The sequence below is a fragment of the Lactuca virosa genome, chromosome 8 (assembly GCF_052849685.1).
Source record: "Lactuca virosa cultivar CGN04683 chromosome 8, Lactuca_virosa_CGN04683_v6, whole genome shotgun sequence".
Classification (NCBI taxonomy): domain Eukaryota; kingdom Viridiplantae; phylum Streptophyta; class Magnoliopsida; order Asterales; family Asteraceae; genus Lactuca; species Lactuca virosa.
The window spans coordinates 352,419,843-352,564,021 of NC_136433.1; positions in this window are offsets into that span (position 1 = coordinate 352,419,843).

Sequence of the window (144,179 nt, forward strand, 5' to 3'; positions counted from 1 at the left end):
AACCAAGGAGGCGAAGATAGTTTCGGGTGTGGGATCGCTGGCCCTTGTCTCAAAAGGCAAAAGTGTTGCAGAAGAAGAGGAGGATTCAGATATGTCTGAGTGTGACCTTACAGGCAAAGAATATGCAATGATGGTCACCAACCCAAAGAAGTTTGCACGAAAGAAGTTCCATGTCAATAAGAACAAAAACTGGCAAGGAAGTTACAGCTCTGAGAAGGTGAAAGAAGAAACGAAGAACACCTCTCAAAAGGATGACGACAAGAAAGAAAGCAAGCTTGTAGGAGACTCTGGATTCGACTGCAATTATTGTCATGGCAAGAACCACTTTGCCAAAGATTGCTTGTTGAGGAAGATGGCTGAGAAAAGGGACGGTGAAGATGATGAGGCTTATTACATGCGAAAGTTGGAAGAAATAAAGAAAAAGAAGGCAACTAATAGTTCAATGAATGCCTTGATTGTACAGGAAAATGTGAATGAAGATGAGTTCGGTGGAGTTGAAGTCTGGTCAACCGATTCTGAGGATGAAGAAGTGAGAAAACCCACACATGGAAGAGCTTACGTGGCGAGAGATACTGGTTCGGCTGGAAAATGTTTGATGGTTACTGCTGGAAGACCAACCGAAGGTGAGCTTAAGGAGCCGAACCTGACTGAGGACAAGTGCTTTGCAGCCAAGCCCGTGAGTGAGAAGATCAATGACTGTGATCGGCTGATCAAAAAGGTACAATCCATCCTTAAATCACTTAAATTTCCCGTAACAAATTATGAAGAAGAATTAAATGAACTAAAATTTAAATTCTCTAACTTAAGTGGTAATCTCATGCAAACTCGCTTAGCGAACTCTAACCTAACTGACCAACTCAGCAGGGTGTCTTCGAAGAGTGAGGAGAGAAGGATGTGGATTGAGCTGAAGGAGACGGAGTTAACTAGGGCTAGGGATGAGATTATTTATTTGCAACGAGACAATTTAAAGTTTTTGAAACAACGAAATGTTTTTTTCTTGATTGCTAAATGCTTATATACGAATATTACTCAGTTTCACTTAAATTGTGAAATAGGGAAAAAGATTCACAAGATGATCTTACCCTTCCTTGAATTTAAGGAGGATGACGTCATCGCTGAGTGCGAATCTATAATGTCCTCAGAAGAGACTTCCATCACTTATAAAATCGGACTAGACAAGATAGAGACCTTTATTGACTCTAAGGAACATAAATGTATGCTCAAAAATCTTTTAGATGAAAATGATAGGTTGATAATTAAGTCCGAGACCATTCAAACATTTGACTCATCTAACGCCAAATTAATTTCAGAACATAAAATGAATATAGAAAACACGTCTGAATTTAATGAGGAAAGTGACATGAGCGAAATCTCGGTGGAAGATGTGGTTGATTGCTCTGAATTTATGAAGAGCGAAATCGAGAATGAAAAACCACTCATATCTGAGAACTCGGTTGAGTATGCTCTCCTGTCAAAGGACAAGCCGTAGAAACTCAAAGAGAAAGCAATGGTCTATCAGAAAGTTCAAACAGTGCCAAATCAAGTGTATGCTGTTAAAGGGGTCACTGAAAAACAAACAGCAGAATTGAAAATCTTGGTCGACACGGACAATGCTGAAGGATGTGACGATTACTTCTGGTTTGCCCCTATCGATAATGCAGATGAAACCGTCGGCTTATCGGAGCGAACCTCGTGGAGGGTAAAAGGTAGATACATTGCTGAACCCATCAACAAACCCTCAAGTTTTGATAAACCAAGCACGAGTGGAACAAAAGCGATACCAGAAGAACCAAAGCAGGCATCTAATGTATCTTTCGAGACAACCAAATCTCAAAAGGAGAAGCCAAAATCAAGCTTCAATATTCATAAATCTCAAAAGCAGCTGGCTGAACAGAAACGCCAAAGAAATCAGAGATACATGAAGAATCTGGATGAGCGAAAACGGTTTTGGCAATCTCAAAACCCTAACCACGTTCCTTCCAAGAAAGAGTCAAATGTCAAAGAAAATAACAAGCCAAACGGAAAGGAAAGTTTTAGTCCAAGCTCCTATTATTCCAAAGCTCAGAACCGAACACCTAGTTTCGGTTCCAACACAAGAGCTAAGAACCAAACATCCAGTTTTGGTCAAAACATCAAGGCTAACAACCGAAAGTCAAGCTTCGGTCCTTCTTGCTACCAACAAAAGCCGAATTCGATGAAGGACATCAAAGGAAAGGGAAAGCTTGATTCGAATTCTGATATCAATAATAAGAAAAAGTCAGCTAACCCTAGGATTCAAAAGAATATTCCAAAACCATCTAACAACACACCATCTGATACACCACAATTTAAACAAGATAAAAACAAAATCAAGGTGTATACCATCAAAAGAAAAGACAAAACCACTCTAATAAAAAAAACTTATTTGGTTGATATTTCCGCTGCTATTCCTTTTTCTGTAAAAGACTCACCAGGGCCCAAGAGACTTTGGGTTCCTAAATCTGCTTCAACTTGCAGGTTATAAGTGACGAGCAGTTCGATGACGAATGGTACATAGACAGTGGCTGCTCGCGTCACATGACAGGAAGGAGGGAAGAGCTGAGGGAGTTTCGGTCCCTTAAGGATGGTGGATGTGTGAAGTATGGAAATAATTCTTTTGGCACAATCAAAGGATATGGAATGATAACCAACGGAGAATTCACGATTCGAAAAGTGGCTTATGTGGAAGGGTTGCAGCACAACCTCATCAGTGTATCTCAATTGGTTGTGGGAACCAGTTTGAAAGTTTCATTCGATGATGAGGGATCAGAAATAATTGAGAAGCAATCCAAAAGAGTTCTGTTGAAGTCTGAACGCAAGGGAGAGATGTATCCTTTAAATCTCAACCCAATTCGAGGAAAACCAGCAGTATGCCTGCTGTCAAAGGCGAACTCTGATGAAAGCTGGTTATGGCATCGACGCCTATCGCACCTGAACTTCAAAGACATTAATAAGTTGGTGCTTGGTGATCATGTTCGAGGCCTTCCTCTTCTCAAGTTTGATAAGTAACACCTATGTGCAGCGTGTGAGATGGGTAAACAAAGCAGAAAGAGCCATCCTACACGTATCAATACAAAGATTGTTGAAGCTCTTGAACTTCAACATATTGACTTATATGGACCTTCGGCTATCGAAAGCTTCGGTGGTAGTAAGTTCATTCTTGTCATAGTAGATGATTTTTCACGCTTCACCTGGGTTTTCTTTCTTACACAGAAATCAGACGCGACTCCCAAGTTGAAGGCGTTTATCAAGCAAGTGGAACTGCAGCTGCGAAAGCTGGTGAGGAATATTAGAAGCGACAATGGGCTTGAATTCAAGAATAAAGATTTTGAGGATTTTCTGGCTGAAAAGGGGATATCTCACAACTTCTCGGCCCCCTATACACCACAACATAATGGAATTGTTGAAAGACGAAACCGTTCCTTGTGTGAGGCAGCCCGAACCATGCTAAGCTTCGCTTCTCTTCCGCTATACTCCTGGGCCGATGCAGTTGCAACCGCGTGCTATACTCAGAACCGATCCTTACTTAACAAACGATTCTCCATCACTCCGTATGAGATTCTGAACAATCGGAAGCCCAACGTTAAGTTTTTCCACGTGTTCGGTTCAAGATGCTTTATTTTCAACTCAAAAGAGAACCGAAACAAGTTCGATGTTAAAGCCGATGAAGGAATTTTTCTTGGTTATTCACTTACTTCAAAGGCATATAGGGTTTTGAATAAACGCTCCAAACGTATTGAAGAAACCTACTATGTAACCTTTGATGACAACTACATGAAGAAAGTTCAAAGAAGCGAAAGTACCTTGGGGGAAATATTTCCTGAATCAGGACAAGTCTTGGTTCCCATTTCCAACTTGTTTGAAGAGTACACAAGACTATTTGATGAACCAGAAAAGGTTGTATACTCAGAGGCGAAAGCAGCAGACAACAAAATCGACAATCCGAAAAAGATCATCGATGAAGCTGCAAAAGATATGGAAAATGAACCTCCTAAACCGACTGGTGGTCAACCCTCAACTGACCCTCCAAACAACAGCTCAACGTTCAATGGGGAGGGTTCATCTGCACCAAAAACAACCCATGATAGTCCAATTGAGGGGGAGAATCCAACTCCAATCCCAACCCATGATAGTCCAATCGAGGGGGAGAATCCTGAACCTGACATGGGATATGCTTCGCCATTTGAGGGGGAGAATAAGAATATAAATGACGAAGGTGATCAATCAGAATTTGAAGAAGAGGTAAATGCAGAGTTGGATCCTGCCTATGACCCTAATTACCCTCCTCTAACGAAATGGACTAAGGATCATCCCAAAGCACAAATTATTGGTGAATCATCTGAGCGAGTTCTCACACATTCTCAATTGAAAGCGAAACAAACTGCATTATTCTCTCATGTTGAATTCTGTATGTTTAATTTGTTTGTCTCCAAAATCGAACCGAAGACGGTTAATGTTGCACTTGATCACGCTGATTGGGTACAAGCTATGCAAGATGAACTCCATGAGTTTGAACGTAATCGAGTTTGGAGGCTGATTCCCAATCCAAAGGATGCTTCAGTGGTCGGCTTAAAATGAGTCTTCAGGAATAAGTTGGATAAAGAGGGCAACGTAATTCGCAATAAATCTCGGTTGGTAGTAAAGGGATATTGCCAAGAAGAAGGGATAGACTATGAGGAGACCTTCGCTCCTGTAACAAGGTTGGAATCCGTTAGAATCTTTCTGGCATATGCTGCACATAAAAACTTCGAAGTTTTCCAGATGGATGTGAAATGTGCTTTCTTAAATGGAGAACTAGAAGAAACGGTGTATGTTGAACAGCCACCTGGGTTCGTGAACGAGAAATACCCTGATCACTGCTATGTGTTGGATAAAGTTGTATATGGTCTGAAGCAAGCACCGAGGGCCTGGTATGAAACATTAACTCGCTTTCTTAAAATGTTGAAATTCAAGCAAGGTTCGATTGACCCAAACTTCTTCCGAAAGAAAGAAGGCGGACATCTAATGATAGTTCAGATTTATGTCGATGACATCATCTTCGGCTCCACGAATCCTAGCTTAACGGCTGAATTCAGGAAGTTGATGGAGACTAAATTTGAAATGAGCGCAATGGGTCCGATTAATTTTTTCCTTGGATTGAATATAAGACAGGGACCAGAAGGTATTTTTATCAACCAGGAGGCTTACACGAAGAACTTGCTGGCGAAGTTCGGTATGACGGAAGATTCGAAGGTGAAGGTTCCCATGGCGTTTGGCACAAAGTTAACACCGTCTCTGGAAAAACCTGCTGTTGACGTAACACTCTATCGTCAAATGATAGGGTCTCTTATGTATCTAACAGCTAGTAGACCAGACATTATGTTCTCTGTTTGTTATTGTGCCAGGTTTCAAGCAAATCCAAGAGAACCTCACATGGTGGCAGTGAAAAATATTTTCCGTTATCTAAAGCGAACCTCTTCTCTCGGTCTTTGGTACCCTGCTAGATCCGGATTCTTTGTTCAAGCCTTTTCTGACGCCGATCTTGGAGGATGCGGTCTGGACCGAAAGAGCACAACTGGAGGATGCCAATTCCTTGACGGTAAACTTGTTAGCTGACAGTCCAAGAAGCAAACATGTGTGTCTCTTTCAACAGCCGAAGCTGAGTACATAGCTGCAGCATCCTGTACCTCACAAGTGATATGGATACAAAGCCAACTAAGAGACTACGGACTGAGTATCAAGAAAATAACTCTCTATTGTGACTCAAAAAGCGCGATAAGAATATGTCACAATCCAGTGCAACACTCAAAGACAAAGTATATTGCACTGAGATACCATTTCATCAAGGACCATGTTGAAGATGGAAACGTGGAAGTACATTTCGTGCGGTCCTCTGATCAACTGGCAGACATCTTCACTAAATCCTTACCAGAAGTAAGCTTCAATAAAATTCTACAAGGTTTGGGAATGATGGAAGCAGAGTCGGTACCGAACCCTCAAACCTCTCTCTAAAAATTAGACAAGCGAAATAGAGCGAACGCTCGGTCTATTTCGGTTCCAGATTTATCGGGAACCGAAATGAACCGAACGCTCTCGGTCTATTTCGGCTCCATAATTTTCGGGAACCGAAATGAACCGAACGCTCGGTCTATTTCGGCTCCGGAATTTTAGGGAACCGAAATGAACCGACCGCTCGGCTTATTTCGCTTCATTCCTTTAAGGTTTGATTTCGGTTGTATTCTATGTATACTCTCTTTTAAATCTTTTTCTTGCTCTATTTTCTCTTTTATTTTTATTCCAAGAGTGTTTAGTATAAATTTCATTTTGTTTATTTTTCTGTTTTTATTATTTTTCAGAAACTTCAAAAATCCAAAAATATTTTCTGTTTTTATTATTTTTCAGAAACTTCAAAAATCCAAAAATATTTTCTGTGTTTATTATTTTTCAGAAACTTCAAAAATCCAAAAATATTTTCTTTTTTTATTATTTTTTAGAAACTTTAAAAATCCAAAAATATTTTATTTAGTTTTCAGAAAATTCAAAATTTCAAAAGATTTTATCTTTTATTTTTCTCTTAATTATCTTTTTTGTTTGTTTTGTTTGTGTGGTTTGTTTGTTTGCTTATTCTCTTTACTAGGTAGCAAGTACATCGTTGCTACATAAATTGGAGCTAGGGCAGGTATGACTATTTTAATTTGAACTAGTTAAGTGTCTCTAGAAGCATGCTGCTGCATGTACACCGAAGCCTCTAAGACTATGAGTACGGCCTTAATGATTCGATCTATACCTATCGTCTCTTCCCAATCAGGCTGCTAATTTAACTACGGTCTTGAGCTACCTTACTCTTCTCAAATGAGTTAAGAGTTTTCTGCTTTGTCACTTTTATATAGCAGGGGTACTTTCGGTTCCTTAACCACCTCCTCTACATTCTCCATCAACTTTCGTTTCACCAAGGTAACCCTTGAGACTCTCAGATATTACCACTGAGGTTTATGGTTACACAAAATCTGTGTTTATGATCTTAGATGCGTACACCACGTGCTAAGTGAGACCCAAAATCCAACACCAATAATGAATTGACGGTGAATATTTATATTCAAGATCTCACTTGTTACCTAACGAAATCTCATTTTATTTTTTTTGAGTGGTCTTTAGGAAATTGTCTAACACCAAGGCATTTCTTCCCAAAAAGATCCAGTTTGGTTTTTGTTTTTGAGATTTTTATAACATCATTAGTCACAACAAATTCTATCCAACCTACTTGTTCAACAGACCACATCGGTCTCACAAGTACTTCATCCAACTTTCGGTCTTATGTTAAGAATCGATGTTCGGTTGAAGATACGCCACCCTTTAGACTATTATTTAAAAAGAAGCCTTTCGGTGTTTCTTTACAAACACTCGATCGTATTTTCTCAGGGAACCACGCAAGCACTTCAAGTCTCTCTTGACTTTGAAGGAAGAGATTCTTGCCCGGAATCATCTGCTTTAAGTCTTATTAAAGACATCACTCACATCCTATACACATTTTGCTTTATTTCTTTATTTTTGGCACACTCTTACACGAAAATTCTTTGTGATTTTCGAAAATTCTGGTTGATGTTCCTTATGATGGTTTTATTTTTGGCGCGAAAATGGTTATTTTAACATATGGAGTGAAAGTGAATTTGAAAAGACGATATGTGGATAAGATTTTGGGCGCGTGAATTTGAACGGTTCCTAAACCTGTGCATGATGACGTCTATCTGGGGAAACCAACCTGTCACATCGCGCTTTTTCAGGCGACGTTTCAATGATCGTATCATCATCACGAAGATTCTTTATCTCTCCTGGCAACGGTATATAAAGGGTTTCTCGCACCAAATGTACCTTCTTACCTTCTTCAAACTCTCTCAAATGCACAAGGCGATCTGCAACTGTTCATCTTCTTCCTTACATCAACAATGGCGGAATCATCATCTCTTCAAGATCAAACTGCTTCATCGTCGTTGCTTGTGATCAAACCTAATCAGAACCTGATTATTCAACTCAACCCCTTTTTATATGATTCGTACATGCTCCAGGTTGTCGAATGTCTCAAGTACTCTCCTCTGGTTATCGCTCTCACGCAAGTGGAATCAGTACCCATGTCTCTTCTGTCACAAGTGTATTCTACTGCGTCTTACGACAAGAACAAGGAGCGGATCTATTTTCAAATCTTCAATCACAAGGCTTCTATTTCGAAAGCCCGATTCTGCTCCCGGTTAGGGCTTGTCATCGATGCTTCTGTCATCTCTCCTGACTTCATCACGACAACCCAGTTGTTTATGATGTTTTATGAGATGGGATATACTGATGTCCTTACCACAGTGACAAAGTTTAAGAAGTCCTGCTTGCCGCCACAATGGAATGGATTACTCACTCTTATCAACAAGGGTTTGGCGGAACGGGTAGCTGGGTCAGATGGTACAAGTAAGGGTTTTATGACCATCCTCTATGGTCTCTACAATGGCATTAACTTGGATTATGGATCGATTGTTTGGTCGCACCTGGTGCAAAGTCTCAACACTTCAACGAGACATTCAGAGATTTCATGTGGTCGTTTCTGGACCCTCATCACCCGACGATCTATTGAGAAATTACAGATTCTGGTCATGAAAGATGCAATGCTCTCTTCTGTGGCTACTTTTCATACAAAGAAGATTATCTTCTCAGATACCACCAAGTTCTCTCACAATGGTTCTATACCTGAAACAATGTACAGGTGTGTGTCAAGCGAAAGTAAAGTGATGGCTGACTACCGAAAGCTTACTCCCAAGGGCCCAAGAGAACTGACTCCTGAACAGCAAGCTGCCTTAGATGCTGTGGAGAAGCCAGCCAAGCGAGGAAAGAGGGAAGATACCAAGAAGTTGGAAACCGAAGGTCCTTCTTCTAAGCCTGTCAAGTCCAAAAAGCGAAAGGCTGAAAAGGTTGGTTCTTCGGCTCCAAAGAAAGTTAAGAATATGGCAAGGAAATCAAAACGTCCTTCTCCTTCAAGCTCAGAACATGATGAGGAGCGATCGGCAGATGAGGAAGAAGAAGTTCAGCATCATGGTTCACCAATAGGTGATACACCTCCTCGTTCTCCAACTCCTACTGAACAACTTCATGACAAGATTCCAACTCCTCCTCCATCTCCACCAAAAACTATTGTTCCAGTTTCGGTTGCTCCAATTCCACCACCTTCTACATCTCAAACCACCACTTCTGTGCCACCACCACCAGTTAGTACAATCTTGAGTTTGACAAGCAACTATCACAACTACTCCTATCTCCACCACAGTACCAATCTCTACAACTCCTTTACCACCTCCCATCTTTTCACAAGCAACTATCACAACTACTCCTATCTCCACCACTACAACCGAACCTCTAGTAAACGTCAACGTATCTGATACGGGGGCTAATACTGAAACCGATACCCCTGTTACATCCAAACCTCTTTCACCCTCACCCTCAACTGATTCTGGTGCTACTCTCGGTGGTGACAATCTTGAGTTTGAGTCAAACTATTACAGTCCTTATAGACTTCCCACTGATGAAGATGACGAGGCTCCAGTAACCAGACAACAAGTGCAGAGTCTCGATGAAAAGTTTGATCTATTGCTCGCTTCTTCTTTGAAGTATAATGATGTAGTGCTGAAGGCTTTCCTGGACACTGCTTTTGAACAGTATACAACAACAATTGATAAATCCACACAGGCGGTTGACGCATCCACATCTTCATGTCAGAAGGCTACTACAGATGTTGCAGACCTTATTCACAGTTCCAAGATCTTTCTTGAATCCCTTAAGGGTCATGCTGATGCGAATGCAGCTAAGGTGAATGCTTCAGTTGACTCTCTCTCAAAGTCACTAAAAGGGGAGCAAGCCAAGTTCGAGACTGTTCGTTCTGAAATTCAAGCTGAGAATACTTCTCTTCTTAACTCAGTGAATTCTCGTATTGAAAAGCTCCATGCTGATTTAGCAAAGGAGAGCATATTAAGGGAGGATCTTGCTCGTCAATCCTCTACCATTGAAGTCCAGAAGGTTCAATTGGCTCAAGATGAGCGGGAGATTTCATTGTTGAAAACTGAGCGTGCTGTTTTCCGGAGTTGTGCTGGTGACGTTCAGAATATGCTGCACACTGTTCTTAATGCTCATGATCCGATTCTTACACTGACCATCCGGAATCACCTGACCTCCAAGATTCTTCCGGCCCTTGAACTTCTACATGAAATGAAGGGTGTTTCGGAGCGGTTCGTACCTCCAAAACAAGGGGGAGAAGGTGCTCAGAAAACTCAACCGAAGGTCACTATCAAAACAGAATCGAAGGGTAATGAAGCTTCGGGTTCTGGGAATCAAGAAAAGAAGAAAGGACTTGCTGATGATAGTGATGAAGAAGAAACTATTGTTGATGCCCTGAAACGGAAGAAAAGGGATAAGGAGTTAGATGAAAACCTTCGGGTTGCAAAGGAAGCAGAAGAGAGGGAGCGAAAGAACAAGGAAGAGCAAGATGCCTTAATGTGCAAAAAGGCTTTGTTTCCTCCTTGGACTAGGGAAACGCTCATCAAAGAAGCGATAGAGTTTCCTAGCATGTACTGGCTGGAACCTGTAGCTTCGTTTGATTGTGAGAATACGAGGGACTCACAGTTTGATATGCCTATAACACGAAAGGCATTTGCTTTTCACTGCTTTGATTCAACAGTTCAAGTTCCCTCACCTCACCCTCAAGTTGATCGTGAACTTATCGATTTTTATCTCAAGTTCGGTCAGCCTCAGTATCTGACTTGGAGTGCACAGAAGATTACAACAGTCAAAGTGCTGAAACCTTCGCCTGCAGGGAAGTTTGTTAATGTTAATTTCAAGATAACCCGAGGTTCAGACAACTCGGTTTCTGTGATTTCCCTGGCAGATCTTCCTAACTTGAATCCTCATGATTGGATCTTATTGTTCAACATTTTGCTCACTAATGCGAAGGAGTATGAGCCGATCCTAGATCATCTGAAGAGGATGTTGGCTTCCTATGTCCATGAAGTTGCTACAATGGATCAAGAGATTGCTAAAGTTTTGAAGAAGAAACCAACTGTGAAGCCAACTGAAAAGCCTGGAGATGTAAACAAGATGCAGATGGGTCGAATTGATTCTACACATCTCACAGTGATGTTCACAAAAGGCGAAGCTAACATATTTCTTTTCGCTCTTGTTGATAAGCATCTGTTCTCAATGGACTGCTTGGAGCATATAATCAATATTATCCATCGATGCAAGCATAACACTGAGTCAGACAAGAAGAACTTCACTGACATGCTTCGATGGTATATCACTTTTCGTCATACTCTACTGGCCATTATACCGAAGGTGTTCAATACCGTCAAGAAGTCTTCTATAGCTCAGCCAAACTGAGCTCTCGGCTCCATTGACGCAAAGGGGGAGATTGTTGGGTATTTTGTGTTGCGTCATGGGCTTAGTTTTTGTATATCCGGATTGGGCCTGTCCATCCGTGATTATTAATTAGGGTTAAGCTATATATATAGTGCATGCATGTATGCCTTAGATACGATTCTCATTATAATTATTATTGCTTTGTAACCCTACACATCTCTACAGTTGAAGTTCTTAATCGAGCTCTTCTGAGGTGTTAAAGCTTAATCATTCGACATCAGTTAAACCATTCTTGTGTTCTTTATTACGTAATTTATTGCTTTTCTGCTTAGAATCAATCGATCCTACTGGAACTTTGTTCCAACAATATTATATATCATAAGCACATAACATAAGCATATAACATACATCGGGCTTACCCCGGCATCGAACCGAAGCCCGGAACACATAACAGAGAACATATAAAATAACATGCATCGGCCTTGCCCCAGCATCGGGCTTACCCCAGAGCACATAACACATAACAGATACACTAACATATATCGGGCTTGCCCTGGAACACATAACACATAATATGCATGAATCACGAAGACATCAAAAGTCAACAAACTTCTCCATTCCAAGACCATTATTGAGTTTAGAAGCTAAAACCGAATTTCATTTTATCCACCTAATCTTTGTTTGTGAAAGATCGGTTCCCCAAAACCTAACCCTTATCGCTTCCAACAAATGAGAAATAATTTCCTGATATTTTAGAAATTAACAAGAAAAAAATTTCTAAGTTTCCTATTAAGGATTTCATGAGGGTGATATGACCTCCAAAAAACATTTTAACATTTCATTTGAAAAGTCTTCTCAATACATGTTTGATTTTACCGCTAAACCCCAAATACATGAATAGAAAAAAGGTGGCATCACATTTTTTATTCATCGTCGTCTCCTCTACCAATGTCGAAGGCAGGGGTGGACCTATAGAGTGTCTTGATAATTGATTTTTTCGTATTAATGTAAAAAAATATTATTATTCATCGTCCCTCTTTCTCTAAAAGTTATCATATTTAATTACTAGGTTTGAGGGCAACCAAAAAGAACTATGCTATCATAAATTTAAGTATATACACTTATAGTAACAGACTTAGAGACGTAATCCAACAAAATAATCTTCATAACTTTAACCGGTAAAGAATTAAAATCGTCAAGAAGAGGTCAACACCATTTTAATAGTAAAGCCGCATTAAAAGTCGAAAAAACTTTTCCATTCCAAGACCATTGTTGAGTTTAGAAACTAAAACCGAATTTCATTTCATCCACCTAATCTTCCTTTGTGAAAGATCGGTTCCCCAAAACCTAGCCCTTATCGCTTCCAACAAATGAGAAAACATTTTTGATATTTTAAAATTGACAAGAAAAAAAATCCTAAATTTTCTAATAACGACTTAATGAGGGTGATATGACATCCAAAAAAGTATAACATTTCATTTGAATAGTCTACTCAAGACATGTTTATTTGACCATTAAACCCCAAATACATGAATAGAAAACACAGGGCATCACATTTTTTATTCTTCGTCATCTCCTCTACCCATGTCGAAGGCAGGGGTGGACCTATAGAGTGTCCCAAAAGGTAATTAATTGATTTTTTTATTAATATAAAAAAAATTGGAAGAATTTCGTATATATCCTTAATCAACATCAAAATATCATATTTATCCAGTCTAATATTTAAATATCATATATATATATATATATATATATATATATATATATATATATATATATATATATATATATATATATATCCTTTATAAGCTTTCAAAATATCATATTTACCCAAATTTTATTTTTTAATTTTTTATAATTATTTTAAATCATTATTTTAATCAATTGACTATTATACCCTTATTATAAGGCCAAGTTAAAAATATCATCTATACCCATCCTAAATATTCAAAATATCATATTTACCCAAATTATATTTTTAATCAACTTCTTATCCTTATTGTTTAAGAAAATGTATTGAATTAAAAATTATTATTTTTCCATCCCATACTCTTGATGTATCTACATATACGAAACATAATTATTCTTTTTGATTAACATTTTGCCTTCGGTTTTATAAAGATTAATGCAATATATATATATATATATATATATATATATATATATATATATATATATATATATATATATATATATATATATATATAAAATGTGGATAGAATGATAGTAGGACTAAAATGTAGAAGGATATTTAATTTCATATATAGTACTCAAAGTATGTATAAAAGGATTGGCAGTGCATCCTTGAAATTCCAATTAAGTTGCTGCACTTTAACTATATGTACCAAAATATATACCAAAACAACTTTTAGTTTTGTAATTCTCATGCAAATAATACAATTATGTATGTACTTAATATCTTCTAGAAGCTCCTCATGGTTGAAGCAAAAGGTGAGGACGTTTTAATGGGAAGAATTAAATAGTATCAATGAAATGTGACTACATCAGACTTTACTACTTTCTCAATCATACGCTCCAACCATTGTGGTATGCTTTCAACCTCACCAACTTCTGTTTTAAGTTTCAGTAACCGTTTCATCCTTGCAAAGACTATCAATGCCAAAGCTATATACATCACCAACTTCTGCTTTCTCTTGTCTATGTTCTTGACTAATTCAATTGCAGCAACAATGTTCCCCATTTACAGAACCCATTAATAGATAATTTTCACACACATTCCTACAATCAATTTTCATACACATTCCTTCAATCTGTGGCTGGAAAAGCAATTCCCTGTTTTATTATTTTGAGTGATCATTAATTCTTATGTTGGATGAGTTTAAGAAAAATAGTCATGTCTTACCATGTGCATCGCATCAAGCTTCTTTAGGGCAAGACCTAAATTTGATTTCATAATTCCCTAATTAAATCTTCATTGTCCTTAAAAACTAGCCACCTAAGTCACGCTTGAGAGGGAAAAACTCAATTGCATCAGCATCATAAACCTAGAACACGTCGGCAATGAAAGAATCGTCCTCCCCTGCGATAGATCCATTTGTATTTCTCATATTCTAATTCATGCAATCCTAGAAAAAAAATAAGGGTATTATAGGTATTCAAGATTTGTTTTATAAATATAATGATTTTAAATTATAATAAATGATTATAAACATATTAAAAAAATTATATTTAGGAAAATATGATATTTTGTAATTTATAGAGGATATATACGATATTTAAAAATTAGATCGGGTAAATATTATATTTTAATGTTTATTAACGGTATATACGAAATTCTCCCAAAAAATATTATTATTATTGTACGCCTATAGAAAAACGATTATATTGTTATTGCATTTCACCCATTAAAATCAATAGTCAAAATATTGCAACTTTTCTACATAAAACCCTTAAATTAAAAATCACAATATAACTATTTATTTTCTAAATTAAATTTTGCAAAAACAGTATAGCGTATAAAATGAGTTGCATTCATTATAAAGCATTATATTTTTTAATAGGAATTTCACAAAACAAAAGAATTTTTAAAGAGATAGGAAAGAATTTCAAGAAAAATGAATTTAATTAGTTTATAAATTTATACGCTTTTTCAAAGAATTTTTTGAGGATGATCATTAACATATTAAATTTCTATAAAAACTATATTTTTTTTTTCAAAATATACTTTAATACCACAATTAACATTAGAGGCCTCAAGTAAAATAAAAAAAATGAAGCCATTTTTTTCGATGCATTTGACGATTTAATATCAAAAGATTCTTTTAAATAATATAAGTAAATACATAAAAAATGAGTCCCGAAAATTCGGAAGCCTTGGTCCATCATCAATGTTGTCCCATTCTACAGCAAAAAAGTTTTACAATCATATAAAGTGTAGGGATGGCAAAAAACTCATACCCGATGGGGAATCCGAAACCCGCACCCGTTTTGACCCCCGAATCCCCAAGTTGATCGGGGATGGGAATCCCCGAATAAATAAATAGGGATGAGGATAGCCCTAATCTCCGACCCTGGACCCGCCCCCGATATATATTAATATATAAAAATAATACAAAACATATATTTATAGTACAATTTACAATACATAAAATTTTATCCAAGTAACCTAACTCCTTAGTAATTACTTGGTTCAAATTATACTTTTTTTTTCTTTATCTATTTTATACTCATGTATATTTTTTGTATTTGTTTATCTATTTTACCTCAAATATCATTTTAATAGTTTTTTTTTCTACTTGATTTTTCATGTATGTATTTAAATTTGGTAGAAAATTTGTTTATATTTTTTATGCAATCTATAGATGTTTTTATATTTTATAAATTTTTTAAACTTATGCTGGTAAAATTGAAATTTAATGTTTTTTTTACGTAAAAGTCCTCCTTAATAAATAATTTTTTTTTGTCATATATCACATTTTCATTACTTTGTCACATGTAATTTTGTGGTTATTTTAAATTAATTTTTATTCCACATTTTATTATATTGTAGATAATATTTATATTCAATAATAAATACATATCAATTTCATTAATAAACTTTCCTTTTAATTTCAAAATTACCAAATTAAAGATTCATTACTTTTTTTTATTTATTTATCTAAATTATTTGTTTAAATTTAAAAAAGAAAAAAAACACTTTAATTTTTATAATTCAATATTTTCTCACTTTTCTTGTAAATTCATATTTTTCAAATGTTTAGAATTTTGTATTTAACTTTTTTTTTAAATAAACTCATGTAATATATGGGTCTCACACCTACTTTTCATATTTAAAGAGAAAAAAAAAATCTCCGATTCCCCGCTGGGAATCCCCAATCCCTGTTGGGGGTGGGGACGGGGGTTTATTTATATTCCCCGACGGCGATGAAGATAGAGATGAGGATTGGAATGAGGATTCGGGGATGAGGATAAGAATAGGGATTAAGGTCCCCTGTATACCTGTCTCCGCGGCAAAAAATCGTCTTTTCCCATAGATAAAATATGACAATTTAGTCACAAATATCGTTCTATTTATTTTTGTTAGTTTTGAAATAGCCCTTAAACAAATGAAAATGAATTAGTTGTCAAACCTACTAGGTGGTTGGAACTTGATCGAGGACTAATTATGGAAAGACACATATATCCGGTTACACGTGCACCACCAACTAACCACCTTCCTCCCATTCTTTTGCATCAGACGACTTCAGAAAATTTTAACCACAAATGCGGCCCAAAATATTAATATTTAACCAAAAGTGCGGCCCAAAATATTAAAGTCCACAAGTGTCTAAAATATAGAATCATTTGTTATTTTTAACCAACTACAACGTCAATATTCAGAAAAATAAATAAATAAATAAATAAAATAACTCATATGTTGTGTCTTTTAATAAATAGAATGGAAAACGATTTTGAAAGTGAATTTGTTATATGTAGAAAATCGACTACAATAACATAAGCTGTATAGATAGATTTTATTCCACTTCTCATTTTGAATATTTGTAAATAATAACAGGTTACAAGAAAAAAAACAATAATAGACGTCTCTAAAATGTGTGTGAATATGTATCATATTATGTAAAAAAAGAAGTGATAAATATATGACTCTAATCCAAAATTAAATTTTTACATATAAAAAATCAAATAATGTTCTACGATAAAAGTCTAGTGGTAGAGGCATAAAATTTAAAACAATGTATATAATTTTCAATTTCTGGCATATCTAAAATTATTGATAGAGTTCCACAATTGACCATCTATGTGGATCCTATACTAGTTAATGTGAGTCGTTCAGATGGTATAGTTTATATAAATGATCAGAAGTGATTATTACGAGTTTAAGTAAATATAACTAAATAACCAGTTCTAAAAATAGTAAATTTATGGATAGTGTTTATACGGTGTGTGAAAATGGGTATTAACAACATATGATTTGGATATTGTTGCTGGCGCCAAACACCACTCTCTATAGCAAGCAGTGTTACAGAAATCGAGCTATGGCAGCCGATTAATCAGAGATTAATCGTTTTGCGGTATGCAGTCGATTATGATTTAGGGTGCTTGGCGGAAATTGGTCAATATCGGTCAAACTCGGGCTAGACTGTTCTTGGCGGCCCTTCGCGCTCCTAGGCGGGAAACATTTACAAAATTCAAATTTTCAAACTTTCAAATATTACACCAAAATTTATAAAATTTTGAACTTTAGAATTTTTATATATTCAAATTTTCTAATATTATACTAAATATTTAAAATTTTAAAAATTTCAAATTTTAAATACTAATTTTCCTAATATATCTTAAGTTTTAAAATAATTTTATTAATAATTTAGGATCTCCGATTAATCTGTCAAACCGATTAATCGTTTGACTGCCAAATTACCACTAACGATTTTTATAAACAGGATTGCAAGTAAAGTTTGGAGGCAAAGTTCATAAATACAGCTCAAAATTTGAACGGCATTCAAACTCCCTACCTTGTACAATTATTAAAGGTAAAGGTAGAAACAAAAAATTGCAAAAGTATTGAAGATATTAGATGATCACACCGTTATAAAGGCATAAAAAAGCATTGAGGCTGTATCACATCAAATCAATGTTGAAGACATTATTAGACCCCATACCATTTAACCTTTTAACTTTCACACCAAATATGTAATAGAGGGATATATTTTTCTTTAACATAAAATGTCAAAATAACTTGTTTATATTATCTTTGGGTGGTAGATGGGAAAAAAAGGATATATTACAAAAATAAAAGTCATTATCGTCATCAAATCAGTTTCCCATCTTAGGTTAATAGGTTAGACTGGACCATATAGATTTTTGAACATGTTCATATGAATATAGCTTCTAGCTACAATATTTACGGATGTTATTTTAAATCGTAACAAAGAATGTTATGAACTTATGGTAGCTCTCATTTCATCAAAAGAATTTAAATATGAAAATAAATTCAATCGCACCTCATCCTAATCCTTTCTAAACTAAATTAATATATGTTGTGTCTATTGGTGCAATTGGTATAATAACGTCCATGTACTTGGTTATGAAAGATTTAACAGTGAAAAAAAAACTATATGTAATAAATACCCAAATCACTCGCAAAGTTCTGAAATTACACAAAAAATTTAGATAAATTAAAAATAAAATAGAAAGAAAACTTGGATTAGGATTGTATCTTTATAGGTTGTTAGGATATCCATCCACTAACTAAAACATGTCTCCTTGAACATCGCCTTTGAGCATCAGAGAACGACATCAACTCCTCCAATATTTCTGTTGCAATGCTTAACTTGGCTTTCAAGGTCGTTGTTGCTCGTAGTATATACATACATATAGCATGATTAAACGTGTGTAATGAACCTATAATGTATAACACACTTTAAGATTTGGAAATAGAATATTTTACAAAATGCAAAACCAAATGTTCTTATTTTAATTTGTGAAATACTCACTGGTTTGAATAAGTAGTTATACTTCACTAAGACACGACATGTGTTTAAGCTATGAAAAAGTTTGAATAGTAGTGTTAAAAAATGGAATTGGGACATTTGGCAAAATCTAATATCCATTTTGTGATTATTAGGGATGTCAATGGGACCAAACGAGGGCGAAAATAGCTGCCCCGCACCCACCCCCAAAATCATCTGCTTTCCCCGATCCCGAATTCCCCTGTTTTCACATCTCCGATTCCACCTCCGAATTTGAAGATCACCCCCGATCCCGACCCTGTTTTGCGTGAATCCCCCGTTAACCCCGTTTGGCCAAAATCCCTCGTTTAACCTTATTTTAACTTGTTTATTTCGTTTAGCCTTACATATTACACTAATTATTCAAATACAAAACATATATCACACAATAACTATTCTAAGTTTAATATTTATTTTTATAAATAAAATATTTAAATATAAAGTAATTATCGGGGCTCGACAGGGTACTCGGGATGGAGCTCCCTGCCCCCACCCCCGAAAATTAAACGGGGGTAAAACCCGCCCCCGAACTCGAAAAGATTATAAAAATACTTCCATACACACAGAGTCACGCAAAATTGAGGTCCCATAAGAATTTTTGACATCCCTAATGATTGCGAATTTGGCCAAGCTAATAATTTGAATACGTAGATATACCATCACAACCACACAAGATAATAAAATATAACCTAATCTATTAAAAAAATAGTAGATTTCACAAATCCATAAATCTATCTTTTTTTTTTCAGATGTCCTTATTATATGCAAGAAAAATCATAATGACGAATTTCTAAAATATCATTATATGTGAAAAAAATTAGAGAAGAGATATTGACTACTATTTTTAAAAAATACACTAATACAAAATTGAATACATAATATAAGGGAAAGAGAGTAGTTGTCATCAAATCCCCTATAAAGGCGATATAGATAAAGGAAATCAAACAAAGTAATAAGGAACGTTCATATTTTTTTACAACCAAGGAATCAATTCTCAACACTGTTTTAGTTGGAGCATGAAGATTTTGAATGTCTAACTTGGCTACAAGGAACTGAAAACTAGGAACGTCTAAGGATTTGGTGAACAAGTCACCGACCTCCTGTTCAAATTAATTGGATGAGGAATAATTTTCTTCGTCGCCACTCGTGCGCTAACAAAAAACAATGCATCTTTAACATGCTTTGTGGGATTATTGAATACATGGTTATTAGCTATGTGTTGACTTTCCTAGTTGTCATAAAACAATGGAGTTAGACCAAGTCATATTGCTTCAGTAACTTTTAGTAACCATTGAATCCATAAAACCTCACTAACCGTCATTACCATGGTACTATATTCGGCTTTGGCATATGAGCGTTACGATAAACTAATCCTTGGTTCTCTGGGACACTAATGCACCACCTAAAGGCATGAAGTACCTCATGCATGAGCGTTGTGTTATTTGGAAAACAAGTCGATCATAATCATAATAAGTGGTAAGGTTGAGATTATCATTGGTGGGGGGAATAAGCCTTACCTAATCGTTGTCTTAAGAAAACGAACAATTAGAATAATTTTCCTTCTTATTTTAATGGATATCTTCAATGAATTGTATCATAAATAAATTCAAAATAAAGCAAAAGACTAATTTATATAAATTAGAATAAACAAGGGAAAATATACATAGAAACCTCATACGAACATCGAAAATTTATATTTGTATGGGCTTCCCAAGCAGTAACACATTAAACCTAACTATACCCTCAAGCACCATCAACACCTTCTCTAAGGTTATTTGATGTTGCATGACCCTTTTGATTACTTCAACAAGGTAAGACGTGTAATATCCTCCTTATAGAGTTAGGAGAGGCAAAAATGATTGAAAATATTGCTAATCTCTATTAGAAGATTGTATCTATTGTGCCTCTAGCACCTTTTTCATCATTTCACGATCTAACTCCAAAGCATACTGTATTTCTCTCTCAAGTTGAACTCTTTTAGAAAATATTGAAGTTGTCATTGATGGATATGTGAAGGAGGTTCTTTGGAAAGTAATTTTATGGGTAACTGTTGTTGTGTAATTGTAAATCTATATACGAAAGAAATATTAGATGCATCATTAAAGTCTATAAATAATACATTTGATGCATATTTTTAGATACATTTTCTAGAATTTCAAGTTTGGATGAGACGTATTTGTGTCTACATGCTTCGGGAGGCTAAACACATTGATTTTATGCATTTATTAAAAGCATTAAGTTCTATTTATGTTAAATATTTACTTAATACATGACATTTGGTTTGCTTCAACAATCATCTTCAGTTTCCAGTTCATTGTTCTCTCCCATTTATAACTATTCGTTCTAGATGTTAGAATACCAGCTTGATATCTTTAGGTAACATACCTCTTGCAGCATGTCAATCAATACAAGGAGCAAGAAAGACTAAAAACATAGGGTCACATTGTTTCGAAAGCATATAATGAAAAACTAAAGATCCACAACACGATAATTGATTGCAAAACTTTGCTTAAATCAGGTCAACATGAAAAAAAAAGGAGTAATGTGGAGGCAACAAAGGAGATATGTAGCACCTTCTCAACTTAGGAAATTGGCTATCACATTCTATTTTGAACAAAACCGTACTAATAATGTTCTGATCGATCTTGTAGACAAACTTTTGGCATACACTGAAGAAAGGAAGAAGCATCACGAGACTTTTGTTTCTTTTTATAAGGAAATCTAATGTTTGAGTATATATATATATATATATATATATATATATATGTGTGTGTGTGTGTGTGTGTAATACCCATGTTCCAGATTGGTTAATATTACTTTTATCAAGGATCGAAGATGAAGTTTTGGGGGAATCCATGTCCCACGACGTGGTATAAGGATTACCATGACGTGGCACTGAGTAGATGGTTCGCATGTCTTAGTGGACCACCACGGCGTGGCTAAGGATGGCCATGGCATGGCAGCTGTTCTGGCCAAATCCCATGAATCTTATAGGGTTTGCTTCGTATTTAAACCCCTCTTAGTGTAACATCCTAAAAATACGGTCCAAATATTTCATTTTAAATCATTTAAGAAAACCATAATTCATCAAAGATCATAATAAAAATCATAAGTCATGTATCCTAAAACATCATATCAAAAGTACTGTATCAAAATCACGTGTCAAAACATCAGAGTCTAAACATCCCAGGCTTAAGGAATAGTGTGTGCACTGCAATCATCCCAAGCTCTTCCCTTTGCTACCGGAAGTACTTGAAACCAAAACTAAAAACTGTAAGCACGAAGCTTAGTGAGTCTCCCCAAACTACCAAATACCATACACATAATCACATAATAGCATACATTGGGCCTTGCCCACTACATCGGGCCCCGCCGACATCGGACCAAAGTCCGGTGTACATATAACATATCAACAAGCATATATCATAAAAACATAACATAAACATATAAGCTAAATCCTTCCTCGGGCTTGCCCTGACATCGGACCGAAGTCCGGAACATATAACACATAGCATATAACTAAACATTCCTCGGGCTTGCCCCGACATCGGACTGAAGTGCGGAACATATAAACATACAAGCATACAAACATTCCTCGGGCTTGCCCCGACATCGAACCGGAGTCCAAAACATATAATCTACATCGGGCTAGCCCCGACATCGCACCTAAGTCCGATATACGCTAACATATATAAATGGGCTGGCATTGGTTCCTTCGACCCGTTCCTACTGGAGGAAAACTCACCTCTCAAGGTGGCTGCTGAAATCTCAAGTGTGGAAATCTCTGATGGGTGCTCTAACGACTCCCCGACTATCATTATCACAATAATCACTTAGTCAAAAACTGAGAATGCTTCTAAGGGTAAAATGACCATTTTACCCCTGGTCAAAATTGAATATGAATGAAACATAGCAACCAAACATCATACATTGGAAATACACACTTACATAGTTTACATATTGAATCTTGTTCATCAGTTACATAAAAGTAAGAAAGTAAAATTTCTTGAAGTCGCACCACTTGATCTTATAGTCGAACTTATTACCTGCTACTGGAATTCCTGAGAATACAAGTCGTTTTGAAAAGCGTCACCTAAAAAGTTGGTGAGTTCATAAGCAGTTTTGAATAAAAATGGTTTTTGTACTTGTTTAGAATCGTTTTCAAAGTGCTTTCAAAAATATCCGATACTTTCTAAAAAGAAATGGTTTGAAATATTTGGGTCCGATCTTATATTAATGCATGTGTGTCAATGGTTACAAAAATAGAAAGAGAATGATTTCCAGACAACACAATGTTGTCTGCAATAGATAATGCTGAAATCTTAACCCCGGTGGTTGAGTACCGATGCTTATAGATTGTCGTTTTATCAAAAAGAAGGTTTCCCGTTTTATCCCAAAAAGAAAATAGAATGGTTTCCTGTTTTATCCCAAAAAGAAAATAGAATGGTTTCCCGTAAATCTTATAACGTTAATTCTTCTAAGTGAGTCGTTATAACCATACTAAATAATGACAATTTCGCCTGTCTTTGCGTCTTTGGGACGCCGACGGAATATGATAAGGTTTTTGTCACCCTAGACTGGCCTAGTCTAATTGTAGCGAACAGCTCAGGTGTGGGGTGTCACCCCCGTATAGATCTATACACAAACTCCCGCTTTCCCTCCAGGAAACTCTGGTTATAACTACAGGCTACGATTGTACACTCAAAGGTGCCAACCGACAGGTCTCACTAGATCCTTAATCGAAAATTTACACGGAAAAGAAAGAAGAACACATATAAAACTCATCCCCAGACCCAATAAACATGTAAGTGGACCACTAAGGCCCACTATACGCATCTATTATTTGCACGCACAAAAGGAATGTGAATGTCTACCCTGAGCCCAATATACATGTAAAAGGACACTAAGACCCACTAAACATGTATATTATTTTCAGGCCCAATAAGGATAAGAATATCGTTTTTAACCCGTTTGTTATTGTTTTGTTTATTTTAGCTCGATTATTTACAAAATTGATATAAAAAGCCCACTTTTTGTAAAAATGACGTTCTTGGCCCAATAAGCCACAAAGTTTTCAATTAAGGCCCAATTATAGTAAAAATAACACTTTAGTCCCCATTTTGTTCAAAACTTGTGTTTATGACTAGTTTGTGGTAAAAATAACATTTTAAACCCATTTTTGTCAAAAATATCATGTTTGGCTTGATTTTTGTAAAATACACATTTTTCTGGTTTTTGGATTTTCTGACTTAGTTGTTGGAAAATTTGTAGAAAAATTATCGTAAGTCGAAATTTAGATCCGTAAATTCTGGAAGTTTGGAAATTTTGTCTACTTTGTTCACAATTTCTCTCATAATTTTTATTGGCCTCTAACAAGTGTGAAATTGCTCACCTTCACAGGTTGGTCCGAAATTATTTCAAATCTGATAGGCAGTTTTGTAAAATTCGCCAAAAATAGTAGAAAAATCGTATGAAAACGTGAGAGTAGTCATTTTAAAGGTAATAACCTGAAAGTTTTGCATGTAAAACAGTTTTGAAAAATATTACCATTAAGGAGGTCAAAACAGTTCGAGATTGGACTAAAACTTTTCTGTCAAGGGCTGATTTTTGAGTTTAAGTTATCTAAGTTTGTTCACAACACTTGTTTTTGCTATTTTAAGTGGATAAATCCCAGATCTACAAGTTTACAAGTATTATATGTGAGGACACATACTTTTCTCAAGGTTTATATGAAGATCCAAGTGATAAACTTCATTTTCAAGTAAAGATCTAAAAGTTAAACACATAAACATGCATATATACATAGATCTAACACAAAAGCACTTGTATTCTCCCCCAAAAACATTATAAAACCGAAAACAAGGGGGTATGAAGCTCACCTTTGGGGTTTTTGAGATGTGGATGAAGAAGAAGATGGAACTTTGAACCTAGATTGAGTTCTTGGTGAGATTCTTGAAAATGGTGGTGTTTCTAAGAGTTTAACACACAACAAAAGTGTGTAAACAAGGAGTTGTTGTCATAAAATGTTTATCTTACAAGGATTACAAGAAAGTCTTACCAAATTTTATGATCCTTTGAAGAAGGCTTCCTTGAAGAACACTCACACACACACGAATTCTTAGAGAAAGAAGATGAGAAACCTCTTGAGTGTTTGAGAGGAAAATGGGTTGAAAATGAAGTTGGAAATGAGGGTGGGAAAAGGGAGATAGGCCGAGAGGTGAAGAGAGGAGGGAAGAAAGAGAGATGGACTCTTGATAAATTGATTGGAAAGGTCTTGATGTATGGTGGTTAAAAAACTTGGAAGTATGTTGTGTAATAATGTGGTGGCAAGCCCTTTGTCCACCACCTTTTCCTTCTTTTTTTTTTGTTTAAGGAGAGGGCCCAATATAATTTTTGACCCATTATGGCCCAAAGGAAATCTTCGGCCCAATGAGATTTTATGAGAGGGCTTTTGGCCCAAAATAGCCTAAGAATAAATTTCATGGCCCAAAACAAGATTAAATAAAAGTTTTCGGCCCATTAGGGCCCAATAAGAATGTCTTATGGCCCAAAAGAACTAAGTTGAGGGCTTATTGGATCGAGTTTTAGGCTTATACAAGGAGATTATATTGTTTTAGGAACTCACATCTTGACCTAATTTTGCCAGTTGTGACATCATCCCCCCGTTAGAGGGAATTTCGTCCCGAAATTCATTCTAAAGCAGCATCCCAAGTACTAAGGAAAAAGTGTGAGTGTCTGGTTTTGTCTAGTCTGTTCATTCCTAGGAGAATTTAAGTCCTTGCTTAGTGATCTAGCGGACCTTTTCTACTGCTCTTTGAGTCTTATATGGCAAGGTGAATGGGTGGTTATGGCTATTTTGGATTTGTGTACTTGACGTTCCCTAAGTAGTGTCTCCTAAACTTTAAGGCAAACACTTATTGTCACCAAGTTAATGTTGCGTGCGATATAGTTGGACTCATACTTCTTAGGTTGCCATGGGAGTTTCTTACTACGAGGTTTTGAACTAGTGGGAGGTTGATCTTTGCTTGTTTCTACAAGTAGGTCTAGTAAATCCTTGATTTGGGATAGGAGATATCGATCCTTGAGGATGGGTTCATTCGATCCTTAGTAGTCAGTGGTCCTATGGACACTTAGCCCTTCCTATTTATGAGTTGGATAGGCGTTCTCTAAGGCTCAAGTATTGGTTTGATAACCTCATACTTACTGGGTCGTTCCATCAATCGGATACCTTCGGTGTTTATGTTGGTGCTAAGTGGTCTTGGTGGTCTGGCTACGAGAATGGCTCCATGAGATGAGTCGATCTCCGAACTCAACTTGTCATGTTGGTGATATCTCCAAAAAGAATGTTGGAAACATATTAGGGGTGTTATAAATCTCTAGGTTACCCTCGGTGGCCTTTGCTTCTTGTTTCCTTATCCCTATTAAAGGCTAGGAAAGAGTGTGGTATTACTTGCACAGGTACCTAAGGGTCTAGATGCCCGAGATAATTCGAGTATTGTCGTTACAAATTATAAGGGTTCCGTTAATCGATTGGTTAAGGTGAAGAGTCTCGTTGGTACATGAATTTCGTATGGTGAGGATCAAGTCAGCCCATGTCAATTGACACCGTTGGGCTCCTTATTGTAATAGATGTTGGATTGATCTGAAAGGGATGGTTGTTCAAAATGATAGTGTGTTTTATGTACACGTTTGTAATGCTACCCATTTCGTTCTTGGTATTACTACTGTGGTTGTCTCGGTCTGAATCTTTGGGTGCCCTAGCAACACGAGTTCCTTGGTATAAACGATGTGATTTCACAGTCTGATTTATATTAGACCTCTCTATGATGGTTTGATGTAGCTTAGTCGTACGTAATTCAAGATTGAAAAGGTTGTAGACTGAGTGGTTATTCCCTAAATCCACAATCAACCAAGGAATAGGAATTAAGGCGGGTCCACGCACTCTAAGTTTGTAGAATCTTAATTACACACGGCCTTACGTTTACACTAAGTTATCATAACTTTCGCAAGGCTCTTTCGTTTTCCTACGAAGGGTATGATTAGTTCGGATGAGGGAGTACTTTATGATTATGATTTTTAATTGGCAAAAATTTTGTGAAAATGCGATGCTTAATTTTTGTTGTTTTGAAACGTACCGATAATCCCAGTAGGGTTCCTTGTTGCTTCATCATGTCCTGTTGTTAAACTCCTCCTGGTCCTTCGTCATTCTTCTCTGTTGGACAATTCCTCTTGAAGTGTCCCGTATCACCGCATGCGTGGCATATTGGACTTACTTCTGGGTTGAGGGTTGGAGTGACGCATGGGGCCGGGGCCCTACAGATGCGGGAGATGTGCCCCTTCCTGTTGCACCTATTGCAATGCAATTCCCAGCAGACTCCATGATGATGGTAGCGGCACTTGCTGCAGAGCGGGAGGTTTCGATGATACGGTTTTCTCGGTGCTGGGGTAGGGGGATAGTGGGATTAGGGCCTGCTACAACTTGTTGCCTTTTGGTAGGCCCTTGAGTCGATCCGCTTCCTTTCTTGTTCCCCCGCTTTCGCTTCATGACCTTAGGTTTGGAGTTTGGGGTGTCTGGGTAAATTGTCCCTCGTTGGTTTCCTTGGTTGATACTACGGTTAGAGTAATCGACAACATTTCCATTTCCATTTGGATTATTGGCGTTGAGTTGCGCCATGACGGCTGTCACGGCAGCTGTTACAACGGCTTGGAAGGTTGCAGGGTCCATCTGCAGAACTGGTGTTTCGCCGGCTAGCTGGTTGTTTCCATGGGAAGACATGATTCTGTTGCATGATGAGAAACTGGTTCATGAGTAACTACGGTTATATCTAGTCGTATCTCATCTATGATTATAGATATTAAATTATGCATGTACGCATATGAATCACATGTTTTGTTGTACGATTCTCGTGGTTTCGACCTACATCCCTATGATGTATTAATGGTAGTATGTAGAAATAGGTATTGTACAAATGTTAAGTTACCCTAATAGATTATAGATATCAGATCCTTAAGCTGGCTCAGGTTACATGAGTTCTCGTAGGGCGTACCTCTCTCGATTTACTACTACTAGTTGTGACGAATTAGATGGTAGACCTAGGACTTAGTGTGATGACTCTCATATGCCTAAATAGCGTAAAGGTGTCCAACCATTTCGCTCATCTCACGAGTGGCCTCTTCTGCTCTCAGCTCTGCTAAGGCTGCCCTAGCCTCAGCTTCCATGAGCTATTGCCTTAGGGTGGTCACCTCCTGTGACAACCCAAAATTTCTATTCTGTACAACCATTCACTTCAATAGGAGTCAGAACTGTTTCTGCTAATTTTCGAGCTTTTTAGAATAAGTTTGGGTATTTTAAGAATAGTACTTCAGGAGATATCAGGAGAGAGGATGCCCTAGGGTTTATTGTGCAACAATAATGTCCCAAAACTCCAAGAGTTTCGAGTTTACGGCCTAAACAAAGGTGTTTACGGCCATAAACCCTAAATGAGGGTATAAATATGACACTTAGTCATATTTTAACACTTTTCACAATTTCAAGATCCAAAACTCAATTCTCTCTCAAGTATCATCGGCTTTTCTTCTTGATCTTCAACATTGTAAGTGTTTCTAGCCCTAAAAAGTTGATATCTTACTTAATCTAGTGATCTAACATGATTCCATCCGTGAAATCATTCCTAAAGTGTAGATCTTCAAGTTTCACCAAGAACACCAAGAACACACACTAGTGTTCTTGGAATTTTAGCACCTTTTCAAGCTTCTACTTGTAAGTACTCTTACCCTAGTGTGTGATAGGGCTTGTTATACTTCTAAACATCAAGAAAACACCAAGGAAACAAAGGATCAAAGGTGTTTACGGTCCAAGAACACCTTGGACCGTAAACCTTAATAAGGGTGCCAAAGTGTGCCCTAGTCCCCTACCAAGCCTTGTATACTAGTCTAGATCTCATCCTTGATGTGCTTAGGTCTTAAAACATCAAGAAGACCATAAACCATATGGGTTTATGGCCGTAAACACATGGAGAAGTGGTCCATGGGCCGTAAACTCCATTTAGGAGTGAAATGATGCCACAAACACTTCCTAAGGCTTATACTTGAAGTAGGATACCTCCTTATGACTTGAAAAGCTTCAAAACACAAAAGGGTAGAAGTGCCATGAGTTTACGGCCGTAAACTCATGGGTTTACGACCGTAAACTCAATGAGTTATGGTCACAAAACTGTAAACTCCAATAGAGGGTCCTCTTGAACCCTAAACTCAATAGCCAAGTCCTACAACCCTTAGATGCAATCCTTAGGACTTATAGCACTTAAATCAAGTGTTTTACATGTCTTAGGATGTCTTACCTTGGTTAATTAGTTGTTTTATAACTAATTCGATACATATATGTGTCTTTATATGTTAACTAGGATCCTTGTGTGTGCTCAAGTCTTCACTTGACACTTAGCATCCTATATCAATCCGTTCATCCAAATCACTCACTACAAGTGAGTGCATACCCCTTTAATTAACCTTTTAAATGTTTTTAAATGATTTTATGGGGGGGATACAAGTGGAACAATTATAGTTATTATATCAATCACATGTGATTAATAACTACCACGCAAGTGGATTTCTTACTTTTCAAACTGTTTTACTTCAAACTGTTTTACATGTCAATTACTTTTACTTAAACTCTTTTACACTTATTTTCTGTTAAATGTATATCTTTATAGATATAGTTATATAAGTAGGATTGAAAGGACTTAGAACTGATAACTCACCTTACCTCCTGTTCCTCGTTTGGTTGTGGACTTAAGGTATCGGTTATTTGTCCGAAGGTCGTTTGAATCCTGGTTATAGATTATGTATATGTATATAGATATAAAAGTTCCTTCTCTCTATTCAAAACCTTTGGGTAGCAAAGGCATACATACATGTTTATACATTCAAATCATACTACTAGTAAGCTACTATAGGTGTAGTTTAGGGAGTTACTAATACTATTACTAGAACAATGAATCATACAATGAGTCAGTTCATACATGAGTCAATACATGCTAGATAGAGAGAGAACACACAATACAGCTAGTACACACAATACATTACAATACATGCTAGATAGAGAGAGAACACAATACAGCTAGTACACACAGTACATTACAATACATGCTAGATAGAGAGAGAACACAATACAGCTAGTACACATAGTACATTACAATACAGGCTAGACAGAGGGAGAACATACAATACAGCTAGCACATACATTACATATACATTTCTTCAGTTATGTGAGCCACGTAACGGGGCATGGCATCACCTGCCATGACCGTTTTGTATCTAGAATCTCCTTAATTAGGGAGCGTATGAGTTTGTGTATAGATCTATACTGGATTGACTATCCTACACCTTGTTGCTCGCTACAGTGGGACTTGCAAGTCTACGGGTGCCAAACGTCATTTCTTACGACGTCTTACATTGTCGTTTTTCTATAGAGTCGGTAGCAGGATACAGGCCGATCACATGGCACTTTAAATAATAATTGGTTTAAGGTAGTTAGTACAACAGTAGTTACTTAATACAACAGTACAGTACTATTTCATTTTCCCATTACATTCACTTTGTGAACATTCACACAATGCACTGTAATGTAAGAACTATATTTTTGGTTAATGATAGTCAGATTTGGGAAAATCCATACTCTTACAAGAGACACACACAGACACTAGATGCCTTGGTAGAAGGCTACTTTTAGTAGGAAACATAGGGTTTTCTAGGAGAGTTCAAAACGTCTTACAAAACATCTTACAAAACGTCTTACAAAACATCTTACAAATACTTTCATACAAATACAGACACTAATATACTTATGATCTCACCAGCTTTTAAGCTGATACTCGCTTTCAAAATAACTTGTATTCTCAGGTCACTAGTAGACAGGTACCGGAGCCAGGTTTTGAGAAGATGGAGCTCGTTCAAGACTCATCTTTCATGTTGAATTATATTTTGGTGTCTATTAAATTTGGCAAGACATACTTGTATTAAAATTATATGATTAATGCAATGGATGATGTTGTTGCTTGTTTACTACTATTCATTGTTGTGATACTGTACATGACGTCCTCCGCCCCAGAACGTTTCCGCCGTTCTTGGTTTTGGGGTGTGACAGATTGGTATCAGAGCATTGTTTATAGTGAATTGAGTATATCAACCCATAAAAGATATACAGACTATAAATACAATAGGGATTAAAATACTCTGATAAAGAGTTTGTACTTTTAAATAATAAAATATTTAAATAAGTATACATGCCTGCATTCATACTAAAATCAGTGTCACTAGGACAGAACAAAAAAATTACGATTGTTGGGCAGCACAAGTAGACTTAGAGACATATAGTCAAAACTGGGAAGATATAGCCTGATCAACTATATTATCCGAGGAGTGACTAGCATGTGCCTAAGTGTGGTTGTGAGGTTGCAACAAGTCTAAAAATCTTACCAACAATACCACAATGAAAACAATAGAACATAAACCTAAAATACTATCGGGGTATTTTGTGTTACTATAAACTACTTATGTGCTAGATTCTTATATCCTTTTTCTCGCGTAGATAACATGGCAGGATTCCATCCCCACGATGACTTGTACTTCCCTAACCAAGGTAATGAAGGAGGGTTTGAAGCAGAGCCAGAAAATGATCACCAAATCCCTTTGGATGATCATCAGGCTGAAGGCTTTGCAGATGGTTCTGACTCCGAGCCTGAAGTTGAGAACCTACCCCCGATGGCTCTTGTCCCAAATCCTAACCCTCTTCCGGCTTTTCAAGGCCCGACGCCTCCGTGGGTGGAAAGCTTGGAAACATGGAGCCAAGGGCAGGATCAGCCCATGCCATTCAATGGAGGCCGAAGATTTTATGACCTGAGCGAAGGGGGCTCAGCAGACAGAGTCTTGCCAATCCTGGTCCGCAGAGTGGCCCGAAATGAGATTCAAGGCATGACAGCTCTCCATCAAATCACGGAAGTTATCACCAATGCGAGAATGCATACAATCCGCACCATTCGTCTAGAAGATGCTCGTGACAGATCTAGAGTAGACCATGAGACCCTGCAACAAGAGCTAGCTGAAACTCGGGCTGAGGTCATAGAGCTCCGAGTACGCCAAAGAGTGTACGAAAGGTACCTACTTGATATGGAGCGTCAGTTGGCTGAACTAAGGGTTCACCCGAGGGATAACCGTCCCCAGTAGGAGATATTCTACCTTTCTTTCCCTGGTTGAAAGAATAGTCTTCCTAGCTATGCTCTAAGTACTACCTTTCTAAGTAACTAACTTTGTACTGTAAGTACCTTTTAGTTAGACCAGTATGTCGTCAAAACTTTTGTTACTTCAGATATGATGTAAGACCTACTCCAAGGTCATTTTTCCCAAGCGTATTACATCTTAAATATCAATGATATTGAAAGTCGGCAAATTTTAGGCCAATCATTGTTCAAATACTTCCGTTTTGCTATCATTAGAATTCTATCTGAAACGTACTCTAGTCAAGTTATTGAGCTGTGGTAATTTAGCTCAGAGATCACCCCCAATCCTTGTCAAGGGTTGGATAGCAATCGTCTTATAACCATTCTATGAACTCACTTCTACTCGTTTCTAGGACTGCATCATAGGGATGTAGGTCAAACCCTCGAGAACTTACTCCTACTCTTTACATGAATGGTCAAAATACTCCTAAGTTCAACCATAATCACTCACGAACTCATTTTCTTTTCCATAACAGAATCATGTCGTCACCCAGGAATAACCAGTCGAGCAACGAAACCACTATCCTTCATGTCGACGCCGCTACTTTCCAAGCCGCAGTATCAGCCGCCGTGGCAGCTGCCGTGGCAGCTGTACTTGCAAACCGCAGCGCTAACAACGCAAGCAAGGCTGAAAAAGGGGTTGACGATTCCGATAGTAGTATCAATCCGGGAAACCAACAAATGATAACAGTCACAGATTTGCAAAGCCGTAAAACAGAGAAAAGGAAACGAAAGCGTCAAGCCCAAAAGGAGCGCAAGCGATCCCAAAGACTTGCCATACAACAGCAACAAGTGGCTACCCCTGCCATCCCAGCACTGATCAGACCATACGAGGGAAAGCTACCGAAGTGTGATAAGTGTAGCTCTCATCATAAAGGGGCTTGCCATGAAATGCAATGCTGTAATTGCTACCAAATAGGGCACCATGTTCGTAGCTGTAGAGCACCGACACGACCTATCACTCAAGTCCCTGACATCGGAGTCATTCAGACTTGCTATGAGTGCGGTGAAATCGGACACCTTAAGAGGAATTGTTCGAAAAGGAGGAGCAACGAAAGCAACCGTGTCCACATCACTCCGACACGACACTTCACTTCCACCACCGATGCTAGTGCTAGCCAGATATGTCACCTATGCGGTGAGATAGGACATCTCGAGAAGGATTGTCCAATAACGAAGAACTCTGGTGCAGACGGGAAGATACTAAGGATCACAGCTGCAGGAGAGACTACTACGGACCCACGTTGAAATACTAGGGCGTTTTGTAGTAGTACGCTTATAAACTGTTAAAAACTAGTGCAACTCGAGTCTAGTCTTTTGCGAGATCCCGTCAGTCAAGGGACTCTCGTGCTGCGTATACTTGCTTTTGTAGTATACCCTGTTCGCAGCAATAGTCTTATAGATAAATCTAAAATACTCAAACTCTGTAGAAGTTACACTGTGATGTTTTGAAACACTTTTATTATCCAATCTAACGCCTTTTATTCCGAGTAGTCCTACATTAACGTTTAACTTGAGTAAATTCGATCCTCGCAATGCCAGTTTCATGCATAGTTTCTTTTCTCCGAAATCGCCTTTCTAGCGAAGCCATCATTCCAGAACTCCGAGGTGCTTATGCAGAGAGTACCTTATGTCTGGTATCATTCCCGAAGACACTTCAGCAAAACTCCCCGGAGTACCACTCGTACAGTACGTCAAGTTCAACCCGAAGGCCCATACGATTGATCTATCACTGGAGAAGGTATACGTAAGGGTGGTATATAATCAAGGTTCTAAAGGCTTAGAATTGGTAATTCCGCTTCAACTTCTTTTCCTTGTTTGGATGTGGGCTTGAAGAAGAATTATTTATGTCAGTCTTAATTATATACGACTCGTATACACGAAACTGTGATTGATGAACCAAATATGACTTTTGATATGAACTTTAGGACGGAGACTGCCCAAGACTACGAATGATGGTACTGCCATGCGGATAAACTTAGAATCCAAGCAAATGCCCTTCTCACCGATCGCGTTAATAGATCCAGATAGAACAGAAAACTCCCAAGATTACCCCGCAACGTCAAGTCGAGTTCAGAATCGACTTAATTCCAGGAGCTACCACAGTAGCCAAATCGCCCTATCGCCTAAAACCTGCAGAGATGAAAGGACTATCCTGTAAACTTAACGAACTGCTCAGCAAGAACTTCATAACCAAGTTGCCCAAGACAACGGGTGGACTTGATGCCATATGGGTCATTGTCGATAGATTGACCAAGTCCGCACACTTCCTGCCTATCAAAGAAACAGACAAGATGGAGAAGCTTAAAAGAACTTACATAAGGGAGATTGTACGACTGCACGGTGTTCCCATATCCATTATCTCGGACAGAGATAGTAGGTTCACCTCGAGGTTCTGGCAGTCGCTACAAGTTCCTTAGGAACTAGGCTGGACATGAGTACAGCCTACCATCCACAGACCGACGGACAAAGTGAGAGGAATATCCAAACCTTGGAAGATATGTTGCGAACCAGTGTGATCGACTTTGGGAAAGCATGGGATACTCATTTACCCCTTGTTGAATTTTCCTACAACAACAGTTATCACACAAGCTTAAAGGCTGCTCTATTCGAGGCCCTCTATGACCGAAAGGGCAGATCCCCTCTACGCTGGGCTGAGGTGGGTGATACCCAGTTAGCTAAAGGACGAGTTCCTGAAATCACTCTCACAGGTCCGGAGATCATTCGGGAAACGACAGAGAAGATCGTTCAGATTCGTGAATGATTGAAAGCCTCTAGAGACCGACAGAAAAGCTACGCTGATAAACGGAGGAAACCGTTAGAATTCCAGGTGGGCGACCGTGTTCTATTGAAGGTCTCACCCTGGAAGGGCTCGATACGCTTCGGAAAGCGTGGAAAGCTAAATTCAAGGTACATAGGGCCTTTCGAGATTCTGGCAAGAATCGGCCCTGTAGCTTACAAACTTAACTTACCCCGCGAGCTCAGTAACATACATTCTACTTTCCACGTCTCGAACTTGAAAAAGTGTCTGTCCGACGAGACTCTTGTAATCCCACTCGACGAGATCGAGATCAACGAGAGCCTCAACTTCGTGGAAGAACCTGTAGAGATCATGGACCGGGAGGTCAAGCAAACGAAACAAAGCCGTATCCCGATAGTGAAGGTTCGCTGGAACGCCAAGCGAGGACCCGAATTCACTTAGGAGCGAGAGGATCAGATGAAACTGAAACATCCTCGTCTTTTTGCTTAGTTATTTGTAACTACTTATTTGCTTAAATTCTAATTTCGGGACGAAATTCCTTCTAACGGGGGGATGATGTGACAACCCGAAATTTCTATTCTGTACAACCATTCACTTCAATAGGAGTCAGAACTGTTTCTGCTAATTTTCGAGCTTTTTAGAATAAGTTTGCGTATTTTAAGAATAGTACTTCAGGAGATATCAGGAGAGAGGATGCCCTAGGGTTTATTGTGCAACAATAATGTCCCAAAACTCCAAGAGTTTGGAGTTTACGGCCTAAACAAACGTGTTTACGGTCGTAAACCCTAAATGAGGGTATAAATATGACACTTAGTCATATTTTAACACTTTTCACAATTTCAAGATCCAAAACTCAATTCTCTCTCAAGTATCATCGGCTTTTCTTCTTGATCTTCAACATTGTAAGTGTTTCTAGCCCTAAAAAGTTGATATCTTACTTAATCTAGTGATCTAACATGATTCCATCTGTGAAATCATTCCTAAAGTGTAGATCTTCAAGTTTCACCAAGAACACCAAGAACACACACTAGTGTTCTTGGAATTTTAGCACCTTTTCAAGCTTCTACTTGTAAGTACTCTTACCCTAGTGTGTGATAGGGCTTGTTATACTTCTAAACATCAAGAAAACACCAAGGAAACAAAGGATCAAAGGTGTTTACGGTCCAAGAACACCTTGGACCATAAACCCTAATAAGGGTGCCAAAGTGTGCCCTAGTCCCCTACGAAGCCTTGTATACTAGTCTAGATCTCATCCTTGATGTGATTAGGTCTTAAAACATCAAGAAGACCATAAACCATATGGGTTTACGGCCGTAAACACATGGAGAAGTGGTCCATGGGCCGTAAACTCCATTTAGGAGTGAAATGATGCCACAAACACTTCCTAAGGCTTATACTTGAAGTAGGATACCTCCTTATGACTTGAAAAGCTTCAAAACACAAAAGGGTAGAAGTGCCATGAGTTTACGGCCGTAAACTCATGGGTTTACGACCGTAAACTCAATGAGTTATGGTCACAAAACCGTAAACTCCAATAGAGGGTCCTCTTGAACCCTAAACTCAATAGCCAAGTCCTACAACCCTTAGATGAAATCCTTAGGACTTATAGCACTTAAATCAAGTGTTTTACATGTCTTAGGATGTCTTAACTTGGTTAATTAGTTGTTTTATAACTAATTGGATACATATATGTGTCTTTATATGTTAACTAGGATCCTTGTGTGTGCTCAAGTCTTCACTTGACACTTAGCATCCTATATCAATCCGTTCATCCAAATCACTCACTACAGGTGAGTGCATACCCCTTTAATTGACCTTTTAAATGTTTTTAAATGATTTTATGGGGGGGGGGGATACAAGTGGAACAATTATAGTTATTATATCAATCACATGTGATTAATAACTACCACGCAAGTGGATTTCTTACTTTTCAAACTGTTTTACTTCAAACTGTTTTACATGTCAATTACTTTTACTTAAACTCTTTTACACTTATTTTCTGTTAAATGTATATCGTTATAGATATAGTTATATAAGTAGGATTGAAAGGACTTAGAACTGATAACTCACCTTACCTCCTGTTCCTCGTTTAGTTGTGGACTTAAGGTATCGGTTATTTGTCCGAAGGTCGTTTGAATCCTGGTTATAGATTATGTATATGTATATAGATATAAAAGTTCCTTCTCTCTATTCAAAACCTTTGGGTAGCAAAGGCATACATACATGTTTATACATTCAAATCATACTACTAGTAAGCTACTATAGGTGTAGTTTAGGGAGTTACTAATACTATTACTAGAACAATGAATCATACAATGAGTCAGTTCATACATGAGTCAATACATGCTAGATAGAGAGAGAACACACAATACAGCTACTACACACAGTACATTACAATACATGCTAGATAGAGAGAGAACACAATACAGCTAGTACACACAGTACATTACAATACATGCTAGATAGAGAGAGAACACAATACAGCTAGTACACACAGTACATTACAATACAGGCTAGACAGAGGGAGAACATACAATACAGCTAGCACATACATTACATATACATTTCTTCAGTTATGTGAGCCACGTAACGGGGCATGGCATCACCTGCCATGACCGTTTTGTATCTAGAATCTCCTTAATTGGGGAGCGTATGAGTTTGTGTATAGATCTATACTGGATTGACTATCCTACACCTTGTTGCTCGCTACAGTGGGACTTGCAAGTCTACGGGTGCCAAACGTCATTTCTTACGACGTCTTACATCGTCGTTTTTCTATAGAGTCGGTAGCAGGATACAGGCCGATCACATGGTACTTTAAATAATAATTGGTTTAAGGTAGTTAGTACAACAGTAGTTACTTAATACAACAGTACAGTACTATTTCATTTTCCCATTACATTCACTTTGTGAACATTCACACAATGCACTGTAATGTAAGAACTATATTTTTGGTTAATGATAGTCAGATTTGGGAAAATACATACTCTTACATGAGACACACACACAGACACTAGATGCCTTGGTAGAAGGCTACTTTTAGTAGGAAACATAGGGTTTTCTAGGAGAGTTCAAAACGTCTTACAAAACATCTTACAAAACGTCTTACAAAACATCTTACAAATACTTTCGTACAAATACACACACTAATATACTTATGATCTCACCAGCTTTAAAGCTGATACTCGCTTTCAAAATAACTTGTATTCTCAGGTCACTAGTAGACAGGTACCGGAGCCAGGTTTTGAGAAGATGGAGCTCGTTCAAGACTCATCTTTCATGTTGAATTATATTTTGGTGTCTATTAAATTTGGCAAGACATACTTGTATTAAAATTATATGATTAATGCAATGGATGATGTTATTGCTTGTTTACTACTATTCATTGTTGTGATACTGTACATGACGTCCTCCGCCCCAGAACGTTTCCGCCGTTCTTGGTTTTAGGGTGTGACACCTCCTCTTCTAAGGGGCGGAGATGATTGGTAAGGTCTTCCTGTTCTACGTGTTGGTTCGGTATTGCATTCCGAGGGGTAAGGCTCGCTAAGGATCTCTCTGGCGCCTTCATCCATGTCTGACTCTTTATCAGAATCCTTTCCCTCGGGGTTCCTCTCTTAGTATTCTTCAGGATCCCATTCTGGGTTTTCCCTTTGCACTTCCTCTGTTTCTCCCTTGGTCCATTCGTTGGCTATTACTGCAGGGTAGTAGGGGTTCTCGGGGTGAAGCTCAGTCTTGTTGCCTTCGCGAGAGTGGAGGTATTAGATACATGTAGAAGATTTAAGTGTGGAGGTCATATGGTATTCTAAAATGCTACTATAGTATTACATGTTTGATCCTAGGACTTCCTGATGTACGAAATCGATACGTTTTTAGACTTGTTGTTATTGTCTAGTATCACAAAATACTCCTCTAGTATTTTAAACCGTGGGTTTGGTTCTAATGCTCCTTTGCATGTAGGGTTTGTAAGTTTTAGACTTGTTGCAACACCACCATCACTCCCAAACACATGTTGGTCGTATCTCGAATAAATACAGTTGATCAGGCTCCATTTATTCCAGATATGATTACATAATTGCCCAGGTTTGACTGTAGTGTTCAACATCTAAATACTTTTGTTTTATTCTTATTATGATACGGTTGTAGCAAGTATGTATACTTTTAGAAGATACTTATATTCTTAAGGTATACTTTTAGTCAGAGTGTTTATAGTCCCATTGTATTTATAGTTGTATATCTTGTATGGTTAGATATACTAGTTCACTATAAACAATGCTCTGATACCAACCTGTCACACCCCCGAACCTAGACGGCGGAAACGTCCGGGGGTGGACGACTCGTGTACAGTATCATAACAATTGAATATGAATGAAACATAGCAACCAAACATCATACATTGGAAATACACACTTACATAGTTTACATATTGAATCTTGTTCATCAGTTACATAAAAGTAAGAAAGTAAAATTTCTTGAAGTCGCACCACTTGATCTTATAGTCGAACTTATTACCTGCTACTAGAATTCCTGAGAATACAAGTCGTTTTGAAAAGCGTCAACTAAAAAGTTGGTGAGTTCATAAGCAGTTTTGAATAAAAATGGTTTTTGTACTTGTTTAGAATCGTTTTCAAAGTGCTTTCAAAAATATCCGATACTTTCTAAAAAGAAATGGTTTGAAATATTTGGGTCCGATCTTATATTAATGCATGTGTGTCAATGGTTACAAAAATAGAAAGAGAATGATTTCCAGACAACCCGATGTTGTCTGCAATAGATAATGCTGAAATCTTAACCCCGGTGGTTGAGTACCGATGCTTATAGATTGTCGTTTTATCAAAAAGAAGGTTTCCCGTTTTATCCCAAAAAGAAAATAGAATGGTTTCCTGTTTTATCCCAAAAAGAAAATAGAATGGTTTCCCGTAAATCTTATAACGTTAATTCCTCTAAGTGAGTCGTTATAACCATACTAAATAATGACAATTTCGCCTGTCTTTGCGTCTTTGGGACGCCGACGGAATATGATAAGGTTTTTGTCACCCTAGACTGGCCTAGTCTAACTGTAGCGAACAGCTCAGGTGTGGGGTGTCACCCCCGTATAGATCTATACACAAACTCCCGCTTTCCCTCCAGGAAACTCTGGTTATAACTACAGGCTACGATTGTACACTCAAATGTGCCAACCGACAGGTCTCACTAGATCCTTAATCGAAAATTTACACGGAAAAGAAAGAAGAACACATATAAAACTCATCCCCAGACCCAATAAACATGTAAGTGGACCACTAAGGCCCACTATACGTATCTATTATTTGCACGCACAAAAGGAATGTGAATGTCTACCCTGAGCCCAATATACATGTAAAAGGACACTAAGACCCACTAAACATGTATATTATTTCCAGGCCCTATAAGGATAAGAATATCGTTTTTAACCCGTTTGTTATTGTTTTGTTTATTTTAGCTCGATTATTTACAAAATTGATATAAAAAGCCCACTTTTTGTAAAAATGACGTTCTTGGCCCAATAAGCCACAAAGTTTTCAATTAAGGCCCAATTATAGTAAAAATAACACTTTAGTCCCCATTTTGTTCAAAACTTGTGTTTATGACTAGTTTGTGGTAAAAATAACATTTTAAACCCATTTTTGTCGAAAATATCATTTTTGGCTTGATTTTGTGAAATACACATTTTTCTGGTTTTTGGCTTTTCTGACTTAGTTGTTGGAAAATTTGTAGAAAAATCATCGTAAGTCGAAATTTGGATCCGTAAATTCTGGAAGTTTGGAAATTTTGTCTACTTTGTTCACAATTTCTCTCATAATTTTTATTGGCCTCTAACAAGTGTGAAATTTCTCACCTTCACAGGTTGGTCCGAAATTATTTCAAATCTGATAGATAGTTTTGTAAAATTCGCCAAAAATAGTAGAAAAATCGTATGAAAACGTGAGAGTAGTAATTTTAAAGGTAATAACCTGAACTATTTGCATGTAAAACAGTTTTGAAAAATATTACCATTAAGGAGGGCAAAACAGTTCGAGATTGGACTAAAACGTTTCTGTCAATGGCTGATTTTTGAGTTTAAGTTATCTAAGTTTGTTCACAACACTTGTTTTTGCTATTTTAAGTGGATAAATCCCAGATCTACAAGTTTACAAGTATTATATGTGAGGACACATACTTTTCTCAAGGTTTATATGAAGATCCAAGTGATAAACTTCATTTTCAAGTAAAGATCTAAAAATTAAATACATAAACATGCATATATACATAGATCTAACACAAAAGCACTTGTATTCTCCCCCAAAAACATTATAAAACCGAAAACAAGGGGGTATGAAGCTCACCTTTGGGGTTTTTGAGATGTGGATGAAGAAGAAGATGGAACTTTGAACCTAGCTTGAGTTCTTGGTGAGATTCTTGAAAATGGTGGTGTTTTTAAGAGTTTAACACACAATAAAAGTGTGTAAACAAGGAGTTGTTGTCATAAAATGTTTATCTTACAAGGATTACAAGAAAGTCTTACCAAATTTTATGATCCTTTGAAGAAGGCTTCCTTGAAGAACACTCACACACACACTAATTCTTAGAGAAAGAAGATGAGAAACCTCTTGAGTGTTTGAGAGGAAAATGGGTTGAAAATGAAGTTGGAAATGAGGGTGGGAAAAAGGAGATAGGCCGAGAGGTGAAGAGAGGAGGGAAGAAAGAGAATGGACTCTTGATAAATTGATTGGAAAGGTCTTGATGTATGGTGGTTAAAAAACTTGGAAGTATGTTGTGTAATAATGTGGTGGCAAGCCCTTTGTCCACCACCTTTTCCTTCTTTTTTTTTGTTTAAGGAGAGGGCCCAATATAATTTTTGACCCATTATGGCCCAAAGGAAATCTTCGGCCCAATGAGATTTTATGAGAGGGCTTTTGGCCCAAAATAGCCTAAGAATAAATTTCATGGCCCAAAACAAGATTAAATAAAAGTTTTCGGCCCATTAGGGCCCAATAAGAATGTCTTATGGCCCAAAAGAACTAAGTTGAGGGCTTATTGGATCGAGTTTTGGGCTTATACAAGGAGATTATATTGTTTTAGGAACTCACATCTTGACCAAATTTTGCCAGTTGTGACAACATTCTCGGTTGACCCAACTTGCCGAGTTGCTCCATCAACTCGCCGAGTCCTAGAACCCTGAAATCGTGATCTAACTCGTCGAGTCACCCCCTGACTCGTCGATTTCCCTGGCAACTCATAGTCACGATTTGGCAAATCAACTCGTCGAGTCCCTTCACAGACTCGTCAAGTTCTACCCTAAGCTGAAACAGGACAACACGACTCAACTCGTCGAGTTCCTCTATGGACTCGACGAGTTCTTCTTCCTGTTTGGGCCATCTTAACAGATTAAACCTCTACTCTCCAGATCCAAAGTCCATACTTCATCTACATAATGGAAATGCCCTTTTAAGGGTAAAGTTTCCAAATTTACCTGCTAATAATCCTTCTTAATGGGTTTAGCTAAAACCCTAGTTCCTTAGGACATAGATCTTTGTCCAAAAGCCTTATTACCTCAACCCAAAGCATGAAAACCGAGATCTACGTCCTAGACACCAAATGAACACGTAAAGTCTCATACTTTAATTCCATGCATGGCCTTTTGGGGCTTAAAAGGCCATAATAACGTCTTTAAGCTTGCATGGGGCTTCCATGGTCATAAAGTTTGCACCTTTATGCCATGAAGCCCCTTCTAGATCCCAGATCTGAAAGATAAGTTACTTCGGACGTCCATTTCCCAAGGATTAAGCTTCTTGGACCAAAACCCTCATAAAATGGAAATAAGGAGATCTAATGAACTAATAGCCAAGTTAGAGACGTGATTACCAGAAAATGGTGAGGATGGAAGGAAGTCTCTGAATCTACTATCTTCTCCTTGAACCTTCTAGCTCCTTCTTCTTCTTCAAGCTTCAAGAACACACACAGATCACTCAAAATAGCTCACAAGCTCACACAAAGCTCTAGGGTTTCGTGGATTAGAGTTTGGGACTTGGAGGCTGGAAATAAGGCCATAAGATGGGGATTAAGATGCTTAAACAGGGTGCAAAACCCCGAAATTAGGGTTTCACTCTGGCAGGCCTGCTCGCCGAGTTGATAGCTCTCAACTCATCGAGTAGATTGCTTAAAACCCCGTGTCCAATCTCATTTCTACCCGACGAGTCTGGGGCTCCCAACTTGTCGAGTAGCTCTACTAAAATGAATAAATTAAAAATGTGTACCAGGAATTAGGCATTACAATTCTCCCCCACTTGACTTAGACTTCGTCCTCGAAGTCTGCTGCTTCTGGAAACAACTCCGGGTAATGCTCCCTCATCTCCTCCTCGGGCTCCCAAGTCCACTCTGAACCCCTGCGGTGATGCCATTGCACCTTCACCTACTCAACCCTCTTGTTCCTCAGCTCCTTCGTCTTTCTATCGAGAATAGTTATTCGTGTCTCGATGTAATTCAGGCTGTCATAAACCTGAATGTCCTCTAGAGGCACAACCGTTGAATCATCCGCTAAGCACTTCCATAGCTGGGAAACGTGGAATGTGTTGTGGATCTGGCTTAGCTCTGCTGGAAGATCCAATCGGTACGCTACCTTGCCCACCCGGGATATAACCCTGAAAGGGAAGATATACCTAGGGCCCAGCTTGCCCCGTTTCCGGAACCGGATGACACCTTTCCAAGGTGACACCTTCAGGAGGACCATGTCGCCCACTTGAAACTCCAAGTCTGAACGCCGCTTGTCGGCGTAGCTCATTTACCAACTCTAAGTAGTCTGGAGCCTGCTCCGGACCTGCTGGATCCACTCTATAGTCTTGAGTACTACCTCAGTACTCCCCATGACTCTCTGACCGACCTCTCCCCAACAGATTGAGGTCCTACACTTCCTCCTGTAGAGCATCTCGAAGGGAGGTCGGTCTATGCTGGCGTGGTAGCTGTTGTTATACGGAAATTCTGCTAACGGAAGATACGTATCCCAACTGCCACCGAAATCCAAGACACATGCGCGTAGCATGTCCTTGAGATTCTGAATCGTCCTCTCGCTCCGTCCGTCCATCTGAGGGTGGAAAGCAGTGCCGAAGTGGAGACGAGTACCCATCTCGTCGTGAAACCGCTTCCAAAATCTGGAAGTGAAACGGACATCTCGGTGTGACACCACCGAGACAGGCACTCCATGTCGTGCTACTATCTCACCCATGTAAATCTCGGCCAGCTTCTCGACCGAGATGTTCTCCTGGATCGGGATAAAATAAGCACTCTTGGTCAACCGATCCACGATGACCCATATCGAATCAACTCCACGTGCATTCCTGGGAAGCTTAGTGATGAAGTCCATAGTGATATATTTCCCACTTCCACACGGGAATGTCTAACGGCTGCATCTTGCCGTGGGGGCGCTGATGCTCGGCCTTGACCTTCCTGCACGTCAAGCACCACTCCACATACTAGCTACGTCCCGCTTTATGCAGGGCCACCAGTACTCAGGGCGATGATCCTGATACATCATCGTCGCCCCGGGATGGTTGGAGAACCTCGACTTATGGGCCTCATCCATCAGAACATGTCGTACTCCACCCCAGTACGGAATCCAGACCCTCCCATGCAGGGTCAGCAACCCACGACTGTCGTAATCAAAGGAGGCCACCTGGCCTATGATCCGCGCGCACTTCCGGTGCTCCTCCTTCAGGCCTTCAACCTACGCCTCTCTAATCTGCTCCAGCAATGGAGTAATCACTGTCATCCTCAGACATATGTCTCGAATCGGGGTCGCTACCGCCTTGCGGCTCAGGGCGTCGACCACCACATTGGCCTTGCCCGGGTGGTAAAGGATCTCACAGTCGTAGTCCTTCACCACATTTAACCATCGACGCTGCCTCATGTTCAGATTCGGCTGATCCATAAGGTACCTCAAACTCTTGTGGTCCGTGTAAATGGTACAACGGACCCCATAGAGGTAATGCTGCCAAATCTTGAGGGGAAAACCACAACCCCCATCTCTAGATCATGTGTCAGATAGTTAGCCTCGTAAGGCTTCTACTGCCTCAAAGCGTAAGCTATCACGTGACCCTGCTGCATAAATACCGCACCCATGCCCGTGATCGAAGCGTCACAGTAAACCACGAAGTCGTCGACTCCCTCCAAAAAAGTCAGAATCGGTGCCTCACATAACCGCTGTCTGAGAGTCTCGAAGGCTGCCTGCTGCTCAGGACCCCAGCGGAAGGTCACCGACTTCTTGGTCAGTCGGGTGAAAGGAACAACGATCTTGGAGAAGTCCTAAATAAATCTCTGGTAATAACCCGCTAGACCCAGGAAACTCCGAATCTTAGTTGGAGACCTCGGAATCTCCCACTGCATCACGACCTCTATCTTCGCCGGATCGACCAGAATACCCTTTTGGTTGACAAGGTGCCCAATAAAATGCACCTCGTGCAACCAGAACTCACACTTGGAGAACGTTGCAAAAAGTCTCTCCCTCCTCAGTGTCTCCAGCACCTCCCTCAGGTGATCCTCATGCTACTCCTGAGTCTTGGTATAGACCAAGATATCATCGATGAAGACTATCACAGACTGAATCAACATCGGTCTGCACACACGGTTCATGAGGCCTATGAATGCCGACTGGAACATTGGTGAGCCTAAACGACATCACCACAAACTCATAGTGACCATAGCGAGTCCTAAAACCTGTCTTCTGCACATCCTCATCCCTGACTCGCATCTGGTGATAACCAGATCGCAGATCAATCTTGGAGAACTAAGATGCACCCTATAGTTGGTCAAACAAATCATAGATCCTCGGGAGGGGATAACGGTTCTTCACCGTTACCTTATTCATCTCCCAGTAGTCTATGCACATGCAATGTGACCCGTCATTCTTCTTCACAAACAGGATCGGGGCTCCCCATGGCGAACTGCTCGGGCTGATAAATCCCTTGTCTAGCAGCTCCTGCAGCTGCGTAGACAACTCTTGTATCTAGGGGGAGCCAACCAATAGGGTGCCTTGGCTATCGGAGCCACACCAGGGACTAGGTCAATCCTAAACTCAACATGTCTCTCCCGAGTTATCCCAGGTAAATCCCCTGGGAATACATACGGGTACTCTCGCACTACTGGTACGTCATCGAATGTCGCCTTACCCGTGTGCCGGGTATCCAGAACATAGGCGACGTAACCTATTGGTTGGCTTGGCTATCGGAGCCACACCAGGGACTAGGTCAATCCTAAACTCAACATGTCTCTCCCGAGTTATCCCAGGTAAATCCCCTGGGAATACATCCGGGTACTCTCGCACTACTGGTACGTCATCGAATGTCGGCTTACCCTTGTCCCGGGTATCCAGAACATAGGCGACGTAACCCGCGCAACCTTGCTAGAGATAGCGCCTCGCTCTCGCTGCAGAACATAGGGTCAGGCCACTCTGCGGCCTCTCGCCCTTAATCACTAACCCTCCCCCACTAGGAATCCGAACCCTCACTAGCTGCTACTCGCAGTCGATCTCTGCCCCATTGGGGCTCAACCAGTCCATACCGACTATAACCTTATTCCCTCGCAGGGGAATAGGAACTAGATTCACAGAAAACTACTCATCGAACAAATGCAGTGTACATCCTCGGTGAACCCTCACAACCCTAAGGGTCCTATCATCTGCTATCTCTACATCAAGTGGGCACTCCAACTCCCCAGGAGCCCCTGTGAATCGCTTGCTGAACGCGAGCGACACAAAAGATCGGGTGGCACCCGAATCAAACAGTACCAAAGCTGATATACCGTTCACTAAGAACGATCCTATTGATGGGTTTTGAGCATTCTAACACTCCTAAGTGTACATGCAACCCTAATATACCTTGGATCTATGTTTGTCTAAAATACATGCAAAATATGATTTCCAAGGTTCATAATCCTATCTAGCATACATGGGGAACTTTTAACTTAAAAGATGGCTAGAATAACATACCTTGTAGTTTATTTGATTCCTTGAAAAACCTTGTGAGCCTAGCACCCCAAGTGTGACGCCTCAAATTCTTCACACAACACCAAATGCTTTTGGAGTAAACTTGAGAGAAATGTCTAACACTTAAAATCGGCCAAGCCCTCTTCTTCTACTTGTGTAACCGATTTTGGTGTGTATCATGTTCTTTATATAGTGTGTTACCATTAGGGTTACACCATGTAAACCCTAACGTAACATGGCTCTTCATTTCCATGACCCATGGGTTTGTAACTCCCATGGAGCATCTATGGAGCATCTTATGGACCTTAGCCCAACTTGATAACCCATGGAGCCTTTTAGCCCACTATACAAGTTATGGACGATTTACATAATCAACCCATATATTTAATTAGTCTTCTTTTGATCACTTAAGTAATTCCAGATTAATTCTTGATCAGTAATAATTAAATAATAATATTAATATATTAGAACTTATAATATATTAATAAACCACAAGTGTTATTTCTCTCATTTAGTCTATCCAAATGCATGATGCCATGCAACCCAAATGGACCATGCCGGGTCGGGTCAAGTACATACCAGAAATAGTTATGGACTTAGACACCTTATCCAACAGTCTCCCACTTGGATAAGTCTAATAACTATAACTGCAAGTATGACTTCAGGAACCGATCAGCAATCGTAGCTCTTTACAAGGTCTCTCGGAACTGAGAAGATGTTGATACGCCATTTAAGATAAGTGATCATATAATCCTCTGTTCTAGATATCAGCCCGACAAATACATGGAACAATGTCTTACTTATTGTCCAGCAGTTTGTTTCCCGATTTCCGATTTGTTTGACTTAGAACTTAATTGAACACATCAACTTAGTTCTGACCGGGCCCGGTACACGGGTCAACACAAAATCATCGAGGGGCCCAAATATCGCTTCTAATCCAAGAAGGAACAGATAAACTTCGACTCATATGCTTGTTCTACTACTTGTTGAATCACACACAACAATATTTTTTATTACATCGAGTTACCAATGCGTTTTCGTACGATCAATGCATAACCAACTCATAGGCAACAAGTCATATCTCTAGGTTTGAAGACTTATATGATATTACCGTCTCGCGATCACTCGAGATAAATTCCATGAAGTGATACCAGCGAGCGTGGGTTGAATCCAATACTTAGAACTTATGAGCACTCATGAGTGTTGAGGCCATGTCCAACATCTTAGACCTCTACAACAAACTCATGACAGTCTTAATTCATATCTACTTCCAACATATGACCGACTGTGGATAATTTGAATAATATGTAAAAACACAACATAAATATTCTGGAAGTCAAAACATGCAAAAGAAATAATGGTAAATGATTGACAAAAGATAGCAACACTTTACTCATAAATAAACACAACTTTTATTCATCATCAAATGTCAATTACACTTTACAAATTTCAAAGTTATCTAACCACTAAAACTAATATCATCATTCCGCCCTATGCTCCTTGCATGCTGGAGATGCTTAACCCTACCCAGTCCCTTCGTGAGGGGATCTGCTGGGTTCTCATCCGATGATACCCTCTTTGCCACGAGGAGTCCTTCTTCTATTCGATGTTTGATGAAATGGTATTTTCTGTCAATGTGTCTGGATCTCCCGTGATCCCTTGGTTCCTTCGCTAAGGCAACTGCACTTTCACTATCACAGAAGATTTCCATATGCTCCTTTATAGCTGGTACAACTCCAAGGTCTCCAATGAAGTTCTTCAGCCATATTGTCTCCTTTGCTGCCTCGCTTGCCGCTATATACTCTGATTCGCAAGTTGAATCAGCCACTGTCTCCTGCTTGGAACTTTTCCAAGTAATAGCTCCTCCGTTTAAGGTAAAGACCCAGCCCAACTGAGAGCGGAAATTATCCCTGTCAGTCTGGAAGCTAGCATCACTATATCCTATAACTCTCAAGTCATCCCTCCCACCGAGGGTAAGGACCCAGTCCTTAGCCCTCCGCAGGTACTTGAGGATATTCTTTACCGCAGTCCAGTGAGCCTTGCCAGGGTTCCCCTGATATCTACTGACCATGCTCAAGGCAAAGGCCACATCAGGACGAGTACAAGTCATAGCATATATGATCGAGCCTACAGCAGAAGCATAAGATACTCGACTCATTTCTGCTATCTCAGCCTTAGTACTCGGGCTCTGAGTCTTACTCAATCTAGCATTACTCTGGATGGTGTGACAACCCGAAATGTTCATTTGTATATACTCTACATTCAAGCACTTCAAATAATAGTCAAATTCATTTCAGTACATTTTTGGCCGGTTTAAAGTCCGTTTGGGTGTTTTTAAATTTAATTCATGAAACGAACAAATAAAAAGGAAGTACCTTCTAGGAGTGATGTGTAACAATTAAACAAAACAACACCTTAGTTAGGTGTTTACGGCCAAACATGAGGAGTTTGGGCCGTAAACTCCCTTTTGACCATGAACTCATGCTTAAGGCATGAGTTTACCCTTCATTCCCTCACTTTACACTTCCAAGCTCAAGAACACCCAACTTTTCTTTCAAGTATCATAGCACATTTCTTCAAATCTTCCAAAAATGTAAGTGTTTCTTCCCTAGATTTGTTGATATAACACTTTATCTAGTGTTTATACACGATTTCATCCATGAAATCTCCTCTTTTCTTAGATCTTCAAGTGTTCTTCAAGAACACCAAGAACACCAAGAACACACACTAGTGTTTTTGGACCTTAAACACTCTTACAAGCTTCCTATAAGTAAGTACACTCTTCCTATCTAGTTGTTTGCTTAGTATACTTGTTAAACCATTGGAAAACATCAAAAATCCCCAAGAACACATGGGTTTACGGTCAAGGGATCTCCTTGAACCGTAAACACCATCAAGTGGTGTTTAAGTGCCCCAACACCTTCTAGGGCTTGGATATTGGACTAGAACCTTACATGCATGAGCTAAAGACCCCAAATCACGAAATGGTAGGAGTGACCATGAGTTTTCGGCCGTAAACGCATGGGTTTAAGACCGTAAACTCCAATGGAGTGGTCCAAGAACCGTAAACTCCAATAAAGGACCATTTTGAGCCCTAGTCCCTTCCTAAGCCTTTGATACAAACATAGAACACTTCCTTGAGGGGTATAAGACCTTAAATCACACAATGGTACAATTTACCATGAGTTTACGACCGTAAACTCATGGGGGAAATGACCAAAAACCGTAAACTCTTGTGTTGTTACCAAATGAGAAGTAAATTCCAAAGTGAGGCCATACTCTCTTTAGATGCAACCCTTTAGTACTCCTAGCACTTGAAACAAAGTTTTTCCATGTATTAGGGTGTGTTTACTTGATTAATTAGTTGTTAAATGACTAACTAGATACATTTATGTATCACTACATGTTAAATAGGATCCGTGTATGTGTTCAAGTCCTCACTTGACACCTAGCATCCTATCCGACACTTCCATCCAAACTCCAATAAAGGACCATTTTGAGCCCTAGTCCCTTCCTAAGCCTTTGATACAAACATAGAACACTTCCTTGAGGGGTATAAGACCTTAAATCACACAATGGTACAATTTACCATGAGTTTACGGCCGTAAACTCATGGGGGAAATGACCAAAAACCGTAAACTCTTGTGTTGTTACCAAATGAGAAGTAAATTCCAAAGTGAGGCCATACTCTCTTTAGATGCAACCCTTTAGTACTCCTAGCACTTGAAACAAAGTTTTTCTATGTATTAGGGTGTGTTTACTTGATTAATTAGTTGTTAAATGACTAACTAGATACATTTATGTATCACTACATGTTAAATAGGATCCGTGTATGTGTTCAAGTCCTCACTTGACACCTAGCATCCTATCCGACACTTCCATCCAAACTACTCACATCAGGTGAGTTCATACCCTTTAATCAACCTTTGAAATGATTTTAAATGCTTTTATGGGGGGGGGGAATACAAGTTGAAACATTCTAGTTATTGCTTTAATCATATGTGATTAATGACTAGAACAAACAGAAAGGTTTACTACTACTTTCAAGTTACTATCCAATTTATGGTTTTCAAGCGTTTCAAAACCCTTTTATTAAACTTTTAAATACTAAAACTGTTTCCAAAATTCTTTCAAACTTGCATTGTTTTCAAACTCATATCTACACTAATATATTTAAATAAGTAAGACTTGAAGGACTTAGGACTGATAGCCCACCTTATTTCCTGTTCCTTGTTTGGTTGTGGACTTAGGGTATCCTGTTATTTGTCCGAATGTCGTTGAATTCTTAGTTATATATCATATATATATGTGTTGGATATAAAAGCTTTCACTTCAGTTCAGTACCTTTGTGTAACAAAGGCATACCTACAAAATTACTATTTAACTATAATAGGTATAGTTAAGGTTTTTACTACTCACTATTACTATTACAACGACACATACAAGAGCCAGCACAGTTATGAGTCAATACACGCTATATAATATACAAGAAAACATAGTATACACTATGCAAAAGAACATACTATACACTAGTACAGAGAAAACATTACTACACTGTGACATACTACATAAACATTTGAATACTATAAACAAAATGTGACATACTACTTCTAGATACGACACTTTATTGTGCTATCAATTTGTAACCAGAGTCTCCTGGAGGGAGAGCGGACATTGTGTGTATAGATCTATACGGGACAGACACTCCCACATCCTGACTGCTAGCTACAGTCCCAGCCGAAAGGCCAAGGGGTGACAGAATGCTACCTCACTATATATGACCTGGAGGGTCATCAGTTATTCAGCCGTCGATCAGCATGGTTACATACGAGTTCACATTCAAACCTTTAATTAACCAATTAAGAATTAAAGGCAAAAATAGACTTTTCGAGGCGTATTGTTCATTTAATACCACCTGGAGTCTACATGTTACTACTTTAGACTCTCCGAGGCGTATTGTACAATTAGTACTACCTGGAGTCTGTATTTCATTACTTTGTGACTCTGTCACATACTCGTTAAAGTAAACTATATTTTCATAATGATAGTTTCACTGGGGAAAACCCTTACATTTACCAAAGGACAACATACAAACAATCGGGTCTTGGTAGAAGACTACTTTTTACTAGAAAATATAGGTTTTTCTAGGGAGTATACTATTTACAAACATTTGAAATCAGTTACTACATTACATTATTACAAACATTTTTATACAAGCAATGACACTAAATACTTATGAACTCACCAGCTTTATGCTGATAAACTCTTTCAAAATAACTTGTATTCTCAGGTCATCAGTAGACAGGTACAGATGAAGCTTTTGAGAAGATGGAGCACATACAAGACTCATCTTTTATTTTGATTATACTTTTGGTGTCTTACAAACTATACAGAACACACTTGTATTTCAATTATTATATTAATGCAATGGATGTTGTTGCTTGTCTTTACTATTATGCATTGTTGTGATACTGTACATGACGTCCTCCACCCAGAACGTTTCCGCCGTTCTTGGTTTTGGGGTGTGACAGATGGGTAACTCTCCTTTCTTGGAATCTTGCATGCTGAACCTCTTCAGCACCTTATCCAAGTATGTACTCTGACTAAGTCCAATTAGTCTTTTACTCCGGTCTCTCAGAATCCTTATCCCTAGGATACAGGCAGCTTCTCCTAGGTCTTTCATAGCGAAACACTTCCCAAGCCAGGACTTCACTTCCTGCAAGGTTGGGATGTCATTTCCTATGAGTAGTATGTCATCCACATACAATACCAAAAAGCTAACTATACTCCCACTAGCCTTGACATACACACAAGATTCATCTTCACTCCTCGAAAAGCCAAACTCTTTGATTTTCTCATCAAAGCAAGATTCCATCTGCGAGGTGCTTGCTTTAATCCATAAATGGATTTCTCAAGCTTATACACTCTATTAGGGTTCTCTGTACTGATAAAATCCTCAGGCTGACTCATGTAAACATCCTCAGCCAACTTTCTATTAAGGAAAGCGGTTTTGACATCCATTTGCCATATTTCATAGTCATGAAATGCAGCAATGGCTAACAATAACCTAATAGACTTAATCTTGGCTACTGGTGAAAAGGTCTCATCATAATCAACTCCCGGAGTTTGAGAAAAACCCTTTGCCACCAGTCATGCCTTATAAGTGTGTACATTACCATCCATGTCGGTCTTCTTCTTGAAGATCCATTTGCACCCAACTGTCTTGCGACCTGGTACATTGTCAACCAAGTTCCAAACCTGATTGTCATACATGGACTGTATCTCGCTGTCCATAGCCTCTTTCCATTTAGCAGACTCGGGGCCTGCCATGGCTTCCGCATAGCTGTTAGGTTCATCCAGACTTACTAGTGTCTCACCCTCCGCAGTAATATGGAAACCATAGTAATGCTCTGGTGCATTCCTAACCGTTGTGGAACGCCTCAGAGGTACAGACTCGTCAATTGGATCAACAGGAGTTTCCTCCTCAAGTTGACTGCTAGGGTTTGAGGTTCCTTCACCACTTGACTCTTGAATTTCTTCAAGGTCAATTTGCCTCCTACTGTTTCCTTGGCTTATGAACTCTCTCTCTCGAAAGACAGCCGTCCTTGCTACAAAGACCACATTCTCACTAGGTCTGTAGAAGAGGTAACCAAAGGATTTCTGTGGGTAGCTGATGAAAATACACCTCTCACTTTGAGGTTCGAGCTTATCGTGAGTCCACATCTCGTGAGGTTTTTTGGCAACCTTCTTTGTAGGGACTAGATTAAGGATATGGGCGACAGTCTCTAAGGCATACCCCCATAATGAGATTGGTAGCGAAGCTCGACTCATCATGGAACGAACCATGTCCAACAAGGTTCAATTACGCCTCTCAGCCACACTATTCAACTATGGTGTCCTGGGAGGTATCAATTGTGAGACAACTCCACATTCCCTAAGATAGTCAAGGAACTCTGTACTAAGATACTCACCACCACGATCGGATCGAAGCATCTTAATGTTCCTGCCCAATTGATTCTCTACTTCCTGTTTAAACTCTTAAACCTTTCTAAAGTCTCTGACTTATTCTTAATTAAGTAGACATATCCATATCTGCTATAATCATCTGTAAAAGTCACATAATAACGATTAGCATCCCTTGTGGCAGTTTTGAAGGGTCCACACACATCGGTGTGCACTAGATCCAACAAACCTTCACCCCTAACACAAGAACTTGTGAACCTTGTCATTTTTCCAAGTAAGCATGATTCATAACTATCATCTGACTTTAGGTCAAATGATTCCAAGACTCCATCCTTTTGGAGTTGGCCTATGCGTTTCTTGCTTACATGTCCAAGACGACAATGCCATAATGATGCTTTATCCAAGTTATTATCATTAGTAGAATCAATACACAACAAATTATTTTCTAAGTTATCTACAATAGACACAGCTTCATACACACCATCACAAGGTAATGCTTTAAAATAAAACACATTATTAAAGAAAGCATTTATTCCACCAACTTCATTATCAAAAGAAAAGGTAAACCCTTGTTTGTACAAAGCATGAAAGGAAATAATATTTCTTGCCATTTCAGGCAAGTAACAACATTTATTCAAATCTAAAGTAAACCCACTACTTAGCAACAAAGTATAAACTCCAATCTTGGTGACAGGTGAAGCTTTCCTATTCCTCATGATCAAGTTTATCTTTCCATGCTCCACATTCTCACTTCTTCTTAGTCCCTGCAAATTAGAACAAATATGAATACCACAACCGGTATCAAGGACCCAAGAGTTAGAATAGGGTTTGTTATTAGACAATATAGTGTAAATACCTGCATAGTTGGGTTTTACTTTCCCATCCTTCAAATCTTGCTGGTACTTTGGGCAGTTCCGCTTCCAGGGTGCTTTTTCATGGCAATAGAAGCATTCAGCCTCTTTTGGGTCTGAAGAAGGAGCGATGAAACCTTTCTTGGTTCCACTCGAAGAGGAGCCATCAAGGGTCTTACCCTTGGTACCCTTCGAAGGGTTCTTCCTCTTTTTCCCTCTATGTTTCCCGATTGCCAAGACAGGTGCGGAGTTTTGAGTAGGAGTAGGAGTGGTAACAACCGACTTACCTTTATGACCACTTTCAGCGGTCTTTAGGAGTCCTTGAAGCTTGCTAAGGGTAACTTCCTCCTTATTCATGTGGTATGTCATGCGGAATTGATCATAACACGAAGGTAAGGAGTGAAAAATGATATCTATTGCCAACTCCTCGGGGAAGTCCACATTCAGCTTCATCAAATGGTCCACATACCTTTGCATTTTCTGCATGTGGCCCGTGATGGGTTTACCATCCTTCATTCGGGTTGTTATCGTGGAGGAGATGATTTCATATTGCTCTTGACGAGCACTCTGATGGTAGCGGTCCATCAAATCCTGGTGCATTTCAAAAGGATAGTAGTCCTCATAGGACTTTTGGAGCTCGGCTGTCATAGTGGCCATCATGATGCATGCCACTTTGGTAGCATCTCTTTCATGTGATTCATATTCAGCAAGATCTTCAGGAGTAGCAGTTGGCTCGGGTACCTTAAGCTCCTTGTCGAGAACATATTCTTTGTTCTCATACCGAGTGACCATCCTGATGTTTCTGATCCAATCTGTAAAGTTGGATCCATCAAAGATGACTCTCCTACAAAGGTTCATGAGAGAGAAGGAGACGGTAGGGTTTGAGCCAGAAGCAGCATTGTTTGTAGATATCTGAAAAGAAGAAAAGACAAGTTTAGTTTAGATATTAAGATAGTCCTTAATAAAACACCCAAATGTAATATTAAGGCTAGGACCCAATCACAATATATTATACTTAGAAGAGGGATGCCGTAATCTAAGTAATAACATATTTGAAAGGTAGGTGAATGACGATTCACCAATTTCCACCAATAAACGAAATATAAATTATTAGGTCTTTTTTAATTGATTCTTAGAAATTCCTAGATTCTTTTTGAGATTCAATGAACTTTTCAAAGGCATGTTTCAATCTCGAGTGTGCCCTTCATGTTTTGTGACTGGGATACCGAGGATCACAAAACAAGGTGTGAAGTAACCATGCAAATTACTTGGTACCCTTAATGTTTTTCACTTAATCGATGTGCCGGTTAACCACACGCGCTCCACCGACCTATGAAAAACCTTAAGTCACCCTTTGCCTACCTTGTTAAGTCCAAGTTAGTGTGCCGGTTAACCACACACGCTCCACCAACGACTTAATCAAAGTGCAAAGTGTAATTTCACGGGTTAGCACCTTATTCACATTTTCCTAAAGTAACTAAGATTGGGAATTCATAAAACATTTAGTTACTTTATAATAATCATTATACTTTTAATGAGAATTTTTAAGTCATTGTCCTACCCGTTCGGCTAACGACCCTCCACCAGTCAAGGAAGCGGTGGGTGAGAGTGGACACCCATTAAGCTGCCATTTTATAGGTAACAACCTTATACCCCCTTTATAGACCGGCTTCGTGAATGAGGCATACTAACGGTAAAACGACTTGGTTCTTATACATATATAATTATTATTAAACTTATAATAATATAAAGTATAAGGGTTGAATTTTAATTTTTAAAATTCTAGGGGTTGGAACTAAAGTTTATTAAGATGACTTTACATGTTCCAAAACTTGAGGGCAAGTTTTGTAACTTTACAAAACCTTTCAATTCATAACTTATGAGTTATTGTTTATTAAAAATGAAGACTCTTCATTTTTGTAACTTATGTGTTCTTTTAACGGATTTATTACAAAGTGACTTTTGGTTATCCATAACTTGAGGAGAAGTTATGGACTCCATTAAAACACATCATGATCATGAATTAACTACCAATCAATAGCACATAATTCCTATGATCTAACAAGAACTCATAAGAACATGAATATTCATATCAAAATTTCAAGAACATATGAACATATATAATCATGTAATTTTGATATTAGCCATTGTAAATGGATTAGAACAACCATTACACCATCTAAAATAAGTTTTATAACACCAAAACAGTGTAGGGTAATGTTTCTAGTCCATTTCCAGCAGCAAAAGTCGAAAATCTGCATTCTGATGCTTCTACTCGTCGAGTGCATGAACCTACTCGACGAGTAGGATGCGTTTAGCTATGGACTCGGCGAGTCCCCCCATGGACTCGGCGACTTCATCATGCAGACAGCAAGAAAGTCGACTTTTTTCACTATTTTGCATCAAGTATCAAACAAACAAGCCTAGGCTCTGATACCACTGATGGGTTTTGAGCATTCTAACACTCCTAAGTGTACATGCAACCCTAATATACCTTGGATCTATGTTTGTCTAAAATACATGCAAAATATGATTTCCAAGGTTCATAATCCTATCTAGCATACATGGGGAACTTTTAACTTAAAAGATGGCTAGAATAACATACCTTGTAGTTGATTTGATTCCTTGAAAAACCTTGTGAGCCTAGCACCCCAAGTGTGATGCCTCAAATGCTTCACACAACACCAAATGCTTTTGGATTAAACTTGAGAGAAATGTCTAACACTTAAAATCGGCCAAGCCCTCTTCTTCTACTTGTGTAACCGATTTTGGTGTTTATCATGTTCTTTATATAGTCTGTTACCATTAGGGTTACACCATGTAAACCCTAATGTAACATGGCTCTTCATTTCCATGACCCATGGGTTTGTAACTCCCATGAGCATCCATTGAGCATCCTATGGGCCTTAGCCCAACTTGATAACCCATGGAGCCTTTTTTCCCACTATACAAGTTATGGACGATTTACATAATCAACCCATATATTTAATTAGTCTTCTTTTGATCACTTAATTAATTCCAGATTAATTCTTGATCAGTAATAATTAAATAATAATATTAATATATTAGAACTTATAATATATTAATAAACCACAAGTGTTATTTCTCTCATTTAGTCTATCCAAATGCATGATGCCATTCAACCCAAATGGACCATGCCGGGTCAGGTCAAGTACATACCAGAAATAGTTATGGACTTAGACACCTTATCTAACACCTATAACAAAACACATAAACATAAGCAATAATCAATATAAATAAAGAGATAAGGAGAAGATACATACCCGTCACCACGTCAGGACTGCTCGTGCCTCCTCTGATGTCAATTGAAAGGCCATGCTCCTTGCCACAGGCGCCTCACCCCGGCCCTGATGGCTGTGTGTAATGCTCAACGTAGCAGGAGCGGGTGCTGACACCTGCCCTACTGCTGCTAAACTCGGGGACTGGGACTGCTTGTGTCTCCTCTGATTGCACTGAAAGAAAATCAGGTCTGATACTATCGTGGTGGTGGTAGTATATGTACAATCTCTGCTCATATGCTCAGTTCGGCTGCACTTAAAGCAGCCTGAACTCCCTGCCTTGCACGCCCCATCGTGCATCTTGCCGCATTTTCCACAACGGTTGCGGCCCTGCTGGCTCCTAGATCTATGGTCTAATACCTTGGGCTTCTTGCCTACACTCCCTGTCTGAACCCCCTCGGGTTTCCTCTTTCTCTCCATTTACAAATCAAACTCCCTCTCTCGAGCCCTAGCAATCATATCCTCCAGCGTCTAGCAGCTGGAGCGGCTCACAAAATGGCGGATATCACTCCGCAACATCTCATGATATCAGGCATTTTTCATCTTCTCGTTCGCCACATACTGCAGAACGAGAAAGGACCTCTCCCTGAACATAGCGGTGATCTCCTTCATCGTCTCAGTCGTCTGTTGGAGATCCTAGAACTCCTTAGAAAGTTGTTGCACCTCTATCACAGGTGCAAACTCGGCCCTGAACCTGGCCGAAAAGTCACTCCAAGTCATAGCATTAATAGCTGCATCATCACCAATGGCATGTCCGACCTCCTCCTACCAGTCACGTGCCCTGTCCTTTAGAAGACAGAACGCAAGTCGAATCTTGTCCCGCTCGGGACATCTTCTGGTGCGAAATGCATTGGCGACATCCACCAACCATCTGGTACTCGCAATGGCGTCCCGAGCCCCATGGTAATCGGGAGCTCCACAAGCCCTGAACTCCCTGAATGCCAGTGTGTGCGACCTCATCATGGCCGCCACCTCAGTGCAGAAGGCACTCAATCTCTCATCCAAAAGCTCCAAAATGCCCTCCTTGATCGTGCCGAAGATCACAGGAGTCTGATCCAGAATACTGCGCGTGATCTCAGAGGAGATGAACTCCCTCTTCTGATCGTCTAGCTGCCCGACTCCAGAGCCCGAGCCTGATCCCTCACCGGTGCCTGAACTGCCGACTGGTCTAGTGCGTAATACCACCATTCTGAAAAACACATCATAACAAACATCAAAATATTAATCATATCGCGAGGGATCAGATATACTACAAGTTCCTTGGATTCATCTCAACATTCCTTGATTCGAGTACGGATCCTCTGCTTTCAGTAATACTGGCCCATACTACCTTCCACATCTATCCGTACTTTCCTCAAGAATTGCCTTGACTTCACCAAGTCCCTCCTATTACTACTGCTTCATGCGCTACTCTCATCCTAGGTTTGCCCTAGGGTAATCACCATCCCACTCTCCGCCATCAGCTGCATAAGAAGTCCCTGCTATCTCCCTCTAACTAGCTCACGAATACCATTACATATCACTAAGACTAGATAATTATTCGAATGAGAGATCCTACCCTACAACGGTTGGACTCAAACTAGAGTTGTGAAGTAGAGATAGACCTAACCTTCTGAAATTATTTAGTCCTTGCAATATGTAACTTAACATATTCGTTTACTAGTTAGTAAAAGATAACTAGAACTCCTAAAAGGACAAAGCAAGCAGCATTCGAGCATTGAGTAAACATAATCAAGCCTATCCTAATCAGGCCATCATATCAATGAATAATATGTACTAGCATGTAGTTCATAAAGCTGATACACATATAACAGCCACATAAGGCATCCTTCCTAGATCCTTAGTCCTAATCTAGCATGCAGTTCTCATAAGCATATAATAACATAAACTTGTATGGGTAATTTGGGAGTACTTACTTGAGCTCGACTGATTGCATGCACCACACCCTTTTCTCTTTTCATAATGCCTTTCTCTTTTTAAAGTTCTTTTTATAAAAATGATTTTCTTTTGAAAATCTCAAACCAAGGCTCTGATATCAACTTGTAACATCCCAAATATACGGTCCAAAAATTTCGTTTTAAATCATTTAAGAAAACCATAATTTATCAAACATTATAATAAAAATCATAAGTCATGTATCCTAAAACATCGTATCAAAAGTACTGTATCAAAATCACGTGTCAAAACATCAGAGTCAAAACATCCCAGGCTGAACAAATAGTGTGTGCACTGCAATCATCCCGAGCTCTTCCCTTTGCTACTGGAAGTACCTGAAACCAAAACTGAAAACTGTAAGCACGAAGCTTAGTGAGTCTCCCCAAACTACCAGATACCATACACATAATCACATAATAGCATACATTGGGCCTTGCCCTCTACATCGGGCCCCGCCGGCATCGTACGAATCCAGCATCGGACCGAAGTCCGATATACATATAACATATCAACAAGCATATAACATAAACATATAACATAAACATATAACATAAACACATAACACATAACATCTAACTAAACATTCCTCGGGCTTGCCTCGGCATCGCACCGAAGTCCGGAACATATAAACATACACATGCAAGGATCACGAAGACATCAAGCATACAAACATTTCTCGGGCTTGCCCGGCGTCGAGCCGGAGTCCGAAACATATAATCTACATTGGGCTAGCCCCGACATCGGACCTAAGCCCGACATACGTAAACATACATAAAAGGGCCGACATTGGTTCCTTCGACCTTTCCTACTGGATGAAAACTCTTTTCTCAAGCTGGCTGCTGGAATCTCGAGTGTGGAATCTCTGATGGGTGCTCCAACGACTCCCCGGCTATTATTATCACAATAATCACTTAGTCAAAAACTAAGAATCCTTCTAAGGGTAAAATGACCATTTTAACCCTAGTCAAAGTCAACATTCTGGTCAAAGTCAACATTCTCGGTTGACCCAACTCGCCGAGTTGCTCCATCAAATCACCGAGTCCTAGAACCCTAAAATCATGATCTAACTCGTTGAGTCACCCCCCTGACTCACCGAGTTCCCTGGCTACTCATAGTCACGATTTGGCAAATCAACTCGTCGAGTCCTTTCACAGACTCGTCGAGTTCTACCTTAAGCTGAAACGTGACAACACGAATCAACTCGTCGAGTTCCTCTATGGACTCGACGAGTTCCTCTGCCTGTTTGGGCCATCTTAACAGATTAAGCCTCTACTCTCCAGATCCAAAGTCCATACTTCATCTACATACTATAAATGCCCTTTTAAGGGTAAAGTTTCCAACTTTACTCGCTAATAATCCTTCTTAATGGTTTTAGCTAAAACCCTAGTTCCTTAGGACATATATCTTTGTCCAAAAGCCTTATGACCCCAACCCAAAGCATGAAAACCGAGATCTAGGTCCTAGACACAAAATGAACACATAAAGTCTCGGACTTTACTTCCATGCATGGCCTTTTGGGGCTTAAAAGGCCATAATAACATCTTTAAGCTTGCATGGGGCTTCCAAGGGCATAAAGTTTTCACCTTTATGCCATGAAGCCCCTTCTAGATCCCAGATATGAAAGATACGTTATTTGGGACGTCCATTTCCCAAGGATTAAGCTTCTGGGACCAAAACCCTCATAAAATCGAAGTAAGGAGATCTAATGAACTAATGTCCAAGTTAGAGACTTGATTACCAGAAAATGATGAGGATGGAAGGAAGTCTCTAGATCTACTATCTTCTCCTTGAACCTTCTAGCTCCTTCTTCTTCTTCTTCAAGCTTCAAGAACACACAAAGATCACTCAAAATAGCTCACACAAAGCTCTAGGGTTTCGTGGATTAGGGTTTGGGACTTGGAGGCTGGAAATGAGGCCATAAGGTGGGGATTAAGATGCTTAAATAGGGTGAAAAACCCCGAAATTAGGGTTTCACTCTGGCATACCTACTCACCGATTTGAGGGCTCTCAACTCGTCGAGTAGATTGCTTAAAACCCCGCGTCCAATCTCATTTCTAGTTGACGAGTCTGGGGCTCCCAACTCGTCGAGTAGCTCTACTAAAATGCATAAATTATAAATGCATACCAGGAATCAGGCGTTACACTTAGCCACTTCTAGAGTTCATTACCAGCCTCAAACACCCTTATACCTCAGAGAAACCCTAGCTCTTTTTCCCTTGGTGATTTATGGCCTTTTTGGACCATTGTTGGCTTGGAATAGAAGAAAAGAAAAAGAAGAAGAAGGTGCTCCATTGGTGGAACTTGCAAGGAATCAACATCCTCAACATCTCTCATAGCTTTTGGACCTTTGTAAATGTCAAAGGCTCAATATTTATGGTTTAAAGTGGTTAGATCTAGGTTATTGTCCCATGTTCTTCATGTTTGAGCAAGTTTGGATGGAAGGAACTCATAAAGGTTGCAACTTTATGACTCTCCTGAGTCCTAAGAGCAACATATATTGTAGATCTAGACTTTGGTTGGATTCTTTTCATTTGCATGAGTTTTGGTCATTTGTAGCTCATATTGGCCTAAAATGGATTCTAGACATGTTATGGACATTCATGTATATAAAGCTTCCACCTTTATGATATACTTGGTATCATAAACCCTTCTGGAGTGGTTGGGTTAAAGACTTTTTCAGATTAAGGGCTTAATGGTTAAGAAATTGTGGTATTTGGCTTTATTTAGACCTAGGGTTGGAGATCTTGATCTCTTTGGGTGTGTTTGTGGATAAAGTTGCAAACTTTATCCATTTAGAACATAGACTGGACCATATATGTGCTTTGGAGCTCTTGGAATCTAGGAAAGTAACTTAAACCATTAAACTGCTGGAAATCCAACACCCATGACATGGCCATAGGTCTCCACAACATGATGGCTAGGAATTGACCATATGTTCGATCATATGAGGACCACAACGTGGCCAAGGAATGCCATGACATGACAGTTAACTAAAGTCAACTTTCACTGTTGACTTTGACCATTTAGTTTTTGACATGGGTTGGTTTTTGGTCAAAATGGTTGGTTTTAGTGTGTAGACTAAGTTTGGACCTTGTATGATGTTATAGGAGTGTTGTAGTAGTGGTTGCAAGGCTTGGATATATGGTTTAGCTGATTCATGAGTCAGGTGAGTCTCCTCACTATACCCATGGATCGAAGGAACCATTGACGACCCACTAGGATGTGTTATGTAGGACGCTAGTTGTCTTTTTGACTCTTGCACTAAATGTTGGGCTGGCCCATTGGCATGAATATAGGGTTGGGCCCATTTGCATGAGTGGGTTGGGCCCATTGTATGTTGGTCTAGGCTCGTTATATGTTGGGCTACACCTACTGTATGACATGCTAGGCCCCTTTGTATGTTGGGCTAAGCCCACTTATTAAGAAGGGCTAGGTCCATTATTATGGGTTGGGACCACAGTGCGAGCTATGCCCGATGATATGTATGGTATGTGGTATTTCGGGGAACTGATACAACTTTGTGCTTACGGTTTCATGTTTATGGTTCTAGGTACTTCTGGTATGAAAGGGAAGGGCCTACTGTGACTACACAACATCCCCCAACGTTTTTCGCATTGCCTTTTTATGATTTTTACTCTTATGTTTAGATGATATAATCACTTTGATTTGTTTTGCGACATCTCATTTGTATGGTTTAAGTGCTCTTAAATTAAAAAGTTTACTATGAATTTTTGGGACGTTACAATTTGGTATCAGAGCTTTGGTTTAAGGGATTCGGGTATATCTGAATTCGAACTAAGGAATTGGTAATATTTCTGAAAGAAAATAAATTTGCTCAAAAAATTTATTAAGAGAAATGAGGTGTGATGCGTGCAATCAACCGAGCTCAAGTAAGTGATTCCCATACTACGCATACATGTTGATATGTTATATGATATGGAATGTTTGCATGCTAGGATGAGGCTAAGGATACCTTCAGGAATTGCATGATGGATTGGCTTAATTGTGATGCCTTATAGCCTTGGAGGAATTGTATTCTATGTTAGATTTGGAATCCATATTGGTGGAAGTGATTGCTAAGTGTATGCTTTAAAAATTGTATACAATTAGGATTATATAGCCCTAGAATGAATGATTTAGCCTTATTTCCTGTTCCTCGCCTGGTTGTGGTCCTAGGGTGGAATCATTTATTCGACAATCTATTTGATCCCGTATTGTGTATAATTTTCATGCATAAGGCAACCGAAAATAAGAGTGGTAGTTCCTAGTATTGTATTAGTAAGTGAGTTCGAGATGCCTTTTTATCGATTTCTGGCTTGGAGTGTTAATACACGAATGCTGCTTGCTTTGTGCTTTGTGGGAATCTTGTTGATATTAGTTAACTATTAAGTGAATACATTAAGTTACATGCCATAAAGGTTAAATAATCTCAGAGTGATTTATTTGGCCCTATTGTGTAGCTCTCGTCTAATTCGATCCATTGTAAGGTAAAGTCCTTTAGTCGAAGGATTATCTAAGCATTGTTACATGTAATTGTATTCATGAAGTAGGTAACTGACATTAGTGGGAGTTCTTCAGCAACTGGTGGCAGGGTGAGGTTGGGAACCTAGGGGAGCCTAGGAAGTGTTTTAGTGGGTTTGGATGTATTGTTTAGCGAGTTCTTGGAGTACCAATTTGAGAAGGTGACTTAGAGGATTCAGGATAATTATTGAGGAGAGTATGGATAGGTGTGGAAGGTAGTATTGGTCATGTACTACTGAAAGCACAGGATCCATACTCGAATCAACAAAAGTCACAAAGAATCTAGGAAGCATGTAGAATGAGGATTCATTGGGTATGTTCTGATTGATGTATGGTCGCTCTTTAGTAAGGTGGTGAGCATGCGTTGAGGAGGTTTTGGGTATGATTCAAGTGTAGGCTATAGGGCTGAGCCGATTAATGGGAGGATTCACGAGTTCGTTTTATCTGAGATTACTCGTGGTATTTTGGATGTAACTCTTGTGTTAGTTGGTACCATCAAGGAGGGGATCATTGATATTTTGGATAAGCGTCTGGGCAAGTTCTGCACAGAGATTATGGTTTTTGTGGGAGCCCGCACTCTTACTTTCCGCACGTTTAGTGCTTCTGGGGATCCCAAGTTCTTTGGGGACAAGGACCCCATTGATAGTAGGATGTGGTTAGCGAACTTGCTGAACGCTTTCCACATGAGCTTCTGCCCCAAGGGGTCGAAGGTCAGATGTGCATCCTGTCTTCTTAAAGACAGAGGTCGTGATTGGTGGGAGGAGGTAGATTTCGCTTTGGGAGGCAAGGCCATGGAGACGATGACTTGGGATGAGTTTGTGACCCGGTTTAGGGAAGAGTTTACGCCATCCATCAAGGTATAGCAGGTGGCGAGGGAGTTTCAGGACCTTTGCCAAATGACGAAGACTATGGCGGAGATCATCGCCAAATTCAGGGAGAGGGCCTTATTGGTTCCGCAGTATGCTGCGGATGAGGAGATGAAGAAGACAAGGTACCATGATATGCTGCAAGATGATATTAGGGAATTTGTGAGCATGTCTAGCAGAAAGACCTCGAGAACATGACTTCCAGAGCCCGGGAACAGGAGTTTAAGCTGGAGCTTCGGGTGAAGCGCAAGCCAGAGTAGTTTTAGTCCATAGCGGTCCAGGCGAAGAGGCTCGATACTCAAGATTTGCGATTGGGAGGCCATAAGGGTCAAGGTCGTTGTGCCACGTGTGGGAGGACTCACGAGGGGAGCTGTCGTGAGAAAGGAGGTGGCTATTTTAGTTGCGGTTACATTGGTCATTTTAGAAGGGATTGTCCTCGAGGTTGAAATCTGATTTGTTTTCATTACTACTAGATGGACCAAAAAAAGGCCGGCTGTCCGAAGTTGATAGGTGGAGCAGTAAGGGAAAGTGGAAGCTTCCATGGTGAGGAGCCAAGCATTCCAGTTGTAGGCCGGGGAGACCTGAGTTCCATCAGATGCAGTTGTGAGACACTATGTTCGGTTTCTTTTAGTCTCCACCTAGGAATCATAATTTCCTTCTGATGGATTAGTTATTATATTTCATAGAATCCTTATATGATATTTTTCATATCGAGATTCATGCTTGAAGAGTAGTCAGTTGAGCCGGTGGTACGCATCAGTTCGGAAGGCGACGACGGCGATGGCGTAAGCCCTGAGTGGGAGCAAATAGAGTGTTCTTCTTAGAGGATCAGCAGTCAGAAAATTTTTGGTGGCTTCGACACAATGGGTCGGAGGGAGTTGCAGTGTAAGTTCGTTGGATCATTGGCACGTAAGATAGTTAAGATCTTTCATGGTTGTGAGATCTAAGGGATTGACTAGAACGCGAGTGCAGGGTGAGATGTTGTCAGCATCATGTTCAATTTTGTGTGTGTAGTCCTTGCAACATAAGTTCTTTTTAGGCCAAGATCTCAAGGTAGCTGATTGTCCCTTCTAGGACAACGAAGTCAACGTGTATAGGTACTTGTGTCGCTCAAGTTGGATGTCTGATGTTGGTTGATTTGCATTTATAAATCAACGGCTGCCATTAGTAGGGTATGAGTGGTGGTGACTAATCACTCTTGAGTGTGGGTGATGCATTGTTCGCATGGATTTATTTCAGCCGTTGGGATTGTCAGGAGAAATCATATTGTATCGGTTGGCTATGTTCTGAGTACATTAATATTTCGGCAGGTGAGTTGTTGGATTGGTGATTCGTCTGTTCCGATAAAGGGTTTAGTCGTTCTTTCTCATCAGTTAATGATGTGAGATGGTTTGGAAATCCATTAGTTATGTAGTTAGCAAAGTCCAATTGAATCTAAGCGGGGGAGAACCGTTTGGATTAATGGGAATATTTACTGGCATGAAACCTGGAGGAGTTTCATACCCTAGGCAAGTAAGTAGCTAGTTAGGTTGGGGTATGAGTTAAGGATTATGCAAGGGATAATGTCAGTGGTTAGTTTTAATCATGGAATCAAAGGTCGAAGATTCAGGGTTATCTTGTTAAGGACATGAAGCAGCGACTGTGGCACATCATGGATTTGTGACTAGGTTCAGGGTGAGGGTTGTGTTAGAACCTCTCTTCTTGTTCTTGTTTGATGAATGCTTTGGGGTTTGAAGCACGAAACGAACACGTTCTTGGGGTATAGCTAGGTGAGGTTTCAATTCATGATTGATTATGGTTTGGCAGGGTAGATGGATGGCAAGACCATGGGTTGAGCCCATGGATGATATGGAAGTGTTGTAAGACTACAGGTAGACGTAGAATTAACAAGGTTGATAAGATGATGTGGAAGTGTTGTAAGAGTAAAGGTAGCCGTCACATTCATAGGGTTGATAGGCTATTGTAGAAGTGTTGTAAATCTATGATGTAGTCATAGCATTCAGAAGGATGAGATAGACGATCGTAGGAGTGGTTGTTGGACTATAGGAGGATCACATCCCACACATGAGTCAAGTCAGATTGTATACTTGGTTGACCACTCCTTGTTGGGAAGGAGGATTGTGGGAGCTGTTTTGGAGTTTTAGGCTTGTATAGCCCTCAGCTGGGTGTGACCCATAAGTGAGGCCCGTTTGGTTATGTTAGCATAGGTGAGACCCATGGGCGAGTCCATTTCGATTATGTAGATTGAGTGAGATATGTGGGCGAGGCCCGGTTGATTATCATAGTATGGTTGAAACCCATGAGCAAGGCTCAGTTGGTTAGGTTAGCTTGGGTGAGCAGACCATTTAGACATTCGAGGATATGCATAGGGCAGGAAGTGATGGTGGTAAGCCTCCGGACTAGTGATAGAATGATGGCGAGATTTGGATGATCAACGAGCTTGTGTTTCCTAGCGGATTTGATGGTATCACGCTTGATCATGAAAAAGTAAGTGCGTGACTCCTGAGGGTGGAACCTGATAGTAATTGGCTGATTTAAGGTGTTAGATCATGATTGGAGTGTGGAGACTCTGTGATAAATGGATTGAATCTGTATGGTAATTAGGCTAGGGTAAACTTTACCAGTTAGACTCTTCGGCGGAGTCTTGTAGTGCGAACAAGTGCGAGGTTGTCAGTCTCAGTGGAAGGATGGGGATTCTACATCCTAGTTTAGTAGAAGGCCACCATGGAATCAGAAGGTCTCAGATAGAATGAATAGACGAATCTTTGGTTACCGGGATGTGAGTTATATATTGGTTTGGCACTTAGGGGTAAGACGTGCGTTGGGAGTCACCCTTGTTTTCAGATGAAAGCAGTGTTGTAAAACTCACTGAGGTGGCCGATTACTCGTCCGAGTACTCGCCCCTTACCGACGCGAGTTACAGAATCTGAGTACTCCCCGATCGACCCTTATTGAAGTGAGCAGTGTTGTAAAACTCGGCCCACTCGGTGATTAATATGTATAATATACTTAATGATTTATTATTTAACACACACATATGTGATTATTACTACATATATATCTTAAATTTTCAATAATTATTCTTGAAGTGGGACCATTGGGTGTTTTTCAGTATTTGTGTATTCACATGTATCTAATTTTATTATATATTTCAATCAACTTATGGTTTTAACTTATGATTTTGACATATATAATTTCCCTAAAAAGATTTCTACATGAATTACCGAATCCGAGTACTCCCGAGTACTCGCTACTCGGTAGTTGACCGAACAGGTACCGAGTAGCGAGTTCTACAACCATGGATGTAAGGTTTTCAGCAACGATGAATGGTCATGGATTCTGTTTTTAGTGGTATCAGCAAGATAATTCAAGGTGGGAAGGGTTTCATTCGGTTCAGGTTGCAGAGTGCGGTCATATTGACTGTGTTTCTAAATGGTTATGCCCGTTTGGAAGTCAAAATAGGTATTGGATTTCCGGGTTTCCGGCAGAGTAGTGATGGTTTTTCTTCATTGATTAAAGTTAGTGGGTCAAGGATTCATTATATGTTAGGGTATGTGAGTTCCACTGAGATTAGGTTTTGATTATAGTATTGGAAGGTAGTCGTATGTATCAGTTGAGTTCTTAGTTCGAATCGGGGTTTTGGATGGTTTGTACGAATAGCCTATGGAACCTGGGAGGTAGTAAGGAGTGATTTTGGGATAAAATCTAATTTAAGTGGGGGAGAGTTGTAATACCCATGTTCTAGATTGGTTAAGCTTACTTTTATTAAGGACCGAAGATGAAGTTTTAGGGGAAGCCTTGTGCCACGCCGTGGGCACGTCGTGGTGCAAGGATGCCCACGACGTGGCACTAAGTAGATTGTTCACGTGTCTTAGTGGACCACCACGACATGGCCAAGGATGGCCATGGCGTGGCAGCTGTTCTGGCCAAAGCCCATGATTCTTTTAGAGTTTTCTTCATATTTAATCCCCTCTAAGCCACTTCTAAGGACCATTAGCAGCCTCCAACACCCTTATACCTCAGAGAAACCCTAGCTCTTTTTCCCTTGGTGATTTATGGCCTTTTTGGGGCATCTTTGGCTCGGAGAAGAAGATATGAAGATGCTCTATTGGTGGAACTGGCAAGGAATATCATCAGCATCTCTTATAGCTTCTCGACCTTTGTAAGTGTCAAAGGCTCGATCTTTATGACTTAATGTGGTTAGATCTAGGTTATTGTCCCATGTTCTTCATGTTTGAGCAAGTTTGGAAGGAAGGAATTCATAAAGTTGGCAACTTTATGACTCTCCTGAGTCCCAAAAGAAACATATGTTGCAGATCTAGACTTTGGTTAGAGTTCTTGTCATTTTCATGATTTGTGGTCATTTATAGCTCATTTTGACCTAAAATGGATTCTAGACTTGTTTTGGATATGCATGTCTATAAAGCTTCCACCTTTATGATAGATCTACTATTATAAACCCATTGTGAGTGGTTGGGTTAAAGACTTTTTAAGATTAAGGGCTTAACGGGTAAGACATTGTGGTATTTGGCTTTATTTGGACCTCGGGTTGGAGATCTTGATCTCTGTGGGTGTCTTAATGGATAAAGTTGGAAACTTTGTCTATTTAGACCATAGAATGGACCATATATGATCTTTGGAGCTCTTGCAATCGAGCAAAGCGGCTTAACACATTAAGTTGCTGGAAATCCAATGCTCATGGCGTGTCCATATGTCTCCATGGAATGACGACTAGGAATTGTCGCTCCGTTCGATCGTATGATGGCCATGACGTGGCCAAGGAAGGCCACGACGTGGAGGTTGACTGAAGTCAACTTTGACCATTGAATTTGACTATTGACTTTTAACATGGGATGCTTTTTGGTACAGATGGCTAGTTTTAGTGTGTAGACTAAGGTTGGACCTTGTATGATGTGATAGGACTGTTGTAGCAACGGTTGTAAGGCTTGGAGCTGTGGTTTAGCTTACTCGTGAGTTTGGTGAGTATCGTCACTATACCTGTGGGTTGAAGGCACCAATGCTGACCTACTAGGATTTGTTATGTAGGATGCTAGCTGTCTTTATGACTATTGCATTGTATGTTGGGTTGTGCCCATTGGCATGCATATAAGGTTGGGCCCATTTACATGAGTGGTTGGGCTAGGTCCATTATATGTTGGGCTAGGCCTATTGTATGTCGTGCTAGGACCCTTTGTATACTGGGCTAGGCCCATTAATTAGGAAGATCTTGGCTTATTATTATGGGTTGGGCCCAATGTGCGGGCTTTGCCAAATGATATGTATGTTATGTGGTATTTTGAGGAACTCATTAAGCTTTGTTGTTTACGGTTTCATATTTATGGTTTCATGTACTTCTGGTACGAAAGGGAAGGGCCCAACGTGACTGCACATTATCCCCCATTGTTTTCCGCATTGGCTGTTTATGATTTTTTGTAACATCCCAAAATTCAAGGCCAAAAATTTCGTTTTTAAATAAGTTATTACATAAAACCCTCAGTATAAAAACATTCATAATAATAATATCTCGTGTCAAACCAAAGTGTAAATAATCAAAGCATGTTATCATCAATTAATATCAGAGTGTAATCCTAAAGATCTCATATGCAGAAAACATAGTGTGATGCGCTGCGACCAAGCCGACTCCTTTCCTTTGAAACGAAGTACCTGAAACCAAAACTGTAAACCGTAGGCACGAAGCTTAGTGAGTTCCCCCATCATACCACATACCATACAACATACGTATTGTCGGGCAATTCTGGGGTGCCCGACCTACCTATGTCAAGCCATTCTGGGGTGCTGACCTACCCATGTCAAGCCATTATGGGGTGCTGACCAACCCTTGTCAATCCATTCTGGGGTGTTGACCTACCCATGTCAAGCCATTCTGGGGTGCTGACCAACCCTTGTCAAGCCATTCTGGGGTGCTCACCAACCCTCCGGTCTATCTCAACCGGCAACGGGGACTATTTCACCCCTACCACTACAACAGAGTAATTATCGTGTACATACTACTAATCATACATGGGTACTAGCTACCCCCTTCGGTATCTTTCAACCGGTATCCGGGGACTATTTCACCCCCTACTACTACCATATAATAACATATCATGAACATACTACTAGGCATGCATGGGTACTAACTACCCCTTCGGTATCTTGCAACCGGTAACCGGGGACTATTTCACCCCTACTACTACTAACACATAACATCATATCATGCTAACACATAAACATATCAGGTAGTAACAAACCTAGATGATTATCACAAAGACAATCATCTACCAAACAACTCTACTAGTGGGCTAGTATTGTGGCCTTAGACCCACTTCTACTGGAAGGTAAGTCACCTCACACTACTGAAGTCCTGCAGATTCAACCCCACACTGCTAAAGTCCCGCAGACTCAACCCCAGCTGCTGGATGACAGATTCTCGAACTGTCAACACCCAAATAACACCCAATTAATAGTTGGGTGTCAATACATAACCATAAGTCCATGCTTGGGGGTAAAAGACTACTCTACCCCTAACTTGGCTTGATTCAAGCACGAGGCCCAATCTAAAGGCCCAAAAGTCCAACTATGGCTCAAAGGCCAACATATGGCCCAATTTTCCAAATTGGGCTCAAGCCTTTACATGTCTTATTCATAGGCCCAACCAAAAAGTCCAGTCCAACATTTGGTATTCTAATGGCCCAATATCTCATAATCATAAAGGCCCAAACTATGGCCCATATATGGCCCAATTTTCCAAATTGGGCCTAAACCCCTTGCATTGGCCTTAACCTAGGCCCATTAAATTATTCTAGCCCATTTGCTTGTTCTTGGATAGCCCATTATTATCCAATCACCAAAGCCCAATAGAAAGGCCCAACTTAAGGCCCAAGTGAGATTACGGTTTCACATAAAATGATGATTAGGGTTAAGTGTTTCTCACTTAACCCATTAAGAGCTTAATCCATTAAGTCCATCACTCATCTAAATAGATCATATGGTGTGATTGGGCTAAATACACAATTCCATTCCAATAACCCAAAGTGGGTCCCGATAAGTCCAAGCCCATAAATCCAATATTAGGGTTTTCTAAACCCTAATTAGGGTTTCCAACCCCATCTTAGATCATTAGGCCCAATAGCTAGGCCTTTTGATCAATTAGGGTTTATTAGGCCCATTAGGGTTTCACTGGGCCCATTAGGGCTTCACTGGGTCCATTAGGGTTTCAAGCATCCCAAACGAATCAAACTCAACAAGGCAAGCACACCGCCACCCGACACGGCGGCCGGTGGCAGCAGGAGGCGGCAGCCACCACCTCACGGTGGTGGTTTTGACTTTTCTTTCCATTATTCCATTTTTTGTTACAATTTACAATGATAGAGTCTCAAATAAACACACACCCGCTCACTAAGATAAACACACACTTGGCGGCACATGGTGACAGCCACCACCTCACGGTAGTGGTAGTGGCGGTTATCGGTCTTCCAGCTACACCAAACACACATTCACACACTTCATGTTGCACTAGACATTCCAGCCACCCACCTGGTGGCTCTTGGCGGCGACAGCAACAGATTTGGGATGGCAGCCACTACCTCACAGTGGTGGCGGTGGTCTCTCGATTCCTGCGCACAAAATGTATATGCTTTAGTATTAGCTTCGGGAACAACCCCTAAAGGCGAACACTCACTCATTCGGCCACCCACAAGGTGGCAGGACAGCTTCGGAGTGTCGCAGAAACGACGACCAATGGCGGCAGCGGCCCAAAACGGCGACTAAAGGGCTGCCGGCGGCAGCAACCGATGTATACGGTGCCAAAACACCGAGAATAGCGAAGGAGATGAAAGGGGAAGGTGGAAGATGGGCTTACCAGCAGTTTCCAGTCGCTCCCGACTCTCACAACAACAATGCTCACTCCGCCGTCGATCTTGGCGGCCAACCCGGCCGAACATGTCGTTTCCGGTAGCGGAGCTGCGATGGCAGCAATGCTCAGCGTAACAGCGGCGTCATGGCATTTGATGGCGAACGGGCTGCGGCAGCAGGCTTGCGACTTCATTTCCCCGGCGTTAGGGTGAGCGAGAGCTGGTTGCTCCGGTGGTTTGGGACCCCAATCGAGGTGGTGTTTCCTTGGTGATTCGGTGGCGCAAGGTGGCGATAAGGAAGCTGGAGGCAGAGGTTGGGTGGAGGGGATACAAGGTGGTGTTGGTGGCTGACTTCCCGTTCCTAGGGTTTGGGTTTTGAACCCTTAAATACCCGCTCCATCTAAATGTTTGCCATATTGACAATAACAATCCCTCCCTTCACATTTTCTTTCAAAGCAAGGCTAATATTTACCATTTAAACCCTGAATCCATAAATTTCTTTCATAATAAGTCCGAATTTACTAAACAACCCCTATCTTTTAAAATCTCTACAAAACTAATCCAGAATTTACAAAACCGCCCCTTGCTTGACAAATTCTTTTCAATTAAGGTCCAGAATTTACCCTTCAGCGCTCAACTTCTACATTTATGACAATTAGCCCCTCGATACCATCCTTTGATATATAATTATTTATTTTAGGGCTACTCTTTGTTCATTAATTCATTTATTTATCTATTTAATAAATGGGGTGTTACATTTTTACTCTGATTGTTAAATGATATAATCACTTTGATTTGTTTTGGGACAACTCATTTGTATGGTTTAAGTGCTCTTAAAATGAAAACTTTACTATGAATTTTTGGGACGTTACAAATAGGTATCAGAGCCTTGGTTTGAGGGATTTGGTTGCACTCTCGGGTGTGTCTGAACTCAAACTGAGGAATTGGTAATATTTTTGAAAGAAAATAAGTTTGCTAAATAGGTTTTTTTATAAAGAGAAATGTGGTGTGATGCGTGCAATCAGCCGAGCTTAAGCAAGTGATTCCCTGAATACCCATACATGTTGATATGTTATATAATATGGAATGTTTGCATGCTAGGGTAAGGCTAAGGATACCTTCAGGAATTGCATGATAGATTGGCCTGATTGTGATGCCTTGTAGTCTAAGAGGAATTCTATGCTATGGTAGATTAGGAATCTATATTGGTGGAAGTGATTTCTAAGTGTATGCTTTAAAAATTGTATACAATTAGGATCATATAGCCCTAGAATAAATGATTTAGCTTTATTTCCTGTTCCTCACCTGGTTGTGGACCTAGGGTGGAATCATTTATTTGACAATCTATTTGATCATGTATTGTGTATAATTTTCATGCATAAGGCAACCGGCAGTAAGAGTAGTAGTTCCTAGCCTGGTAGTAGTAAGTGAGTTTGACATGCCCTCTGATTGATTTGTGGCTTGGAGTTTTACAGTACGAATGTTTCTTGCTTTGTGCTTTGTGGGACTCTTGTTGATGTGAGTTAACTATTAAGTGAATACATTAAGTTACATGCCACAAAGGTTAAATAATCTCAGAGTGATTCATTTGGCCCTATTGTGTAGCTCTCGTCTGAGTCAAAACGTTTTAGGGTTGAGTCGTTTGGTCGAAGGATTATCTAAGCCTTGTTGCATATAATTGTATCCATGAAGTAGTTAACTGACATTAGTGGGAGTTCTTCAGCAGCTGATGGCAGGGTGAGGTTAGGAACCTAAGGGAGCCTAGGAAGTGTTTTAGTGGGTTTAGATGTGTTGTTTCGTGAGTACTTGGAGTACCAATTTGAGAAGGTGACTTAGAGGACTCAGGATAATTCTTGAGGAAAGTATGGATAGGTGTGGAAGGTAGTATTGGGCACGTACTACTGAAAGCACATGATCGATACTCGAATCAAGGAAAGTCATGGAGAATCTAAGAAGCCTGTAGAATGAGGATTCATTGGGTATGTTCTCATTAGTGTATGGTCGCTCTTTAGTATGGTGGGGAGCATGCGTTGAGGAGGTTCTAGGTATGATTCAGGCGCAGGCAATGGGGCTGAGCTAATTATTGGGAGGATTGATGAGTTGGTTTCATCTGAGATTACTCGTGGTATTTTGGATGCAACTCTTATGTTGGTAGGTACCATCAAGTAGGGGATCATGGATATTTTGGATGAGCGTCTGGGCAAGTTCTGCATAGAGATTATGGTTTTTGTGGGAGCCCGAACTCTTTCTTTCCGCATGTTTAGTGTTCTATGGGGACAAGGACCCCATTGATAGTAGGAAGTGGTTAGCGAACTTGCTGAATGCTTTCCAGATGACCTTCTGCACCGAAAGGTCGAAGGTCAGATTTGCATCTTGTCTTCTTAAAGACATAGCTCATGACTGGTGAGAGGAGGTATATTTTTCTTTGGGAGGCGAGGCCATGGAGACGATGACTTGGGATGAGTTTGTGACCCGGTTTACTGTGGAGTTTGCACCATCCATCGAGGTACAACAGCTAGCGAGGGAGTTCTAGGACCTTGGCCAAACGACGGAGACTATGGCGGAGATCATCGCCAAATTCAGGTAGAGGGTCTTATTCGTTCCACAGTACGCTGGGGTTGAGGTGACGATGAAGACAAGGTACCATGATATGCTGAAAGAAGATATTAGGGAATTTATGAGCATGTCTAGTAGCAAGACCTTGTAGAACATGATTTCCAGAGCCCGAGAACGGGAGGTTAAGCTGGAGCGTCGGGTGAAGCGTAAGCCAGAGCAGGTTTAGACCACATTGGTCCAGGAAAACATGCTCTAGACTCAAGATTCGTGATTGGGAGGCCATAAGGGTCGTAGTCACCAAGCCAAGTTTGGGAGGACTCATGAGGGGAGCTTTCGTGAGAAAGGAAGGGGTTGTTTCAGTTGTGGTCATACTAGTAATTATCGCAAGGATTGTCCACGAGGTTCGAATCTGATTTGTTTTCATTACAACCAGGTGGACCACAAGAAGGAAGACTGTCCGATGTTGACAAGTGGAGCAGTGAGGGAAAATGGAGGCTTCCGTGGTGAGGAACCGAGCATTCCAGTTGCAGGCCAAGGAGACATGAGTTCCATTAGATGCAGTTGCAAGATGCATTGTTCGGTGGTCTCTCCTTTCCTCCTTCTTCTTCAAAATCACAAAACACACACTCTCAAGCTTAGAAATGCTTTACAAGATGGATTAAGGTTGCAAAAATGTTATAGGGGATGGAGGCTGATGAAGTGAGGGGAAATGGGGCTATTATGGGGTTTAGATATGAGTCAAACCCTAAAAATTAGGGTTTTCATGTCTGGTACATACGCCCTACGTACATATATCTGCTTAGCATACTAGGGCACGCCCTAGTACGCTTAGCGTACACATGTACACATGGCGTACTCCCCCAGCACTCAAATTACGAAAATGCCACCAGGGCCTTCAATGTACTCTTTCTTTTACTTAGGTTCCAAATTGAAATATAATAAAATTTTAGGGTCAAAATTAGAAGTACCTTATCATCAGGATTTTATAACTATCCCCTACTTGATCTAGACTTCGTCCTCGAAGTTGGTTGCGGCGAATAACTCAGATAATGCTCCCGCATCTCAGTCTCCGATTCCCACGTCTACTCGGAGCCTCTTTGATGTTGCCACTATACCTTTACCAAAGGTATCTCCTTGTTGCGCAAGACCTTCAACTTTCTTTTTAGAATAACCACTGGTCTTTCAACATTGTTCAGGCGCTCATCGACCTGATTATCATCTAAAGGAACTACTACCTCGTTGTCCAACACACACTTCCGCAACTGAGAGACATGGAAAATGTTGTGGATCTTACTAAGATCGCTCAACAAATCCAACCTATAAGCTACCTTGCCAACCCTGGAAATCACCCGAAGATGTCCAATATACCAGGGACTAATTTCTGACGGGAAATCTAGGTTACAAATACAATGCCTTAAGCGGAAAAACAATAAAAAATAATTTAATTGATTAGGGCGCATGCAACCTAGTTAGCTCTATGTCTTTCACATATTAGCAACATACTATGAATACTATGTCTACAAAACTTTCCTATGAACAAACCAATTCATATGACAAGAAAAAATGAACCTTTAGATTGTTATTGTAAACAATCTTGAATCCTTCTTCTTCAAAACCTTTGGCAGCTAGCACCACATGTGTAGTGCCTCTGATGGTTCACACCCAATACTAGCAACTAAGGGTTATGGAGAGGAAGGAGGAGAATTTCTCCCAGAACTCATCTAGGGTTAGAAGTGTTGAATTTTGGTATAATACAACATCCTATGGTGTACATGCAACCCTATAAACCTTGGATCTATGTTTTCTCTATTATACATGCAAATATTAACTATTCCAAGGTTTCATCCTAACTAGCATATTATGAAGCACCTATACTACAAAGTTCTAGTTAGATAACATACCTTTTGATGTGGCTTAAAGTCTTGATGTATTTGGCCTTAAGAGCTTAGCACCAATAGTACGAAATGCCTCAAATGGAATCACAACACACCTAGGACAAAGGCGGCTCTTGAGAGAGAATTCCATGCACCAAAACACCTCCATATTTCTCTAAGAAAAGAAGTGGTGATTTTGGCTATGGAGTAACCTATTTATATGTAGGATTCCAAGGGTCATGGGTACAACCCATAATCCATACCCATGGGTTTTATGATCCATGGTTCATGTGGCCCAACTCTTTATGTATCCATACATAAACTTGGTCCAACATGGATCCTAAGCCCAACACATATAAATATAACTAATTATCATAATTAGTCCCCATAGATTTAATTAGTCTCTTTTGATCACTAAATTAATTCCAAATTAATTCTTGATCGATACTAATTAAAACATATGATTTCATATTAATATATTATAACTTATAATATATTAATAAACCATAAATAACCTTCTCTCAAAAGTCCATCCTAACAAATTGTCCTGATGATATGCAACCCAAATGGACCATGCTACTCTCGGGTCAAGTACATACCAATAATAGTTATGGGCTTAGACATCTAATCCAACAGTCTCTCACTTGGATAATGTGACAACTGTCAAAATTCGTTTCAGTTCTAGATTTGACTAAACTTAGTTGCACGTATAGGCACGACACATACTAGACTAAGTAACTAGAAACTAAGTTATAACCTACTAGAAGCTTGGAAACAATTAGAATCAATGGATAGTATACTTAGATTTCACATTGATATGTGAATTCTACAACTACTTAACTGTAGTGAATATCCATATTTAGGTCACTCTTTGACTCGAACACCTTTTCATGAATCATATACACACATCATGCACTTTACCTAGTGGTAGAAATTAGGTCAGAGTCTCATAGAAACTTAAGTCAAAGTTGAAGACTAAGACTAGTATACTTGATTCCTCAATTTTGCTTGAATCTCGGAATCACTACATAGAATGCCAATAAACCGATAAAAATAAATTACAAACATTATTTATAACTATAAAAGAGTTATAATACCATAAGATAATTTGAAGTCTCAAATATTCAATTTATTTTGATATTCAAAGTATATTAAACTCCAAAACCCTAAAAGCCCTAAAACCTAAATTTTATAAAGTTTAACATCAAGAATTTTATAAAATTAGTTATGAAACTTATAATATTATCTTAAAATAATTAAATTCAAGGAAATATAATCAAGGAAATAAAAATTTAAGTCATTAACATTTACCCTTAATTTATAAGTCAAAAATCAATATTTTATGAGTAAAAACTATATTAAGGTGCATATGTTATAAAAATTTGGTGTTTTCATAAAATAATTAGAATTTTATAAAAATGGAAGAGTGAGGGAACCTCTCTCCTCATCAAAATTCGTCCCCCCTCTTTCCTAGGCACCCTCTTCCCAAAATTTTTAATCATTCACTTCACCCTCACACTCCATCTTCTCTCTCACTCTACCCCTCATTCTCTCTCACACTCTTCATCACCACCACTCCATTTCTCTCTTCATTTCTCTATACCCACGAAATTTTCCAGAGAATAAGTCCAAGAACACACCTCAAACTCAAAATCTTCATCATCTAGTGGTGTTCATTATGGTAGAACACGATTTCCTTTCATTTTCCTCCATGTTTTCAAGGTTTTTCTTGCATTTCCTTCTTCTTCTACACCTTTCTCTTAGAAAATTTGTGTGAATATTCATTCACTTCAGTTTTGATGATGATGGTGGTAGATTTTCACCAAAAACATCTTGCATGTTACAAAATGGTGAAGATCCATGACCTAAACCTAAGTCAAAACCATGGAAATGCACTTTTCTATATGTTTTGGTGGAAAAACACCACATGCACCCTATGTTTTCTATCAAAAACGATTTTTGAACATTTCAAACTCATGAATGATCTTCAAACCAACATGCATGTGATGATCTTCAAGCTAATATGCTAGATCATCAAAGTATGTTGTTAAAAGCTTTCAAATATGTTCATGAAGGATTTATTTCCAAATAAATATCTAAAACTCCTTTTCTGACCAAATCCGATTTTCCCGAGATTCCCATCAACAAAATAATATGATCTGTAAATTTCCAGAAAATAATTCATTTTTCTAGAATTATTATAATTAATGCAAGAAAATAGGGCAATAAATCATATAAAATACTTGCTGGGGTCTATAAATCCTAGTTAAATTCGTGGACGACCCATATGCTAAATAATGATTCCTCATTAAGTTTCATCGATTTTTGTTACTGTTTAATATGGTTTTGAATTTTCTTTTTGTTTAGCCCCAATAAATCATAAAACCGCTTTAGATAATTTGAAAAGGTTATATAATAATTTTCGCAGCTTATACTCTCTGTGGAAGACGTAGAAAAATATTTTCAGAATTTTTCATAATGTATTCCTATTTTTCCCCGATTTTTGTGTATATTATGGACTAAAAACAGGAAAAATAGTTCTGCTTATCCAAAATTCATAAACATTTACCAGAACACCTTGTAGTACATTAGGAGGCTACATAAAAATTTTGATGACTTTTCCCTTCTGTATACTATTTTTCTCCTATTTTCTAAGATTAAATACACTTAAATACACAAAATCGGATTCCAGTAGATAAAAACCACATTTGGGATTTTTCCCAGATTATTTACACTGTACATGAACTTTACAAAATTTTTGGTAATTTACTTTAACTGTTTAATAATTATTCTCTAATTAATGATTATTTAAGAGGATAAAACAAAGAAAAATAGAAAGACTAATTGAAAAATATCTTTTATATTTTTCACAGCTGCTACATGTATAATAAAAGTGTTACAAAAATTTTGGGCAATTTTGGAAACTGTTTTCTATTTATTTCAATTTTTATTAGAATAAATGCTCAAAAATCATAAAATTGGGTTAAACAGTTTAGAAATCAATTTTTATATTTTTCCCAACTTAAGAATGTTTAATAACAATATCACAAAAAGTTTGGGTAATTTTGGAAACTGTTTTCTATTTATCCCCATTTTTATTAGAATAAATGCATAAAAATCATAAAATTGGGTTAAACAGTTTAGAAACCCCTTTTTATATTTTTCCCAGCTTACGTATGTGTAATGACATTGTTATAAAAAGTTTGGGGTATTTTCATAACTGATTTCTATTTTTCATGAATTTGTATCTATTTAGAGAATTAAATATGTGAAAAATGGTTATACATATTCATAATCCATGAAAATTTATCTAGAAGTCTTTTAGTACATTTAGAACCAAAATATGAAGTTTGGTAATTTTTATTAACTGTTTAGTATTTTTCATGATTTTATGGTTATTCAAGAAACTAAAATCGTGAAAAATAGTCAGACAAATAAAAAATTGAAGAAAATTTATCTTAAGGTCTTTGACTTCAATTAAAACTTAAATGCAAAGTTTAGGAAAGTTTAGAACTAAATTGATTTAGTTTTGAATATTTAATCATTGGAACACCTCTAAAATGTTAATTATTAACATTTCAATAATGGAAATTTTCCACTTAAATTGTTATATAACAATTGATTCTTTGAAACTTAATTTCCACAGAAAAATGTTTGTAACTTATCAATATTAAATTTTGACACATTATTGGCATAATTCTATTGTAGTAGTAAGTATACTAGTGTTAGATTTCGATTAGAGACTCACTAGCGAATACCCTTATTGTAGGAATCGGTAGTGGTACACGTGGAACGTAGTTCAAGGCACCATTTGCATCATCTAAATGATAGTGAGTATTCATCACTCCCCTATTTTCGGTTTTTACGTTTTGGGGTGGAAAAGCATGTCCTAAACTATTTATGTTCGTTGTATTTATTTGACTCGTATAAACTTGGTTGCTATATTTTGCATATTGTGAGTATTCACGCACTCCCCTATTTTCAGTTTTTATGTTTTGGGGTGGAAAAGCATGTCCTGCAAAACTATTTTTTGAATGTTGTATTTAAATTGATTTGTATCAAACATGATTGCTATTTTATTGCTATGTCTCTCTATATATGTCTATGCAACACGGAACATGAGAACTTATCGTACTAAGGCCCTTCCCTTATCTCTAACCATTAACTCTTTGAGCCAATGGTCATTATGGATAGCGCTATTAGGAATTGACAACTCCTCACTCGCCCTATTGCTGGAGTGCATGATACCATATTCATCTATGGAACGATAAGCATAAATCTTGATAGGGCTTCAGTCATAGGTTTGGTTGAGACTCATTGTTTGCTCATACACATACAAACTCGTTACTTATTATAGCAATAAACTTGTTTATTAATTATAGCAATGAACTTTGTTTCTCATTACAACAACGAACTGTTATTACTGAAAACTTATATACATGTTTTAACAATGAAATTGTTTGCTCCTTGTAGCAACGAAATTGATTGCTCATTTTAGCAATGAAACTTGTTTACTCGTTTGAGTAACGAACTTTATCTTCCATGAGAATATGAATGTTGCATCTTATTTGGGCAACATACCTTATCTCTCATGATGACAAAGAACTTTGTTTTTACAAACTTATTTACTCATTTTAACAATATACTTTTATTATTGGAAACTTTTATCAAAACTTTGATTTCAATTCATGGAACCAGTATTATTTTGTTTATCTGTGAGTACTCACCAACTATTTTTATAGTTGACGCTCGTTTTACATGCTTTTTCAGGAATCATTGAGTAAGTGGCACTTAGGGACACTTCACTTTTAGGAGCATTCGCATGTGTTGTATTTCAATTTACATTGTAATTTCTTTTAAAAGTTGTTCAAACCCATTGTGAATTTGTAATGATTTTTAATACTATGGTTGGTGTTGTCTTTTAACTTTTGCGATGAAACCCTTTGTACTGCCACGCCCTGTGTTTCCGCTTTAGCGGGGTGTGACAGGAAATAGTATCAGAGCCGAAGGTTATAGAGAATACCGGTTTTCCTTTGGAAAACCACAACTATAGCCAAAAGTTTTCTAAACGTTTTTAAAATACTGAACATACTACTGGTATAACTAATTCGAGTACGCATTATCAGACTTTAATTAAGTATAGCCTGGCCAACTATGCTTAATTAAGGAAACTTAATGTGAGGCTTGAAACAGTTATAGTAGAATTATGTTTAAAACGATTTTCAACTTAAACTTTTGAAAAACAAAATTTTTCGGTGTGCGTACGGGCATTGCATATTATAGGCATTCATCTAGATACACTTAGAAACTAAGTGCACTTTTATAACAATGCCTTTATTTAGAAATATTCTTACCCCTTATCAAGTGCTAGGTTAACCACTTATGTTAGGTTATATCACTAGCCATTCTAGGAGCAATGCACTTAGTACTGAGAATGAGTATTCATCGGTAGCTATTGACTTTAGATGTAAGGTTAGTAGTTAGATATACACTAGTAATAATCTTAAGTCGAAACATATGCCAATTATTCCTCAATACCTCTTCATCGTCTTCGTACTAGAGTTACAACTAGGAAAAAGCGTTTCGATACCGACACGGATGAGAATCAGAGCATCGCGTAAAAAGGTAGATGAGTCACCACTAAGTAATCACTTGGATACCATTGGCGGGCATTCTGGATTCGACTAACGAGGAGACACAAGAAGGTTTAACCCATACATGAGACTTCTCTACTACACTACGAATTTAGCTTTAGGTTGTTTCCACCTTGAGCTTAAAACTTAACATAGGATGCCCCTTTGACCTCTATAAAAGGCCACGAAACTACATTGACACCATAAAACATTTTACAAACAATTTTTCTTGTCCTTTATTTTGAGGAAAAGACACCGGTACTCGCCTTAGACTCGCCTTGTACTCGCCTTAGTATTTAGGTACGATCAGCTACACTAACATACTTATTCTGCGCTTCTTAATCATCCATCGAAAAATTAATTCTCTTCATCGGTTTTACTTATCATCGATAAAAGATTTTATAACCACTTCATACAACTTACTAGACCTTTCCTAACAATGTAAGTCGTATTCTCGCTAAAAACTTTTGACAACTTGTTTTAACTTAACATTTTCTTTAAAACACAATTTAACCAATATTGGTTTTAACCTTGCTATTTCAATTTCATTTCAAATCCATTTCAATGGATAGATGTGCTTTTAATGGCATATAAACCATTTTAAACCTTGCATACCATTTTGACACGTTTTCGAAAAACTTAGAAACATTTTCTTTTATAAAAGTGTTTAAACTCTATGCTATAAAACTTAAACATATGACATTAAAGTTCATAGTATGTGTAAAAGCTTCATCGGATCTTCAAACCACTTTTGTTTTAAGTCTTTTGACTACTTTCTCATTTAGGCATTGTACTTAACTTAAATGTGTTTTCTAGTAACCTAACATGGTATTTTTACAACTTTCTAATCCAAATGTGTTTACAAGACATCACTGATACCTACATTTCAAAACACACCTTATTTGTTTATTTTATTTCAAATTAGTTTTATAATTTGTGTTTATAAAACTTACAACATTGCAAAACTTAGTGTTCACTTTTAAACTTCCAGCGACGTACTTTTGACAATGCATAATTATTCATCTAAACATGTTAAGTCTTTACCTTATCCGTTTTAACCATTGTTAGACTCCAGTCAAAAAGGTCAAAATTGTCAGATTTTCAATTACAAGTTTTAGTGTTTCTTCTTTTTTCACAAATGGAGTTTAACTTAATAGATAACTCGTGAATTTTAAGCAAACCTTAGAAAACACTTTGAAACTTCTGCATTTCTATTTAATCATCAATATACATACAATATTGAAGTTTGAAATATATCTCAACCTGGTTTTAAATTTACCTATATGTATTGTTCTTATAATTTTAACAATAACAATCATTGCCGCCGCTACCTTACTTTTTCTTTCCCCCGAACTTATTTTTCGCTCTCCTTCTGACTTTAGATGTCGCACACCATAATATTAACATAATACATTGTCTAACTTTGTTTCTGTCTATTTTGCTTCACCTGGTATCATGTTTGTCTACATAAAGACTAGAAGTCTATCCTTGCGTTTTGAGCGATTAATACGTGTATAGTTGTGAGGCATAATTTTGATTTAGTCAACTTTGATATATTCAATTACGCTTTTTATCATATACATCTTGTTTTTTTTTATTTGAAATCTACAATAAACAAGTAATCCTTAATTACATTTGCTCCTTTTGCTCTAAATTTAAAATTTTGATTCAACACACAATTTTCATTGTATTTCCTTACAATTAATATACAAGGTGACCGCCTTGATCTTATCATTTTTCAAAATCCATAAAATATATGTGAAGAATACATTTCATATGTTTCATCTTTTCTTTAAAAATATGAAAAGTTATAAAAGTTATGATTTATTTATCCTTCAAATGAATATTTTTGTAGAATCACTAAATTAAGAATGTAGTGTTTTCGATGATCGACATTTTTACACCTTTCTTAAAATAGTATTTTACTTTGCAAATTTCAGTGAATTCCTAAACTCTCAAACTTGTTTTAATAAGTATTCTGAATCCTCGTAAACTTGAATTTGTCCTGACTTAGACAATTGGACAATTTTTCAAAAAAAAAATAATAATACAAATATTTCTATACAGATTCATTTAATGGCGACTTAAACCTTTAACCTTAATTAATCTTTATATTATTTTACTACTTCGTTTGATCGTCACACATGTATCTTCATTATCTTGGAATTATTACACATTTTGATAATAGTGAAATTAATTATCATTTCTAAACACACATTTTGAGAGCAGTGAGATTACTTATCATTTTAAACGCTCAAAATGCTACCTAAATAATGTGATTTAAAATATCATAAAGTTTCACCGCCTTCATTAGAAACAACGACTCTCTAACTGTATTCTTCAATCATGGTTCTATTATAGTTAGAGTACCTGTAGTAGAAATTATAGCTTCAGAAATCCTTGATCGTTTCGTAATTTCTTTTGTAGATGGGAGTTAAATAGCCTTTACATTCGAGATGTACCAAAACTTCGTTGCCTACCCTTAATGTGTATCAATAGGAACTTACCGTCGATCGCTTCTTTTTCATTCGTGCTACCCCTTTGTATTTTGGAATATATCTTTTTCCAGATTTAGTAGCCAACCTGGAAGCGAACAAATTGTTCCTAATCTTTTCGTTATTAGGCGGAAAATTTACACGTAGTGTTGATTTAGAATACGACTTAAGGATCAATGTGGATTTAACGCTTAGTGTAGTTGGTGCTTCAGCAAAACTTATACCGCTCTCTTAATTCAGATAATATCTAACTAGATGATCTTTTTCGACTAGGTCGCCGTGGTTGGAACATGATTCCATGAATCAAATTTTCCATAATCTAGACGAAAGAACTCGAATTAAGGAAACATTAATTTGACTATAGCTAAAGAATTGGGTTCTTCCTTTGAGGAAATAAACCCAAAATAATCAAAGAACACTTCAAGTCACCACCTCTCCAGCTATACAATTGTATTTGACTGAGTTCTAATAGAATACGTCACGAATTGAATTTCGGGACGAAATTCTTTCAACCGGGGGAGACTGTGACAACCGTCAAAATTCGATTCGGTTCTAGATTTGACTAAACTTAGTTGCACGTATAGGCACGACACATACTAGACTAAGTAACTAGAAACTAAGTTATAACCTACTAGAAGCTTGGAAACAATTAGAATCAATGGATAGTATACTTAGATTTCACATTGATATGTGAATTCTACAACTACTTAACTGTAGTGAATATCCATATTTAGGTCACTCTTTGACTCGAACACCTTTTCATGAATCATATACACACATCATGCACTTTACCTAGTGGTAGAAATTAGGTCAGAGTCTCATAGAAACTTAAGTCAAAGTTGAAGACTAAGACTAGTATACTTGATTCCTCAATTTTGCTTGAATCTTGGAATCACTACATAGAATGCCAATAAACCGATAAAAATAAATTACAAACATTATTTATAACTATAAAAGAGTTATAATACCATAAGATAATTTGAAGTCTCAAATATTCAATTTATTTTGATATTCAAAGTTTATTAAACTCCAAAACCCTAAAAGCCCTAAAACCTAAATTTTATAAAGTTTAACATCAAGAATTTTATAAAATTAGTTATGAAACTTATAATATTATCTTAAAATAATTAAATTCAAGGAAATATAATCAAGGAAATAAAAATTTAAGTCATTAACATTTACCCTTAATTTATAAGTCAAAAATCAATATTTTATGAGTAAAAACTATATTAAGGTGCATATTTTATAAAAATTTGTTGTTTTTATAAAATAATTAGAATTTTATAAAAATGGAAGAGTGAGGGAACCTCTCTCCTCATCAAAATTCGTCCCCCCTCTTTCCTAGGCACCCTCTTCCCAAAATTTTTAATCATTCACTTCACCCTCACACTCCATCTTCTCTCTCACTCTACCCCTCATTCTCTCTCACACTCTTCATCACCACCACTCCATTTCTCTCTTCATTTCTCTATACCCACGCAATTTTCCAGAGAATAAGTCCAAGAACACACCTCAAACTCAAAATCTTCATCATCTAGTGGTGTTCATTAAGGTAGAACACGATTTCCTTTCATTTTCCTCCATGTTTTCAAGGTTTTTCTTGCATTTCCTTCTTCTTCTACACCTTTCTCTTAGAAAATTTGTGTGAATATTCATTCACTTCAGTTTTGATGATGATGGTAGTAGATTTTCACCAAAAACATCTTGCATGTTACAAAATGGTGAAGATCCATGACCTAAACCTAAGTCAAAACCATGGAAATGCACTTTTCTATATGTTTTGGTGGAAAAACACCACATGCACCCTATGTTTTCTATCAAAAACGATTTTTGAACATTTCAAACTCATGAATGATCTTCAAACCAACATGCATGTGATGATCTTCAAGCTAATATGCTAGATCATCAAAGTATGTTGTTAAAAGCTTTCAAATATGTTCATGAAGGATTTATTTCCAAATAAATATCTAAAACTCCTTTTCTGACCAAATCCGATTTTTCCGAGATTCCCATCAACAAAATGATATGAACTGTAAATTTCCAGAAAATAATTCATTTTTCTAGAATTATTATAATTAATGCAAGAAAATAGGGCAATAAATCATATAAAATACTTTCTGGGGTCTATAAATCCTAGTTAAATTCGTGGACGACCCATATGCTAAATAATGATTCCTCATTAAGTTTCATCGATTTTTGTTACTGTTTAATATGGTTTTGAATTTTCTTTTTGTTTAGCCCCAATAAATCATAAAACCGCTTTAGATAATTTGAAAAGGTTATATAATAATTTTCGCAGCTTATACTCTCTGTGGAAGACGTAGAAAAATATTTTCAGAATTTTTCATAATGTATTCCTCTTTTTCCCCGATTTTTGTGTATATTATGGACTAAAAACAGGAAAAATAGTTCTGCTTATCCAAAATTCATAAACATTTACCAGAACACCTTGTAGTACATTAGGAGGCTACATAAAAATTTTGATGACTTTTCCCTTCTATATACTATTTTTCTCTTATTTTCTAAGATTAAATACACTTAAATACACAAAATCGGATTCCAGTAGATAAAAACCACATTTGGGATTTTTCCCAGATTATTTACACTGTACATGAACTTTACAAAATTTTTGGTAATTTACTTTAACTGTTTAATAATTATTCTCCAATTAATGATTATTTAAGAGGATAAAACAAAGAAAAATAGAAAGACTAATTGAAAAATATCTTTTATATTTTTCACAGCTTCTACATGTATAATAAAAGTGTTACAAAAATTTTGGGCAATTTTGGAAACTGTTTTCTATTTATTTCAATTTTTATTAGAATAAATGCTCAAAAATCATAAAATTAGGTTAAACAGTTTAGAAATCAATTTTTATATTTTTCCCAACTTAAGAATGTTTAATAACAATATCACAAAAAGTTTGGGTAATTTTGGAAATTGTTTTCTATTTATCCCCATTTTTATTAGAATAAATGCATAAAAATCATAAAATTGGGTTAAACAGTTTAGAAACCCCTTTTTATATTTTTCCCAGCTTACGTATGTGTAATGACATTGTTATAATAAGTTTGGGGTATTTTCATAACTGATTTCTATTTTTCATGAATTTGTATATATTTAGAGAATTAAATATGTGAAAAATGGTTATACATATTCATAATCCATGAAAATTTATCTAGAAGTCTTTTAGTACATTTAGAACCAAAATCTGAAGTTTGGTAATTTTTATTAACTGTTTAGTATTTTTCATGATTTTATGGTTATTCAAGAAACTAAAATCGTGAAAAATAGTCAGACAAATAAAAAATTGAAGAAAATTTATCTTAAGGTCTTTGACTTCAATTAAAACTTAAATGCAAAGTTTGGGAAAGTTTAGAACTAAATTGATTTAGTTTTGAATATTTAATCATTGGAACACCTCTAAAATGTTAAATATTAGCATTTCAACAATGGAATTTTTCCACTTAAATTGTTATATAACAATTGATTCTTTGAAACTTAATTTCCACAGAAAAATGTTTGTAACTTATCAATATTAAATTTTGACACATTATTGGCATAATTCTATTGTAGTAGTAAGTATACTAGTGTTAGATTTCGATTAGAGACTCACTAGCGAATACCCTTATTGTAGGAATCGGTAGTGGTACACGTGGAACGTAGTTCAAGGCACCATTTGCATCATCTAAATGCATAGTGAGTATTCACCACTCCCCAATTTTCGGTTTTTACGTTTTGGGGTGGAAAAGCATGTCCTAAACTATTTATGTTCGTTGTATTTATTTGACTCGTATAAACTTGGTTGCTATATGTTGCATATTGTGAGTATTCACGCACTCCCCTATTTTTAGTTTTTATGTTTTGGGGTGGAAAAGCATGTCCCGAAAAACTATTTTTTGAATGTTGTATTTAAATTGATTTGTATCAAACATGATTGCTATTTTATTGCTATGTCTCTCTATGTATGTCTATGCAACACGGAACATGAGAACTTATCGTACTAAGGCCCTTCCCTTATCTCTAAGCATTAACTCTTTGAGCCAATGGTCATTATGGATAGCGCTATTAGGAATTGACAACTCCTCACTCGCCCTATTGCTGGAGTGCATGATACCATATTCATCTATGGAACGATAAGCATAGATCTTGATAGGGCTTCAGTCATAGGTTTGGTTGAGACTCATTGTTTGCTCATACACATACAAACTCGTTACTTATTATAGCAATAAACTTGTTTATTAATTATAGCAATGAACTTTGTTTCTCATTACAACAACGAACTGTTATTACTGAAAACTTATATACATGTTTTAGCAATGAAATTGTTTGCTCCTTGTAGCAACGAAATTGATTGCTCATTTTAGCAATGAAACTTGTCTACTCGTTTGAGTAACGAACTTTATCTTCCATGAGAATATGAATGTTGCATCTTATTTGGGCAACATACCTTATCTCTCATGATGACAAAGAACTTTGTTTTTACAAACTTATTTACTCATTTTAACAATATACTTTTATTATTGGAAACTTTTATCAAAACTTTGATTTCAATTCATGGAACCAGTATTATTTTGTTTATCTGTGAGTACTCACCAACTGTTTTTATAGTTGACGCTCGTTTTACATGCTTTTTCAGGAATCATCGAGTAAGTGGCACTTAGGGACACTTCACTTTTAGGAGCATTCGCATGTGTTGTATTTCAATTTACATTGTAATTTCTTTTAAAAGTTGTTCAAACCCATTGTGAATTTGTAATGATTTTTAATACTATGGTTGGTGTTGTCTTTTAACTTTTGCGATGAAACCCTTTGTACTGCCATGCCCTGTGTTTCCGCTTTAGCGGGGTGTGACAGATAAGTCTAAAACTATTATTGCAAGTACGACTTTATAACCCGACTAGCAATCGTAGTTCTTAAAGCCGCTGTCGAACTCTGAACAAATCAATGACGCGTCCATTAGATAAGGGATCATATATTCCTCCATTCTAGATATCATATGGACTGAGACATGGATTATAATCATTCTCTCTGTCCATTTGTTGTTTCCCGATTTCCGATTTATGATGACTGACTGACTGAACAAATCAAATCAGTCCTGGCTTGGCCAAGCACTCACATGTGTCATCACTAAATCATCGAGGGGCCCACAGATACCGCTTTTATCCCGAAGGTAAAAGGAATGGATAAACTTCGACTCATATGACTTGTTCTACTACTTGTTGAATCATACACAAAGGAACGTTTTATAACATCGAGTTACGAAATGCGTTTTCGTGCAATCAATGTATAACCAACTCATATCTCTAGGTTTGAAGAATATAAGATATTATCGTCTCATGATCACTCGTGATAAAATCCATGAAGTGATTCAAATGAGCGCGGGTTGAATCCAATACACAGAACTTATAAGCACTCATGAGTGTTGTAGCACCACTTTGTCCACCAACTTGGACCTCTACAAACCAACCCATGACAGTCTTGATTCATATCTACTTCCAACATATGACCGACTGTGGATGGTTTGAATAACTTAATCATTCAGGAAGAGCGACTTAGTTATTCTGGAAGTCAAAACATGCAAAGTGAAGCACAAGAATAAATGAATCAAATATGGTATCAAACCCCATGAATATAAATAAACACTTTTATTTATCACCATACTGATTACTCATTATTCATTGTTTCGGTTTTATCAACTTTATACTTGAATTAAAAACACTAGTTGTCCCATGCTCCAAGCATGTACACTATGTTTTTCTTAAACAATAGCTTTGCCATACACCAAGTATGCACTCTATGTTTGTCTATGATCCTTACTTTGTGAAATAAACCAATTGAACATAATTTCAATGATTCTAATTTCACACTCCCAAATCCTTATCGAAAAATGTGAGAATTTCAAATTCCTATCATTTATCGAAATCTGTTTAGATTTTAAACTTATATGCACTGACCCTCCTGTAATGAATATGTACAAAGTCACAAAGACTTGTCAACAATCATTATAAGGTATTCCAATGGAGATCAACTCCATGGAAACTAAGTCTCATATTCAAAGTACATTGCTTTGGACATGCTTCTTGCATTAAGTTTTCTAATCTTACACAGATAACTTCCACCTATGGAGACAACTCCATATTCTCATTTTGACTATCACTTCTGAATAAGAGATGCCTCTTTTCAGAATATGTCAATATGGTCCTTCCAAAATTAGCACTATACTTCCAACTGTCCCTGAGCAACCAATCTTTGGTAAACCTCAGATTGTCCTCGACAATTGCTTAATCATTTTAGTCATATCCAATTCTAGACCTTTTCCCTTCTTAATGCCTCTGGGCATTTGGAAAAAATTAGAAATGAAAAATATTATAGCACATGCAATCGATCCTATACCCAAAGCAAATGGTACACGATTCATGATGTCTCACATAAAGACATGATTCTAGACCAGTCTTTTGCTACAATATTTTTGTTTGCCATGTTTTCAAAATTTGACTATGAAGAGGGATGTCGTAATCATAATCGAATTTTGAGAACGCAATATATAGAATTTCCTTAAGTTGAACCAATCCAACATGAAATTCATATATATATTCTTGACTAAAGATGATTAAGGTCTTAATCTAAGCCTTTAGAACCGAAATGAAGTATATCCTCTCCCTTAATTATAGCAAAACAACTTTTTCAATCCCTGCAGCCTCACGAATTGAAACTTTTGTTTTCTATAATTAACATTGCTAACTTGCAACACTAACAATAATTATCATGCTCCCACTAACATGATGATTATTAGCATAACACTTATGCTCCCACTAGCTTTGACATGTACTCAGAAATCAGCTGGACTTCTAGAAATCAATACTTTATTGACTTTCTTACCAAAGTTCAGATTTCTGATACGAGATGCTTTGATAAAACTTTATCAAAATCATACACCTTTCCTTAGATAGCATGCATATGTGTCTAAACAATTCCAGAACTATGAAAAGGGATGCCGTAATCATAGTCTCAATTGTTTAGACCTTTTGCCATCTGCTTCAAATCTACTTGGTGGAAGTGTTTCCTCACTATCATTTTCATGAATCGGAGAGAAACCTTATGACCCTTAGATTTTATGGTGTATGTGTTCTTATCCATGTGAATCGTCAAAACCATAGTCACAAGACAAGGATAATGACAAATCCAAACTCATATGGACTGAACTTATGCAATCTGAACTTCTTGCCACATGGCAGTACAGGGCCTGCCATTGCTTCCAAGTTGTTATGCAACCAATTGAGAACTTTCAGAACTCCTATGCAAAGCCAACTTTAACTGGAATGGGCACAGAATATGTCAACACGATAGGTTATAAACCTCAAGTCGTGTGCTAGTGAAGAACCTCAGGTTTTATTCTTGATTAGTTCTTGAAATTCTTTTTAGGATCTTTAAGACTCCCACTATCCTCTTGACATATAAGACTATCTTGCCAAATATTCAAGAGATAGTGCGGATTCTTTATCAAGACAAACACTTCACACAATTGGCCTTAGTTGGTCTTTGTTTTATCCAAAACATCACAACTTACCAATTTCAAATGTACAAGAGTAGGACACTTTTACTCTTACATTTGACAAGTGTTTTAAACCTTTCTTAAAGATATGTCACTCAAGTTACAATCTTGGAGTATGACTCTAAGAATTGTTTTGGAACGAAGTATGACTCATCTTCCTGATCTAACCATTTCAACAATTCATGACTCCTCTTCTTAGTCATAAGAATGCACTAAGATGACCTTTAGAGGACTAATTGTGATATGATTTCTAAATCATTAAGATGATCACAAACATGATACTAAAGTACTCTCCCATCTTTTCAGATTTGAGAAACTTTTATCTTTCTGCCTAATTTGATTCTTCCCATTCGTTCTGCCATACATTGAGACTTTTCCAATGTTTCAGAATTATACTTAAACTTGTAAGTATAACCGTATTTACTAAACTTTAGTAAATTAAATAGTCTTAACGAGCTTTGTGGTGGACATGACCAGTGCACAAAAATGTGTTCTCGATCCCTTTAGTCCTTCACTTGACTCACACATCCATGTGAACAAGTAATTAGTCCTGATTTTCCAATGCTTGAAAGTTCTCATTCATCATACTATTCAACTTGCATGATTCCAAGTTTCGGTCCAATTGAAACTTGGGCGATGAGGAACTTTCCTGATTTGGTAAATTCAGACACTACCACAAATGAAAGAATGAAATCCATTTTCCAATATTGCTGTCAGTGGAATCATATAAGCAACAATTTTCCACAAATGCCATTGTAAGGATACTTCAAATAAATAAAATTAAACAATTTTCTTTTATTTTAAAACTTTGCGGAAAAACTTATCCTTACAATCCACATGGAAAATTGTTGTTATCTATTCCTTAGCAATATATCATAACTTCTTAAGCAACTGCTCAAAATTCTGATGCGATCGAAATCCACCTTCGCGATCAGAATCAACATATACTTCCTTTAAGATTTCTCTCTATTCTTTGATTCTTAAAACATCAACATGTGACCCAGTCACATCATGTAATGAGGATCTCAGAATAGAACTTAACAGAGTTAGATAATGGGCTCTACCTGATGTAGAGTCAAACTTATTAACTTTAACATCCTTAGGTAAATTTGGCAGATTTGCAATCAACGCCCCTTCCTTTGGCAAAATAAACATATGGACCCTTTGGTAATGGGACTATCTCAGACTTAGCCTTTCTCTTTACCATTTGGTCAACCGGGTTGACTATGGCCAATCCCTTTCCATTGGGAAAAGAATGCTTTTTCTGGATTTCCAGTGTCACCATTGTCACTGTCCATAAAGTTTTTGGGAAGTTGATCTTCTAATCAAATTTGCTTTACTATCGTTCCAAATCATTGCTGATTCAGCAGCACCAAGCAAATAGATATGATCATTAAGGTTCATGTCATAGTCTGTTTCATAGTAGTCCCAAAGGAACTCACTATGTGACTTAGAAAGTGATTGAACATCCAACTTTCTCAAGACTTTGACACCCAACTCTCCCGGCTTGTCAATATGTGACTTCATCTCTAAGATGTGATCACACATAGACCTTGCTTGCCATTAGGGCTTGAGTGACCTTGAACTTGTGGGTTAGGGAGAATAATTGGAGGAGGTGGAGGAAGAGAAGTATGACTTCCATGAGCCAAACTCGGGAAGTCATATTCATTAGAAAAGCTTGGTTTGGAAAGATCATTGTTGTCTAAACCAGACATCAACAATGGGAGAAATTCACGTAAAGTTGATTTAAGTCCTTAATATAACACCCAATATGATATATTAAGGCTAGGACCCAACAAACTATTTTTTAACTTGGAAGAGGGATGCCGTAATCCAAGCTATAAAATATTTGAAGGTATGTGAATGACGATTCACCAATTTCCACCAAGATAAACGAAATGTATTATTAGGTTTTAATTGGTTTTGAAACTCCTAGATTCTTTTGAGATTAATTGAACTTTTCAATGGCATGTTTCAATCTCGAGTGTGCCCTTCAGGTTTTGTGACTGGGATGCTGAGGATCACAAAACAAGGTGTGAAGTAACCATGCAAATATACTTGGTACCCTTAATATTTACCCCTCAATCGATGTGCCGGTTAACCACACACGCTCCAACGATACTATGATAAACATTAAGTTACCCTTTGCCTACCTTGTTAAGTCCAGGTTAGTGTGCCGGTTAACCACACACGCTCCACTAACAGCTTAAACAAAGTGCAAAGTGTAATTTCATGGATTAGCACCTTATTCACATTTTCCTAAGTAACTAAGATTGAGAATTTATAAGTGTTTAGTTACTTAGTATTTATCATTATACTTATAATGAAGGGAGAATTATAGTCTTTATCCCACCCGTTCGGCTAACGACCCTCCACCAGTCAAGGAAGCGGTGGGTGAGAGTGGACACCCATTAAACTGCCATTTTATAGGCAGTAACCTTATAGCCCCCTTATAGACCGGCTTTGTGAATGAGGCCTACTAATGGTAAGATTGACTTTATCTTATACATATCTATATAATTAAAATTATAATAATAGTATAAGGGTTGAATTTTAAACTTTTAAAATTCTAAGGTCTAGTTTGGAATTAAAGTATACATGGGGGGTAACTTTACAAATTCCAAAACTTGAGGACAAGTTTTGAAACCTTTCAAAACACTTGGATTTTTCATAACTTATGAGTTTAATTAAGGTTTAATGAAAAAAAAAATTCAAGTTCCATAACTTGAGGACAAGTTATGGAAGACATTAAATCATTTAATGATGACATTAAAAATAGTGACTCTTCTATTTTCATAACCTATGAGACTTAATGACACTTTAAAAAGAAAAACTCTTCACTTTCCATAACTTGAGGACAAGTTATGGAGTTCATAAAAACCATTAAGATCAAATATTCCAATTAACACAATAATCAAATAATTTTTCTATGATCTAGATTAAACTCATAAGTATAGATAATTCACATCAACAATTTTCAAGAAATTAGATAATCATATAAACTAATACAAATCTTGAAACTTTGACAATTATCCTTTGAAGACTCTTGGAATTCATAACCTAAAGAGTTAATAAATGAGACATTTCACATCCATAACTTATGGAAGTTTCAAAACTCTTAAGATCATAACTTTAAAAAAAAACTTTTGAGTTCCAAAATTTTATGACAAAATTTGTAACTCCTTAAAACCATTTAGATCAAACTTTTAAAACAAATAAAATAATCATATCATTCTATCTTTTAATAAATTGACCTAATTCAACTCTTGTAGTAAAGTGACTCAAATTTTATAAATAATTAGTTTTTCATAAAATCAAGTAATTATCATAAAATTTGACAAACTTCATGTTTTTTTTCTTTTTTTTTCCTTCAACTTGAAAAAAAAAATACATTTGCATCACATATAATAGAAAACAACCCATGGCTCTGATACCACTGTTGAATTTTGGTATAATACAACATCCTATGGTGTACATGCAACCCTATAAACCTTGGATCTATGTTTTCTCTATTATACATGCAAATATTAACTATTCCAAGGTTTCATCCTAACTAGCATATTATGAAGCACCTATACTACAAAGTTCTAGTTAGATGACATACCTTTTGATGTGGCTTAAAGTCTTGATGTATTTGGCCTTAAGAGCTTAGCACCAATAGTACGAAATTCCTCAAATGGAATCACAACACACCTAGGACAAAGGTGGCTCTTGAGAGAGAATTCCATGCACCAAAACACCTCCATATTTCTCTAAGAAAAGAAGTGGTGATTTTGGCTATGGAGTAACCTATTTATATGTAGGATTCCAAGGGTCATGGGTATAACCCACAATCCATACCCATGGGTTTTATGATCCATGGTTCATGTGGCCCAACTCTTTATGTATCCATACATAAACTTGGTCCAACATGGATCATAAGCCCAACACATATAAATAGAACTAATTATCATAATTAGTCCCTATAGATTTAATTAGTCTCTTTTGATCACTAAATTAATTCCAAATTAATTCTTGATCGATATTAATTAAAACATATGAGTTCATATTAATATATTATAACTTATAATATATTAATAAACCATAAATAACCTTCTCTCAAAAGTCCATCCTAACAAATTGTCCTGATGATATGCAACCCAAATGGACCATGCTACTCTCGGGTCAAGTACATACCAATAATAGTTATGGGCTTAGACATCTAATCCAACAAGAAGTGCCAAATTTTTGAAGTCTAAGTCTCTGTATATAGGTGAAGTAGCTTAGAGCTAAAGCTAGGGTTTAATGTTGAAACCCAAATCCCTCTTATCGGTGACCAATTAGCCCTTGAACCTCCATCCAAGTCCCTTTGGAAAAAAATTATAGGCCCTTCCTAGAGGTTTTCATCCAACCTCTTACAAGGAGGTTCTAGAGCCTTTTCCTTAACTATCAATAAATAGCCAAACAACCCCTGCACAATAGATTAATCCAATTAATCTCAAAATTAATTCTAATTCATTTCTAATTATTATTAATTAAATATCATAATTTCTAATTAATATAATACTCTCATAATATATTAGAAAATTCTATATTCCAATTTATTAATCAAATAATAAATCATTTTCTCTCTCCGAAATAATCCTGTCCAATTGCTAGCTTTGAGGGAAACCCAAAAGGATTGTGCTAATATCAATTCAAGTTTATTCTAATTATAGTTATGAGCTTAGACACCTAATCCAACAGTCTCCCACTTGGATAAGTCTAATAACTATAACTGCCAGTACAACTTCTAAATTGATCAGCAAATTATAACAACCAAAATCCGCTGTCGAACTCTGACTTAGTCAGTAACATGTCCTAAGATAAGTGATCATATAATTCTCCATTCTGCAAGATATCATGCCGATATGAGACATAGAACATAATCAATCTCATTGGCCAATACTTTGTTTCCCAATTTCTGATTTGTAATGACAAAGAACTACTAATTGAACACATCAATTCAGTAAAGGACGGGCCCGACACTATAAGTCAACATCAAATCATTGAGGGGCCCAAAGATATCGATTTTGTCGTTAGGTCAAAAGGAACAGATAAACTTCAACTTATATGCTTGTGCCATCTACTCACCAAATCATACACAACAATATTTTTATAACACCAAGTTACTGATGCATTTACATATTATCACTGCACAACTGATTTGTAAACCACAACTCATATATCTCTATTTAAAGATTATAAGATATTATCATCTCATAATGACTCATGATAAATTCCATGAAGTAATTCTCTGAGCGTAGGTTAGTCCAATACTTAAATTCTCCATTTCAAAGTACTCATGAATATTGCAGCAATACTATTGTTATGTCTAAAACTCTTTAGACAATCTACAATCCAATTCATGAGAGTCTTAGTTAACTAATTACTTCCAAAAGTATGATCGACTGTGGGCGTTTGAATAATCGAATTATTCGGGAAGTAAAACATGCAAAATGAAACACAATAATAAAGAATTCACAAAACATAGAAAACAATACTCGTAAATAATTCTCGATCACTTAATCATCGAAATTCAATTACATTTAGTTTGTTACAAGTTTCTAAACAACTATCTAACTACTAAAACTAATATCTTCTTTCAGACCAATGCTTCTAGCATGCTGAACGTGCTTAATCCTACTCAGGCCCTTTGTGAGGGGATCAACATGATTCTCTTCTGACGATACCCTCTTCATGACGAGGTGACCTTCTTCAACTCTATGACTGATGAAATGGTATTTTCTATCGATATGTCTTGATTTGCCATGATCTCTTGCTTCCTTTGTTAAGGTAACCACCCCTTCATTATTACAAAAAATATCCATTGGTTCCTTGATGGCTGTAACAACTCCAAGGTCTCCGATGAAGTTCTTGAACCAAATTGCCTCCTTTAATGGTTCACTCGCTGCTATGTACTCTGATTCACACGTAGAATTAGTCGCCGTCTCTTTCTTGTAACTTTTCCAGGTTACCGCTCCTCCATTTAAGGTAAACACCCAGCCAGACTGAGAACAGAAGTTGTCACTGTCTTTTTGAAAGTTGGAGTCACTGTACCCAGTTACTCTCAACATATCACTGCCACCAAGTACAAGGACCTAGTATTTAGTTCTTCATAGACACTTGAGAATATTCCTGACTGCTATCCAATGAGCTCTACCCGTATATCCCTAATAACGACTGATCATGCTCAAAGAAAAAGCCACATCAGAGCGAGTACATGTCATAGCGTACATGAAAGATCGAACTGCAGAAGCATATGGAACTCTACTCATTTCTTCTATCTCAACATCGGTCCTCGGACTCCAAGTGTTATTCAGTTTGGTATTACTCTATATTGACAGTTCTCCTTTCTTGGAATTTTCCATACTAAATCATTTTAGAACCTTTTCCAAGTATGTACTTTGACTATGTCCAATTATTCTTTTACTCCTATCTCTCAAAATCTTTATTCTTATAATATAGGCAGCCTCTCCTAGATCCTTCATAGCGAAACATTTTCCAAGCCATGTGTTAACCTCTTGCAGTGTTGGAACGTCGTTTCCTATAAGAAGTATGTCATCAACATATAATACTACGAAGGTGACTACACTCCCACTAGCTTTAACATATACACACGATTCATATTCACTTTTAGAGAAACCAAACTCCTTGACCTTCTCGAAAAAGCAAAGATTCCATCTACGAGAAGCTTGTTTCAATCCATAGATTGATTTCTCAAGCTTACACACTCTATTCAGATACTTTTGCATTTACAAAACCCTCTTGCTGACTCATGTAGACATCCTCAGCCAACTTCCCATTAAGGAAAGCAGTTTTGACATCCATCTGCTGTATTTCATAGTTATGAAACGCAACTATAGGTAGCATCTCCCTAACAGATTTTATCTTAGCTACTGGCTAGAATGTCTCTTCATAGTCAACCCTTCGGTTTTGAGTAAATCCCTTCGCAACCAGTCGAGCCTTGAAAGTGTGTACCTTTCCATCCATGTCGGTCTTCTTCTTGAAGATCCATTTACAGCCAACTGTGTTATGACTTGGTACAGTGTCAACCAAGTTCCAAACATGAATATCATACATGGACTTGATCTCATTGTCCATTGCCTCTTTCCATTTGGAAGCCTCGGGGGCTGCCATTGCTTCCTTGTAGTTAGAGGATTCATCCAAATTTACCAGTGTACTATCACTGATAAACATATCACCATCTGTAGTAATATGGATGTTGGATTAATGTCTAAGTCCATAACTATATTTGGTATGTACTTAACCCGACCCGGCATGGTCCATTTGGGTTGCACTTCACCGGCACAATTTATATGGATAGTCTTTTGAGAATAGTATATTTATGATTTATATTAATATATTATAAGTTCTAATATATTAATATGGAATCATATTATTTAATTAGTATTGATCAAGAATTAATTTAGAATTAATTAAGTGATCAAAAAGAACTAATTAAATATGGACTCTTATATATATGGAATGGGCCAAGTTCATCTAGGTTGGGCTAAGCTTTCATGGATGGTCCATGGAGCTTTTAACCCATGGATCCTATGTAAGTGAAAGGTCATGGGTATTAAGGTTTACATGGATGTAACCCTAATCCTCCATAATATATAAAGGGGTCCTTGGCTCACAAAATTGACAAGTGTGTGAAAATAAGAGTGGGCCGATTTTAGTGTGCATACATATTCTCTCAAGTTATTCCAAGGTGTTTTGGTGATTTGTGATTCCATTTGAGGCTTCCACACTATTGGGGCTAAGCTCTTAAAGCTTGAAGACATCAAGCTACATCAAAAGGTATGTCATCTAAGTAGAACTTTGTAGTATAGGTGCTTCATAATATGCCAGTTAGGATGAAACCTTGGAATAGTTAATATTTGCATGTATAATAGAGAAAACATAGATCCAAGGTTTATAGGGTTGCATGTACACCATAGGAGTGTTAGAATGCTCAAAACCCAACAGTGGTATCAGAGCCATGGGTTGTTTTCTGTTATATTGATGCAAATGTTTTATTTTCAAGTTGAAAAAAAAGGAAAAAAACATGACGTTTGTCAAATTTTAAGATAATTACTTGTTTTGTGAAAAACGAATTATTTGTAAAATTTGAATCATTTGTTATATGAGTTGAATTAGGTCAAATTTAGTAAAAGATAAAATGATATGATTATTTTATTAGTTTTAAAAGTTTGATCTAAATGTTTTAAGGAGTTACATATTTTGTCATAAAATTTTGGAGCTCAAAAGTTTTTCTTTTAAGTTGTGATATTAAGGGTTTTTGAAACTTCCATAAGTTATGGATATGAAAGTTTTTTTAAAAAAAAAAAAAAATCGATTCAAAGTTTTTATGGAGTTACAAAATTTGGTGTTAATGTTTTAAAGAATTCCATAACTTGTTCTTAAGTTATGGAACATGGAAAGTTTCATCATAAAACATCATTAATTCCATAAGTTATGGAATCCAAATGTTTTCAAGAATTACAAAACTTGCCCTCAAGTTTTGGAATTTGAGAAAAGTTTTTTATGAAAAAAAGAATTGAATTCTAAAACTCTTGGGTTCATAACTTAAACAATTAATTAAAGGGTTTTAATTTTGAATTTAATAATTGGAACTATGATGTTTTTATTGAATAATTCAATTAACTCTTATGGACTTTATTAATAGTTAATTAAAGCGTTTAATTAAAAGAGTATTATTAATCCATAAATATATGGTTTCAGTTTAATTAAATTAAAAGTCTAGTTTAATTAATAGATTAAACCACCAAGTATTTTATATGTCTAAAATACACCCTTATACTATTATAATATTAAAAGCTTAATATATTATATGTATAAGAGCAAGTCGTCTTACCATTAGTAGGCCTCATTCACGAAGCCGGTCTATAAGGGGGGTATAAGGTTACTGCCTATAAAATGGCAGTTTAATGGGTGTCCACTCTCACTCACCGCTTCCTTGACCGGTGGAGGGTCGTTAGCCGAACAGGTAGGACAAGGACTATAATTCTCCCTTCATTATAAGTATAATGATAAATACTAAGCAACTAAACACTTATAAATTCCCAATCTTAGTTACTTAGGAAAATGTGAATAAGGTGCTAATCCATGAAATTACACTTTGCACTTTGTTTAAGCTGTTAGTGGAGCGTGTGTGGTTAACCGGCACACTAACCTGGACTTAACAAGGTAGGCAAAGGGTAACTTAATGTTTATCATAGTATCGTTGGAGCGTGTGTGGTTAACCGGCACATCGATTGAGGGGTAAATATTAAGGGTACCAAGTATATTTGCATGGTTACTTCACACCTTGTTTTGTGATCCTCGGTATCCCAGTCACAAAACCTGAAAGGCACACTCGAGATTGAAACATGCCATTGAAAAGTTCAATGAATCTCAAAAGAATCTAGGAGTTTCAAAACCAATTAAAACCTAATAATACATTTCGTTTATCTTGGTGGAAATTGGTGAATCGTCATTCACCTACCTTCAAATATTTTATAGCTTGGATTACGGCATCCCTCTTCCAAGTTATAAAATAGTTTGTTGGGTCCTAGCCTTAATATATCATATTGGGTGTTATATTAAGGACTTAAATCAACTTTACGTGAATTTCTCCCATTATTGATGTCTGGTTTTGACAACAATGATCTTCCCAAACCAAGCTTTCCTAATGAATATGACTTCCCGAGTTTAGCTCATGGAAGTCATACTTCTCTTCCTCCACCTCCTCCAATTATTCTCCCTAACCCACAAGTTCAAGGTCACTCAAGCCCTAATGGCAAGCAAGGTCTATGTGTGATCACATCTTAGAGATGAAGTCACATATTGACAAGCCGGGAGAGTTGGGTGTCAAAGTCTTGAGAAAGTTGGATGTTCAATCACTTTCTAAGTCACATAGTGAGTTCCTTTGGGACTACTATGAAACAGACTATGACATGAACCTTAATGATCATATCTATTTGCTTGGTGCTGCTGAATCAGCAATGATTTGGAACGATAGTAAAGCAAATTTGATTAGAAGATCAATTTCCCAAAAACTTTATGGACAGTGACAATGGTGACACTGGAAATCCAGAAAAAGCATTCTCTTCCCAATGGAAAGGGATTGGCCATAGTCAACCCGGTTGACCAAATGGTAAAGAGAAAGGCTAAGTCTGAGATAGTCCCATTACCAAAGGGTCCATATGTTTATTTTGCCAAAGGAAGGGGCGTTGATCGCAAAGCTGCCAAATTTACCTAAGGATGTTAAAGTCAATAAGTTTGACTCTACATCTGGTAGAGCCCATTATCTAACTCTATTAAGTTCTATTCTGAGATCCTCATTACATGATGTGACTGGGTCACATGTTGATGTTTTAAGAATCAAAGAATAGAGAGAAATCTTAAAGGAAGTATATGCTGATTCTGATCGCGAAGGTGGATTTCGATCGCATCAGAATTTTGAGCAGTTGCTTAAGAAGTTATGATATATTGCTAAGGAATAGATAACAACAATTTTCCATGTGGATTGTAAGGATAAGTTTTTCCGCAAAGTTTTAAAATAAAAGAAAATTGTTTAATTTTATTTATTTGAAGTATCCTTACAATGGCATTTGTGGAAAATTGTTGCTTATATGATTCCACTGACAGCAATATTGGAAAATGGATTTGATTCTTTCATTTTTGGTAGTGTCTAAATTTACCAAATCAGGAAAGTTCCTCATCGCCCAAGTTTCAATTGGACCGAAACTTGGAATCATGCAATTTGAATAGTATGATGAATGAGAACTTTCAAGCATTGGAAAATCAAGACTAATTACTTGTTCACATGGATGTGTGAGTCAAGTGAAGGACTAAAGGGATCGAGTACACATTCTTGTGCACTGGTCATGTCCACCACAAAGCTCGTTAGGACTATTTGATTTACTAAAGTTTAGTAAATATGGTTATACTTACAAGTTTAAGTATAATTCTGAAACATTGGAAAAGTCTCAATGTATGGCAGAACGAATGGGAAGAATCAAATTAGGCAGAAAGATAAAAGTTTCTCAAATCTGAAAAGATGGGAGAGTACTTTTGTATCATGTTTGTGATCATCTTAATGATTTAGAAATCATATCACAATTAGTCCTCTAAAGGTCATCTTAGTGCATTCATATGACTAAGAAGAGGAGTCATGAATTGTTGAAATGGTTAGATCAGGAAGATGAGTCATACTTCGTTCCAAAACAATTCTTAGAGTCATACTCCAAGATTGTAACTTGAGTGACATATCTTAAAGAAAGGTTTAAAACACTTGTCAAATGTAAGAGTAAAACTGTCCTACTCTTGTACATTTGAAATTGGTAAGTTGTGATGTTTTGGATAAAACAAAGACCAACTAAGGCCAATTGTGTGAAGTGTTTGTCTTGATAAAGAATCCGCACTATCTGTTGAATATTTGGCAAGATATTCTTATATGTCAAGAGGATAGTGGGAGTCTTAAAGATCCTAAAAAGAATTTCAAGAACTAATCAAGAATAAAACCTGAGGTTCTTCACTAGCACACGACTTGAGTTTTATAACCTATCGTGTTGACATATTCTGTGCCCATTCTAGTTAAAGTTGGCTTTGCATAGGAGTTCTGAAAGTTCTCAATTGGTTGCATAACAACTTGGAAGCAATGGCAGGCCCTGTACTGCCAGGTGGCAAGAAGTTAAGATTGCATAAGTTCAGTCCATATGAGTTTGGATTTGTCATTATCCTTGTCTTGTGACTATGGTTTTGACGATTCACATGGATAAGAACACATACACCATAAAATCTAAGGGTCATAAGGTTTCTCTCCGATTCATGAAAATGATGGTGAGGAAACACTTCCACCAAGTAGATTTGAAGCAGATGGCAAAAGGTCTAAACAATTGAGACTATGATTACGACATCCCTTTTCATAGTTCTGAAATTGTTTAGACACACATGCATGCTATCTAAGGAAAGGTGTATGATTTTGATAAAGTTTTATCAAAGCATCTCGTATCAGAAATCTGAACTTTGGTAAGAAAGTCAATAAAGTATTGATTTCTAGAAGTCCAGCTGATTTCTGAGTACATGTCAAAGCTAGTGGGAGCATAAGTGTTATGCTAATAATCATCATGTTAGTGGGAGCATGATAATTATTGTTAGTGTTGCAAGTTAGCAATGTTAATTATAGAAAACAAAAGTTTCAATTCATGAGGTTGCAGGGATTGAAAAAGTTGTTTTGCTATAATTAAGGGAGAGGATATACTTCATTTCAGTTCTAAAGGCTTAGATTGAGACCTTAATCATCTTTAGTCAAGAATATATATATGAATTTCATGTTGGATTGGTTCAACTTAAGGAAATTCTATATATTGCGTTCTCAAAATTCGATTATGATTACGACATCCCTCTTCATAGTCAAATTTTGAAAACATTGCAAATAAAAATATTGTAGCAAAAGACTGGTCTAGAATCATGTCTTTATGTGAGACATCATGAATCGTGTACCATTTGCTTTGGGTACAGGATCGATTGCATGTGTTATAATATTTGTCATTTCTAAATTTTTCCAAATGCCCAGAGGCATTAAGAAGGGAAAAGGTCTAGAATTGGATATGACTAAAATGATTAAGCAATTGTCGAGGACAATCTGAGGTTTACCAAAGATCGGTTGCTCAGGGACAGTTGGAAGTATAGTGCTAATTTTGGAAGGACCATATTGACATATTCTGAAAAGAGGCATCTCTTATTCAGAAGTGATAGTCAAAATGAGAATATGGAGTTGTCTCCATAGGTGGAAGTTATCTGTGTAAGATTAGAAAACTTAATGCAAGAAGCATGACCAAAGCAATGTACTTTGAATATGAGACTTAGTTTCCATGGAGTTGATCTCCATTGGAATACCTTATAATGACTGTTGACAAGTCTTTGTGACTTTGTACATATTCATTACAGGAGGGTCAGTGCATATAAGTTTAAAATCTAAACAGATTTCGATAAATGATAGGAATTTGAAATTCTCAGATTTTTCGATAAGTATTTGGGAGTAAGAAATTAGAATCATTGAAATTATGTTCAATTGGTTTATTTCACAAAGTAAGGATCATAGACAAACATAGAGTGCATACTTGGTGTATGGCAAAGCTATTGTTTAAGAAAAACATAGTGTACATGCTTGGAGAATGGGACAACTAGTGTTTTTAATTCAAGTATAAAGTTGATAAAACCGAAACAATGAATAATGAGTAATCAGTATGGTGATAAATAAAAGTGTTTATTTATATTCATAGGGTTTGATACCATATTTGATTTATTTATTCTTGTGTTTCACTTTGCATGTTTTGACTTCCAGAATAACTAAGTCGCTCTTCCTGAATGATTAAGTTATTCAAACCATCCACAGTCGGTCATATGTTGGAAGTAGATATGAATCAAGACTGTCATGGGTTGGTTTGTAGAGGTCCAAGTTGGTGGACAAAGTGGTGCTACAACACTCATGAGTGCTCATAAGTTCTGAGTATTGGATTCAACCCGCGCTCATTTGAATCACTTCATGGATTTTATCACGAGTGATCATGAGACGATAATATCTTATATTCTTCAAACCTAGAGATATGAGTTGTTACTATGAGTTGGTTATACATTGATTGCACGAAAACGCATTTGGTAACTCGATGTTATAAAACGTGCCTTTGTGTATGATTCAACAAGTAGTAGAACAAGCCATATGAGTCGAAGTTTATCCATTCCTTTTACCTTCGGGATAAAAGCGATATCTGTGGGCCCCTCGATGATTTAGCGATGACACATGTGAGTGCTTGGCCAAGCCAGGACTGATTTGATTTGTTCAATCAGTCAGTCATCATAAATCGAAAATCAGGAAACAACAAATGGACAGAGAGAATGATTATAATCCATGTCTCAGTCCATATGATATCTAGAATGGAGGAATATATGATCCCTTATCTAATGGACAAGTCATTGACAAGGTTAGAGTTCGACAGCGGCTTTAAGAGCTACGATTGCCAGTTAGGTTTTGAAGTCATACTCAATAATAGTTTTGGACTTATCCAAGTGGGAGACTGTTGGATTAATGTCTAAGTCCATAACTATATTTGGTATGTACTTGACCCGACCCGACATGGTCCATTTGGGTTGCACTTCACCGACACAATTTATATGGATAGTCTTTTGAGAATAGTATATTTATGATTTATATTAATATATTATAAGTTCTAATATATTAATATATAATCATATTATTTAATTAGTATTGATCAAGAATTAATTTAGAATTAATTAAGTGATCAAAAGGAACTAATTAAATATGGACTCTTAGATATATATATGTGTAGTGGGCCAAGTTCATTTAGGTTGGGCTAAGTCTTCATGGATAGTCCATGGAGCTTTAACCCATGGATCCTAGGAAATGAAAGGTCATGGGTATTAGGGTTTAACCCTAATCCTCCACACTATATAAAGGGTCTTATGGTTCATGAAATTATGCTAGTGGCTAGTGTGGATACACTAAAGAGGGCAATAACCGATTTCATAGTGTGAGCCAAGTATCCATATTCTCTAAAGGTTTTCCAAGGTGTTTTGGTGATTTGTGATTCCACTTGAGGCTTCCACACTATTGGGGCTAAGCTCTTAAAGCTTGAAGACATCAAGCTACATCAAAAGGTATGTCATCTAACTAGAACTTTGTAGTATAGGTGCTTCATAATATGCTAGTTAGGATGAAACCTTGGAATATTTAATATTTGCATGTATAATAGAGAAAACATAGATCCAAGGTTTATAGGGTTGCATGTACACCATAAGAGTGTTAGAATGCTAAAAACCCAACAGTGGTATCAGAGCCATGGGTTGTTTTCTGTTATATTGATGCAAATGTTTTATTTTCAAAGTTGGAAAAAAAAGGAAAAAAACATGACGTTTGTCAAATTTTAAGATAATTACTTGTTTTTGTGAAAAACTAATTATTTGTAAAATTTGAATCATTTGCTATATGAGTTGAATTAGGTCAAATTTAGTAAAAGATAAAATGATATGATTATTTTATTAGTTTTAAAAGTTTGATCTAAAGAGTTTTTTGAAACCTCCATAAGTTATGGATATGAAAAGGTTTTTAAAAAAATTGATTCAAAGTTTTTTATGGAGTTACAAAACTTAGTCTTAATGTTTTAAAGAATTCCATAACTTGTTCTTAAGTTATGGAACATGAAAAGTTTCATCATAAAACAAGTATTTAACTCCATAAGTTATGGAATCCAAAAGTTTTCAAGAGTTACAAAACTTGCCCTCAAGTTTTGGAATTTGGAAAAAGTTTTTTTATGATAAAAAAAAAGAATTGAATTCTAAAACTCTTGGGTTCATAACTTAAACAATTAATTAAATGGTTTTAATTTTGAATTTAATAATTGGAATTATGATGTTTTTATTAAAGTGTTTAATTAAAAGAGAATTAATAATTCCATAATGACATGGTTTAAATTTAATTAAATTAAGAGTATAGTTTAATTAATAGATTAAACCACCAAGTATTTTAAATGTCTAAAATACACCCTTATACTATTATAATATTAAAAGTTTAATATATTATATGTATAAGAGCAAGTCATCTTACCATTAGCAGGCCTCATTCACGAAGTCGGTCTATAAGGGGGGTATAAGGTTACTGCCTATAAAATGGCAGTTTAATGGGTGTCCACTCTCACCCACTGCTTCCTTGACTGGTGGAGGGTCGCTAGCCGAACAGGTAGGACAAGGACTATAATTCTCCCTTCATTAAAAGTATTAATGATAAATACTAAGTAACTAAACCTTTTATAAATTCCCAATCTTAGTTACTTAGGAAAATGTGAATAAGGTGCTAATCCATGAAATTACACTTTGCACTTTGTTTAAGCTGTTAGTGGAGCGTGTGTGGTTAACCGGCACACTAACCTGGGCTTAACAAGGTAGGCAAAGGGTAACTTAATGTTTATCATAGTATCGTTGGAGCGTGTGTGGTTAACCGGCACATCGATTGAGGGGTAAATATTAAGGGTACCAAGTATATTTGCATGGTTACTTCACACCTTGTTTTGTGATCCTCGGCATCCCAGTCACAAAACCTGAAGGGCACACTCGAGATTGAAACATGCCATTGAAAAGTTCAATGAATCTCAAAAGAATCTAGGAGTTTCAAAACCAATTAAAACCTAATAATACATTTCGTTTATCTTGGTGGAAATTGGTGAATCGTCATTCACCTACCTTCAAATATTTTATAGCTTGGATTACGGCATCCCTCTTCCAAGTTATAAAATAGTTTGTTGGGTCCTAGCCTTAATATATCATATTGGGTGTTATATTAAGGACTTAAATCAACTTTACGTGAATTTCTCCCATTGTTGATGTCTGTTTTAGACAACAATGATCTTCCCAAACCAAGCTTTCCTAATGAATATGACTTCCCGAGTTTGGCTCATGGAAGTCATACTTCTCTTCCTCCACCTCCTCCAATTATTCTCCTTAACCCACAAGTTCAAGGTCACTCAAGCCCTAATGGCAAGCAAGGTCTATGTGTGATCACATCTTAGAGATGAAGTCACATATTGACAAGCCGGGAGAGTTGGGTGTCAAAGTCTTGAGAAAGTTGGATGTTCAATCACTTTCTAAGTCACATAGTGAGTTCCTTTGGGACTACTATGAAACAGACTATGACATGAACCTTAATGATCATATCTATTTGCTTGGTGCTGCTGAATCAGCAATGATTTGGAACGATAGTAAAGCAAATTTGATTAGAAGATCAACTTCCCAAAAACTTTATGGACAGTGACAATGGTGACACTGGAAATCCAGAAAAAGCATTCTCTTCCCAATGGAAAGAGATTGACCATAGTCAACCCGGTTGACCAAATGGTAAAGAGAAAGGCTAAGTCTGAGATAGTCCCATTACCAAAGGGTCCATATGTTTATTTTGCCAAAGGAAGGGGCGTTGATTGCAAAGCTGCCAAATTTACCTAAGGATGTTAAAGTCAATAAGTTTGACTCTACATCAGGTAGAGCCCATTATCTAACTCTGTTAAGTTTTATTCTGAGATCCTCATTACATGATGTGACTGGGTCACATGTTGATGTTTTAAGAATCAAAGAATAGAGAGAAATCTTAAAGGAAGTATATGCTGATTCTGATCGCGAAGGTGGATTTCGATCGCATCCGAATTTTGAGCAGTTGATTAAGAAGTTATGATATATTGCTAAGGAATAGATAACAACAATTTTCCATGTGGATTGTAAGGATAAGTTTTTCCGCAAAGTTTTAAAATATAAGAAAATTGTTTAATTTTATTTATTTGAAGTATCCTTACAATGGTATTTGTGGAAACTTGTTGCTTATATGATTCCACTGACAGCAATATTGGAAAATGGATTTGATTCTTTCATTTGTGGTAGTGTCTAAATTTACCAAATCAGGAAAGTTCCTCATCACCCAAGTTTCAATTGGACCGAAACTTGGAATCATGCAAGTTGAATAGTATGATGAATGAGAACTTTCAAGCATTGGAAAATCAAGACTAATTACTTGTTCACATGGATGTGTGAGTCAAGTGAAGGACTAAAGGGATCGAGTACACATTCTTGTGCACTGGTCATGTCCACCACAAAGCTCGTTAAGACTACTTGATTTACTAAAGTTTAGTAAATATGGTTATACTTACAAGTTTAAGTATAATTCTGAAACATTGGAAAAGTCTCAATGTATGGCAGAACGAATGGGAAGAATCAAATTAGGCAGAAAGATAAAAGTTTCTCAAATATGAAAAGATGGGAGAGTACTTTAGTATCATGTTTGTGATCATCTTAATGATTTAGAAATCATATCACAATTAGTCCTCTAAAGGTCATCTTAGTGCATTCATATGACTAAGAAGAGGAGTCATGAATTGTTGAAATGGTTAGATCAGGAAGATGAGTCATACTTCGTTCCAAAACAATTCTTAGAGTCATACTCCAAGATTGTAACTTGAGTGACATATCTTAAAGAAAGGTTTAAAACACTTGTCAAATGTAAGAGTAAAAGTGTCCTACTCTTGTACATTTGAAATTGGTAAGTTGTGATGTTTTGGATAAAACAAAGACCAACTAAGGCCAATTGTGTGAAGTGTTTGTCTTGATAAAGAATCCGCACTATCTGTTGAATATTTGGCAAGATAGTCTTATATGTCAAGAGGATAGTGGGAGTCTTAAAGATCCTAAAAAGAATTTCAAGAACTAATCAAGAATAAAACCTGAGGTTCTTCACTAGCACACGACTTGAGGTTTATAACCTATCGTGTTGACATATTCTGTGCCCATTCCAGTTAAAGTTGGCTTTGCATAGGAGTTCTGAAAGTTCTCAATTGGTTGCATAACAACTTGGAAGCAATGGCAGGCCCTGTACTGCCAGGTGGCAAGAAGTTAAGATTGCATAAGTTCAGTCCATATGAGTTTGGATTTGTCATTATCCTTGTCTTGTGACTATGGTTTTGACGATTCACATGGATAAGAACACATACACCATAAAATCTAAGGGTCATAAGGTTTCTCTCCGATTCATGAAAATGATGGTGAGGAAACACTTCCACCAAGTAGATTTGAAGCAGATGGCAAAAGGTCTAAACAATTGAGACTATAATTACGACATCCCTTTTCATAGTTCTGAAATTGTTTAGACACACATGCATGCTATCTAAGGAAAGGTGTATGATTTTGATAAAGTTTTATCAAAGCATCTCGTATCTGAAATCTGAACTTTGGTAAGAAAGTCAATAAAGTATTGATTTCTAGAAGTCCAGCTGCTTTCTGAGTACATGTCAAAGCTAGTGGGAGCATAAGTGTTATGCTAATAATCATCATGTTAGTGGGAGCATGATAATTATTGTTAGTGTTGCAAGTTAGCAATGTTAATTATAGAAAACAAAAGTTTCAATTCATGAGGCTGCAGGGATTGAAAAAGTTGTTTTGCTATAATTAAGGGAGAGGATATACTTCATTTCAGTTCTAAAGGCTTAGATTGAGACCTTAATCATCCTTAGTCAAGAATATATATATGAATTTCATGTTGGATTGGTTCAACTTAAGGAAATTCTATATATTGCGTTCTCAAAATTCGATTATGATTACGACATCCCTCTTCATAGTCAAATTTTGAAAACATGGCAAATAAAAATATTGTAGCAAAAGACGGGTCTAGAATCATGTCTTTATGTGAGACATCATGAATCGTGTACCATTTGTTTTGGGTACAGGATCGATTGCATGTGCTATAATATTTGTCATTTCTAAATTTTTCCAAATGCCCAGAGGCATTAAGAAGGGAAAAGGTCTAGAATTGGATATGACTAAAATGATTAAGCAATTGCCGAGGACAATCTGAGGTTTACCAAAGATTGGTTGCTCAGGGATAGTTGGAAGTATAGTGCTAATTTTGGAAGGACCATATTGACATATTCTGAAAAGAGACATCTCTTATTCAGAAGTGATAGTCAAAATGAGAATATGGAGTTGTCTCCATAGGTTGAAGTTATCTGTGTAAGATTAGAAAACTTAATGCAAGAAGCATGTCCAAAGCAATGTACTTTGAATATGAGACTTAGTTTCCATGGAGTTGATCTCCATTGGAATACCTTATAATGACTGTTGAGAAGTCTTTGTGACTTTGTACATATTCATTATAGGAGGGTCAGTGCATATAATTTTAAAATCTAAACAGATTTCGATAAATGATAGGAATTTGAAATTCTCACATTTTTCGATAAGGATTTGGGAGTGTGAAATTAGAATCATTGAAATTATGTTCAATTGGTTTATTTCACAAAGTAAGGATCATAGACAAACATAGAGTGCATACTTGGTGTATGGCAAAGCTATTGTTTAAGAAAAACATAGTGTACATGCTTGGAGCATGGGACAACTAGTGTTTTTAATTCAAGTATAAAGTTGATAAAACTGAAACAATGAATAATGAGTAATCAGTATGGTGATAAATAAAAGTGTTTATTTATATTCATAGGGTTTGATACCATATTTGATTCATTTATTCTTGTGTTTCACTTTGCATGTTTTGACTTCCAGAATAACTAAGTCGCTCTTCCTGAATGATTAAGTTATTCAAACCATCCACAGTCGGTCATATGTTGAAAGTAGATATGAATCAAGACTGTCATGGGTTGGTTTGTAGAGGTCCAAGTTGGTGGACAAAGTGATGCTACAACACTCATGAGTGCTCATAAGTTCTGAGTATTGGATTCAACCCGCGCTCATTTGAATCACTTCATGGATTTTATCACGAGTGATCATGAGACGATAATATCTTATATTCTTCAAACCTAGAGATATGAGTTGTTACTATGAGTTGGTTATACATTGATTGCACGAAAACGCATTGGTAACTCGATGTTATAAAACGTGCCTTTGTGTATGACTCAACAAGTAGTAAAACAAGCCATATGAGTCGAAGTTTATCCATTCCTTTTACCTTCGGGATAAAAGCGATATCTGTGGGCCCCTCGATGATTTAACGATGACACATGTGAGTGCATGGCCAAGCCAGGACTGATTTGATTTGTTCAATCAGTCAGTCATCATAAATTGAAAATCGGGAAACAACAAATGGACAGAGAGAATGATTATAATCCACGTCTCAGTCCATATGATATCTAGAATGGAGGAATATATGATCCCTTATCTAATGGACAAGTCATTGACAAAGGTCAGAGTTCATTGGCAAGATCAGAGTTCGACAGCGGCTTTAAGAGCTACGATTGCCAGTTGGTTTTTGAAGTCATACTCAATAATAGTTTTAGACTTATCTAAGTGGGAGACTGTTGGATTAATGTCTAAGTCCATAACTATATTTGGTATGTACTTGACCCGACCCGGCATGGTCCATTTGGGTTGCACTTCACCGACACAATTTATATGGATAGTCTTTTGAGAATAGTATATTTATGATTTATATTAATATATTATAAGTTCTAATATATTAATATATAATCATATTATTTAATTAGTATTGATCAAGAATTAATTTATAATTAATTAAGTGATCAAAAGGAACTAATTAAATATGGACTCTTAGATATATATATGTATAGTGGGCCAAGTTCATTTAGGTTGGGCTAAGTCTTCATGGATAGTCCATGGAGCTTTAACCCATGGATCCTAGGAAATGAAAGGTCATGGGTATTAGGGTTTAACCCTAATCCTCCACACTATATAAAGGGTCTTATGGTTCATGAAATTATGCTAGTGGCTAGTGTGGATACACTAAAGAGGGTAATAACCGATTTCATAGTGTGAGCCAAGTATCCATATTCTCTAAAGGTTTTCCAAGGTGTTTTGGTGATTTGTGATTCCACTTGAGGCTTCCACACTATTGGGGCTAAGCTCTTAAAGCTTGAAGACATCAAGCTACATCAAAAGGTATGTCATCTAACTAGAACTTTGTAGTATATGTGCTTTATAATATGCTAGTTAGGATGAAACCTTGGAATATTTAATATTTGCATGTATAATAGAGAAAACATAGATCCAAGGTTTATAGGGTTGCATGTACACCATAGGAGTGTTAGAATGCTCAAAACCCAACATGATCATGATGTTCAAGAAAAAGGAGTTCCAGTTGATTCTCATGATGAAATTTTTTTTGCTCGATTGGAGTACAAACCGATGATATTTTGTGTTCTTGTGATTCGTTTGAAGGAATGATTCCTTATCGGAATCCGGTGATCGAAGAAAATCACAAGTATCAAACTCTAAAAGATTTGATTCAAACTCATGAAGTTGAAGTTGTGGGAAGTGGGTTTGTTCATGAAATCAAGTCTTCAAGATGCAAAAAGATGAGAAACAAAAAGAAGAAGAAGATTAAACGGAAAAACAAGCGGGTTTACTCACAAAAATCGTCAAATGTTGTGAAGTCGAAATCCGTGAAACAAATTTGGGTTCCAAAGCAATGATCTCCAAAGGTTGCATTGAATTTGAAGTCAAAACCCAAAAGAACGAGTTGTACATCACGCATAGTGGGTGGTACAATGTTCAAATTGGAGATTTTCTCGTTCCGACAAAAGAACCAAGATCTTCTAAATTTGATTCGTTCGTTGTAAATGGATATTGATCCGTCAAAAAGGTATCTCAAATGGATTCCAAAACGTCCATGATTTCGATTCATATTTTGCGTTTTTCATTTTTGATCGATTTGCCACATTGGATCAAATCCGTTTCAACCTCTTGATGGGTTTTGAGCATTCTAACACTTCCTAAGTGTACATGCAACCCTAATAACCTTGAATCTATGTTTTCTCTATATACATGCAAATTTCTTTTCAAGGTTATTTCCTAACTAGCAGGGCATGGGGATTACATAGAACATAAAACTAGTAGAAATACATACATTGTTGTTGCTTGGATTCCTTCAAGACTTTGTGAGCCTAGCACCCCAAATGTTGTGCCTCAAATGCTTCACACAACACCACAAGACTTGGAATAACTTGAGAGAATACTTCTTACACTTGAAAATCGGTTATGCCCTCACTAGAAACACTAGGTCACGATTTTGCTAGCCATAGGGTTCCTTTTATAGTGTTGTCACAATTAGGGTTTACACATGAATGCCCTTAATTGTCATGACTCTTTATTTCTCATGACCCATGGGTTTGTAACTCCCATGGACTATCCATGGAGCTCCATATGGTTATAACCAAACCCATAAACCATGGATCATTAATCCACCATAAAAGAATTGATGATTGTCATAATCAACCCTATATATTTAATTAGTCTCACTTTGATCACCAAATTAATACTAGATTAATACTTGATCAATACTTAATTAAATAATACTATTATTAATATATTAGAACTTATAATATATTAATAATCATAAGTGCCTTATTCTCTCATCTAGTCTATCCAAGTATTGCAATGCCATGCAACCCAAATGGACCATGCCGGGTCGGGTCAAGTACATACCAAATAAAGTTATGGACTTAGACACTATATCCAACAGTCTCCCACTTGGATAAGTCTAATAACTATATTTGCAAATATGACTTCAAAATCCGACTAGCAATCGTAGCTCTTTCAAAGTCTCTCGGAACTGAGATGATGATGATACGCCATTTAAGATAAGTGATCATATAATCCTCTGTTCTCATGATATCAGCCGGACAAACACATGGAACATGGTCTTACTTATTGTCCAGCATTTGTTTCTCGATCTCTGATTTGTTTCGACATAGAACTAAATTGAACACATCAATTAGGTTCTGACCGGGCCCGGTACATAGGTCAAAACCAAATCATCAAGGGGCCCAGATATCGCTTCTATTTCTAGAAGGAACAGATAAACTTCGACTGATATGCTTGTACTAACTACTTGTTGAATTATTCACAAAGGCACGTTTTATGACATCGAGTTACCAATGCGTTTTCGTGCAATCAATGAATAACCAACTCATAGTCAACAACTCATATCTCTAGGTTTGAAGATTTATATGATATTACCGTCTCACGATCACTCGAGATAAATTCCATGAAGTGATGCAAGTGAGCGTGGGTTGGATCCAATACTCAGCCCTTATGAGTACTCATGAATGTTGTAGCAACCATTGCATTGTCCAAAGCACTTTTAGACAAATCATACAAGCCAAATTCATGACAGTCTTAAATCAATACTTACTTCCAAAGTTTGACTGACTGTGGATGGTTTGAATAATAACATAATTATTCTGGAAGTAAAAACATACAAAATTGAAACATAGTAAACAATCAACACAAGATAGTAACACCTTACTCATAAATAAATAACAACTTTTATTTATCATCAAATGTCAATTACATTTTACAAGTTTCATGAATCTAATTATTGAAACTAATATCATCCTTCAGCCCAATGCGCCTCGCATGCTGTAAATGCTTAACCCTGCTCAGTCCCTTCGTGAGGGGATCTGCCGGGTTCTCATCTGATGATACCCTCTTAGCCACGAGGAGTCCTTCTTCTATTCGATGTCTGATGAAATGGTATCTTCTGTCAATGTGCCTAGATCTCCCGTGATCTCTCGGTTCCTTAGCCAAAGCACCCGCACTTTCGCTGTCACAGAAAATTTCCATTGGCTCCTTTATAGCTGGTACAACTCCAAGGTCTCCGATGAAGGTCTTTAGCCATATCGCCTCCTTAGCTGCTTCACTTGCTGCTATGTACTCTGATTCACAAGTAGAATCAGCTACTGTCTCCTGCTTGGAACTTTTCCAAGTAATTGCCCCTCCATTTAGGATAAAGACCCAGCCTGACTGAGAACGGAAATTATCCATATCAGTCTGGAAGCTAGCATCGCTATATCCTTCCACTCTCAAGTCATCACTGCCTCCGAGGGTAAGGACCCAATCCTTAGTCCTCCGCAGATACTTGAGAATGTTCTTTACCGCTGTCCAGTGTGCCTTGCCAGGGTTCCCTTGATATCTACTGACCATGCTCAAAGCAAAGGCCACATCAGGGCGAGTACAAGTCATAGCATACATGATCGAGCCCACAGCGGAAGCATATGGTATATGACTCATCTCAGCTATCTCAGCCTCTGTACTCGGACTCTGAGTCTTACTCAGCTTGGCATTACTCTGGACGGGTAATTCCCCTTTCTTGGATTCTTGCATGCTGAACCTCTTCAGCACCTTATCCAAGTAAGTACTTTGACTAAGTCCAATTAGTCTCTTACTCCTATCTCTCAATATCCTTATCCCTAGGATATATGCAGCTTCCCCAAGGTCCTTCATAGCGAAACACTTCCCAAGCCAGGACTTAACCTCCTGCAAGGTTGGGACGTCGTTTCCAATGAGAAGTATGTCATCCACATACAACACCAAGAAGCTAACTATGCTCCCACTAGCCCTGACATACACACAAGACTCATCCTCACTCCTAGAAAAGCCAAACTCTTTGACTTTCTCATCAAAGCAAAGATTCCATCTGCGAGATGCTTGTTTCAATCCATAAATGGATTTATCAAGCTTACACACTCTATTAGGGTATCTTGTATCGACAAAACCCTCTGGTTGAGCCATGTAAACATCCTCAGCCAACTTTCCATTAAGGAAAGCGGTTTTGACATCCATTTGCCATATTTCATAATCATGAAATGCAGCTATGGCTAACAATACTCTAATAGACTTAATCTTAGCTACTGGTGAGAAGGTCTCATCATAGTCAACTCCCGGAGTTTCAGTAAAGCCCTTCGCAACCAGTCGCGCTTTGTAATTATGTACCTTCCCATCCATGTCGGTCTTCTTCTTGAAGATCCATTTGCACCCAACTGTCTTACGACCTGGTACATTGTCAACCAAGTTCCAAACTTGATTGTCATACATGGACTGAATCTCGCTGTCCATAGCCTCCTTCCATTTAGCAGACTCAGGGCCTGCCATGGCTTCCCTATAATTATTAGGTTCATCCAAATCTATTAGTGTACTATCACTAATAAATGTATCACCTTCAGTGGTGATGTGATAACCATAATAAAAATCAGGTGTGTTCCTCACCCTAGTGGAACGTCTTGGAGGTACAGACTCATCTATCGGATCAACAGGAGTTTCCTCCTCAGGTTGGTCGATAGCATTTGAGGTTCCTTCACCACTTGACTCTTGAAGCTCTTCAAGGTCAATTTGCCTCCCACTGTCCCCTTGGCTTATGAATTCTCTCTCACGAAAGACTCCTCTTCTTGCTACAAAGACCACATTATCACTGGGTCTGTAGAAGAGGTAACCAAAGGATCTCTGTGGGTAGCCGATGAAAATACACCTCTCACTTCGAGGTTCAAGCTTATCATGAGTCTCACGCCTCACGAAAGCTTCACAACCCCAAATCTTGATGTGGTCCAAATTGGGAACTTTCCCAGTCCACATCTCGTGAGGTGTTTTAGCAACCTTTTTAGTAGGGACTAGATTAAGGATATGGGCGGCAGTCTCTAAGGCATACCCCCAGAAAGAGATTGGTAACGAAGCTCGACTCATCATGGAACGAACCATATCCAGCAAGGTTCGATTGCGCCTCTCAGCTACACCATTCAACTGTGGTGTTCTGGGAGGTGTCAATTGTGAGACAATCCCACATTCCTTAAGATAGTCAAGGAACTCAATGCTAAGATACTCTCCTCCCCGATCGGATCGGAGCATCTTGATGTTCCTGCCCAATTGATTCTCCACTTCCTGCTTAAACTCTTTGAACTTTTCAAAGGTTTCTGAGTTATGCTTGATTAAGTAAATACATCCATATCTACTGTAATCATCAGTAAAAGTCACATAATAGCGATTAGCATCCCTTGTAGCAACTCTGAAGGGCCCACACACATCCGTGTGTACAAGGTCCAACAAACCTTCACCCCTATCACAAGTACCTGTGAAGGGTGACTTTGTCATTTTTCCAAGTAAACAAGACTCGCAACTATCATCTGACTTGAGGTCAAATGATTCCAAGACTCCAGCCTTTTGGAGTTGGCCTATGCGCTTCTTGTTAACATGTCCAAGACGACAATGCCACAAGGATGCTTTATCCAAGCTTTCTGAAGAATCAATATACAACACATTATTTCCTAGATTGTCTACAACATTCACGGCTTCATATACACCATCACAAGGTAATGCTTTAAAGTAAAATACATCATTGTAATAAACATTAATAGCATCATTTTTATTATCAAATGAAAATGAAAAACCTTGTTTGTACAAGCCATGAAAAGAAATAATATTTCTCGCCATTTCGGGCGAGTAACAACACTTATTCAAATCTAACATTAACCCATTATTAAGCAATAAAGAATAAACTCCTTTCTTGGTAACAGGTGATGCTTTCCTGTTGCCCATGACTAAGTTTATCTTCCCGTGCTCCACTTGCTCACTTCTTCTTAGTGCCTGCAAATCAGTACAAATGTGAATACCACAACCTGTATCAAGCACCCAAGAATTAGCATTAGATGAGTTATTAGACAATATTGTGTAAATACCTGCATGGGTGGGTTTAACCTTCCCATCCTTTACATCTTGCAGATATTTAGGGCAGCTTCGCTTGAAGTGTCCCTTATCCTAGCAATAGAAGCACTATGCTTCCTTTGGGTTTGAAGAAGGAGTAATGGGACCTTTCTTTGTCCCACTTGAAGAGGAACCATCAAGAGTCTTACCCTTGGTACCCTTCGAAGGGTTTTTCCTCTTCTTACCCTTTCCCTGCCCAATAGCCAGAACAGGGGCTGTTGAAGGAGTAGAAGTAGCAACCGCTTTACCCTTAAGGCCATTTTCAGCTGTCCTTAAGAGTCCTAGAAGTTTGCTAAGTGTGACTTCCTCCTTGTTCATATGATAAGTCATACGAAACTGATCATAACTTGGAGGTAAGGAATGGAGAATGATGTCAATCGCCATTTCCTCAGGAAAGTCAACATTTAGCTTCAGCAACCGGTCAACAAACCTTTGCATCTTCTGCAAGTGACCGGTGATGGGTTCACCATCCTTCATCCTTGCGGTTATCATGGAGGAGATGATTTCATACCTCTCCTGACGCGCGCTCTGATGGTACCTTTCCATCAGATCCAGGTGCATCTCATAGGGGTAGAAATCTTCATAGGATTTTTGAAGTTCAGGAGTCATGGTGGCCATCATGATGCATGCTACTTTAGTAGCATCCTTTTCATGTGCAACAAACTCCGCAAACTCTTCAGGAGTAGCAGTGGCTTCATTCACAACCTTAAGCTCCCTATCGAGGACATATTCTTTGTCCTCATAGCGGGTAATCATTCTGATGTTTCTGATCCACTCATTGAAATTGGATCCATCAAAGATGACCTTACCACACAAGTTCATAAGGGAAAAGGAGCCTGTTGGGTTTGAGCCAGAAACATTGTTGGAAGACATCTGAAAGGAAAGAAAGACAAGTTTCATTAGATTAGGAATCCTTAATAATTCACCCAAATGAAATATTAAGGCTAGGATCCAACAAACTATTTATAGTTGGAAGAGGGATGCCGTAATCCATACTATAAAATATTTGAAGGTAGGTAAATGACGATTTACCAATTTCCACCATAAGAACGAAATATTTTATTATTAGGTTTTATTGGTTTTGAAACTCCTAGATCTTTTGAGATACATTGAACTTTTCAATGGCATGTTTGAATCTCGATTGTGCCCTCTCAAGTTTGTGACTGGGATGCCGAGGATCACAAACAAGGTGTGAATAACCATACAAATTGACTTGGTACCCTCAACAATATTACCTAATCGATGTGCCGGTTAACCACACATGCTCCACCGATCTATAATAAAGTCAAGTTACCCTTTGCCACTCTTACTAGTCCATGTTAGTGTGCCGGTTAACCACACACGCTCCACTAACGACTTGGTAAGGTACAAAGTGTAATTTTATGGGCTAGCACCAATTTCACATTTTCCTAAAGTAACTAAGATTGGGAATTTATAATGTATAGTTAATTTATAATTCATTATACTTTTAACGAGTATTTAAAGTCGTATCCTACCCGTTCGGCTAACGACCCTCCACCGATCAAGGAAGCGGTGGGTGAGAGTGGACACCCATTAAGTCACCATTTTATAGGCAACAACCTTATACCCCCCTTATAGACCGGCTTCGTGAATGAGGCCTACTAACGGTAAGAATGACATATTCTTATACATATCTATATAATAAAATTATAATAATAGTATAAGTGTTGATTTTTAAACTTTTTAAAAATCTAAGGTTTAATTTGGAATTAAAGTATTAAAGTGTAAGACTTTTCAAATTCCAAAACTTGAGGGCAAGATTTGAAACTATTCCAAGTCTCTTCAATTTGTAACTTATGAGTTTTAATGGTTCATAAAAATGAAGACTCTTCATTTTATGAAACCTATTTAGTTCTTTAATCATAATTAAAAGAAGTGACTTTTGGTTATCCATAACTTGAGGACAAGTTATGGACACCATCATAGCCATTAAGATCATGAATTAAACACACATGGAGGTTACACATAATTCCTATGATCTTCTAAACTCATATGAACACAAATTCATGTCAAGCAATTTCAAGAAAATCATATAAACATATACAATACTTGAAAATTGATAAAAGTCATGTAAAATGGGTTAACATAATCATTATCATTTTGAAAAACAGATTTTACAAGTCCAAAACAGATTGGGATAATGATCTTAATCCATTTCCAGCAACAAAACTCGGAAAAAAACTACCCAGCACGCTCCTACTCGTCGAGTGCATTATTCTACTCGTCGAGTTGGATGAATTTGTTCATGGACTCGGCGAGTCCTCCCCATGGACTCGGCGAGTCCAGTCGTCAGAGTGCAGAATTTTCGATTTTTAAGCAGTTTTGCATCAAGTATACAGAAAACAATCCTAGTCTCTGATACCACTGATGGGTTTTGAGCATTCTAACACTTCCTAAATGTACATGCAACCCTAATAACCTTGAATCTATGTTTTCTCTATATACATGCAAATTTCTTTTCAAGGTTATTTCCTAACTAGCATGGCATGGGGATTACATAGAACATAAAACTAGTAGAAATACATACCTTGTTGTTGCTTGGATTCCTTCAAGACTTTGTGAGCCTAGCACCCCAAATGTTGTGCCTCAAATGCTTCACACAACACCACAAGACTTGGAATAACTTGAGAGAATACTTCTTACACTTGAAAATCGGTTATGCCCTCACTAGAAACACTAGGTCACGATTTTGCTAGCCATAGGGTTCCTTTTATAGTGTTGTCACAATTAGGGTTTACACATGAATGCCCTTAATTGTCATGACTCTTGATTTCTCATGACCCATGGGTTTGTAACTCCCATGGACTATCCATGGAGCTCCATATGGTTATAACCAAACCCATAAACCATGGATCATTAATCCACCATAAAAGAATTGATGATTGTCATAATCAACCCTATATATTTAATTAGTCTCACTTTGATCACCAAATTAATACTAGATTAATACTTGATCAATACTTAATTAAATAATACTATTATTAATATATTAGAACTTATAATATATTAATAATCATAAGTGCCTTATTCTCTCATCTAGTCTATCCAAGTATTGCAATGCCATGCAACCCAAATGGACCATGCCGGGTCGGGTCAAGTACATACCAAATAAAGTTATGGACTTAGACACTATATCCAACACCTCTTTGATTGATCCAATTATTTTTGTTTAGATCAAAACCAAAATCAAACTCACATTTTTTAACTTCGATTATTACTGTTCTTGCAATTCATATTGAGCCCAAAATGTTTTGATTCAACTATTATTCATATCCCCATATGTTTGAGCCCAAAACACGATCCATTACTGTTCATGGATTTAATTCAAAATTAAGTACAACCAATATACCATCACAGAATTTGTTTTAACCCAAGTCAATATCCATTTTGTCATTTGCAATAAAAGTTTTGGGGAGTCTGTCTTGTCTATGATCTCTTTATAAACTTGAAGCATAATAGAGCTGAAACCAGATATTATTTACTCTCGGTGTTCTTAATTCTCGTAACTCTGATTCTACGTTCATTACTTGATTCAATACTTCATCAATTGGTATCAGAGCATTGATTTTGCTGATGTTGATTACTCCTTGGGTTCGACTACTTTGAAAACGACTGTGTTTGTTTGGAATTGAAAATCGAAATTGTTGTTGATAGTTGATTTGAGTCGAAATCAGATGTTAGATGTTATTGGAGTCGAACGAATGTGTGATGAATCAAACTCTTTGACGAAATTGATTTGTAGTTGACTTTTAGGAGTCAAAATTAGTTTGATTGATTTCGTTGTTGCACATCTGATATCAAATTACTTTGAAAACGACTGTGTTTGTTTGGAATTGAAAATCGAAATTGTTGTTGATAGTTGATTTGAGTCGAAATCAGATGTTAGATGTTATTGGAGTCGAACGAATGTGTGATGAATCGAACTCTTTGACGAAATTGATTTGTACTTGACTTTTAGGAGTCAAAATTAGTTTGATTGATTTCGTTGTTGCATATCTGATATCAAATTAGAGTCGATTTCAACGGGTTGAGGGTCGAAATCAATTTGAGTTGGAGTCGATTTCAAAGGAGTAATAGCCGAATGTTTGAGAAATCTGGAAATCGAATGGGTAGACTGTTTGATTTTGAAGGATTCAAAACGAACAGGAGATGGATAGTCAAAATAAGTTTCGTTATTTGGTATCAGATGATTTTGATTTTTCTGTCGAAGGATTGAAATCGATGGAACTCTTTGGATTAATTGACGAAGGATTGTGATCGATTGTCGATGATCGTCACAGTGGTTGATTTAGTCAGATGGGTTCTAAGTCAAAATGGGAGAACGAAGTCAAAATGGGTCATATGAGAATCGGTTTTGATTATTTGATTTTGAACTCAAAGCAGATGAAGTGTGGTCGATGGTTTTGAAAAGCGAAAGTTGGAGTCTATAATCAATAGTCGATTTGCAGTGATTTCAAAAGTTTGGAGTTTGGACTCGTTATTGGAATTGTGATATCGACTGGGATAGTTGAAGTCGATGATCAAAGATTGTGAAGGTTGAAATCTGTGAATGGGAAGCCTAATGGTTGAATTGTTTGGATTAATTTGTTATTGAACACACGAAGAACGTATTGTTGGTTAATTGTTGGAAGTTCGCTTTTGGAATCGATACTTGATGATCTTAAAGGATTCGTTAGCTACAGGTTGAAGACTAGATGGCTTGATTTGTGTTGTTGACTGAAAAATGAAGCAAACAAATGTTGATATCGAGTGGTGTTACAGACTTACAGAAAGCTGATATCGATGTTTTGCTTTAAACACTAAAGACGAAAAATTAATTTTTGATAACGAAGGTTTCGTTGTCTCTGTAACGAATTAGGAAAAAGGAACAAACACAAAAATTTCGAAATCAGTCCTTATACTTTCGAAAGTTTGACACATTTTACCCAATTTCGACATTTGGGGTAATTTTCGACAGTTTGGAAGAAATAAGGCAGAATTTTCGAAATTGGTCCCTGAAATTTCGAAAGCTTGGTAGCATTAGTCCAGATTCGACATCAGGACATATTTTCGACATTTTAGATGTGAAGAATGCAGTACTTTCGAAAGTAGTCCCTGAAGTTTCGAAAAGTTGGCAGCAAATACCCAACTTTGAAATTGGGCTAATTTTCTGAGAAATTGAAGAATGTTCCTTTCTGGTCCCTGCATTTTGTGCAAATTTACGCTTTATGCCCAGTTTCGCAAATGGGATAGAGTTTCGCATATTTGGCTGTTTTTGGCGCAATGGGTCCCTGCAGAATTCAAAAAGTGACATTTTTTACCCTGTTTTTGGAAAATCTTGCAACTTTCACCGAAAAAGTCAAAATTTTTCACAAATTGGAAATTTTTTGAGGCTTTTTCGTGATTGTTTTTCCGTTCAAGATTTTTGGTGATTCATTTTTGGTACACATCAAGGGGGAGTATTGTGAAGTTTATTCCTCGGGCGCTTCTCACCCTTAATGGGTTTTATAATCATTTTTTGATTATAAAAAGGGGGAGAATGATAGGTATTCGAAGCGGGTTTGTCGGATATTCATTTGCGGATTTGAAGACCGGTGTTACTTCAAGGGGGAGTTTTGTCTTGATCACGCTAGCTCGTTGGAGACTGAAGCCGGGACATCCAATCCTAACTTTGAGGGGGGAGAATGTTAGGGTGCAAATTCACGCTTGGATTTGGCTTACCCTTTTTGAAGTGTAAAGGAGTTGTCTTTCTTATAAATAGGAAGTGAGTGACACTCATATTTAAAGATGATCATTTTGGAGTGTTAGACTAGAGAGAGAAATTTGTGCAAACCCATTTGTATATCCTTTCTAGATCTAATATGAGCTTACACAGATTTATTTACTCCTTGTGTTCTTGAATTTGTATGATGATTCACTAGATCTTTTCTAATTCTACACATGCCATCATAATCAACACCACTACAATTGGTATCAGAGCGGGTGTTCTTGATTGGATCAAGAATTTATCCATGATCGCAATCTTGATTTTGTGATTCTTCATGTTCTGATTGATCTTCGTGTTTTGAGAGTGTTCTGTGTTCTAGAAATCGAATTTTTTCTTGATTTGATCCATAATTCGATTTTCTCTCTCTAGAATACTTGTTTGTACCACTTTCTTGTTGGATATAGTGTCTAAGTCCATAACTATATTTGGTATGTACTTGACCCGACCCGGCATGGTCCATTTGGGTTGCACTTCACCCGAACAATTTATGGATAATATTTTGAGAATAGTATAAGTTATGATTTATTAATATATTATAAGTTATAATATATTAATATAAAATCATATTATTTTAATTATTATTGATCTATAATTAATTTAGAATTAATTTAGTGATCAAAAGTATGACTAATTAAATATGGGCTTGTGTATTTATATAGTGTGGGCTAATGCTTATTTGGAATGGGCTAGGCTTGTAAGGAAAGTCCATGGATAATCCATGGAGCTTTAACCCATGGATCTCATGGAAATGAAAAGACATGGGTATTAGGGTTTACATGGATGTAACCCTAATCCACCACACTAAATAAAGGAGGCTTTGGTTCTAGAAATTACACTAGTTTATGTGTGAGAACTAAGAGGGCCGATTTCAAGAAGAGGTTTTGCTATTCTCTCAAGTTTCCAAGTTTGTGGTGATTTGTGATTTCCATTTGAGGCATCCACATTATTGGTGCTAGGCTCTCAAACTCCAAGCAATCCACCACTACTAAAAGGTAAGTAACTCTACTAGCTTTATTTGATTCAAGTACCCCATGCCATGCTAGTTAGGTTGAGAACCTTGGAAAAATAGTTATTTGCATGTATCTTAGTCAAACATAGATCCAAGGTTTCTTGGGTTGCATGTACACCATATGATTGTTAGAATGCTCAAAACCCAACAGTGGTATCAGAGCCTGGTTTGTTTTCTTGATACTTGATGCTGTTAGTAAAAAAAAAATATTTTTTGGCTTGTTTTGGATTAGAATTATTACCACAAAGTTTTTTTTTGTTTATAAAACTTGATTTTGATGTAATGGTAATGTTTATTCTCATCCAAATAAATGTTTATTATCAAAATTTCAAGTTTTTTTTATGTGGTTTATTTATGTTCTTGAAATTTTTGATATGAACATTCATAAACATATGAGTTTAGAAGATCATAGAAATTATGTGCTAATAATTGATTAGATTAATTCTTGATCTTTATGTGTTTTAATGGAGTCCATAACTAGTTCTTAAGTTATGGATAACCAAAAGTCACATTTATAAATAACCATTAAAAGAACACATAGGTTAGAAAAAAATGAAGAGCCTTCATTTTTTATAACCATTAACTCATAAGTTATAAGAAATGAAAAGTTTTGAAAGTTTACAAAACTTGCCCTCAAGTTTTGGAACATGTAAAGTCATATTAAAAACTTTAGTTCCAACCCCTAGAATTTTAAAAGTTAAAATTCAACCCTTATACTTTATAATATTATAAGTTTAATAATATTTATATATGTATAAGAACAAAGTCGTCTTACCATTAGTATGCCTCATTCACGAAGCCGGTCTATTAGGGGGGTATAAGGTTGTTGCCTATAAAATGACAACTTAATGAGTGTCCACTCTCACCCACCGCTTCCTTGATCGGTGGAGGGTCGTTAGCCGAAAAGGTAGGACAAGGACTATAATTCTCATTTAAAAGTATGATGAATAAAATAAAGTAACTAAACTTTTTTTTTATAATTCCCAATCTTAGTTACTTTCGGAAATATGTGAATAAGGTGCTAACCCATGAAATTACACTTTGCACTTTGCTTAAGTCGGTTAGTGGAGCGCGTGTGGTTAACCGGCACACTAGCTAGACTTAACAAGGTAAGCAAAGGGTAACTTAATGTTTATCATAGTATCGATGAGCGCGTGTGGTTAACCGGCACATCGATTGAGGGGTAAACATTAAGGGTACCAAGTAATTCACATGGTTACTTCACACCTTGTTTTGTGATCCTCGGCATCCCAGTCACAAAACCTGAAGGGCACACTCGAGATTGAAACATGACATTGAAAGTTCAATGAATCTCAAAAGATCTAGGAGTTTCAAATCCAATTAAAACCTAATAATTTATTTCGTTTTTCATGGTGGAAATTGGTGAATCGTTATTCACCTACCTTCAAATATTTTATAGCTTGGATTACGGCATCCCTCTTCCAAGTTATAAAATATTGTGTTGGGTCCTAGCCTTAATATTTCATATTGGGTGTTATATTAATGACTTAAATCAACTATCTTGAATATCTCCAAAAAGATGTCTGGTTCAGACAATTATGATCTTCCCAAAAAAACTCTTGGAATAAGCTTTCCTAATGAAAATGATGTCCCGTGACTGGATCATGGAAATCATACTTCAATTCCTCTACCTCCTCCAATTATAATCCCTAACCCACAAGTTCAAGGTCACTCAAACCCTATTGGCAAGAAAGGTCTATGTGTGATCACATCTTGGAGATGAAGTCACATATGGACAAGCCGGGAGAGTTGTATGTCAAAGTCTTAAGAAAGTTGGTTGTTCAATCACTTTCTAAGTCACATATGGACAAGCCGGGAGACTATGACATGACCTTTAATGATCTTATCTATTTGCTTGGTCCTACTGAATCAGAAATGATTTGGAGCCCTGGTAAAGCAAATTTGATTAGTAGATCAACTTCCCAACTTCAATGGACATTGACAAATTGGTGACAATTGGAAATCCAGAAAGCTTTCTCTTCCCAATGGAAAGGGATTGGCCATAGTCAACTTGGTTGACCAAATGGTAAAGAGAAAGGCTAAGTCTGAGATAGTCCTGTGTACCATTCCCAAAGGGTCCATATGGTTCTATTGCCAAAAAGGAAGGGGCATTGGTTGCGAAGCTGCCTTAACTACCTAAAAGATCTGAGAGACGGTCTAGTCAGAAGGATTTGACTCTGCTTCAGGTAAGTCCACTATCTAACTCTGTTAAGTTCCTTATTGATGATTCTTAATACAAAATATGACTCGATTACATTTTGGTGTTTGGTAGGATCAAGCAAAGGGAAGGAAACTTAAAGAAAGAGTATGCTGAATCTTATCGCGAAGATGGATTTCAATCGCATGGTTCGAAGATCGGATTCTTGAGCTATTACTTAGAGAGTTATGATAGATTGCTAGGAAATATGTAATAGCATAGTTTTCATTTAAAGCTACATTGTAAGGAAAAGTTTTTTCCGCATTTTATAAATAAATAATTTTTTTTATTTTAGTTTATATCTCCTTGCAATGGCTTTTATGGAAAATTGACGTTTATATGTTTCTAGCAATAATGGAAATATGAATTTGATTCTTTCCTTTGTGGTAGTGTCTAAATTTACCAAATAAGGAAAGATTCTCATCAACCAAGGTTCAATTGGACCGAAACTTGGAATCATGCAAGTTATATAATATGATGAATGAGAACTTTCAGCTTTGTAAAATTAAGACTAATTCCTTGTTCACATGTATATGTGAGTCAAGTGAGGGACTAAGGGATCAAGTACAGATTCTTATGCACCGGTCAAGTCCACCACAAAAGATCGATAAGATTATTCATCATGATTTACTAAGGTTTAGTAAATATGGTTATACTTGCAAGTTTAAGTATAATTCTGAAACATTGGAAAAGTGTCGATGTATGGCAGGACGAATGAGAATAATCAAATTAGGCAGAAGGATAAAAGTTTCTCAAATCTGAAAAGATGGGAGAGTACTTAAGTATCATGTTTAATGATCATCTTAATGATTAAGAAACCATATCACAGTTGGTTCTCTAAGCACATCTTAGTGCATTCTTATGACTAAGAAGAGAAATCATGAATTGTTGAAGTGGTTAAATCAAGAAGATGAGTCACACTTCGCTCCAAAACAAGTCTTAGAGTCATACTCCAAGATTGTAACTTGAGTGACATATCTTAAAGAAAGGTTATAACACTTGTCAAATGTAAGAGTAAAAGTGTCATACTCTTGTACATTTGAAATTGGTAAGTTGTGATGTTTTGGATAAAACAAAGACCAACTTAGGCCAATTGTGTGAAGTGTTTGTCTTGATAAAGAATCCGCACTATCTCTTGAATATTTGGCAAGTGAGTCTTATATGTCAAGAGGACAGTGGGAGTCTTAAAGATCTTGGAAAACTTCCAGATCTAATCAAGAAGGAAAAACCTATAGTTTATCACTAGCACACAACTTGAGGTTTATAACCTATCGTGTTGACATAATCCTATTTCTGTGCCCATTCCAGTTAAAGTTGACTTTGCATATGAGTTCTGAGAGTTCTCAACTGGTTGCATAACAACTTGGAAGCAATGGCAGGCCCTTGAGCTGCCAGGTGGCAAGAAGTTAAGATTGCACAAGTTCAATCCATAAGAGTTTGGATTTGTCACTAACCTTGTCTTGTGATTATGGTTTTGACAAGTTCACATGGATAGGAACACATACACCATAAAATCTAAGTGTCATAAGGTTTCTCTCCGACTCATGAAAAATGATGGTGAGGAAACGCTTTCACTGAGTAGATTTTAAGTAGATAGCAACTATGATATTTGCATTCTCAAAGTCGTTAGTGGAGCGTGTGTGGTTAACCGGCACACTAACATGGACTTGTGAGAAATGGCAAAGGTCTAAACAATTGAGACTATGATTACGACATCCCTTTTCATAGTTCTAAAATTGTTTAGACACACATGTGTGCTATCTAAGGAAAGGTGTATGATTTTGATAAAGCTTATCAAAGCATCTCGTATCAGAAATATGAACTTTGGTAAGAAGGTCAATAAAGTATTGATTTCTAGAAGTTCAGCAGATTTCTAAGTACATGTCAAAGCTAGTGGGAGCATAAGCTTCATGTTGATAATCATCATGCAAGTGGGAGCATGATAATTATAATAAGTTTTGCAAGTTAGCAATATTAATTATAGAAAACAAAAGGTTTCAATCGGGAAAAAGTTGTTTTGCTATAATTAAGGGAGAGGAAATTATACTTCACTTCAATTCAATTCTAAAAGCTTAGATTGAGGTTTTAATCATATTTAGTCAAGTATATATATATATATATATATATATATATATATATATATATATATATATGAATTTCATGTTAAAATGGCTCAACATAAGGAAATTCTACATATGGGTCCATTATTTGCGTTCTAAAATTCGATTATGATTACGGCATCCCTTTTCATAATCTGAATTATGAGAACTTGGCAAATAGAAATAGAAATATTATAGCAAAAGACTGGTCTAGTATCATGTCCTCATAAATCGTGTCCCATTTGCTTTGGGTACAAGATCGATTTCATGTGCTATAATATTTATCCTTTCTAAATTTTCCAAATGCCTTGATGCACTAAGAGGGGAAAAGGTCTAGAATTGGATATGACTAAAGTGATTAAGCAATTGTCGAAGACAATCTAAGGTTTACCAAAGATTGGTTGCTCAGGGACAGTTGGAAGTGTAGTGTTAATTCGAGAAGGACAATATTGACATATTCTGAAAAGATGCAACTCTTGTTCAGGAGTAATAGTCAAAAGGGGAATATGGAAATGTTCCCATAGGTGGAAGTTATTCATTAAATCTGTGTAAGATTAGGAAACTTAATGCAAGAAGAATATTCAAAGGCAATGAACTTTGAATATGAGACTTCGATTCCATGAAGTTGATCTCCATTGGAATACTCTGTAATATCTGTTGACAAGTCTTTGCGACTTTGTGCAAAATCATTACAAGAGGACCAATGCATATAAATTTAGAATCTAACAGATTTAGGTAAATGGCAGGAATTTGGAATTCTTGCATTTGCGGTAAGGATTTGGGATTGTGAAATGAGTATCATTGGAATTATGTTCAATCTAACTATTTCACAGAATAAAGATCATAGACAAACTTCGTGTGCATACTTAGTGTATGGAATAACTAATGTTTGTAAAAACATAGTGTGCATACTTGGCGTATGGCATGACTAGTGTTTAGAAAAAGAAAAAAAACCATAGTGTACATGCTTGGAGCATGGGACAACTATTGTTTTAATTCAAGTATAAAGTTGATAGTTTAAAACCGAAATAATGAATAATGAGTAATCAGTATGGTGATAAATAAAAGTGGTCTATTTATATTCATAGGGTTTGATACCATATTTGATTCATTTATTCTTGTGTTTCACTTTGCATGTTTTGACTTCCAGAATAACTAAGTCACTTTTCCTGAATGATTAAGTTATTCAAACCATCCACAGTCAGTCATATGTTGGAAGTAGATATGAATCAAGACTGTCATGGGTTCGCTTGTAGAAGTCCAAGATGTTGGACAAAGTGGTGCTACAACACTCATGAGTGCTCATAAGTTCTGAGTATTGGATTCAACCCACGCTCACTGGTATCACTTCATGGAATTCATCTCGAGCGATCGTGAGACGGTAATATCATATAAGTCTTCAAACCTAGAGATATGACTTGTTGCCTATGAGTTGGTTATGCATTGATTGTACGAAAACGCATTGGTAACTCGATGTTATAAAACGTGCCTTTGTGTGTAATTCAACAACTAGTAGTACAAGCATATGAGTCGAAGTTTATCTGTTCCTTCTTGGATTAGAAGCGATATCTGGGCCCCTCGATGATTTTGTGTTGACCCATGTACCGGGCCCGGTCAGAACTAAGTTGATGTGTTCAATTAAGTTCTATGTCAAACAAATCGGAAATTGGGAAACAATTGCTGGACAATAAGTAAGACATTGCTCCATGTGTTTGTCCGGCTGATATCTAGAACAAAGGATTATATGATCACTTATCTAAAATGGCGCTTCATAGTTCAATAGAGTTTTAAGAGCTACGATTGCTGATCGGTTCCTGAAGTCATACTTGCAACTATAGTTATTAGACTTATCCAAGTGGGAGATAGTTGGATATAGTGTCTAAGTCCATACCTATATTTGGTATGTACTTGGACCGACCCGGCATGGTCCATTTGGATTGCACTTCACCCGAAGAATTTATGGATAATCTTTTGAGAATAGTATAAGTTATGATTTATTAATATATTATAAGTTCTAATATATTAATATAAAATCATATTATTTAATTAGTACTGATCTATAATTAATTTAGAATTAATTTAGTGATCAAAAGTATGACTAATTAAATATGGGCTTGTGTATTTATATAGTGTGGGCTAATGCTTATTTGGAATGGGCTAGGCTTGTAAGGAAAGTCCAAGGATAATCCATGGAGCTTTAACCCATGGATCTCATGGAAATGAAAAGATATGGGTATTAGGGTTTACATGGATGTAACCCTAATCCACCACACTATATTAAGGAGGATTTGGTTCTAGAAATTACACTAGTTTATGTGTGAGAACTAAGAGGGCCGATTTCAAGAAGAGGTTTTGCTATTCTCTCAAGTTTCCAAGTTTGTGGTGATTTGTGATTTCCATTTGAGGCATCCACATTATTGGTGCTAGGCTCTCAAACTCCAAGCAATCCACCACTACTAAAAGGTAAGTAACTCTACTAGCTTTATTTGATTCAAGTACCCCATGCCATGGTAGTTAGGTTGAGAACCTTGGAAAAATAGTTATTTGCATGTATCTTAGTCAAATATAGATCTAAGGTTTCTAGGGTTGCATGTACACCATAGGAGTGTTAGAATGCTCAAAACCCAACATTTCTCTCACTGGAATTTGGTTCATATTCACTTTCTCACTCTAGAGATCTCCTTGATTTTCACTTTCTCTCTCTAGAAAACCCAAGTTCATATCATTTGATTCGAAAGAAAAGAAGCAATTATGGAGAAATAGATGATACAGAGTGAAGATTTTCAAAGTAAATGTACTTTTGAATATATTATTTATAGCTTGACTGTTGGATTGAAAAGTGAAAGGGATATCATTATAAATGGATAAAAGAATGAAGTTGGAGAATTAATTAGTTGTCCAATTTATCGACTGGCAGGTGCTGGAGTAGCAGGTGTTGTGGCAGCGTATACAGTAACCATTTGTTGCTCCTGCAGGGTTTCCTGTGTTGTTTGCTCCTTCCTCTTGTTCCCAGACTTTCGTTTATAGTCCCCTCCCTTTGATGACTCAAGAACAGGGACCACCAAGCCATGGCGGACTCCATGGTCAATGAGTATTTGGGCCAGGCATTTGGCGCTATCGAAGGTTGTTGGATTGGAAGACAGTACATCCCCTTGAATCGGGGTAGATAAACCCCAGATGTACCTTTCTATCTTCTTACTCTCAGGGGTAACCATCCCGGGGCATAGTGCTTCCAGGTCGCTAAACCTGTCAGTGTAGGTCACTATGTCTGAGCCGACCATGGTATGCTCCCATAGTTCTTGTTCCAGCTTTTGAACTTCGCCTCTTGGGTAGTATTCTTCCAACATAATCTCTTTTAGGTTCTCCCAACCTATCGAGTTAGCCACTGATAGGGTCAGTGACTTTACATGGCTATTCCACCATGTTAGGGCTCTGTCGGAGAAGGTGCAGGCAGCAAACTTCACTTTGCTCCCTTCTGGGCACAGACAGATTTCGAAGACCGAATCTGTTTTCTCGAACCATCGCATCAGAGCAATGACTCCCCCATTTCCATTAAAGGATTTAGGTTTGCAGTTCATAAAGTACTTATACGAACACTCCCGTAGGTGTCCATGGGAAACTCCGAAGTTGATTAAGTGGGTACCGCTACCAGTCCCACTGGTACCACTTTCACGGATGTGAGTTATAACAGCTGTTACTGCGGCTGTTATCGCTGCTTGGAGAGCAGCATGATCGAATTGTGGTGGTGGATTCTCTATTGTGCTATTAACTACGCGCCTTACAGGTCTACCACGAGGCATCTTTTGCTAAAAAGAATACAAAGATGAGACGGAAATAAGTCTATAGCAGTGATTATAAGCCGAAAGCTGAATGACAAAGTTATCCTAGTTCTAAGTGTATCTGGTTCTGGCTTTCATAGGGTTCTGGAAACAATTCATAAGGGAATCTATATAAAATAAACTTTATGAATCAGAAGTGTCTATCCTCGAATGAATCTCGGTGAATTGAATAACTGTAACTGGCTGCACGAAAAAGAAATAATCCTAACACATAGTGTGAGTAGTGTAATCACTAGCTCACTAAGTCAATTAAGGTTATTATTTGTTAGTGTGATGCATAGGACATTTTGGTTTCTTCAGCTGATCCCTTCTTGGAAAACTCCTCTTGAATCTCTTCTTGTTCCTCCTTGACTTCTCTGCTGACTGCTATGATGGAGTGGTTACATCTATTAGGGTTTGTCGTGCGAGAATGGAAGTGTCTAATGAATCTATGAGATTAAGTGTAACGTTATGGGGTGATCCTTACCGGGTCCTCCTATAATTGTGCAATTTATACAAGTTTTATATAGTTTAAGATTAAATAGACCTTTGAATAAGTGTTCCTACTCCAAGACCACAACCAAACAAGGAACATGAAGTAGAGCATAGATCACAAATTCTAAGTCTATAAAATCTCAATTATATAAAACCTTGGAAGTATACACTACGGAATCAAATACCTACCAGAAAGGTCTTTTAAATTTTCACGTATGTTATTTATAGTGCCTAAAATACTCCTATTGTATTTTAATGTAATGAACTTGGTATGTTTTAAACTTGTTGTTGTCTTATAGTATCATAAAATACTCCTATAGTATTTTAACTTTATGTTCTGATCTAGAAATCCCTTGAATAGAGTTAGGTAAGTTTTAAGACTGTTGAAACACCACATCACTCCCAAACACATGTCGGTCATATCTCAAATAAATATAGTTGATCAGGCTATATTGATCCCAGATATGATTACATAACAGTACAGGTTTGACCGCAGTGTCCAACCTTTAAATACTTCTGTTCTGTTCTTCTTGTGATATTTGATCTAGAATAAATATATATGTATAAGCATGTATGTATACTTTTATAAATATTGTTATACTTTTAAAATATACTTTTAGTCATAGCACTTCGGCCCCATTGCATTTATAGTTGTATATCTTTTATAGGTTGATATACTTAGTTCACTATAAACAATGCTCTGATACCAATCGGCCCCATTGCGGAGGACGTCATGTTTAGTATCACAACACATGCATCATAGTAATCAAAGTAAAAAACAACCATTGCATTTATATTAAAGTGTTTAGAAAGTATGTGATTCACAAAAGATTGACTTCAAAAGTAAATAAAAAAACAAGACATGAAGCTACTACACTCCATCTTTTGAATCCCAGTGCGCGTATATGTCTACTAGATTCTTGAGAATAAAAGTTATTTTGAAAGAGTAGATCAGCATTTAAGCTGGTGAGTTCATAAGTATTTAAGTGATGAAAAGTAAGTTGTAAGTTCTTTTAAAAAAGTTCGCCTGTTCCTCCAGAAAATCCTATTTTTTCTGATGGGATGAATGAAAGTAAAAATGACTCTACAATTCCTTCTATGAGTACTAGATGGATACAAGTTATATACAATTTTGAGTACAAAGACAATTGATTGTGTGAATCTGCTATAAGCCCACAACCAAACAAGGAACAGGGAATGAGGCGAAAGTCACACATCCTATTGTTTGTTAGATCTTCACTGTATATAACCCTGGCGTATTTATTTGGTACTTACGGAGTTAACTGCAATAGTTCTTTATTTTTTATGAAAACATTCTTTAAGAAAATCATATATTTCCTTTAGTAAAAATGATAACCACAATAGTTCCTTCTATAATCACTTAGTTTATACTAGCTATATATAATCTAATATCGAACGGACAGTTAAATGGGTGAATCTGCCCTAAGCCCACAACCAAACAAGGAACAGGAAGTAAGGCGGAAAGCACACATCCAACTGCCTATCGGATATTTATTATATAGAACCCTGATGTATAAACTAAAGTATTATAGAATTAACCACTAAAGGTCCTTTAGGTTATACTGGTTGAATAAAATGAATTAAACCCTTTTACGGATGAGTTTCTAGTTTAGCCTACTAAATGTTCTATCTGAAAAGTATGTTTTTGTACAAGAAAACAGTATATTGAATTTGTATGCTATGACCTGACCCATACCTGATACTCCTTATGATTACTTGGTGTATACAGGATATATATATATATATATATATATATATATATATATATATATATATATATATATATATATATATATAAGATCGAATAGATAGTAGACTGGGTGAATCTGCTCTAAGTCCACAACCAAACAAGGAACAGGAAATGAAACGGAAGGCACACATCCTACTCTCTATCGGACCCGATTAATATATATCCCTGATGTATCTACCGAGGAATCATAAAGTTAGCATTATAGGCCCCCTTCTAACTGAATGTACTAACACTTGAATGTTGTGCTTGTCTTTTGAAATGATGTATGTTTTCCCAAGTTTAAGACTATCTTTACTAGAAAGTAGTTTGCATCACTTTTTATGTGAGAAGATCACTATATGAATGTAATGGTATAATGAAAGTGTACAGTAATGTTGCATAAAGTAACTACTGAAACACTAACTATCTTAAAACCAGTTTGTTAATTAAGGTTAAAATGTGAGGTGGTTATAACCATACTGATTGACGAGTGTTTAACACGACGACCTGCTGGCGTCGAAACTGATGTGACATTCGTCACCCCTTGGCCTGCCAGCCAAACTCTAGCAAACAGTCCGGATGCGGGATTGTCAGTACCATATAGATCTCTACACACAATGTCCGCTCTCCCTTCAGGAGACTCTGGTTACAAAATGCGACATAACCAGTATATTGCTATGTCGTGAAGTAGTGGTTTCACATTATTGTTATCTTGTTTTTGTTATCATATGTTCCTTCTGTTCTAGTTATAGTATCTTCCTTTCTGTTCTTGTTATCGTATGTTCATTTCTGTTCTAGTTATAGAATGTTCTAAACCCCTAAACTATACCTATTATAGTTTACTAGTATGTTTGTTTTGTACTTTCCCTGATTTGTAGAAAAGACTCGATTATCTACTGAGTTATGCTTGTACTTTTAAAAAACAGAGTTTTATAAACAACAAAGTGACATAACTTAAGGGTTTTTTAATTGATTTGATCACTTATAAAAGCATAAGAAATCCTTTAATGTGATGGTTATCACAGATAAACATTAACACAATACAATTGTGTTCAACTTGTATTCCCCCCCCCCCTTAAAAGCATTTAAAAACATTTAAAAGATTGATTATAGGGGTATGGACTCATCTTATGTGGGTGATTCAATTGAAGATTCGAGTAAGGATGAGAAGTTCCACGAATGAAGTCCCGAGGCACAAACGAGTCCTAATTGACATATATTGATACATATATGTATATAATTCGTGTTTAAAACAACTAACATGAAGGGAAACAACCTTAGGAACTAGGAAACACTCTCAATGGAGTGTTAGAATCACATGTGATTGATCACAAGGAGTTCACGGCCAAACTCTAGGAGTTCACGGCCTTCGGAGGGTTTACGGCCCAAGATCCTATGAAAGGTTTACGGCCCTTATGAAGGGTTTACGGCCATAAACCCTTGAAGATCTTGAATATCTTGAAGATGGTGAGAAAGAGTGATGAATCAAGGCTAGAAGAAAGGGGTTCCTAAGCATGAACAAGTAAGGGATGAGATGCTTACGTTTTGAGAGTGAAATGAGAGCTTTTCTTGGATGATACTTGAGAGAGAATGGAGTGTTTATGGCTGGAACTTGGAGAAATTAAGAAAAATGAAGCAAACTCTTATATATGGAGGGTGGTTCACGGCTAGAAGAGTGTTCACGTCCGTGAACAGGGTTTGCGGCCGTGAACCTCATGTGTTGGGTTTTCTGGTTCGGGTGCAGCCTTCTAATCTCGAGCTAATACTTCAAAACACTCAATCCTTAAGTGTAATAGGTTTAGAACTCATTAGAATGACCCTTAACAAGGCCAAAAGGCAATAGAATTAAGTCTGACTCTTGGTTGATTGGATTGACTTTACAAGATAGAAATTTACGGGTTGTCACAAGTGGGGCTGACCGGAGTTTCGTGAGTAATAAATTCAAACACTTACTAAACCAACAACCCCAAAATCTAAGCGAAGCCTTAACGGTAGAGATGGCTAACGGGAAAACCGAAACAACTAAAGACGTTTACATAGGATGCATATTAACATTAAACAACCACTCATTTCAAATAGATTTGATTCCAGTAAATATTAGGAGTTTTGATGTGATAATTGGCATGGATTGATTAAGCCCCCACCATGCTGATATTATGTGCCACAAGAAGGCCGTTCGCCTTCACTTCCCCAACCACGAAACCCTAATAATCTACAGTGATAAACCTGGCGCCAATCTCCGTCTTATCTCGTGCATCAAGGCACAAAAATGCCTGCATAAGAAAAATTATGCCATCCTCGCCCACGTTGTGGATAAAACAAAAGAGGAAATAAACATCAAAGATATCCCAGTGGCATGTGACTTTCTGGACGTATTTCCTGAAGACCTTCCGGGAATACCCCCAGAAAGACAGGTCGAATTTCGAATCGACCTAATACCGGGAGCCACATCAATTGCCAAATCACCCTACAGGTTAGCTCCAGCCGAAATGCAGGAGTTATCAAGTCAATTAAGCGAACTCTTAGACAAAGGATTCATCAGGTCGAGCTTCTCACCCTGGGGAACCCCGGTCTTATTTGTCAAAAAAAGGACGGATCCTTCAGAATGTGTATCGACTATCGGTAGTTGAACAAACTCACTATCAAAAATCGATATCCACTCCCTCGGATTGATGATCTATTTGACCAGCTTCAAGGATCCAGTTATTTTTCTAAAATATATCTAAGTTCCGGTTATCATCAGCTGCGAGTTCGGGAAGAAGATATCCCCAAAACTGCTTTCCGAACCCGATATGGCCATTACGAATTCGTTGTTATGCCTTTCGGTCTTAAAAATGCCCCCGCAACATTTATGGACGTCATGAATCAAGTCTTCTGCCCATTCCTCGATAATTTTGTAATTGTTTTCATTGATGACATACTCATATACTCTCGTAGTAAGGAGGAACACGGTCAGCACCTACGCCAGATCTTGGAAACTTTGAGAGCTTAAAAGCTATATGCAAAACTCTCCAAATGTGAGTTCTGGATTCACAGTGTGAACTTCTTAGGTCATGTAGTCAGTGAGGAAGGAATTCATGTGGATCCTTCCAAGATCAAAGCTATTGAAGGCTGGGCGATTCTGAAAACGCCAACGGAGATCAGGCAATTCTTGGGTCTTGCAGGCTACTACCGAAGGTTTATTCAAAATTTCTCCAAGATTGCCAAGCCCCTCACCACTCTAACACAAAAAGGCGTACCCTTCAACTGGACTAACAAACAAGAAGCCGCTTTTCAAACCTTGAAGCGAGCCCTCTGTAGTGCTATCTTTACCAGAGGGAACCGAAGACTTCATAGTATATTGTAACGCTTTGAATCAAGGGTTAGGTTGTGTTCTAATGCAGCGTGGAAAAGTGATAGCTTACACGTCCATACAATTGAAGACACACGAAATAAATTACACCACCCATGATCTCGAGCTGGGAGTTGTGATCTTCGCCCTAAAAATTTGGAGGCACTACCTTTATGGTACTGAGTGCACCATCTTCACGGACCACAAAAGCCCCAGCACATTCTAAATCAAAAGGAGCTGAACATGAGGCAGCGAAGGTGGGTTGAGCTGCTAAATGATTATGAATGCGAGATCAGGTATCACCCAGGCCAGGCTAACGTGGTAGTCGATGCCTTAAGCGGGAAGGAATACTCGGGTCGCCGAGTAAGATCATTAACCCTAACCATCCACTCTCATCTAACTTCACAAATCAAGGAAGCTCAATTGGAGGCATTGAATCCGGAGATTGCCGTGAATGAAGCGCTGCAAGGAATGGATAAGAATATGGAATTTAAAGAAGACGGAGCTTACTACTTCATGGAGCGTATATGGGTCCCAAAATTTGGAGGATTCAGGGATGTAGTCATGAACGAAGCACACAAAACACGATACTCCATCCATCCAGGTTCCGATAAGATGTACCTGGACATTAAACAACATTATTGGTGGCCAAACATGAAAGAAAAAATTGCCACTTATGTGAGCAAGTGTCTCACTTGTGCCAAGGTTAAAGTGGAATATCAGAAGCCCTCGGGATTGTTACAACAGCCAGTAATACCCGAGTGGAAATGGGAAAGGATTACCATGGATTTCATAACCAAATTACCTAAGATAGTAGACGGATTAGATGCTATTTGGGTGATTGTCGATAGGTTAACCAAATCCGCCCATTTCCTGCCAATAAAGGAGTCATACAAAATGGAAAGGTTAACACGAATCTATATAAAAGATGTGGTGAGACTTCATGGGGTGTCGATATCTATTATCTTGGATCGAGATAGTAGATTCACTTCACGATTTTGGCAGTCGCTCCAAAAAGCAATGGGAACACAACTAGACATGAGCACTGCTTACCACCCTCAAACCGACGACCAAAGAGAGTGAACCATTCAAACGCTTGATGATATGCTCCGAGCCTGTGTGATTGATTTTGGCAAGGCATGAGATACCCACTTGCCCTTAATCGAGTTCTCGTACAATAACAATTATCACACGAGCATTAAGGTTTCTCCTTTCGAAGCATTGTATGGCCGGAAATGCAAATCACCTCTTTGCTGGGCTGAGGTGGGAGACACTCAGCTGGCAAGAGGGCAAACACCAAATAGTACTCTTACAGGCCCCAAGATCATTCGGGAAACGACGGAGAAAATAGTTCAAATCAAGGCACGACTCGAAGCATCACGAGACAAACAAAAGAGCTATGCTAATAAATGGCGAAAGCCTCTGGAATTTCAATTCGAGGATCGAGTTCTATTGAAGGTCTCTCTATGGAAAGGGATGATTCGTTTTGGGAAGCGAGGAAAACTAAATCCACAATACATTGGACCATTCGATATTCTTGCCCGGATTGGTCCGGTGGCATATAAGCTGCAGCTACCTACGGAGCTCAGCAACGTACACCCCGTGTTCCACATGTCAAATCTGAAAAATTGCCTATCAGACGAAACCCTTGTCGTTCCCCTGCATGAGATCGAAGTAAACGAGAATCTCCTGTTCGTCGAAGAGTCGGTTGAGATAATGGACAGGGAAGTGAAGCGTACAAAACAAAGTCGCATTCCGATTGTGAAGGTTCGACGGAACGCTAAGCGCGGACCAGAATTCACATGGGAACGCGAAGACCAAATGATGCAAAAGTACCCTCACCTTTTCTCTAGTTCCTAAGAATAGATGTCCCGAAATTCCCTCTAACGGGGGATGATGTCACAGCTAGCATTTTTGGCTAGGAAATTCTATCTACGTATGGTCAACTCTTGACGTATCTTGTAACTCTAAGATTGATGTTATACAAGTTATTAATTTCAAAAACAACTATTTAAATCAAAACTCACTCGTGAAGCCCTAAATCAAATTCAATGCACTACACTCACTCGACTTTGGGCTTGTAACCCTAATTTCCCGGTTCAAACTCTTATTGGACCAGGATCCTCTTATTGGGCCTAATGGGCCAATAAACCCTACACTTGATTTTTTTTTGGGTTAAGATACCTCATTTGGGCCCTAATTGGACCCACATTCGCTAAGTAATAGCATTTTGGGCCATAAGACTCATCATGGGCCTTATTGGGCCGAAAACCATTTTCTTTGGTTATAATGGGCCAAAACCCCATTCCTTTTATCATCTTGGGCCGTAAACACATATGTGGGCCCAATGGGCCGAAAAATTCTCATTTGGGCTAATTTATTCTCGGTTTATATTCAAGCCCAAAACCCAATCTCTTTTCTCCCCTCTCCACTCTCGATTTTTTTAAAAAAATAGAGAAGAAAATCTATCAAATCTAAGAACTTGACACATCACTAATACTCAATGGTAATCCATGCTTAATATACAACATGTATCAATGAATGGTGTATTAGCCTTCAAGTAATAACCAAGCTATTCTCTCTCTTCTCTCTTCTTAACCTCGGCCGAAACCCTTCACCGTCACTCTCATTTTTCACTTCAACTACACTAAAAATCCTCTCAAGAACACAAAGAATTTCCTTCCACTTATTCTAAAAATTGTGTGGTGTTTGATAAAATCCAAGACTTCTACTTCAAGAATCATTAAGTTTGGTAAGTTATCATCATTCTCAATTGGTTTGATTTCATTTCATGTTAAGATTCACACTCTTAAACACTCCACTTCCTGACTCTTGCTTCTTAGAACTCCTTAAGTTCGAAGATCTCATCAAGGGAACTTCCTAGACCAAAAACTCCTTCAATCTTCTCTTCAAAAACCGAATCCATCACCAATGCGAGTTCATACCCCCTTGTTTTCAGTTTTTACTATGTTTTGGGGGAGGATACAAGTTGCTTTTATGTTAGATCTATGTATTTATGCATGTATATGTGTGTTTTCATGTTATATGTTGTGATTATGCTATGAAAACTTGTTAAAACTTCGTAAAAACTCGAGATTTACTAAAGTTTGGTGATGTTTGTAAACTAAATCATCATATGCAACTTACTATGAAGATTGAAAGGATTAAACATATTGAGGAACACTAGAAAACTAAACAAACCGTATAAGGGGCCATATTTGATAAATAAACAAAAAGTAAAGCCTTTTTGACAACTCACGGTTTTGAGAGGACCATAAGAGTCATTTTTAGATAAAAATGGATCTTTATGAGATCCATGGTTTTAAAGGGGCCAAAAATGTAAATTTTCACAAAATGGGCATCTATTTGGGCCTTCACGG